This window comes from Vulpes vulpes, chromosome 7, assembly GCF_048418805.1.
Source record: "Vulpes vulpes isolate BD-2025 chromosome 7, VulVul3, whole genome shotgun sequence".
NCBI lineage: Eukaryota > Metazoa > Chordata > Mammalia > Carnivora > Canidae > Vulpes > Vulpes vulpes.
Window position 1 is genome coordinate 57,547,351 of NC_132786.1, and position 142,490 is coordinate 57,689,840.

Here is a 142,490-nt window from a genome sequence, read left to right on the forward strand (position 1 = left end):
TCTTCGCTTTGTGGCCCAGGGAGATCCAGGCTCCACCGTCCCTAGAAACACCTATTAGCTGGGTGGCGGTTTCAGAGATCTGCGGGTGGCCTGAGGATGCAGCTTCATTTCCACCCCAAGGAGGAAATGACCGGTGTGGACACCAGCAACATTGTTCTAAAGCTTGGCAGCCTCTCTTATCAGAAGCTCGCAAGCTCAAAAGGACAGTGGGAGGTCTCCAAGGCCCACCTCTGTTCAGCACAGCCAACGCCCTCTCAGTTTGGTTTGGGTTACAAGGATGCACATCACAAATTATAATAAATCTGAGGGGCACTTTGGCTCTTTAAACAAAAAAAAAAAAAAAAAAAAAAAAAAGGGAAAAGGAACTGTGGAGCCTGGTAGGGAAGGAAACCGCCAGTGAATCCAATCTGCACAGAAATCAAGTTCACACGGCCATAATTCAAGGAAACGGGGCGGTGTGTAATGACGTGGCCGCTCATTTTGCTTTTTAAAATCTGAACTTTCTTCTTGGCTACTGTAATATTTTTAAAAACAGCTGGGATTTTTCCCCCCTCTCATCTCCCACTACAAGCACTGTGGCTAAACATGGGAATCTGTAAAACCCAGACTCACATCATGACTCACTACTATTGTTTCCTTAACTTTTCTCACCATCTCATCCTGCATCATTTCCCTTTTCCCAAGAAGAAAAAAAATCAGTAGGGAGAAAAATCAGTGTTTTAAGACATATACTGAGCACAGATGGAGAAATAACTGTAGGATAAATTCACCAGGTTTGCAGTGACTTCCCACGGGCACGTATTTTGAAATTCATGCACAATTCGTGTTCAAGTGCAGAAGTATATTATTCACGTGATGAAATAATTAGTAAATTTCCATAATGTTTCCCCCTCTACTAGAGCTAGGAAAAGAGGTGGATAGATTTTTTTTTTTAAATTTCTACTTCTACTGAATATGCATCTTGGGGTCTTCTTTGTATATCTGCTATGATGATAATGTTTTAATGTATTTTATTTTTTTAAGATTTCATTTATTTATTCATGAGAGACAGAGGGAAGCAGAGACACAGGCAGAGGGAGAACCAGGCTCCCTGTGGGGAGCCCAATGTTGGACTCGATCTGATCCTGGCACCCTGGGGTCACGCCCTGAGCTGAAGGCAGATGCTCAACCACTGAGCCCCCCAGGCGACCCTGTTTTAATGTACTTTAAATAACAATGGCAAGGAGAGTGTTGCTATATTAAAAGAAATATGTTCAGAACTTCTTGAAGAGATCAGAAGGCCCATATAACTTTTTTATTTGACACGACAAAGTACGACAGCTATGACTTTTGGGACCAATGACCAAACAAACAGCAATGTTACGTCAACCCTTTAAATAGGGATACCAATACCTTCATGGCAACTTCTAAGAGAAATTCAGGGGCAGAGATGATGTAGCACTTCAAGCCATAGGATGGAAAAGAGGGGGAGAAAGTGTCATACTCTAGTCATCAGATCGAAATCTCTCATGGAAGGACCACAGCAGGATGGGATGTGACACCTGGAGGTGACAGGACCACAGCAGGAGGGAGGTGACCCCACAGGTGACAGGACCCTGGCAGGGGGCAGGTGACCCCACAGGTGACCCTGGGGAGAGGGCTGAGGCTGTGTAGGGCCTGCCCAGCCCGGACGTCAGTGGTCAGGGCGGCTCCGTGGGCCCCCGAGCCCGGGCACAGCTGCCGCCTCGGCCGCCGGGACACCGAGCACGGGGGCTGCGGCCACGTCAGGGGCCCGCGGCCGGGGCGGGACCGGGTCACGGATCGAGACCCGCACGGGGGGGGGGGGGGGGGGGGGGGCGCGGGAGCCTGCTCTCCCTGGGCCTCGCCCTGCCTCGCTCACATGCACAGATAAAATCATATAAGCAAATAACTAAACAGACCCCTGGGGAGGGGCGCCCGGGGGGCTCCAGTGGCCCCGGGATCGAGTCCCGCATCGGCCCGCAGGGAGCCTGCGTCTCCTCCGCCTGTGTCTCCGCCTCTCGCTGTGTCTCTGTGTCTCTCCTGAATAAATAAATAAGTCTTAGGAAAAAACATCTAAGGGAACTTTGAAAACTTTCACACAGTGTTTATAGGTTAGCGGCCGCGATAGAAAACGAAGGGAATAGAGACAGGAGACTCGGGAGCGACGGCCACCAGGGAAGGCCCGGGGCGTGGGCGGGAGGAGCCCAGGGAGGAGGCGCCTGGGGGGGAGGAGGGAGGAGGAGGAGGAGGAAGGAGGAGAGGAGGGGGAGGGGGAGGGGAGGGTGGTGGGGGAGGAGGGAGGAGGCGGAGGGAGGAGGGGAGGATGGTGGGGGAGGAGGGGGGAGGGGAGGGGGGAGGGAGCACGGCCGCCAGCGGAGCTGCAGCCGAAGAGGCTCCAAGCCTGATGGAGGGACTGGGGGGGGCGGGCTGCACGGAAGGTCCCCCGGCTGCAGGTCCGGAGCGACGGGCAGGTGCCCTTTGGAGGGGCCCCTGGGGTGGCCCAGGGACGCTGCAGCCCGCGGAGCCTCGGGGACCCAAGCTGGGCGTCGCTGCAGGATGCATGCGGCAGCACGGGACCCAGGGCCGAGCAATAACGCAGGGAAACCAGCCACCTGGCCGGCAGAGGTGCGATGGGTTATTTAATAATAACAATAAAACTCTACGCAGGTGGGGAGCCTGGGTCGAGGCGGCTCATAGCCCCAGGAGGGGGAGATGTCAGCCCGGCCTAGGACGGTGGTGAGGGGTCCCGCTTCGGGCCCCAGGCCTCCGTCCCCTCCTGGGAGCCTGGCCGGCCCCTGGGGAAGCCGCCCTCCCACAGCAGGCTGGGCGTCCGGTCAGTGCACTGCAGTCTTGCAGGGGAGTTGCCCTCAAGGACTCCGCTCCCCCCACCGCTGCTTTGCTCTTATGCCTCTTTGTCCAAGGCCTTTAAGGGAGGTGGTCCTCTGGCACCTCCAGCGGGTGAGGGGGTGCTGGGAGATACTTCTCCTCCCCCCACGGCCCAGAAAATGGCAGGAATCTTTCCCCCAGGGCTTCCTTGGTAAAGAGACCACTCCCCGGCCCGGGTGTGAAGATCATGTCATCCCCACCCCACCCCCCCAGAGCTGCTGGGGGGACCCCTGCTTCTCTACCTTGGAAAGGGATTCGAGGCTGCCTGGTACTTTCATTCTGCTTGTTGCATTAATTGACTGCTCCAACACCTGGCAGCTCGTTGCTTGACAGGTGGCAGGGAGAATTAAAAAAAAAAAAAAAAAAGGTTGGACCTAGAAGAGACCCTCGTTCTGATTGCCATTCTTGTTTTAGGCAAACTTCCTGCGTTCTAGTCACCAGAAATGTAAACTGTGTTTGCAAAACATTTCAAGAAGGCTTATTAAAATACGAACATCAGCTTTCAATTCTTTCAGCAAGGATCCTAGCAGTATTTCCGACGAAGTATCAATTTCAAATACACACGCAATGTGCTGAGCACCCTTACCGGTGGCTCCTGTGAACGAAATTTTCACATCGCTGGCCCTTGTCTTGTGAATCGAAAAACCAAGAGATCTCTGAATTATTGCATTTCAGGGACGTTCCTGAAAAATAATAAACTAGGGGGACCTGACATCTGGTACAACTATGACAGTGGTGGGATGACGCCTGACATCTATTTAAAAGTAGGAATGGGGGGAAATGGGGAGACGGGGATTTATTTACGTCCGTTGTGCCTTCTCTGGCATTGAAGACGCAGGTGCATGCAAAGTCAGTGTGCGTGAACACCGGCACACTGCTGTGGCTCTTGGGAGGAATATTGGTGCAATTGCCAGAGAAGCTCATCCATCAGTGTCTCTCCAAGGCTAGGAGCTCATTAGGACAACCTCCTCCCGGGAGCACCCAGCTCTCCCTCCTCTGCTCCCCCTGCACTCTCATCCTGCCGCTGGTCCATCATCACCACGTCTGTCCGTCTGTCCATCCACAGTCTTGCCTTGCTCTTGCTCTGTTAGGGGCTGCTCAAGGTCCCACATGGTGTGGGAGCAAAGGAGGGACGACAGTGGCGTTCTTGTAATTCAGCTGTGTGCATTGGGAGAGTCACATTCACATCCCACTGGAGACCTTGAGGAAAAGGTCTTTTCTGTTACCTTGTGAAACTCTTTGGACACAAGATTTTCCAAACATATTTGCCTACTCAGACTTTTAAACTGTACTACTGTTCATAAAGCGGTTTAAACAGTTGTTTGGTATCAGACTTGGTTTCTTTTTTCCTCATCTGATTAGTGGGGCATTTTTTTTTTTTTTTTTTTTTTTGCCATTGACTGATGAGTAACTAGTTTGATATGCCTACCTTCAAACTGGCCTTTTGGGGGCACCTGGGTGGGTCAGGAGACCCAAACTGGCTTTTTCGGCCCAGGGTGTAATCCTGGAGACCTGGGATCGAGTCCCACGTCGGGCTCCCTGCAAAGAGCCTGCTTCTCCCTCTGCCTGTGTCCCTCCCTCTCTCTGTGTGTCTCTCATGAATAAATAAATAAAATCTTTTTAAAATTTTTTTAAGAACCTGACTTTTTGTATTTAAAAGCTGTATAAATTTGAGTAGCAGCTGAAGAATCCTCAAGAAGGAGAATGAAGAGAAATTGGGTGATTTTCGTTTTCCTGGCTGCAAAGGGCCTGTAGACAGTGAGCATCTGTGTGAGGGCCAGAAGCAGGTTGCACTATGATCCCCTGGGACGCTCAGTGCCCCCCATCAGGAAGAGCCACCAGATACGAGCAAAAACGCACGTACTGAAATACAGCCTCAGTCCAACTGCTTCCATGAACCAGTTTGCAGTTCAAGAGTCAAACATACGCTTGCAGAGAGATGATCAGTTTCCCACAATAAATTCAGGATTTGCTGAGAAAGACAGACTGGCCCTAATCCCTATTAAAGGGAGAAAGTAAATTTAAAACACAAGGTCTGAGAAACATCTGAGGACACACGAACTTTTGCGTGTAAACTATTTTCTGTTAAGGCGGCAATCCCTCACTTTCAGAAATGGGAGAAAACTTACCTTGTATAAATTAAGCTTGTTTTACACTGATTTTACAGAATCTGCCCTTGGCTAACCAGCTCTATGCCAGCACCAATGGCTGCATATAATGAGTGTTTGCTACTGTTGTGGGGATGATTTAAAAAGTGCATTGTTAGACACACATCTGCACAAACACACACCACGAACTATGACTTTTTAAATTCTAAACTATAGAATGAAACCACAACCTCACATTGACGTCAAGGCACAATTTGCCTTCTCTCATGAACGTACAAATTATTTTAGCGCACATTTGAATCCCCTGGCTGCCCTTCCCTGTTTTCTCATTTATTGCCCAGTTATACATTTTGGAAACTGAGATGAAGACTTTTTTTTTTAATTAAGTGAGAAAATAAAAATTCATCATTGCTTGAGTACAAAATGCCTCCAGTTCCTGGTAGGCTAATGGGGAGGATTATGGTTGTTACAGTTCAACAAACATGTCACTTTGACATAACTGAAGGTGATTTTTCTTCAGCTGGTCCCGGGCAGGTGATGCCAAGCAAAACCAAACCAAAGAGAATGGCTGACATCTGCTGGATTATGAGAGAAATGAAAAGAAGAAGAAATTCAAGTATATAAATGCTCACAGTTACCCAGTCTGGAATCCATCCATGTCTACAATCTGTAGCCTAACAAGGTTGGTATGAATCCTCAGGAATTTGGGGAGGGAGACACCTTGTGCTTCTGAGATGCCACACGATGGGAGGTCCAATCAGGTGCCTCCGACCCAGAGCAGTCACGGGATCTCCAAAAACACCAGGTTTTGTGGCCTGCAACTTCCTGTAAATCACTGTTGATTTCTCTTACCCATGGGTTCCCATCAGTGTGACTCTGTCCAGTGTGTGCAATCAATCGAATGAGCTTTGCAATTCTAGGACCAAGAAATTAATCAAAAGCAATCATTAGAATGGTCACCACACAACTTCGCTCCCCACTGGGCGGATCCCTGACCTCAGACTTTGTTCATCCACTGCTTAGATTGGGCTTTTAAACTTATTTTCCACTTTAAAAACCATTTCTTAATGAAGTCAGGGGATGGCTGTTGAAAGCCGACCGTGTTATTTCACTTCGGCTGCACTACAGTTCCAAGAAGCAGGTATCTGAATTTTTTTTAAGATTTTATTTTATTTATCCATGAGAGACACAGAGAGAGAGAGGCAGAGACACAGGCAGAGGGAGAAGCAGGCTCCACGCAGGGAGCCCGATGAGGGACTCGATCCCAGGACCCTGGGATCACACCCTGAGCCAAAGGCAGATGCTCAACCACTGAGCCACCCGGGTGCCCCTAGGTATCTGAATTTAACTTCTTTTACAGAGAAGCAGAGTCAGAGAGGTACGGTACCTTGTCCGTGGTTACACAGGTCTGAGTGAAGAAGCTGTAGTAACTCTTCAGTGCTTCCTGTCGGTGGCCTCTTTCACTGTACACAGTGACTCTGGGGCCATGGCACGTTTGTACCTCCAGCCCAGGACCATTCCATGCCACTTTTCAACTGTGCGACTCTTATTAAATAGGAATTGTCTTTCATGAATAAATAAAATCTTTTTTAAAAAAAAAAAAGGAATTGCCCACAAACACTGACTAGCGACTCTGATTCCTTACTCATAATCTGGCTCTGCATTTGGACACTGTCTATAAGCAAGCATTTTGCAAAGAGCTGCAGACCAGTGGGATTGTACAAACAAGAGGTCAGGGGAGCCCATCTTTCCTTCCTCTCCCGAGTACCCTTTAAAATGTGCTCTGGGGGGATCCCTGGGTGGCGCAGTGGTTTGGCGCCTGCCTTTGGCCCAGGGCGCGATCCTGGAGACCCGGGATCAAATCCCACATCGGGCTCCCGGTGCATGGAGCCTGCTTCTCCCTCTGCCTGTGTCTCTGCCTCTCTCTCTCTCTCTCTGTGACTATCATAAATAAATAAAAATTAAAAAAAAATTTAAAAAAAATGTGCTCTGGGGGCACCTGGGTGGCTCAGGTCGTGATCCTGGGGTCCTGGGATCGAGTCCCACATCGGGCTCCCCACAGGGAGGCTGCTTCTCCCTCTACCTGTGTCTCTGCCTTGCTCTCTGAGTCTCTCATGAATAAATAAATAAAATCTAAAATGTGCTCTGCATCCTCAGTTGCTTTGCTTGTACAGTGATTGAGATGGATTAGGTCGTTCCTAAGATTTCTTGCAGCTGTGTACTCACAGCAAAGAAAAACAGGCGAAGTTGCCAGGTTCCTTATTATTCTGGAATCACACACTCAGAGAATCAGTAGATATCAAATTCCCCATTCAGTAATTGAATGAGATGCTATTTATTGTTCAGAATTTTTGTCATAATGTCTTTTGACATTTGAAGTGAAACGAAGTACTCAGAGGTAGTCTATTTTTACATATAAATAAAGCCACTCAAGAGGTTTGTTTTCCGGCCTGGTAAAAAAAAATTTTGAAAAAATGGAGCCCCTAGTCTTTCAGTGGTTTGAAAAGGTGTATTTCACCCTGAAAGGAAAATAGCTGTGATCAGAACTTACAACACATGTAAAGATGAACAAAAATTGTGTTTTACGACAAAAAGATCATTTCTATAAATTGCAATAAAAATACCACATATAATAGACACATCATATCAGCTCTTAGGAAGTAATCAGTGTTTTCAAATTTCCAGGGGCTAAAAATTGTGATTATTTCACCTCCAAAATGGGTAACAGTGGTCAGGACATCATTTTGATATTAATGTAGAAGAAAAAAGTAACACAATGTAAATGTCGTCTATAATTAGTCAAATTCCTGCTTTGAAATATACAGCAGGTTGAATCTTGAACTCAAATAGTACCATCTAGTGGAAATGAACCAAAAATGCTAGTTTTCTTTTGCTCTTCCTCCCAGCGCCTCGCAATAACTAATCCAGTGGCCAAGGATTGGAGGGAATGTCCATGCAGTCGGTGGATCTGGGGGGACCAAAGATGTTATTTGCTTAAGAATAACTTAAACTCATTTATGAAATATATTGAACAAACTGAATGTTATGAAAACATAAATGTCTGTGAGCTTATTCTTAACACCCAATCATCACACAAGATATTAATAAATGTTCTCACAAAGGATTAAATTTTATGTGTGTCCAAATACAAACATATATTATGTATACATATGTATATTTGTGTGTGTGTGATATATACATTCATTATTCTATATATTTATTCATATATATTCATTCATTCATTCGCAATTGTTCTTAGGGTTTCTCTTAGTCTCTATTTCTGCCGCTGTACGTTCATCCACGGCAGTCTTGCACAAACCCCGGTGCTTGGTTGAATCTTCCGTGCACCGACAGATAACTGAACCCAGCATTACAGTCGCCTTCCTCTTTCTTGCTATTGCTACCACTGTTGCTTTCTGAATCACCCAGGTCCCCTGGCTCCCACTGCCCTCACTTCCCTAAGCTTACATTCCTGCTACTGTATTCAAAAAAAGTCCCTCTTGGGGACGCCTGGGTGGCTCAGTGGTTGAGCATCTGCCTTTGGCCCAGAGCCTGATCCTGGAGACCCGGGATCGAGTCCCACATCGGGCTCCCCGCACGGAGCCTGCTTCTCCCTCTGCCTGTGTCTCTGCCTCTCTCTCTCTGTCTCTCATGAATAAATAAATAAAATCTTTAAAAAAAAAAAGTCCCCTCTTACACAATGTAGTTCTCCAATTCACTTCCAAACTCATCTGGGAAGTGCTAAGACCAAATTTGTGAAGATAAATAACCAGCTTTTTGATAAAAATGGCACCAGAAAGAGCAGCCGCTACAGGAACAAAGAAAAAAAGAAAAATGTTCACTATCCCTGAGAGCAACCACGGCCAAGGTTAGAGAGAACATGGATCTAGGGGAGTTTCAGACCTGAAAGGTGTACTAATAACTTTGTACTGTTCTCCAGGTATAGATTTCAAGTAATTCTCCTATTCTGATCACAAGAATCAGAGCCCCTTCCACTCTGTTGGATGAAAAGTAAAAAATAAAATACGTATTGTTATTCAGCAACTGAAACTTGGGAATAATTTGTATTTTAGCATAACGCAGACAACGCTGATGGAAACAAAGAGCTAGTTAAATGTAAAATAAATAAGGCAACTCGCAAATCCACTTACCCAGGGAAACAGAAGTACATCTTAATGTGCTGAAAGCAACTTAGTTCGTGGAATCGCTACCTTTCCTGGGGAGGCTGTCTGTTGAGTGTGCCTGTGGTTTTTCTCACACATTGACTGAACAAAGGCCCCAGAGTCAACGGATATTTGACCCCTCTGACCTCGTATCCCTGCCTTGCTTCATCATGTATCTGTGACCATATTTCTGCTTGATAATTAAGACAAATCTTCTCAAAGGAGTACCCTCCTCCCAGCATGTGTGTCCAGTGATGGGGGATCTCAATAGGGCCAGGTTGCTCTTTCAACCTTCTGTTGAGTAGAATCACCTTTGTTTCTTTGGGTGGGCGTGAGGGGTGCTTATCGGGATGGGAGGACATGCATCCCCTGGGAACAAAGGACCTTTACGGCTGCACAGCCTAAGTCTCGAGAACAGAGATGCGAAGGACAAGAAGGGCCAGTGGCTCATTGGTGTAAATGTGTCAGATCACTCCCAGCTTCCTCTTCATTCCTAGATCCCGATTACGGCCGTGAGAAGCAGCACTGAGCGCTCGTTCTGGGTATACGTTGCATCCCACCAGGAAGTACCACCAACCTGCAAATGGTATATGCCAGGTGGCTCTACGAATTAGTCTTCAGAAAGCCATTCCCCTCTTATAAATGACCAGCTGTTCTGGATAGACATACTTTATTCCACAAGAATCAGCCTTACTTCTTATGCCCTGGAGTAATTCCCTCATTCAGAAATAGTGTCATAAATGATACGAAGGCTGTGAATTACACATTCAGAAAATTCACAGCTGGTGCCAAAATGCAAACCTGTATTCAAAATAAGTTTCCATTCCAGTCATGGCAAATCCCTGCTTTCTTTACAATAGAAGTGATCCACTATAACCAAGCGACCCCTGGGGGTTGGGCTTACCTCCCGTCCTCCTTGAACATGATGCCGCACTGGGGACCGTGCTTGGGTCAATGCTACTGGCGCTCTGAGTAATACGCGGTGGTAGTAGCCGCCTCTTGTTTGGCAAGCACAAGGGATCTTTGAGGTTGAACCCCTGCAAAACCAGCATCCTTGCTAACGTGACCACTTTGTCCTGAACCCACTGAACAAGAACAGGAGAAGATGAAGACAGACAGAACGAGCATCTATAGTACAAGTCAGTCATCCTTCACACTTGCTCACGTCTTCGCTGAGAGCCCTTCGGCAAGCATGTTCTTGAGTCACTAATGTTTCCACATCCTCTGCACATTCCTGGGTGTCCTTCCCCATGACCTTCCCCAAGCTTACTTGTCATCTGTTGTCCAATTTTACTTCTTCCACGTGCTGATTAGCCAACCAAACCGTAAGCAGTTCCCCCAGGATTGGTGTAGATCCATACCTCTTGCACTTTCTGCCCAAGGAGAGGGGATCAGGAGACACACTACTTAAACATCAGGTCACTGAGATGTCCTCCTCCCTGAAGGCCATCTCCAAGTACTGCGATACTACAAGCCTATCCCTCCCAACTAATGCCACAATGTCACGTAGTGCCATCTATGAACAAAGTTCAATTTTTTTCCCACGGATAACTCAATATTAGGTCACAGACACGGATTGAGGAAGGGATGAATGGCAATGAGTTTATTAGTTCATTCAGGGCTTTTCTGATCCCATATAATCCCTTCAGTTTAATGTTGGAGAACCGTAATGATTTGGAAACTTAGAGGATCACAAAAAAAACTTATTTTATGATGTGCCTCGCAAATCTCAGAGTTGCCTAGTATTTCAAAACCCGATGGTAAGCCAAGAATTATTCTCAAAAGAATATTTACTCTCTGAAGAGAGCATAGTTTTTCTCCAAAACCCGGAGGGGGGGGGCATTCACCCCGATTCACTTACCAGAGCCCACCACGGGCTCCAGACAGCACCCCAACCAGAGGCGGACCCTACAGTATCACTGCATCCAGCAGGACATTGGCAGAACTGCTTGCACAGCAAACTGAGCAAACTGAAGGATCTTCTTTTATTCCTGGGCCATATTCAAGGCTTTCAACCTTTGACTAATTGGTTTATTGAGTATTTAGATTGGAGCAGCACCTAAATATGGTGCATTCTGCCTCCTAAACCAAACGTGTCCAAGAAGAAAGGTTGCTTTCACAGCGGTAGTGGGTCCGCTGCCACCTGCCTTTCATACCCTCCTGGGTATCATCATGACCCAGACTCTGAATCCTGGGACACCTCACCATAGTGGCAGGTCCCAGAAATCGGTGGGGAGAAAGCTGGTCCCCTCTGATATGCATGTGTATGAAGAGGCTATCTGGCTCACACAATTCTAGCAACATAATGTCACCAAAGTACTAACTCAGTATTATCCATTTCATAAGATAGTGGGCGAGTAGACTCCCTGCTGACCAAATTATAGCAGAGGGGGGACAAAAAACACTTATGCCCTGAGGCAAGAGAGTAAAACTCACTTTAGTGTAAAAGCAAACTTCTGGCATTCTCTGCTTATTGGGAAAAAGAGAAAGAGGAAAAAAATGCATTTCCCAGATCAATGGCTCCATAGAAGTTGCCAAGGGCTGCATTTCTGCTCCAGCAAAGAGATACCTGCATGTCTTTTATTTGCCATCACGTTGAACCAGGTACTCGCAGAGGCTTTCCTGTGGCAGTACAGCTGCATCCTAGATAAAGTGAAACAAATGCAAGTTTAATGCATTCCTAGCCCGTGAGAAAATATAAGATAGCTCCAGGGGCGCCTGGGTGGCTCAGTCGGTTGAGCGTCAGCCTTCGGCTCCGGTCGTGATCCCAGGGTCATGGGGTCGAGCCCCGTGTTGGGTTCCCTGCTCAGTGGGGAGCCTGTTTCTCTCTCTCCCTCTGTTCCCCCTCTCCCCCCACCTCGTGCTTGCTTTCTCTCAAATAAATAAATAAAATATTTAAGGAATAAAAAACAAAGTTGGAATCTAGAAGCTGAGCCTTGGGCCCCCAGAAAGGGGAAGGGAGAAAACCTGGAACTCCTGCGTTAAGCCACAAGCCTTGAACACACCTTAGAAGGCCCCGGGTCAGAACAGTAAGCACAGTCCAGGCAGACGGAAATACTAATCCCAGCTGGGGGAGAGGGTCACCAACTGAGGTGTTCAGTGTCTTTACGGAGTAAGTTCAACCAGAAACTGAAAACAAAACAAAAGAAAGCAGACCACCAACATACAAGGAAGGAAATACCATGAGTGAGGGTCAACAGAAAAACAAATTAGTCTCCAGATATTACTTTTCGGACTCAAAAATTTTAAAATAACAATGTACAGAATATTTATAAATAAGAGATGGAATTAAATAAATGAACAAGGACCAAGAGAGTTTTAAAAGGGTCCTGGAAGGAGTACCTGAGAGGTTCACTTAATTAAAGAAATCAGACAGGACTCTTGATTTCAGCTCAGGTCGCGATCTCCAGGTCCTGGGATCGAGCCCCGCATCCGGCTCTGTGCTCAACGTGGAGCCCGCTTCTCCCTTTCTCTCTCCCTCTGTGCTCTCCCTCTCTCTCTCACTCTCTCAAATAAATAAATGAATAAATATCTTTTAAAAAAGATAAAATGATTAGACCAGCAGATATAGTCTCAGAAGCTAAAAGACAAGGCAGAGGGTAGAGAAATACTTAGCTTAGGGTGTTAGGGTCACTTCCAGAAAACACCACAGACTGGATATCTTACAAATAAAGAGGATTTATTTCTCAGAGTTCTGGAGGCTGGAAGTCTGAGATCGGGGCCCCCTTGCAGGTAGCAACCTCACATGGCGGCGGGGTCATGGGGGCACCCATCTCATTCACAGGACTCTGGCCTTGTGACCTACTCACCTGCAGGTCCCACCGAACACCATCCCCTGGGGGCTGGGATTCCAACGTAAAAATTCAGCCTATGGAAAATAATCTTTACCGTGTTGGGAGAAAATAACAGTCAGCCTGGAACCAATCACCCTGCAGCACTTTTCAACCACACAGAAAAAAACAACGTATTTTTTGATAAATAAAAACTAAGAGCGAGCGTTGCCAACATCAGCCCTTTATCAAAAAGAACGTTGAACAGACCGACTTCAGAATGATGGAAAAGGCAAGAAGTGATGGTCAGTGGAGAAATTGGTAACTATATCAGTAAATCCAAACAAAGCTGTTTGTAGTGATGACGTCAGAGTGATATCACATTTATGTTATTAAATTCAAAAGAATTAGGATGGACAGCGGTTGCATGTAGGCCCCAAGCAGGTGAATGTGGCTAGTGTTCATGGGCCCGCGCACACCTGCCAGCTCTTCCAGAGGCCGGGAATGCAGCAATGGATGGACACAAACCTCCCAGTGCTCACCAAGCTCACATTTCTTTAGACTTTACATGCCTCAGTGTTAATATAAGTATCATGAAGAATTTGTTACATGCGCATGGTAACATTTCACGGTTTCCATGACTTTTTAAAAATCAATGAATTAAAAATTAAATAAAATGAGCACCGGGTGTGGTACACTAAATGTTTGAACTAAAAATCAAATACAACTAAAGGGCTCAATCATTTGAAAATAAAACGAGGGCAGCCCGGGTGGCTCAGTGGTTGACTGTCTGCCTGCAGCCCAGGACGTGATCCTGGAGACCCGGGATCAAGTCCCACGTCAGGCTCCTGACATGGAGCCTGCTTCTCCCTCTGCCTGTGTCTCTGCCTCTCTCTCTCTCTCTCTCTGTATGTCTCATGAATAAATAAATAAAATCTTAAAAAAAGGGGGGGGAAGATAACAGTAGAAAATAAGCAGAGATCATATGCCACATACAAAGAAGAGAGAATAAGTCCAAATAAATTGGCATTCCTTTAACCATGAATGAAAAGATGCAGATGTTGAGACTGGATTATTAAAACCTGTCTTTAGGGATGCCTGGGTAGCTTAGTGGTTGAGCTCCTGCCTTCAGCCCAGGGCATGATCTTGGAGTTCTGGGATCGAGTCCCACGTCGGGCTCCCTGCATAGAGCCTGCTTCTTTCTCTCTCTCTCTCTCTCTCTCTCGTGTCTTGCATGAATAAATAAATAAAATCTTTAAAAGAAAATAAAATAAATAAAACCTGTCTTTATGCTATTTAAACGAGATTATCTCTAAAACGTAAGAACCTGAAAAGGATGAAGGCGAAATGCTTGCACGCTCTCTACTGTAGGGCCACAGGGTCGTTCAGATTGCCCAGAACTTCATACCATTAGTGGGTTTGCTTTTCATCGAATTTTCAATGACCTCTTATTTTTGTCCTTGGTTTTCTTAGGGCCGGGGAGGGGCAGGGGGAGAGAAGGAACCTTCATCAGGCTCCACGGTCAGTGCAGACCCGGATGGGGAGCTCAATCCCACCACCTGAGACCGTGACCTGAGCTGAAACCCAGAGTCGACCTTACCCGACTGGGCCACCGGGCACCCGCCTCCTTTCAGGAAAGGGGGGGCATTTACTGGCAGCAGTGACACCCATGTAATAAGACAGATTTAACTCTGCAAGTACCTCTCAGGACAGACGTGCCTTGTTTTTCCAAGACACTGGTTCTTGAGGCTCCTCTCAGTTCATGAGCTTAGACATCCTCTTACCTCAACACTCTGGAAAGATTTTAGCAATTTCTTTTTTTTTTAAGATTTTATTTCTTTATTTATTCATGAGAGACAGAGAGAGAAAGGGGGGCAGAGACACAGGCAGAGGGAGAAGCAGGCTCCCTGCCGGGAGCCCGACGTGGGGCTCCATCCCAGGACCCGGGGTCATGACCTGAGCCAATGGCAGGCGCTAAACCGCTGAGCCACCCCAGATTTTAGCAATTTCTAAGCGAGGTAAGACCGTGAACTGACAGGTGCGCCTTCTCGGGGTGACTTCACCGCCTCGGTTGGAAGCTGGGAGCCTGCGGCCGCTCCTTGCGGTCCCCGAGCGCGTCGCCAGGGGGCGCCGGAGCTCCAGGAATCTGCAAGGGGCCGCGCTGGCCCAGGAGCGTCCTAGGCTTAGGTGAACCGGGGCGCCAGGGGGTGGGGTCTGCGCGGAGCACAGCGCCCCAGGGCCCCGAGAGACGGCCTGTAAAGGCCCTTCCAGGATCCTGAGACTCGGGTGCTGGGGCGACTGCGCTGCGCCTCCCGCTGGGTGGTGATCCCGGGCTCCTGGGCTCCCGCCCCGTCGGCTCCCCGCTGGGCTGGGAGTCTGCGCTCCCTCTCCTCCCGCCTGGGCTCTGCGCTCCCTCTCCTCCCGCCTGTGCTCGCGCTCCGCACCAAATGAATGAATAGCATCTTAGAAAAAAAAAAAAAAAAACCTTGGAAAACTAAACCCTCTCCTCCCTGCTTGTTCTCACACTCTCTGTACCAAATAAATGAATAAAATCTTTTTAAAAAAATTAAGAAACTTGGAAAACTATACCCTCTCCCCCCTGCTTGTTCTCACTTTCTAGGCACCAAATAGATGAAATCCTAAATAAATAAATAAATAAATAAATATTAAATAAATAAATAAATAAATAAATAAGAAACTTGGAAGACTCTATCAGTGAAAATTACTTCCCTGTGCAGTGCCTTTAGAGGTTACAGTGAATAAAAAATATTTCATTTATCTAGAAAATTCTTCTCGGGTGCCATCTCACTGAACAGTTCGGTGAAACAGCAATGCACTGGATGCATTGGTCTCTTTCTCCTATGAGACTTTGTCAAGCTTGTAGGGCCTGCATTTCTTCTGCTGACAGCCCCATAAGGTGTTACCCTGAGGCAAAACTGGGCGAGGGTGCATACGTGGGACTTCTTGTGCTAGCACCGAACCCTGAATATACTAGTTTTCCTGATACATAGGAGTGAAGAAGTGTGATTTATCTCCTAGGCACCGTAAGAGCCTAACAAGGATCACTAATAATACAACAATTATAACTACACCATAATAAATGTGAATGTGTGCACACTCTCGCTCTCTCTCACCCTCTCTCTCTCACCCTCTCTCTCTCTCCCACTGCAACGTCTTATTTTACTGTCCTCATCCCCCTTGTGAGATAAAACACCTACCTGAGGCGATGGAGGGAAGTGATGTCAGCACCATGACATCAGTGTTATGACGTCAGGGTCAGGATGTCAAGGTTATGACAGCGCTGGGCCGCCACTGACATTCTGATGCTGCAGGAGAAGTTGGAGCCTCTGCTTCAGAATCAAGGTTGCTGGGCGGGCGACAAAAATCCTCCTGGATGAGGATAGTCTACTGATTCTTTTTCTTTTTCTTTTTTTAGAGAGGGAGAAGGGGGGTGGTGAGAGAGAGAGAAACAGAGAATTTTAAGCAGGCTCCACACCCCATGCAGAGCTCAAGGGGAGCTCGATCTCATGACCCTGAGGTCATGACTGAGCTGAAATCAAGAGTTGGTGACTTAACCAACCGAGCCACCCCGGTGCCCCACCACTGATTTGCTAATTGCTAAGGATGAGCACCGGGAAGCTTTTACAACCTGTAGCAGTTGTAGCTTTGTTTCACCGTCAGAAAGATTATGGAGGGTTTTAAGTAGACAAATGGGTGGTGGAAATAATAAGGTTGTGCAAATAAATATTTAGAACTTGATGGAAAATTGGTTTGATTGAATTTATTGATGTGATACAATCAAGTGTGAAGAGCTGGTGGTTTGTGAACTATCGATTTTGGGTTGTAAGTCATAAGTCACGTGACATAGATGTGCTTCAGGCTCCTCATCTCTTAGTTTCCTGATGAGGTTTCTGATGTGTTAGGGTGACCACGGCACCTCCTGGATGACAACCCCTGGTGTTGGAGGACTCTGAGTTTCCTCTGCAATCCTAATACCAAGGACAGTGTGGGACTTTCTGAGTCCTGTGCTCCCAGAAGGAAGCAGTGGTTAAGAAATCTCACTACCGGGGCTCCTGGGTGGCTCCGTAGGGTAAGCAGTCGACTCTTGGTGTTGGCTCAGGTCATGACCCCACGGTGGTAAGACCAAGCCCTGCATTGGGCTCTGCGCTCAGCACAGTCGGCTTAAGATTCTCTCTCCCTGCCACTCGCACTCTCTATCTCAAAATAAAAAAAATAAAATAAAAATAAAAAGAGGAAGAGAAAGAAGTAAAAATAAAGAAATCTCACTACCTTTGAAGTTCTGAGAAGCAGCAACTTCAAGGGATCACCTCCCCACACATTCCAAGAACTAAAGGCTTCCAGCTTCCTAATGACTTCCTTGCTTACCTCTAAATCTCCTAGCCTTCTTCCTTTTCCTCGAGACATTTTTCTGCAGAAATAAATGTTCTCACAATCGCAAGGGCCAGAAGAAAATCTCCTTCACTGACTGGTGCATTTTGTCTTGCACACCCACTTCCAGCCAAAGTTTTATGTCTTGATCTTTTTTTCTTTTTTTTCCCTAGTTCTTTTTATTTCAGGTGGTTAAAGTGAGGGCAAGTTTTTCCATACTTTTCATGGTCATTAATAAGTTGATTGAGCTAAGAAAGTGGTCTTTTTCCATTTTTTACTAGAAAAACATGGGTGCAGACTCACCGATTTGCATTTAGTGAAATAACTACCTAACTTGTTCTATAATTATATGTAAGAGAAAAAAAAAAGTCTCTTTGCTGAGACACTTTAAAGCCTCTAAGTATTCAGCTCTGTTCCCTTAACTCATCCACATGCCTGACATTTCATAGAAATAATGAAAACCTGCTATATGCCAAGAATGCTAGAAGGTCCTTTCCCCACAGGTTTATTCCTCACAGCAATTCTGAAAGAAAGCTATGATCATTCCCGTGTTTCTGAGGACACAGCACAGCCTGTATGAAGGAGCATTTGAGCTCTGGTGCAGATGCAGGGTTTGAGTATTGGCTTTATCACTAAACACCCTCATGATCTCGGGCAAGTTGCTCATCTATCTCATTTCCTTCTCCTTACAATGCGAAGGATGATAGCATCTCCCTCTTAGAGTTGTTATGAGCTCATTTAGCAGGGAGTTGAATATGTGCAAAACACGCATACTAATGCCAGTACATACAACTCAGTCAACATCAGACATGATGTGGGGGCAGGCCAGTCCATAATGAAAGTGACTGTAGGGACACATGGGTGGCTCGGCAGGTGAGTGTATGCCTTTGGCTCAGGGTGTTATCCCAGTTCAGGGATCGAGTCCCACATCAGGCTCCCTGATGGGGAGGAGCCTGCTTCTCTCTCTGCCTGTCTCTGCCTCTCTGTCTTTCATGAATAAATAAATGAAATCTTAAAAAAAAAAAAAAGTGGCTGTAACTTACTCAAGTTCACATACCTAGAAGGTGTCAGAACCAGAATCCACACCCAGATATCTCTGACTTCAAAGCTGGTAACCCTTGGGACGCCTGGGTGGCTCAGTGGTTGAGCATCTATCTGCCTTGGACTCAGGGCATGATCCCGGGGTCCTGGGATCCAGTCCCACATCGGGCTCCCTGCAGGGAGACTAAATCTCCCTCTGCCTGTGTCTCTGCCTCTTTCTGTCTCTCATGATTAAATAAATAAAATCTTAAAAAAAATAATTTTAAAAAAGCTGGTAACTCAGCCCCGCAGAAGATGAGTTTTCCAGAAAAATTTTATGCACATATTTGACTGCATAGAAGTGTGGTAGAGTTACCAGTAAAAAACTTGAAAATAGGTATCTGTACTAATACCCAGTAGGATACATTTTACTGGGGAAAAGGAATGTAAATATGATTTTAAGAAGAAAAAAAGAATGATAACATTTTTTTTAAATTAATTTTTATTGGTGTTCAATTTACCAACATACAGAAAAACACCCAGTGCTCATCCCGTCAAGTGTCCACCTCAGTGCCCGTCACCCATTCCCCTCCAACACCCATTTTTAATATTAAGGAAGGATTTGTTCATTAGATAACAAACGGTTATGACTATCAATCATTAGGGTCTTTCTATTCCTATACTTGACACATTTAGATACATTCCTTAAAGTAATGCGAAAGCTTATACTTAAAAATGTTAATATTTATGTCAAAATTACATCCTTTAGATTATTTTAACAAGATGAGAAATTCTAGTTGTCTAATAATATTCACCATTTTTGTTTTTTCCCCCAAAAAAATCTTTTACATGTTATGCAAGCAAAAATCTTTGGAGATCTCTCTCCTGGAAAAACACAGTCATACCCACTAGGCCACCTGTGTAAGAATACTCACAGTAAACCGTCCATCAACAGAACACATAAAGAAATTCTACAGACTATGGATTGTCATGTATTACTGTATTATAATTATCACTACACAACGAAAATGCATAAACTATAGCTTCCCACAAAAACACTCATGAATCTCTCAGATTTACTGCCGAGCCAAAGCAGCAAGACAAAAAACTTTCTTTGGTAAGATTCACTTATGTTCATAATCAAGCAAAACTAAACAATATTGCTTAGGGATGTGCGATAAATTATGTCATTACTCCCAAGAACTCCCTACCCCTTCCCCATAAGAGGATCACAAAGTACAGGAGACTTGCACTATTTCCTTTTTGAATTGACATTTTGCCCTTTTGAGTTTGGGTCAAAGGCTTTGCCATGTGCCACGCTTGAGCCAATTAAATGAGTAGACGCGATGCTTGTCACATTCAATCGGAGGCTCCAAGAGGCATTGAGCATTTCTTCCTGTTCTGCTCTTGGCTGTTTCAAAAGGAAGTGTTCTTTTTAACTTGGATTCTGGAAAGAAGGCACATGAGGAGTATATCCTAGGCCAAACCACAAACCCTCATCAATACGAGAAATACAGGTTTGGCTTTGTTAGCCACTGAGCTCTTGCTGTTGCTGACAGCGGAACTGCTCATAATGCTGCTGCTCATATGATGCAACACAAGTGGGAAAATTTTCAAGGAAAGCGAGAAAAGGACACAAAAATGAAGGCAGCAGAGAGAGTTGTGATCCAGAAGAGGTAGGGGAGGGCAGCTTGGGGTAGTGGTTACAGAGGCGCATGCTGTGTGATTATTCATTGAACTATATACAAATATCTTGTGCACTTTTCTGTGATCCTTTTCTCCAACTGGAAATGTAAGACAGGCAAAAGATTTTACAAACTTCTAAGAATTTGTCCTCTGCCCAATCATTTCAAATGTAGGTTACTCCCGACCCCTTTCCTATCTTCCGTTATTTAATATTAAGCATTATCATCGAGCAACACTACTAGGAGATACCTGTGTAAGCAAGTAACGAAGTTACCCATCAGACTCATTTTCTGGCTTTACATGAATTCATCCAATAAACATGTTATTGAAGTCCCATTATGTGGAGATATGGATAAAACAAAACAAACAGAACCCCCCCCCCCATCTGTCGTATACAGACACTTGTATATAAGTGTGTATTCACCCATCTCGGGGCGACGAGAGCGATCAGTAATGATGCTGCCAAGTAAAAGGGCAACGAATAATAAGAGTATAATGTTCAAGAGGGTAGTCAGGGGCGCCGATGGGATTGTGTATCAGAAAGATCTAGGAACTGGAGAGTAACAGAGGAAATAATCCAGGCAGAGGAATAAAGGAGAATGTGACCGTGCAACAGGAAGCTGCTTGGGGAGTTGGAGGACCAGCAAGGCAGTCGAGGGGGCCGAGTTGTGTGCGCGTTCTCCTGTGATGCGCTTCCAGTGAAGCAAACTCTGCTTGTGCTCCTTATAGGGAAGCTACGGCGTCCCAGCAGCTTCGAGGCTCTCAACTCGTTAAAACCACCTGACTCCCAGATGTCTCTTCCAGGTCCAAATGGCATGGACAACACTGGATCCCAGGTGGGCAAGAGCTTGGAGCAGCGTTAACTGGGAGACCTTTTACGTATTCAAAGGACATCAAGTGATACAAACAGCAGCAACCAGGGGGAGAAAAGGAAATCCATGTGAACAGGGCACTCCTTCACTGAAACTTAAAAAGTAAAAATTGCTCTGAATACTCCATAGATTAGATTTGTCAAGTAACTCTAAGGCCTGGTAAGGTGTTTTGAATCCTAACGCTTAAAACCTAATATGCTCACCTTCAGAAAATCCTGAATGCTTAGACACATGGCAAGATAGGCAAAAATATATATATAAAATGTTCAAAAGAATGAATGGGTTCTTCCCAGTGTGGAATCAAGCAGGGCATGAGTCAGGCCACGCTGGGGAGCGGAAGCAAAATGTGATGGAAAACTAGCTCTGCAAGATTTATGCTCCTTGCCCAGCTCAGAGTTGCTTTTTTGTTTTATTTAATATTTATTTTTTTATTTATTAATGAAAGACACAGAGAGAGAGAGGCAGAGACACAGGCAGAGGGAGAAGCAGGGAGCCAGATGCGGGACTCGATCCTGGGACCCCAGGATCACACCCTGAGCCAAAGGCAGACCCTCAACCACTGAGCCACCCAGGTGCCCCTCACAGTTGTTTCTGATAAGTGACTCCCCCCCCCCCCCCCCCCCACGAGAACTCTTTCCCACTACGCGTGGTTCTGCAATTAGTTCTCACCTCAGGATCTAGGACTTGGTGGTTATGTGTCACCTCTGGGCCAAGCTAACTAAGCAGGTTAAGTTTTCTCCACTTTTCCCAACCCTGACCAGCCAGGTAGAAGGGCTGTGCGCCCGGGAATGGCAGTCCTGGGATGAGACGCACCTGGGTCCTCCAGTCACACCACACGGAAAGCTGCAGGACCACCACCTGGCTCCTCGCAGGTGCAAGAAATGAACTCTTATTTTCGTTGAGCTACTCAAATTTGGATGTTTCTCTATTACAACAGCTGGTGTTACCTGAATATAGAGTTCTTGACGCTGAGCTGGGAGCAACGATCACGTAGTCATCAGCCTCTTCCAACAGAATAGCATTCGTGACCTTTTAATAGGTGAGCAGGCTTCCCACTCAGCATCATAGTCCCTGCTTGTCTCTGCATATGGAGTAGTGCAACAGTGAGGGAGTCATTTTTTTAAAGATGTTATTTATGTATGTATTTGAAGGAGAGCAAGAGAGCCAGCGTACAGAGGGAGGGGCAAGGGGCAGAGGGAGAGGGAGAAGCAGACTTCCCCGAGCAGGGAGCCGGAGGCAGGGCTCCATTTCAGGGCCCTGGGATCATGACCTGAGCCCAAGGCAGACGCTCAACCGACTGAGCCACCCCGGCGCCCCAACAGTTAGGGGAGTCTTATAAATAGTGGCAGAAGCTGCAGCAATGGTACAAGCCCTAAAACTTCTCAAACCCGCATAACTTGGGGGCGTCTCCCCTGAGCACATGACCTTGCTTCGGATCCCTCAGGACATTGTAGGATCCTCCTCTGGACTCACTGCCATCAGCTTCTCTCGGGTGCTTTGCACTCCCGTCCTTTCCCAGGTAGGTTACAGCACTTCCAGGCCTCCTAGGGGAGGAGGGCACGGAGTGGGGGCCTTCAGAACGAGCAGAGGCTTCGTCTCAGGTCCTTTATTACTCCTCCCAGACCCTGTTTCCAACTCTACTCAGCAGACACAGCAGTGGGATGCGTATCCAATACACATATTCCAAGGGGGAGATGCCTCTTTGCTCTCATGGGAAAGAAGGGCCCGGTGACTTCACGCCTGGGGGTTCTTCAGGTACACCAGGGTGCACCCACGCAAGTGGTCAATTTTCTTTGGGTAACTCATGAAACCAGGCAAGTTTGCTGAGCCCCTAATTCCTGCTTTAACTATCATCTGGGGAATAGGAAGATAAAAGAGCACAGGGGCAAACGTCTAAAGATTAAAGTTCAGACAGAGTTGCCCAGAGTTGGAGGAAACAAAGACAAAATCCAGCTGACCTCCTGTGTCATCCCAGATTACACACACTCAGGTCAAATAAAAAAACTGTACCCTCTAAACTCAGCTGATTTTCTACCCTTGAGGGAGCATTTCTACTGTCTTGGCTGTCTTGAGTTGGGCTGAAAAGTGGAACTCCCAGGAGTCTGTGGACATAGTGCAGCCGGCTGGGGCCCACACCCGCAGAGGCTGGGCACCCGGGACTCTTAGGTGGACGTGGCTGTGTCCTCACCCGTTTCTTCATGAGTGAACCATGCTCCTTGAGGTTTTTAAGTCAAGTCTACATTGTGGAGTTCTTGTGTTAAGGTGAACACTTGAGATGTCCATCTTCTTCTCCAGGCACGATCCTGTGGCTCTACTCATAACCAAAAGCTGGGACTGTGTTTTCCCAGGAACAGGAGAGGGGCAGCACCTGCCAGGATGGAGCAACCCCAGTGGGCTATGGGGGAGAGAAGTCGGATAGACCATCACCAGGAGCTCAACAGCGAAAAGGGCAGTGCTCACAAAGGAAGAAGAGTGTTAAAACTGCAGAGCAACCCGTGTGGTCAGGCCGCATTATACAGACAAGGACTTCATTCGTCATCGGTATTTATTAGGCGCCTATTGCGTGCAAGGCACTATGCTAGGCGCTGGGGAAGATACAAAGATCCGACAAGCCTGCCCTCAAAGAGCTTACAGTCTAGTATAGAAGCATACACCGGAGGAGATAGTTTAGGTGTAAATAACCTTCCCCCATCCCACCCACAGAAAGGAAAAAAGAAAAGGAAAGAAAAAAGTTTACTAGACTTAATTTCATCCATTTTCTTTTAGTTCAGCAGCTTCACATAAAAAGCGTAAATCCAAAAAGTCTTTTAAAATGCATCCTTTTACTCGTAAACAAAATTCATTTTCTTTAGAAAAAATGCTGTTTATTGCAATTAAGAAAATCCTCAAACATGTCTCCAGTATTTTCATGAATTTTTTTTTTTATCAATCTGTTATTTGTGAAGTAAACAATTTCCCAAATTGCATCAAAAGGTGCAACAACTTTTTGAAACATCTCTTTAAACTGCTGGCAGTCACACATGATGTACACAGGCTCTCTAAGAGGAAAAGCTTCTGAAAGGAGCAGGTGTTGTGTACGGTCAAAGTTCACAGCTTATGGTTTTTCTCTCTACACTCATTTCATGTCAGATTCAAAGTATTATAAAATAGCACCTCCAATAACCAACACCTCAGAGATCCAAAGCTTTAGGTCACACTAAGCTTTACGTAGAATAGTGAAAAAAAATGTCCATTGTAACCATACAGCCCACCTCAGCGCTATTACCAGGCTGGCCAGACCCACCCAAGGACGGTAAAACAACTCCAAAAAAGGAAATTTGAAATAACCCACCTTCCTTTACACCCTTAAGAACTTTCTCAAGTTTTCTATTATTTTCCTTTAAGCACAAAGAAACCGAATCTCATCAATCGGGGGAAAATAAACAGGACAGAACTGCTTGTCCACTAAGGTTAACCTGCTACAGAAAAGGAGTATGTGAGCACATTTACAATTAGTTCACTTCTCACCCTAAGTATTTTAGATAAGCATTCTGCAATTGTTCCCCCTTCCCCGGTATCCTCTGGGCTCAGGCATTTCTAGTAATACTTAGGTTTAAGTCTCAAGCCTGGGGTCTATATGGAGACTTTGTGAGACTTCTTGAAAACACTGACACTAAGGTAGATGCTACGCTCATCAAACTGGACACAAGGCCATCTGTTTTCACAGATGGTGGAATCATGGTCAACCAACAAAGCTGCGCGCACCCACAGAGGAGTTCCTGAGACAGAGGTTTCTTCTTCCTCTGTTGGAGCATTCATGTCCTGAGCAGTTTCCCGTAGTTGAGTAAAAACAAAAAACTATTTAACCGTTGTGCTGGTTGGGCCTTTCTGCTCCTCTTCCTCACCAAACTCCAAAAAAAGAGCAGGTGGGCTGGTCAAATAAACTATAACTCAAGTAAATTTCAACACTCACCACTCGCAAACTGAGAGACCCACTCACCACACAGAGGTATAAGGCGCTCCTATGCCAGTACCTGAACCTGACAAGGCCTGCAGGTCTACTGGGCTCGCCCTCCTGAGTGAACATACCCCATTTTGCAGCTTTGACATCTACAGAGACTAAGTTTCCATGTGGAATATTTGTACAAACTGTACAAGGTTAAGTTTTCTGGGTATAAAATCTAACAGGAACTAAGTCAAGTCGGCATGAACAGTTATGTTGGTCTTTCGGTCATCTTCTTGTCTTCAGGCCACTAAGGGGCTCATCTGTTCAATCTCTCTCACAAAGAGACACCACTTATAGACTCGTGTGGTTTAAGTCAATGAGTCCAACTCTTTATAGATAAAGAAACTGAGACCCTGAACAGTTTAATGAAAGTGCTGGGAGCCACACCCAGTCCAGTATTCATGATAGGACAGCTCTGACCTTTGACAGGAACACATGCTCTCACACACAAAAGCCGTTAAAACCAACGTAATAAAATGGTGATGCATTTCCTATGAGGTAAATACAACAACTGTTAGCTTAAACCTACTCTTAGAAAACATTAGCCCTTTTTGGTTACTGCTGATAGTTTAACTACAGTGTTTGGTCTTGCTTTTAAGGGTAATTGATCTGTATTTGTTTCCTTGAGGGTTATTTGCTTACTGTAGAAAAAAATCATTTTAAATATGAGCATATATTCAACCGTGTATTATTCTGCATTTAATCTCTAAGTCATTTCTGTATATATTTGGGTTCTTCTACTTTTAACATGTAAAATTTATGCAGCAAATGAAATATTATCTCTACATAAGTTTTTGGCAGCTTGAGGGTGTCCAGGGTAACATAAAAAAAAAAATTATGAAAACTCTAAGTGAATTTTGATTAGTCTGTAATCTGAGCTACAGGAGAAAGGACAGGCTTAGAGAATTAATCTGAGTCAAGTTTTAACTCCCTTCCTTGCTAGCTATGCAATCTCAAAGCAATTCAATAAACTTCCGGGTTTCAGTTTCTTCATCTGCCAAGAGCTAACATTTGTGCTACTTACCTCACTATATTATCGAGGATAACACACAGTAAAATATAGGAGAGTGCTTGTAGGTGGAAAAGCGCACCGACAAATACTATTATTACCCCAGTAATTATTAAAATGTGGACCTACAGAAAATTTTAAATAATTACCACTCAGTGGCACTAGGCATGCTCACGAGAACAAATTTAACTCAGAAGGTAAACCATGCAAACATTTTCAACTTTCAATGGCAATGCTAAAAATTCACACAAAGATATAATACAAAGGAACATTTTTAGAGAAAGCACTGAGACACACATATTTGGTTGACTTACGAGACTTTAAAATGAGTTAGAATGATTTACAGCATATAAAGAGGTATTTAGTCTTTAAGTGGAGAAAGTTGCTAGTCCCCTGTAAGAAAAACAAGCATTATGGGGCATTCCTAAGACAAATGGAATAAAATTCCATCACTTTTGGCTATTTTATAAACCAGGTGTCTTCATTTATATTTTTCCCATAATGAGACAAACCCTGAAAGAGAATGTCCACTTCTGAATCACATCTGATGTGAACTTGCATGAATGCAAGGCATAAAATACGGCTCTTAGAACTCCACAGGCACCTAAAAGTTCTAACTACTCTTCATGCTCACTTTATATTCCATAAAGAATCATGGACATACAGGGAATACCTCATATTTTTTTTTTTACAAAGCTTTATTATGTAGTTGTCTTATTTTTATAATACTCCCCTCTGGTGACCCTTCTGTGTGTGTTCTGTTTGTAAAATCAAGTTTACGTAGCACATTAGCCTTTCCCTTCAAATATGCCTTTTGATAATTAGTTCTTATACCAAACAAAACAAAACAAAACAAATGAAGATGCAAGGAAAGAGAAAAACAAGATATGATTCATTAAGTATAAAAATATGTTGTTTCAAATTCAGAATAATTTAATAACTCTTCGTTATTTCATATGTATCTGGAAATGGGACAGATACGTGACCTGATCCTGTCACAAGAGGTAGAATTCCAGCATTTGGTACAACATTCCAAGATAGAGTTAAAGTGACGTTCCTGTTTCCCCTATAAAAAGATATAATAAACATTTTTATTAGATTTCGGCGGAAACATTTTTAATTGCTTAAAAACATTTTACCTCAAGCACTGGGGTTCAAATACTCTAAAACCAGTCCTCCCAAACCTTCTAAAACCCAGGAACAACGCTGGAAAACCAGCATGATCTCTGCAGGCACCCCATGATGACCTATCTAAACTCACGAGTTGCAGTGCCTAGAGTTATCGGCCAAAAAGCTTAAATGAGTAAAACACAGAGAATATATGAAGAGATCTGAGCTACTCATCAGAAGGCAATGATTTGAAATCTAATTCTATCATTACCTAGACTATGAACAAATCACTATCTCTCATGGCCACCATTTTTCACCTGCGAAACCACAAGTTTGGTTCCAACGGCTCTCCCCTCAATTCCTTTCCAATGTTTACTCACAAAGCTTAAGAGCTACAAAATGACCTAAAATCTCATTCTAATTCCTTTGCTGGGCATGAAGGGAAACGGGGGTTCAGAGAAGTTAAGCACAGCTGGAACCCTCGGTGTCAACTCCTTAGACAGACACGCTATTTCCTTAATGGCTCTATGACAACTTCGCCTCACATTCCAGAAGAGCCCCTTTGCCAACTGCAGTCCTACTCCAGGTGGGCAGGCCCATGTCCCCTGCGTACGGCAGAGTGGAAGCAGCCATGGGCCCTTCTTAGTGTGACTGGGCCATTTCACTTACTGCAAGAGAAATGACTGCTCATCTTAGACCTGTTTCTATAAAAGTGTATTTCTACCCAATCTTCCAGTTCAGATCTGTACATCTTCTCTCTCAATATCCTTTTTACCCTCTGATCATTTTCTTTAAAACAAAAAATATTACATCATTCTCTCCCCTGCACATTTAATTACATGTAAAGGATGACAAAGAATTGCTCACTTGAGGCCATTTCCATCGTCAAAGAAAAAATATTTTGTTTTCATGTCTTTCAACAGCAGCTTTGGATTATCACCTCGCAGAACAATCTTGTCCCAAAGGACAACTTGGTTCAGGGCCTACATTAAAATGAAAATTAATTAGATAACTCATCAGGAATTGCATCTTTGTCACTTCAAATTAAAAGCAGTGCTAGGCAAATAGTTTAACTTACACTAATGAATACAACTTTTGAGGGAACTGCTAAAATCCTAACGCATACAACAACAAAGTGGATAGATACAAGAAGTTGAACTTTTCTAGGACAAAAAATTATTTCCCTAAAGGAAATCCTTGCTTTTGTTAAAGCAACTGCACTACTTAGGGCCCTCCATGCTTACTCCAAGGTCTTAGACCCCTGTGTGCTCCAGACTGAGGCCCTGGGAGAAACAGAAGGGATTAGAATTCCTAGAAGGAAAGAGAGCATTCTCCTAAATCACTTTTCCCTACAAAATTTCTGATACTCCAACTCACTGTAGGCTCTGCACAGAGTCAGGGAAACTGAGACAACTATTCCTGTCCCATCTCGCTGTTAATACAGGTCTCTGCCACCAGATTAGGTCAGAATACTTACGTAGTTCCAAGGTCTTTAAATTATCAAGGAATCACTACAGAAATGAAACCTTCTAAACCTTTTTCCTTTACATTAATCATAGGTACATCATTGTTTTATTATGGAACATTCTAGAAGTCAATTCTTTTAAGCCACTATTTTGACATATAAAAAACAAGTTCTGTTTGGAAAATTAGGGACATAAAATGAAGGAAAAATGCATTTGTGACCACTATTAATCCCAAAAATCTGTTCTTATATAAGCTATTGCCCATGATTATTAGCCTTTGAGGCCAACTGCTCAGCATGTGGTGACTACATTCACTAGATTATTTCTAAGAGGGTTCAAATCTTCACCATAAAGCTTCTTTCTAACATTAAACAGAAACATCAAAACTAAAGAACATAATCAAAGATATGCCAAAGTGAAATGATTTTTTATGTACATTTATTCATTCACCAAAGCAATGATTTGTCAACTTCCAAGTTGTATTAACTTACTAGTCACACCAAGCTAAACCAGAATTATGAATATATGAATATAATTTAGGTATGCCTGTTGCCAAGGTGACACATTAATCTGGATATTTTGAGACTTGTAGAATGATATGTACATATACAGTCATTACTCTTACCATCCAAATAGCTTTTTCCATCTGCTCCTTTTAACATTTTGTTGATTCTCAAGGGCAGAGATCAAAACTTAACCCAATAATCCAATGCCTAACCAAATATTTGGCACAAAAGGCATGCTCAAAATAAAGGTAAAATGAAGTACTAAAACCCAGTTAACTAATTGAACCAATCACAAAAGATAAAGTTGATTAATTTTTCATCCCTTGAAAGTGAATACAGTTCAAATAAAATACAGAAGTAGACATATATCTAACTACAAATTACCTCCAGACTGTGCCAATAACAAACAGGAGGGTGACTTAGGTAAAAACAACACAGAAGCACATTTTGATTCCATAGATTTCACCTTCATATTTTAATTCATTTATCACAATCATTCACTTAACACTTTCAGGGGATTTCTGTTTTAGCAAGATTCTATAGAAATAGCTCAACCCTCACTCTCATCGGCAACAAAAGCTCTAAATCAAACCATACCAATAAATTTCAATCACAAATAAATAACTTTAGTAGTGTTTTAATCTAATAGCTTAGTAGCTTTTAATTACAAAACTTCTGATAAACTCTAGTTTGCGATTTAAAAAAGACTACTTTTTGGGGATCCCTTGGGTGGCTCAGCGGTTTAGCGCTTGCCTTCGGCCCAAGGCATGATCCTGGAGACCCACGTTGGGCTCCCTGCATGAAGCCTGCTTCTTCTTCTGCCTGTGTCTCTGCCTCTGTGTGTGTGTCTCTCATGAATAAATAAATAACATCTTAAAAAAAAAAAAAAGACTACTTTTAAGTACCAAAATTGGTGAATCCCATACAACACCAAAGCAAAGCAAAATATTTTCTCAACAGAGGTGCTAACTGTAGATATGTGGCTTAGCAAGACTATCAAAACAGCTCATATCTAAAGAAAAATAAAAGTATTTAGACAGATTTTAAAATAATTGACATGATTCAAAAATTTGTAATTCTTACAGTTTTTGATTACATATATTCATGGGTAATGAGAGTTGTAAACACAGGTCACAGATTTTGTTGACTCAAATATCATGCCATCTTTTCTCCAAAGCTGTGGAAAGATGACTGTAGCTTAAAGAGTCCTACACCTGTGTAGCAATACCAGCTCCCCATTTCCTAGTACACTCATATTTCAACAATATCCTTTCTAATTTATCATTGGAAATGGTCTCCAAAGATTTTTAACCACAAATTATCTTGAGCACAAACTCCCCCGCCCAAAATATACATTTTACTTACACATTACGTGCACAGTACACTTTAGTATTTTCATTAGATGACATATCACTGGCAGGGAATGCAAATTTGCATTTCTTTTTCCTATTTTTAAAGATTTTATTTATTCGAGATACAGAGAGAGGCAGGGACATAGGCAGACTCCCTACGGGGAGCCTGATGCAGGACTGGATCCCAGGACCCCCAGGATCAAGGCCTGGGCAAAGGCAGATGCTCAGCCACTGAGCCACCCAGGTGCCCCTTGCATTTCAAATAGTATCCTTGACCAATGTTGAATTTTCTCAGCCAGCCTTTGATTGGATCTTTCTAGGCTCTCTCTTTTTCTAATCCATTAATGCGGTGCACAGCTTCAAAGAGGAACAAACACATCCGCTCTGTTGCTTTCCTGTTGCTCACGTGTGGTTAAACCATTTGCATGATTTTCAGTGTGTAATTTCTTGGCAGGAATCTTTATAAGCCTCTGTTCCGTTTTGTGAGGAATAGTTTATTTAAAACCAGGTAATATAAACCCCCTTAACTGGATTATACTGCACAACTACAAAATTCTGAACGTGAATGAACTGTGCATGTAGCACGGTCAACCTTCCGGCCTGCAGAACTCCTCCTCTTCTCCAGAGCATCTGCATGTTGTAGGGGACATGTGACCACCTGACTATGGGACCAGGTGTGAGTGCCAATGTCAGTCCCTATCACAACTACTAGTAAGGTTTAACTTCTTTCCCTTTTATTTTAAAGGGAGAAATACATAGCTCTGTGTCCAGTACAGCATGTAAGGAGCTTGGAAGCTGCCGCTCCATCTTAACATCAAGAAAAAAAAGCTAATGAACTTAAAATGTGGCAACTCTTCTTAGCTCTGAGTGGTTTTCCTTATACATCTATGGACTGCCCTGCATGCACCCCATTCTAGGGACCACAGGACTAGCTGCAGAAACAGAAATAAGACAGAGACTACCAAAGGAGATATTTTCTTGGTAGTCACCCCTCTGGAGGTTTGTGATTTTTACCAAACTACTCAGGTCAGACATTTTAAATATATACTATTCATGTTCTTTCATAAACAATGAGGTTTTAAATATCTATTAAAATACATCTGTATATACTTACATTATTTTTTGTTGAATATTCTGCTGATAAATAAAGAAACAACTGCTTAACATTCCAATCAAATATATTCTCTAGATGTAAACAAATTAAGGAATATATAAATCATAAAGCAGCATACAACTTTTAAACCAATCTTATTCTTAATTATCCACAGCAATACTAATACTAAAATAGGAAAAAAAAAAAAAAAAAAAAAGCGAGGTGGCCCAGAAAGTCTGAACACTAATTTAATAAGAATATCAGAAGATATACTATAAAGTCCAGCTCATTTCAAAATCAAAAACATATATATGTTTAAGTTTATATATGTTTATGTGTGTGTGTGTGTGTGTGTGTATGTGCACATATATCAGTGAGATCATGAGCATCATCCCCTGTGCCTCTAAGCATTATTAGCTGAGACAGTTTGGTAAATAAGAAAATAACAGAACAACACAATATTTAGCTTTCTGTAACATCGACTAAGTCTAAAAGGATTTAATCTTTCAAACACATTCAATTCCATGGAAGTTCTAGAATAGAACCAATCATCACAATTTAAATTTCCTGATAAGCAAACATGAACTAGCTCACGTAATTAAACCAAGTATAATAAATTGTTCAGGTTGCTTTTGGACACATGCCAGTAAAAATCAAAATGTCTCAGTCCACGAAGTGCTTTGGTAAGAATATGCCACTGAACGTCAATTTGACTTCATCAGCTTACCAGAGAGGGAAGAAAATAAAAAGCTCTCAAGGATTAATTTATAAGACCAGTGTCACTGAGAAACAGAATTAGCATTTTATTTATATTTTATTAAGTATTTTTATTTTATTTTCTTATTTTATTTTATTAAGTATTACACATAAGTGTATTAAGTATTACACGTAAATAGCTACATCATTTTATTACATCCATTTATATGTACTGATAGCAACATGTTCATTATTTTCTTTTAGATATGTGTATCTGCTAAGAATTACTGTTGTAGAATTGAGAAGTCTAGGATAGTTCTTTCTAAAAACAGGCACAATTTCAAGTTTCAGCAGCAGCATTAAGAAAATCTGACTAAACTACAAATGATGAGATTGAGAATATATGAACACAGTAGTTGAGATGTCAGGAAATTTCACTAAAATCCACCAGATAAAGTTACTACCTTCATAAGAGATCCAAACTCCCTTTTAGAGTAGATGGTTTTAAAACGACATGCAGACTTAAAAGCAGACATACCAAGTTTCCCATAGGACTCTTCTGGCAGTATATTCTATGTCCTAAAAAACTGCCTAGAGAACTAATTTCTAGTCTACTTCTAAACCCAATACCTTATTTCTAAAAAATCAAGTTAAAGTAATTCCATGGCAGCAAAGAGCCTTATCAGGTAAATTCCCCGGGTTCCTTATCTGCTTCAACTGTTCTGACAGTCCTTTTACAAAAGTTCGGACACTGCAATCCTCATGGCCAATTTTAATTCAATTTTAATCTTAAAAAGGTGGATGTGATCAGACTGGAAGTGGAACAACGCTGTGGAGATATTAATCTAAGACCCTAAAAGAAGATTAAACTGGCCAAATGGACAGTTATATCAAAAGGTGAAAATTTGAGATTAAGAGAAAATACTAAAACATCCCCAATTTAAAGTGCAACGCTTTCAAATGTAAGATTTCTCTATTATGAAAAGTACTTATTAAAAAACCATAATGGGGAAAAGCTAATACGGTTTAACAATAATCATTCTGATAACGAGTGATCTTCTAAACCTTAACAGATGCCAATTCACTTTTTTAGCATATGTTTCTCTCTGTTATCATAAAATATGGATATATTTCTTGGGACTCTACATGAAATACTTCATCTCGGTAGGCTGAGCACCAGTAACATTCTTTCTAAAATCCAAATGACCATATTTTATTTTTTCTTTCTGAAATATAGATTCAGGAAGAACTCTCTCAGAGATTTCAATCTATTTAACGTTTCTGTGAAAAAGTTAAAGTCAGTTTGCAAAATAAGAACTGGAGAATCCATAGGTAAATTTTCTCAAGGTGTGAAGGAGGAAGTATTAAGACTAATGGAAACGCAGGTACGGAAACTTCTAAAGTTGGGCTGATTCAGGAGATAGTGGGACTCATTGGCTTGGCCCCAAATCACCCAGCAATGTGTATTATCATTATAGGACTACAGAGAAAGCAATAAAATATTTCCTTAAAGGATATCAGCCGTTATGTCAAACGTGATGAATCCCAGATCGCTTCTTTCTCTAGGTCCAGTGAAGTCTTCTACATTTTTTCTAAAAATAGAGATAAAAGCTTTAGGACCCTCAACCATAGCAGCACACACAATTCACAGGATTCCTTCAAGACAGGATCTAGGTGGATACACAGGTTGATACACAGGTGTAACGGGAATCCCACGAAGAAACAAGTAGAAATCCGGAAAATTTATTAAGAGGATAAAATTTGTAATCCGATATAAAATTAGGCCTTTGGCTATATGCACCTACCTCAAAAGAGAATCCCTAGCAAGTACGTGGGGGGGGGGGGGTGAACACTGGCTGTGGGGAGGGTGGTCCGAGCAGATGATGACCACGGCTGTTTCTGGAGTCCTCACTGTGTCAGGTCAGGCCCAGCAATGTATTTTTCATCATTATCCAAATAATCGCCACCACAAGCCTATGTGCCCCAGGTGTTATTTGTATTTCAGACAAAAGGAAATTCAGGCCCAGGGCGATAAGAAACTTGCTCTAGGTTAACAACAGCTAACAGTTCCTGAGTCTATTTAAGTCTTAAAAAAAAAAAAAAAAAACACTACCACCTAACAAGCAGCAACAGAGGGAATAAAGGGGGGAGGGAGGGGGGAGACTCGGTGTCAGAGGACCGGCCTGACTGTCCAGCAAAGAAGTGAAATGAAGGCAACTAAGGTGGAAGCGCGAGCGGGAACTCGGTGCAAGATGGACAGCAAGGATGTGGGGACGTGAGGGTGTGGGGAGGTGAGGATGGACAGTGAGGACGTGAGGATGGACAGTGGGGATGTGGGGATGTGAGGGTGTGGGGAGGTGAGGATGGACAGTGGGGACGTGAGGATGGACAGTGAGGATGTGGGGACATGAGGGTGTGGGGAGGTGAGGATGGACAGTGAGGACGTGAGGATGGACAGTGAGGATGTGGGGACGTGAGGGTGTGGGGAGGTGAGGATGGACAGTGAGGACGTGAGGATGGACAGTGGGGACGTGAGGATGGACAGTGAGGATGTGGGGACGTGAGGGTGTGGGGAGGTGAGGATGGACAGTGGGGAGGTGAGGATGGACAGTGGGGATGTGAGGATGGACAGTGGGGACGTGAGGATGGACAGTGGGGACGTGAGGATGGACAGTGAGGATGTGGGGACGTGAGGGTGTGGGGAGGTGAGGATGGACAGTGGGGACGTGAGGATGGACAGTGGGGATGTGAGGATGGACAGTGGGGACGTGAGGATGGACAGTGAGGATGTGGGGACGTGAGGGTGTGGGGAGGTGAGGATGGACAGTGGGGATGTGAGGATGGACAGTGGGGACGTGAGGATGGACAGTGAGGATGTGGGGACGTGAGGGTGTGGGGACGTGAGGATGGACAGTGGGGAGGTGAGGATGGACAGTGGGGACGTGAGGATGGACAGTGAGGATGTGGGGACGTGAGGGTGTGGGGACGTGAGGATGGACAGTGGGGATGTGAGGATGGACAGTGGGGACGTGAGGATGGACAGTGAGGATGTGGGGACGTGAGGGTGTGGGGAGGTGAGGATGGACAGTGGGGATGTGAGGATGGACAGTGGGGACGTGAGGATGGACAGTGAGGATGTGGGGACGTGAGGGTGTGGGGACGTGAGGATGGACAGTGGGGATGTGAGGATGGACAGTGGGGACGTGAGGATGGACAGTGAGGATGTGGGGACGTGAGGGTGTGGGGAGGTGAGGATGGACAGTGGGGACGTGAGGATGGACAGTGGGGATGTGAGGATGGACAGTGGGGACGTGAGGATGGACAGTGAGGATGTGGGGACGTGAGGGTGTGGGGAGGTGAGGATGGACAGTGGGGACGTGAGGATGGACAGTGAGGATGTGGGGACGTGAGGGTGTGGGGAGGTGAGGATGGACAGTGGGGACGTGAGGATGGACAGTGAGGATGTGGGGACGTGAGGGTGTGGGGACGTGAGGATGGACAGTGGGGATGTGAGGATGGACAGTGGGGACGTGAGGATGGACAGTGAGGATGTGGGGACATGAGGGTGTGGGGACGTGAGGATGGACAGTGGGGACGTGAGGGTGTGGGGAGGTGAGGATGGACAGTGGGGACGTGAGGATGTGAGGGGGGGGGGGGCGGCACATATGGAAGAATAAAGTGCCAGAGGGCACCTATGGGGCGAAAGGCCGGGGCATCCACAGCAGGGCCGCGTCCTTCTGAGACCCCGTCTCCGGCGTTTCGGCAGGTGCGCGGCGGCGGCGGGGACAGTGCGAGGCCCCCCAGGCTCCCGCTCCCGGCTCCCCCCGGTCCCCAACCTGAGCCGCGGAAGGCAGGCGCCCCCCCCCCCCGGGAAGGACGGGACCGCGGGGGGACCGACGGACGGACGGAGGGAGGGCGGCCCCGAGCCCCGGAGGGGCGGGCGGAGGGCGGCGGACCCGGCGGGAGGGGGGGCGGGACGTGGACCCGGCGGGCGGCGGGCGCGGGAGGGCGGGAGGTGGCCCGGGGCCGGCGCGCCGGAGGGAGGCGGGCCCGGGGGGAGGAAGGGCGGCGGCGGCGGCGGCGGCGGCTCGGCTGTTGTGTTGCTCCCTCATTGGCCGCGCGCGGGCGGGGGAAGTGAGGAACAGGAAGGAAGCGGAGGCACCGGCCCGACTTACTCAGAATTAAAATTTAAGAGCAAGCCCGGGAACTCGCGGCGGGCGGCGGGCGGGGGCAGCGGGGAGCCGCGCCGAGGGCCGCCCCCGCGCCGAGCCCCGGCCCCGGCCCCGCTCCCCCGCGCTCCCGGCTGCCCCCGCGGCCCGGCTCCCCCCCGCCCCCCCGCCCCCCCGGCCCGCCGCGCTCACAGCATGATCCGCGAGACGTGCAGCCGCACCGGGACGCTCCGGTCCTTGAAGGCGGTGGTGATGAAGCAGCCGAACGTGAGCGCCGCCATCACGCTCAGCGAGAAGGCGAACAGCGAGTTCGCCCGCGACAGCACCGTGTTCATGGCGCCCGTGGCCCGCGCCGCCCGCCCGCCCGCCGCGCACGCACACCGGGACCCCGCTCGGCCGCGGACCGGCTCCCCGCGCCCCTGCGCTCCCTGCACTCCCTGCGCTCCTGCCGCCTGCGCCCCGCGGTCCCGGGAGCGCGCGCCGCCGCGGCCCCGCCCCCTTCCGGTCCGGCGACGCGGGCGAGCGCGCGCGCACCCGCCGCCCGGACACACCCACCTCGCGGCCGGCAGTCGCCGCCAATCAGCGGCGAGCGGGGCGGGGCTTCTCCGCGGAGGCCACGCCCCCTGGGAGCCCCGCCCCTGGGAGCCCCGCCCCCTGCCCTGGTTCCCCGGGTTCCCCCCCCCTCGCGGCCACGGCTGCCGCGCCTCACCTGCGGGGCGTGGATCTGCACCGACAGCCTGCGGCCGGGCCAGCTCCCTCGCACGTTCGGAAGCTGCGCTTCACAAGACTCTTCCCACCTCCCACCCCCCTTTGGCAAATGCGGCCAAAGTTGCAACAGTTGTTTGCAGGGTGGGGGACAGGGACAAAGGGGCCTCCCAGGTCCACCCAAAGCAGGCTGCCTTTACTCTCCCCACGTCCAGCCCTAGTCCGGTTCCTAGTGATGCTTTGCCTTCCGACTGCAGCTAAACCTGTTTTAAAACGGATGCTCCCGATTTAAAATATTTGCATTTTAAATGCAATATTAAACTGCAAAGTGGCATCTCCCATAACTAGAAGAAGGACTTCACTGGGTCCTTAGCATCAAAGGAGATAACGACTGGTGGGATTGCTGTACAGCACAATATATAAGCATTTTATTTATTTATTTTTAAAAGATTTATTTATTTATTCATGAAAGACACAGACAGAGAGAGAGAGAGGCAGAGACACAGGCAGAGGGAGAAGCAGGCTCCATGCAGGGAGCCTGACAGGGGACTCAATCCTGGGACTCCAGGGTCACACCCTGGGCCAAAGGCAAGCGCCCAACTGCTGAGCCACCCAGGTGTCCCTATATAAAAATTTTAAATTAGCAAGCCATCTAGACATAATGGCCCTGCGTCTGGGCTTTGCATTCAGGTTCTTCATCCCCAGGCCCTCTTGTCTCAGAGTCGCTTTTTGAATCTGGCCATTCCGTCCACTGTCTTTGGTCCACCTGTGTGCACTTGACTATTTGCCTGCATGACAAGTTAGCTCCCTTGGTGACTGGTGCATGCTCCTCATGACACACCAGACTAGTTTATTGAGCACCCTTGAGGGGGTATCAGAAATTACACCAAAACCATTGGTTTCTGAGATCTATATACCTCGCCCTCCCAAGGAAAAAGAAGATGAAGAAGCCCTGCCATGTTCCCTAAACAAAGATCTCCGAATTTACTGGGATTCTTTGAATAGTTTAGGCAGTTAATACCCAACTTCTTGCTCACATCGCCTAGACTCTAAGCTCTTAGGAAAGTGAGAGGCTGCTAGAAACCCTTCAGCATTTTTTTATCAAATATTTTATTTATTTATGAGAGACACAGAGAGAGGCAGAGACATAAGCAGAGGGAGAAGCAGGCCCCACACAGGGAACCGGATGCGGGACTCCATCCCTGCACCCCAGGATCCTGCCCTGAACCCCCCCCCCCCCCCCCCCCCGGGCATCCGGATCCTTCGGCATTTTCTTAGTTGAAGAACCTAATCAACTTTATTTTCTTTCTGGCCTCCTCCGATTCACTCAGAAATGCTCTGTTGAAACGGTATCTCTCACGTAGCCTGGTGAACATCTGGTCACTGGAGAACCCACGTACATCCCGGCATGCTAGTCCCAGCTAAGCAACCTCAAGGTTGGCTTTGGGGAATTACCCTGTTACAATATATTCAGGCCACTGGAGTTCTAGAATATGTAAGATCCAAAAATTCAGACCATGCCTGGTGAGGTTTATTACCTTCTTTAAAACTCATTTGAGTAATCTTTATTATCGAAAAGCTTCTAAATACCCACAGGCAAGCAAAGCCAGCTGCATCTAGAACGGAAATAAAGGTGGAGGGGGGGGACATAGTTATGGGAACTGTGTAGAAGGGTTAATAAAACAGGCCGGAGACGTCTATCCTTAGAAGTACCTGCTTGCACCATTGGCCCTTGGCTGCCATCCCGTCTTTGAAGGTGGTGGTGGTGATGGAGCAGCCCAAGGTGAGCGCCACCATCACACAAGGCCAACACGACAGCACCGTGCTCATAGCCACTGTCTCCTCAAGCCCTGAGGAAATTGGCTGGTAAACAGTCCCTGTCCTGATATAAAACTTTTCCTAAATGACAAAAGTGACTTACCGCACCTAAACTGTTTGTTGAAACAATGTGGCTTATGCCAAACACCTGCTTTCCTTCTGGACGTTTGGAATGCCAGAGGGGGTCTACATGACCCTTCCCAAGTGAAAACCCTTGGCACAGAGTCGAATTCAGCACAACCTCTGTGACTCTACTGGGAGAGGAGTCTGAAGTTTCTGCCTGGTTTCATCCAGTTTTCTTCCCGTGTGTGTTTTCCCTTTACGGATTTCACTTTGTAATCCTTTTATTGCAATAAGCCTTGGCTGTGGGTATGACTCTATCCTAGGTCACGTGAGTCCTCAGGTAGGAAATCTCCAAACCCGAGGGGGTCTTGGACGCCCCAAAGCAAGTGATACGGGAGAGCTTGGTTCTTGTCTCATGTTGTCGAAGAATGAATCTCCTAAACACAGGAGAGTGAGTAAAGTGATAGAAATTCATTAAGGAGAGATACAGAGAAAACTCTCAGAAGTGAGAGGGGTCCCAACAGGGTTGCCCCCGAGGGCTTTTGGGCTGGCCTTTTATTGGGAACCTAACCAGGGAGCCCAAGGCCCTGAGATGTCTTTGTGCTGTCCCAAGTGATTGACATATGGCTGTTGTGGGGGTCTGGTTAATCTCTGGGATTGTCTGGTAGCCATCAAAGGGGGATACTCCCTAACACTTTGGAGCCAGGGAGACTGATCTATTTATTTTTTTCTGTTTTTACTGTCTTAGCTCTGTGTCCTTGGGATGCGTAGGAGCTTGACTCTGGACCATTCGGTGTCCTTGGGATTTATGCAAGCCCACAGATTTATGGGAACCCGATTCTGGGCCTTTCCCTTATCTTTCCGTGCCTAGCCCCATCTGCCCCTAATTCATTCCAACATCACAAGGACTGTCCCCCACTTCATAAATCTTAATATAAGAATGTCCTTAAGGATTTCTACCAAGATCTAAGAAAACTTAGCCCATTCTATTCTGTAAGGGAAGGAGGAGCAGGAGTAGTAATTTTTTCTTTATCCTAAGTCTTATGAGTGTGTTCAGTGTTTTGTTCAAGATGCTCTACTGCTTACGCATTTTGACTCACCGCACTTTGCATTTATTTGGTTGGCCTGGTCTTCAGACGCCTTCTCCTCTCTGTTTCCAATGCGTGAGGCAGGCCCTGTTTGTGCTGTTAACTCATGCGGGCGCATTTCTTTGGGTTCTTGATTTTGAGTTACCTGTTTAATCTTGATCTTCACAGTCTTCTGCTTTTACACATGTCCACAGCACAGGATGGGAGGGTGTTTTCACTACTTGTTTTAATCATTGGGCCATTCAGTGTCTTCATCAGCTCCTCTGGCCTCCCCATACGGGGAACAAATCAAGCAAAATCCATTAACTCAGTCAAGTATATTCTTTGTGTGGATTTATTGCTACTTTCATGCTCCTTATTTATATGTGTAAGCTGAGGAGAATTTAAAATCGATATATAACAGAGAAGGTTAGAAAACTCTGAATAATATCAAAAATTATTTTTTTTCTGAGAATTTTTTTTGACTACAAATACCTGAAAAGTTAAGCACCATATGCAACTCCATCTTGCTAACTTACAGGAAAGGAATAAGAATATATCTGAATTCTTTGTATCTTTATTTTAAAAGGTCTACTCTGAAGGGAAAAGAAAGTGTTTCAAAGGAACATAATGATTTTAGCTCCTGAATGCTGGAATATGTTTAAATTTTTTGCATTATTACATTTCTGTGAATCCTTATCCTAGAAGGAAGTCAGAAGTGCCATTCAAATGATGTGAATGTACTACTAAAGTTGAAATTCTTGAAGCACAGTCTGTTTCTGTGGTTTAATCGTGTGTCATATTGTGGGAGTTAGTCGCAAGTGTAGGGTATTCTGGAGCAGATGGGGAAGCAAAGGCCTTGTGACCTGGCCTATGATCTGTTAAAAGACGCTGAAAAAATAATCTTGCCATGTACCCTGATTTTACCACATAGACTGGCAAGACTCGGTAACCCAAGGGTGTTCCCAGGATGGTGGTGATGCACACAGCAATCAGCCTATGAGATGTAAGCTACACATGAATTCTTAGGGTGCTTTTCTGCATTTGCCTTGCTCATATGCTTAAGACATGTTCACTCTAAGTTACCAGACTTAGCAATTGGTAATGTTTTTGACAGCTTTCCTGGGAAAGATCCCAAAGGATTCCTGACACCGAGTGATTCTTGACACAAAGATCCCTGGAAGAAAGTAGTGACTACGTCGCGTCTTCCTTCTTCTCCCAAACAAGATAAAGAAAAAGCAAAACTTTAGCCAATCTGCAAACTATGTTTCTTGGTTGAAGACTTTCCGTCTTCATTGAGTCTTTGGATATAGATGTGGATGCAGACAAAGACGTACATGACGCTTGCACTTCTCTTTAGTTCAACGGCTTAAAGTAAAATTCTTCTAGAATTATAAGCCCCAAATTTATGTTTTTAAAGGAAAAATTATTATGTGTGTAACATCTTTTAAAAGTTATTTAAAAGTTTGAGGAGACTTGCTGGAATAAAATATATAGATGACGGATATCTAGGACCATAATTTGACTGTCTACATTAATTCTTTCAGGGATAATTCTTGGTAAATCTTTTCTCTGAAGTTGGGTTTTCTGGCCGCATAATCTTAACACATTACAGGCACCTATTAGGCTTGAGTTTCTGATTGTAAGAGAAGAATCCCATGTTGGGGAACTTATAATAGAGGTAGCACACAGGCATTGGGCAGGTAAGTGGTAATTGAACAAGACGTGTCCACGCAGGCTATAGAATGTTCATGGGTATTCAGGGTAAGACTCCCAGGTACTAAATTGGATAATCAGGCTAAACTTAGAGGTAGTGGTAGATTCTTAAGCCTATCTAAGATGGGGATGAGAATGGGAAGGGAATCATATGATTTGAGGATACACATGGCTCAGAAGGTCACTAAGAAAGCTATCGCAGCTGGGTTCTGGATCCCAGTTAGGGATCTATGATTAGCTATGCTGCACTCCAGAGCACATGGGGGTTGATACTGCTGATAATATTTCTTACGATGGTCAGGATTGACTGAACAGCTGCAGAACTGAATCTGTAGGTTATAGGGAGGGACGTGGGTGGTCATGTGTCATTGCCATATGAAGCTTGGAAACAGAGACCAGAGGGAGATGATATGGGGAGAGGGAGGACTGACATTAAAAGCCTCTTTTGACATTCTGTTTTACAAAATATCCATGACTATGTGAGGTAAATCAATAAAATCTCATCACTTTTTTATCCGAGGATAATCACAAACCTAAAAAATAAGTCATGCAAGTGAAAAATGAGTTGTTTTTAACTCAGTTATTCTGTGGACTTTACCAAATATTTGAAACTTCAATGTATTTGCAAATATAATATGTAAGTGACTCTATAATCGTGTGGCAAGTACTGTCTTAATACAAAAGATACTTTTGAAAACTTTCAAATTCAAATAATTTCCTATTATTGAGTTATTCTAACTGCTCATTCTGTAGAATATAGAGCAGCCTGTGGTACAGATCTTTTCCCATTTATTAAACACATCTTGCTGCTTGCATTATATAAACTACCTATCATAATACCTGAATCACATAGGTACTCAATAAAAGATAGCTATCCGTATTGGCACTGCTAAAAGTCAGTTTTATCTAAACACTCATTTAAAGTAAAGAATACTTGTTTCTGGGATCCCTGGGTGGCACAGGGGTTTGGCGCCTGCCTGTGGCCCAGGGCGCGATCCTGGAGACCCGGGATCGAATCCCACGTCGGGCTCCCGGTACATGGAGCCTGCTTCTCCCTCTGCCTATGTCTCTGCCTCTCTCTCTCTCTGTGTGACTATCACAAAAAAAAAAAAAAAAAGAATACTTGTTTCCAGTGTCATGGTTATACTTTGTCCCAAGATTTTTTTTTTAAGATGTATTTATTCATGAGAGACACACAGAGAGAGGCAGAGACATAGGGAGAGGGAGAAGACTTCCGAGGGGAGCCCGATGCGAGCTTGATCCTGGGACCCTGGGATCACAACCTGAGCTGAAGGCAGATGCTCAACCACTGAACCACCCAGGTGCCCCTTTCCCCAAGCTTTTATGTAATAATCACATTGAGATAGAACAGAGCATTGAGTTAAACACCGATTAGCAATTAACGCCAGAGGTGATACGTAGAAACAGTGAATGTCAGAGACAGAAAGAAGACACTAGGCCTACATTTCAGAGAGGACTGTAAATTGCTGCAGAGATCACCTGTAAATATAAACCTATTAAGTAGATTGTTTAATTTATTGGCTATTACCTGAAGTAGAAGAGTGATAGATGGTTGGGGAGAGTACGGAGAGGGGGGAGAGTAGAAAATAGAACACTCATCCAGATTCACACTCCTAGGAGGAAAACCATGTGTCCAAAAGCTAAATGTGAACAGCACTGCCACCTGCAGAGAGGACACCCAGCTCTCTGGGGCCTGGGAAGGCACTGCTTCCATCGCAATGTGACAGCAGAGATGATTAGAACCCCCCTCTCGTCTCATTTAGGCACTCAGGGCTCCTGAGAGCCACCGCACAGCCCGGGAAGCTGGCACTCCCAGGTCTGCCATCCTCCTTCTCCAGACCAGGCTGTAGCTCCAAGTGGCTTGCTGTATTCAAACGTGAGGTCATGCCAAAGCTATAAAACAGATGTTGGATGTAGCTGAAATACTAAATAGTTTGTGACAAAAACCCAAGGATAAAGGTGAAGCTGATTTCCCATGGTGTCCTTCTGCAACTCTTCATAAGGCTCTGGCTCTACCTTTAGAAGGGATCTCGTTGTTGGGGGGCAGGGGGAGTGATCTCTGTGAACGAGTGAGGCCCTTTAATGATCCGTTTATTCACAAGCCTGCTGTGGGCCTAGCACTGCGATAGCCGTTTCATTTCATTTCGTAGATACGCGATAATGCACAAGACACTTCTAGTCCCAAAGCTCATGGCTTATAGCCTAGAGGCGGGGATAGACTTTACACAACAAATAAATGATTCAAAATTGTAGTAAGTGCTGTGAAAGCAAAGAGGTTGCTGAGTAGATGGTAAAAGAGATGGGGTGCTTGAGAAGGCCAGTCGGGAATTCTTTCAAGATGCTTCCAACTGTAAGAAAAAAGCGGAACCAAAGTGGTTTACATAATAACATCTCTCCTCTGAACACGTAGGGCCTGTGAGGTACAGCCTCATGGTGGATGGATTCAGTGGCCCATCCGTGTCCTCAGGTGCTTGGGTTCCTCTTTCTGCTCTGCTGTCCAAAGCACCTATGTCCTTTTTAAGCCTGGGTCTTTTTAATGTCATGTCTCAAACAATAAGTTTATTTTTCTTGCACTTAACGATGGTTGCAGTTGGGATTACTTGTATTTTGTTCACATCTAGCATGAGAGGGAAAGAGAAATAAGCTTATAGACTAAGTTCTTCCCTTCGGGCTAATTCAGCTACCTTGGTAGAAAGGCTGCTCGTTTTCCACCAACATCCCTCATCCTCAATTTTTAGCAGGGCACACAGCCACCAGGAATAAAGATTACATTTCTCATGTTTCCTTATAACTACATATGGCCTTGTGACTAGGTGTTAGCGATGGAATGAAAATGAAAGTAATATATGCAATTTCTGGGATATATTCGTACAGGCAGGGATTGATGCCTTTCCTTGTCCCCTTCTTCCTTCCTGAGCATCTGCAGCCACATGTTGAAGATGACAAAGCAATATGCATCCTGAGTGCTTGACATCCATGGCCATACCTGCCCTTGACCGTCTCTCCTCTCACTTCTTTCAAGTGAGGAAAAGCACATTTTTGTGTTGTTCAAACCACTCCTGGGTGTGTTTGCTGCCTCCTGCAGCTCCCAGCGAGTGCTCTCTCTCTCTCTAAGTCATTGGCCAGACAGAAGTGTGCCATGCACTCATTGACCGATTCCAGCCAGGGCTCTTCCCCGAACTGAGGATGTGGTTGAGACTTCCCGAGTTGCAGAGGTTTCACGAGGAGGGCTGGATGACATCAAGGAGTGCTTAGGAAGGAGGAAGGGTTGCTGAGTGGTTGATCAACAGTGACCACTATGAGGATGATTAGTTAACCAACCAGGCAATGAGAGAAGGGCTCGGTAAGACAGGATGAAAGTGTGTGTATGTGTGTGGAGTCTCTGAGCGAGAATCAGTGTGGCTGTGGATGTGTGCACAGGATGGAAAGAAAGTCACTATGATAAATGAAGGGAGGAAGCAACACAAGACAGGGCAGGAGTTAGGTTACACAGGCCCTCATTGCAGAGCTGTATCCATGATTGCCTGTGGCCATCTGGTTTACCATGTTCTACTAGACAAACTGTAATGGTATATCCTTTCACTTTCAGAAATGTCCTGGTTTGGATAAAAAAAATTCCAAGAGTATGCTACAAATACAGCCCATGTTAAGGAATTTGGCTTTTTAAAATACAATAGGATGTGGTCTTTATCCTCATATTTGTCTCAGCAAAGACATCGGGCTTTTGCGGTTGTCTCAAATTTTGTCTTCTAGCTATTGCCTTGTTTCCCTAGGTCAAGCTAGAAAATGCTTCCTGAATTGGCTGCCAAGGTCATCTAGCCTCACAGAACTGATAAAAAGCCGATTCCTGCCTCTTCTGAGCCATGTGACATTCCCTACAAGGTTGCTTCTCTCAAGCTGGATTTCTACTCCAGCAGTGCAATGACTGTATGAGGAATCTCGCCAGGTTGTTGTAAACTATATTTCTAGGGTTTAAATATTCTTGCTTATCAAAATGTAACTACCACACAATCTAGCAATTCGAGTTCTGGGTACTTATCCAAAGAAAACAAAAATGTCAATTCAGAATGTGTACTCCTATGTTTATTTCAGCATTATTTACAGTAGTCAAGATGCAGAAGCAACATAAATGCATTCAGTGGATGAAATCATAAAGAAGATGGATAGAGGGGCTCCTGGGGGGCTTAGTTGGTTAAGTGTCTGCCTTCAGTTCAGATCATGATCTCGGGGTCCTGGAATCGAGCCTCACATTGGGCTCTCTGCTCCACAGGAAGCCTGCTTCTCCCTCTCTCTCTGCCTGCTGCTCCCCCTGCTTGTGCTCTCTCTCTGTCAAATAAATAAATAAAATCTTTTTAAAAAGATGTGAGATATATAGAGATATGGATATACATATGTACATATATATATATACATATATATATATATATATACATAAAGAGAGAATAGAATATTACTCAGCCATGAGGTATTCAATACAAAACAATGAAATCTTGCCATTTGTGATGAGGATGGACTAGAGGGTATTATGCTAAGTTACAAAAGTTAGACAGAGAAAGACAAGTATGGTAAGATTTCACTTTTATGTGAAATCTAAAAAACATAACGATAAGCAAACAAAACAGAAACAGACTTATAGACACAGGAAACCGCTGGTTACCGGAGCAGGGGAGAGATTGAGGGGGTAGGCAAAAGAGGTGAAAGGGATTGAGAGGCATAAATTTCCATTTATGAAATACGTAAGTCACGGGGATGTAACACACAGCATAGGAAATATAGTCAATAATGTTGTAATGATTTTGTGTGGTGACAGATGGTAGCTAGATTTATCATAGGGATCATTTTGTTATGCATAAAAATATCTAATCACTATGATGTACACCTGAAACTAATAGGATATTGAATGTCAATTATATTTCAATTTTAAAATAATAATAAATATTCTTGCTTATGGTACTTCTTTTCAAATCTTTTCTAACTTACTTTGACTGATCTTGTAGCCAGCCAGTCTGCTGAAAATTCTTCTGTCTGCTTTTTGACCTTAGGCAGGTTATTATACATTCCCTGGGCCTCTTTCCTAGATATTTACTCGTAAAATGGAGCTGTTAACACTATTACCCCATAGGGGCTGTAGTAGTCCTCTAGGGCTGCCATCGCAATATATGATGTGGGTATAGACCAGGTGGCCCAAACAGTAGAAATCTATTTTCTCACAGTGCTGGAGGCTTTAAGTCCAAGATCAATGTACAGTCAAGGTTAGTTTCTGGGGAGGCCTCTCGTCCTGGCATGTAGATGGCTGCCTTCTTGCTATATCTTCCCACGGCCTTTCCCTGTGTGCAGAAAAAAAGAGATAGAATCACGTCTCTTCCCCTCCTTGTAAGGACACTGTTCCTACCAGATTAAGGCCTCCCCCTTATGACCTCCCTTAATTTTTATTATCTCCCTCCCTATAGGTCATATCTTCAAATACAGTCCATTGGCTGCTAGGGCTTTAACATATAAGTTTTGGGGGGGAGACATCATTCAGTTCAAAACAGGGGTATTATGAGGAACAAATGAGATACTGCATGAAAAGCATTTGGAATAAATTTTTATATCCTATATTTTTGTATATTTTAAGATGTAGAGATTTCTATGTATCCTAGATTTATATTCTAGTGCTCAATAAATGTTATATGATACTATTATGGTTATTATTTTTTTTCACTCTGGGACTAAACTTTTTCATTTCATCCATGCACTTCTCTTCAACTCAATCTTTATATCTAAGCTCTCAGCCACTGGGACGATCACGTACCAAATGGACTCTAATGAGTCATTTTTTCATCCAAATCAATGATTCTCATCTGTAAAATTTGACATTGCAGTTTGTACAGTCTAGAATTCACAGAAACTTGGGATATGAGTTAGCTACTTTATTGTGACCAAGGTAGAGAAGGGCAATACAATAAACAAAATTAATTGGGCAGATAATATCTTTGATACAAGTCATACTAAGTATTGTTTGAAAGAATAACCTAACACAAGCAGTGATAACACTCATGATTATTGTCATGATCTGTAGATTCAGAAAAGAAAAAGGCCTAATTTTTTATCTGTGGCTTGATACAGCTGACACAATTATGATATATGCAAGCTTGCTATTTTATTATAAACTCTATTTATCTTATTCATCATCTCTGGGTTTTAAATAGTAACTACTTGTAATGTAGTTAAATGCTATTTTAATTCCCCATTAAAATATATTACAGATTCACTCCAAATGCTAAACCAGATAATCTTGCACCTCCAATGTAAAATATCAGAGCCAAGATATTCTAGAACAATGGTTCCCAAATGTCACTTCACAAATTGGTTACAAAAGAATCATCTGAGATATTTGTTTAAATATAGTTCTCTGGGCCCCATGGAATCAAATTTCTGAGGATGATACCCTACACATGTCTCCCTCAAGTCAGACTTGTTGCAAGGGTCCCAGCTTTCTTAACAGCTAAAGCTCACCAACACCAACATGAGAAGTTCGCTGATACTCTATCATAGTTAGTCATAGCTCCTGATTTTCTTGAATTGAATTTTCTAAGAATTTCATGGAAAATCATTTGAATCCACGACGCCTGTGTGGCTCAGTGGTTGAGTGTCTGCCTTGGGCTCAGGGCATGATTCCAGGATTGAGATTGAGTCCCCCATCCAGCCCCCTGCAGAGGGAGCCTCCTTCTCCCTCTGCCTGTGTCTCTGCCTCTCAATCTCTCTCTGTGTCTCATGAATAAATAAATAAAATCTTTAAAAAATAATAATAATAAATAAAAAGAAAATTATTTGAATCCTATCCATAATTAGAGTTTATAGATCTCGTCTTTAATGAAAGCCAACCCAAGGCCTTAAACACTAAAACTGCTGGAGTTTACACCTGTAGTTGGACAAATGCATTAAACTTCTCTACAAACTAAGCCTTCAGCATTGTGGCACACTGAAAAATAGGCATGGCCAAAGCACGTCTGTCAATGTAAAATGATAGAAAATCTGTATGGAATATTTAGTTGGGATCCAAATTTAATTAATTACTCCAGAATGAGTAAGAGGTAGTGGGGATAGATGCTTATTTTCTAATTTGTTGTATGCTATTATCAGTCTTTTAAAATAGTTTTTGGCTGCTTCAAATGTTTACCATTTTATGAGTCATTTTCCTGCTCACTTTCATAATGCATTTTCAGATGTGGACTAACCACTACTATTTTCAGTAGAGCTATATTTAGTAGAGATCTCAAAATGAGAAACACATCTTAGTGCCTGTCATAGTTGCCTAAGTAAAATCAAAATATTTAATGATAGCAAATGATTGAAGCCAACTTTTTAGCTAATGTAGTATAAGAATAGCTAAATTGTCATTATTATTTGTAGTCTACATTCAGCCCACATCATGCTTTGGTTCGGTAAATGTGTTATTAGAATTAAATAAGATAATGTGTTTTTAAGTTATTTGGAAACTATTTTTTAGATGTATATAATATAATTACGATGCAAATAATATTTAAATATATAGAATACTTAAAATATATAATACATTCATATACATAATACATGATATATATCCAAGTGCAACATATATATATATGTTGTACATATATATATGTGTGTGTATATATATACACATATGTAAGTGAACAGAATCATTATTCTTAAATATAACTGTATATTATTAGACTGGCCAAAACAAAATATAATAATTTTTGGGTTAAGCCAACCATGTTAAAGAGTAGGAGTCTGTTTTATAGGCCACGAAACACTGGTTTGACGTTTCCATTGTTTTTTTTTTTTTTTTAAATATCTGATTGCTGTTTTGCCAGAGGGATTTTGTCTTTATAGAAGATTGGCTTTAACGAAGACTTGTTCATTATCTGTTTTATTGCTACCTAAAACAATAATGTTTGGTAACAAAGAAGAGAACCTGTTAGAAAGAAAGCTGACAATAGCAGGCAAATTCCCCATTACTACTGAAAGGAGTCACATAGAGCCTCCTACCAGAAACCGCATGCAGTGGTTTGTTCCCCAAAGCTGCTTTGGAAGGTACGAGAATGATTGATGCCAGTCAGTCTGCTTCTGTGAATTCATATGCACAGAGAACTCTGACATCAAAGAAAATAGAAGATTCTAATGGCACCGGCATACCAGGCTTTCCTACTGAGGGTGGTGCCCAAACACGGCCCATGGAAAGATTCCTTGCTGGGCCTGATTCGTCCAGAAGTAATTTGAAGACCAGTGGAATTAGAAAAGAAGCATTTCATTAGGCCATCAGTTATCTTTAGATCTGACACTATAAATAAATCTCTTGAACAGAGACCTACTCTAGTGAGTTCCAATGATCAATTATACTTTTATTGCGAGAAAATAACTTTCTAACATGTGTGACCTTGCCAAAAGGCAGGTTAAGAGCTGACCCATTCCTGAAGACACGAGTGCAGATTCTCAAATACTCGTTTTTCACAGGGAACATTCTAAATTGAGCATCCGCAGTTCTTTGGTTCCTAATTTATTATTATTATTATTATTACTACTACTACTACTACTACTACTACTACTACTAATACTACTACTACTACTGTGGGAGTCAGCACTTACTACTCAGTGAAAAACTGAGTACATTGATGATGCAATCAACAGAGCTTAGTCTTGAGGGAAGATTTTGTGATTCACCGATGGTGGACATCTCTCATTCACATCTACCTGAATTTTTGGCAGTGCTCTCTCCATGTAGAGATGGTTGGCCATGCTGTGCATTTGGTCTCCCTGGTTCAGAAGCCAAGAAATTACATTTCCCAGCACTGCTTGTTGCCAGGGTACGGACACATGACTTAGATGCCACAGTCAGATCCAGCTTAATGAAACTCTGATCTGATTGGCTGCAGGAGAAAACAGGGAATTTGCATGGGTGTCCCTGAGATTGAGGGTAAGCGAAGCCACTTCTGGAATCATGGCATAGTTAGCGTAGTTTGGGTGGTCATTGACGGCAGAAGCACTCTCTAGATCACCGTTGAGGCAGCGTAGGTCTGAGGTCACGTAAGGTAGCTGCTCCCTTAATAGTTCTTTCTGCGCCTTTTGATTTTTTTTACTCTCTTTTATTCTAGTCATTCACAAACGCTGACTTCTTATAATTCCTATTTAAAAATGTCATTTTGTGGCATTAGAATTATCAGTACAAGTCTTTTTTTTTTTTTTCTGGAATATCAAGCCATTATTGACTTCGGAACCTATCCTGGTACATTATGATGAACATAAACTATGTTTTCTTACTTTTTGGTAATTCGCTTTGCAGTATTTAAGCTCAGCTTAATTTCAAAGTGCCAGATGGCAACTAATTGCCAATAATTTATTAAGCAAATACCATGTAATAGAACTAGAATATGGAAATCATAATCTGTGGCCATGTTTTTAAATGGACACTGATTACATATTTCTATGGGGATAATTTTCTAAAATGAAGCCCAAATATCTCACAAGATGTTCAGCACTGAAGTCTTTTCTTGGTACTTTTTTTTTGTTTGTTTTACACAGTTGTATCCAAACTTCACAAAGCAGTGTTGAACTCTGGGTGCCCCAATTTTTTGGTGCTGCACATCCGAACTTTTGTTGCACCATCCCTTTGGTGTTATTTTTCCACGTCTTCCTTTCTCTCATGATCCAAATAATCACCAAGTTCTCTCGGTTGTACCCCTAAATGTGTATGGTGTTCACGCACTTTTCACTTTTCTCAATTTTTACTTCCATTATGCTCTCTTGGCCCATCCGCATCTCACCTGGGGTATCAAAGCTTCCTCACAGCCCTCCAATTCCACTCCTGCCCTCCCTGATTCTATACACACCAGCTAAAATTATCCTCCCTTACTTTTACCAAAGTCTTTTCGTCACTTTTGTGAAAATCGGTCTTGGGAAACCTTACTAACGAGTGAGGAAAAATTAGAGAGGGAGACAAACCATGAGAGTCTCCTGACTCTGGGAAACAAACAGAGGGTTGTAGAAGGGGAGGTGGGTGAGGGGGATGGGGTAACTGGGTGACGGGCACTGAGGGGGGTACTCAATGGGATGAGCACTTGTTATACTATATGTTGGCAAATTGAATTTATTTATTTTATTTTTTTGGCAAATTGAGCTTAAATAAAATATTAAAACAAAGAAACAAACAGATAAATAAAATGGAGTGAGGAAGTTTCAGCAGAGGGTGTTCTCATGCCCTTTGCTCCAAGTCCATTGCAGAGCCCAGAGGAAGAGATGAACTGAGCTGCACACAGACTTGACTTCACAGTGCATACTAGTCCCCTCCTCTGGCAGGAGGAAGACAGGCTGTGCTCATCCCCCCTCCTCCACCTGGCAATAGCTCTGCTGGGGAGAAGCCACCACCCCTCCAACTTCCATTTCACCCATTTTATTTAGTTCACTACAGCCTTCCCGATTTACCCATTTTCATCTTTTTTAAAAAAAGATTTTATTTATTTATTCATGAGAGACAGAGAGAGAGAGAGGCAGAGACACAGACAGAGGGAGAAGCAGGCTCCCTCTGGGGAGCCCGATATGGGACCCGATCCCAGGACCCCGGGATCATGCCCTGAGCCAAAGTTAGAGGCTCAACCATTGAGCCACCCAAGTGCCCCATAAAACTACATTTTTATCTCTGGGAGGTCACATTACATAGGACACCTCTGGGAGCATTACATAAAATTAATAATGAGAAACCATCGTGTGGCAAAAGTGAGCCTACTTGGCGCAGCCCATCACTGATGGTAAAATGTGTGGAAATAAATAAGAAACTTGAGAAAACCCGTTGATAGCTGAGAATCACTCCAACGGGGAAAAATAAAACCTGCTTTTGTAATACATTTGCAAAATTCCTCCAAGAAAGCCTAAGTTTGTCTCAACTCTGGATTGCAACAAGCAATGATTTTTTACCGTCTGGATTGCCAGAAAATATAGCTGGTGGCATTATTTCTTTCTATGCCTCAGCTGAGTCTAAGGACTTTGTGGCAAGAATCTTTTCCAAGTTATCATCCCCAACTCCATTTGTGTGTATGTGTGTGTGTGTGTGTGAGTGTGTGTGTTACATGTGTACTGACAATTGTAGGGCATGCATTTCAGGGACAATGTAGGAACAATTAACATTAATAACGTATCAAAGCAACTTTAAAGTAATTATTCAAAGTATAAGAATTATTACAGTGGCTGTCTTCCTAGAAATGCACAATATTGTTGCCATTCATTATAATAATAACAATAACTAAATTAATGAGGGAGCTATCCCTACTAATTAGTTATTCAAGGGCAAGATGGAGAAAGATGAAAGGAAAGATGATTAAAAACAGAGCTTGATACGTAGGTGTGTGGTTACTGGCAAGCATGGCTGGTTGAAGGAAATTCAAATGATAATTACCCTACAAGGTCACCTTGCACAATTACACAAGGCCTATAACATAAATCTGATCAGCAAGCTTCGCCAGACATTTATCGATGAAACGAATCCACACTCCACTAAAGCTAAATGCATCTTGGCCCAGCTGGACGTTAACTGATAAAGTGGATTATCACGAGATGAAATTGAGGAAGCAAAAAGCCTCTAGACTTTACAGATAAAACAGTTTCTGAAATGGAATGTTATGGGGTATTTAATGAACTAATGCTCAGGACAATTAAACTATTGAATAGCGTGGCTCCCTGTTTGACAGTGACCTGATTATGGTGATTCTTTGCTGTCAATTTGTGAGGATGTATTTTTATATCTACATGCAGATGAGAATGAGAAAAAAATGGGCCAGCAACTGACGATGGTCTTTATGACTCATAACCAATCAAAATCATTTTTTTTAAACAAATTGTGGTAATCTCCAGAACGCAAAGGCTAGTCTTATCTTCTTGACTTTCTTTGAATAACATTTATTTTTTTGTTTACACTTAGGAAACTGTGGATAAAAATTTGGGCAGAATTTCCTTTTAGTGTGTGAGCCTAGTGAGTGCCTTTTGGTTTTAAAATACAAGAACGTAGGTTCCAGGGACGCCTGGGTGGCTCAGCGGTGAGCATCTGCCTTTGGCTCAGTGCGTGACCCCGGGGTCCTGGGATGGAGTCTCACGTGGGGCTCCTTGCATGGAGCCTGCTTCTCCCTCTGCCTGTGTCTCTGCCTCTCTGTCTCTCTGTCTCTCTCTCTCTCTCTCTCTCTTTCTGTGTCTCATGAATAAATAAATAAAATATTTTTTAAAAATTTGAAAAGCATTTATTATAGAGACTAGAAGCAAAAGCCCAGGACAGCAGCCAAGTGCAGGGGTGTGCGCTGCCGCAGCTGGCCCTACAGGTGCGTCACGGAGCGCGGGGCCTCGGGGGCTGCTGGTGTGACGAGGGCCAGCCGGGGAATTGGTTCCGGGAAAGCACATCTTACTGTGTGCGGACCTTCTAGAGCATCGAAGGCAGAATGTATCCATCGCTCTTAGAGGTCTGCTCCCGCAGAACACTAGTAAGGTTTAGAATTGAAACTGGGATGTCCTCCCATTTATTTTTCTTTTTTAGGTTTTTATTTAAATTCCATTAGTTAACATACAGTGTAATGTTAGTTTCAGGCATAGAATTTAGTGATTCAACACTGACCTGCGACACCCGGTGCTCATCACGACAGGTGCCCTCCTCGATCCCCATCATCTCTTTCACCCACTCCCCTCCCCTCTGGTAAGCATCAGTTTGTTCTCTACAGGTAAGAGTCTGTTTCTTGGTTTTCTTCTCTTTTCCCCCCCTCCCATGTTCATTTGTTTTATTTCCTAAATTCCACATGTATGTGGAATCATACGGTATTTGTCTTTCTCGGATTGACTTAGGTCACTTAGCATAATACTCTGTGGCTCTATCCATGTCACTGCAAATGGCAAGATTTCATGCTTCTTGATGGCTGAGTAATATTCGTGTGTGTGTGTGTGTGTGTGTGTGTGTGTGTATCACATCTTCTTTATCCATTCATCAGCCGATGCACATTTGGACTCTTGCCGTAATTTGGCTATTGTAGATCGTACTGCTGTACGCATCGAGGTGCATGTATCCCTTTGAATATGCATTTTTTTAATCCTTTGGGCAAATTCCTAGAGGCGCAACTGCTGGGTCATAGGGTAGCTCTATTTTTAACTTCTTGAGGGACCTCCATACTCTTCTGCAGGGTGGCTGCACCAGTTTGTGTTCCCACCAACAGTGTAAGGGGGTTCGTCTTCCTCCAGGGAGGCCCCAAATTCTACATTTAGGTGCAAGCTGGACTGCAGAACATAACCGTGAACTCATGTGGCCTGTCCATGGTATCAGATGTAAAAATACTCAAAGAATCAATAGATAACGTTCAAAGCAGCATGGTATAAATTGAAGTGGAGGAAAGAGATTGTTTGGAGCAATTTTTTAAAAGATTTTTTTATTTTAGAGACAGAGTGTGTGAATGGGGGCAGAGGGAGAGGGAGGGAGAGTTGGGTGCTCGACCACCCGAGCCCCCCAGGCACCCCAAGTACCCGGAGGCATGTATATAGACACTGCCCTAGGCCTCTCAGGGAACAGGCATTAAAAACCCCCAAAGCAGCTTTCTGTTTAGGAGTTTATTGAGGGTGATTTTCCAGTTGATTTTTCAGTGCAGGCTCCGGACTAAGAGTACCCGCTTCCAGCACGGGGAGGCCGAGGGCCGCAGAGAGCAACTGCGCCAGCTCTCAGGGCAGGGATGCCAGGCCCTCGGGCAGGGGACAGCATGGGGTTCTACTAGATGGGAAGAAAAGGACCCCAAACAGGACCCAGTGACTGCAGCTGTCTCCATCGCAGACGTCGGCTCCTTGCCACAAGACTGCAGTGTCTCGAATATCCCCCTCTGGAAGGGGACACGGTGGGTGTGGGTGGGCTTTTCCTCCCAGATGCAGCAAGTTCATAAGTTCATAGGATCCTAAGTAAGCTCTCACCAAGAAATTTCCTTCCTCTAAGTTGAGGGTTGCGGATGCTGTACAATTGGCACCCTTCAATAGGCAATCTGGTGAAGATAAAACCCAGATTTTTTTCTCTTCTCTTTGGTCTACTCTCCCATCCTCAAATACGATTGAGTTTCTGCCATGGCTTCTGGCACTAGTAATGCCGTGTTCTAGAAATGTAAATTTTCCTGGGATGATTGCCAGGAGCAGGGAATTGGGTCCATTTTCTGCATTTGTTGGGGTTTGGGGCTAGGACTATTGATAATCTCACAGGCCCTACTATCTCTTTGAACTTTTTGATACATCAGAAACATCAGAGCCTTGGCATTGAGCTAAAAGGTCGTTTGATGACCTGAAAGTATTCCAAGTGAGGATCTGAGGTGGGGATGTTGCAGGAACTCACAACTGTACCCAGTGCTCCCTGACAACCCCTCCGATGAGGCTGAGCAGAATGAGAAATCAGTAGAATCATGTTTGGATCTTAATTTAGCTTGAGATTTTTTTTTTTTTCTTTTTTGCTCTGAACTAGTAACTCTCAAGAGCAAATGATTTTAATTTTAATTTTAATTTTGGACTCCGATTCCTTTATGTGAACTTGTGAACTGATCTATTCCCTTTTTAAAACTTATAAAATTCAGCAACATGCTGAACACGGCACAGAACAAACATCTATCTTAACCAGTTCTTATAAAGCGGTAAACCAGGTTCAAGAAGTAGGACATTGTCCCCGTCCCCATGCGTGTCTTGTCATATCTCCTGCCCGCAAAGAGAACTCCTGGCCTGGGGAACACTGCCTAGCTGTTCTTCAGCATCCTCTTAACTACATAATTCTGTCTCCCTAAAAACAATGGTCAATCTTGCTTTTCTGTGAACGTCCTCTAAATGAAATTATACAGTACTTCTTGGGGGCGGAGGGAATCATTCGCTCGGCATTATGTCTGTGAGAGTTGCACGTGTGTTTAGCTACAGTTGATGTTCATAAAGACCTGAACAAAACTGATGGTTTGGTTAAGTGGGAACCAGGTGGTGTCCATTGGGCTGCTCTGGCCGTTCAGCCCCAGTGCCCATCATGCAGACCCCAACGCGGACATGGTCTCTCCACTCAGTAGGTGGGTTCAATCCCATTCTCGTAGTTCTGGCCAATGCTCCCCCTTGATGAGCCTCATTAGATTTTTTATGGATTCTTAGGCCATTGCCAATGGCCTAGCTGTTTGGTCTGCCACTTGGAAAACTGCACATTGGGGAATGGGACACTCATCTTCGAGGCCACCAACTATGGAATCTAATGGTGCTACCAAATGAGCCATCTGGGTCATTCATGTAGAGGCCAGGGTAAGGGCTCATTCTGATGAGATGACTAGTCTAAAGGCCCGGTTTCCAGACACTGTTGTCTGGATCCATCATGGCACTGAACAGAGCAACACATGGACAGGGCAAAAGAGAAAGATTCTGGGTTTTTTTTGGCAGAGGCTAACACTGCATCAGACTTGTGACTCCTATCTGAGGCTGACCCACTTCCCCCCCCCCCCCCATTGGGGAGGCTGCATGGCCTGGGGCCCCTCCTGGCACACTGACCACCTGGGGACCTGGACCCTCTCCTAGACCTATCAGTGGGGCCTCAACGCTGATAATATTTTTCTTCTGTTCATGATCCGTTCTGTTTTGCCAGTCCAATCAGCTCATCACTGCAGCTCTTGAAACTAATCTGTGCCACATGTTCAGCTTTCTGGATCATTTTCAGGCTCTGAGTGCTTTTGATCACAAACACTCCTCAACAGTAGATGGGCAACGTATTTGATGAAGCTTCCGTGCTCCCTACCATCCACCGGCATCTGATCCTGTTGGAATGGCCTCCTCAGGAATGGACTAAAAGAGAAATTCCAACCTTACTTTAATGCTTTTCAATCCACACACCTGGGTGAAGCAGATTGATCACCGAAGGGGGCATCTCCAGAACAGTAACAATCCTCTCCCATCTGCTTCCCAGCTAATAACCACAATAAAAGGAGTGGGTAGCTATACAGACACAGTTTGAAAATTGGGATTCTGCTCTGATTATTCGTAGGCGTAATGCATTTTCCTCTTCTCCTAATAGCAACCAGCCTGGTTACTACTCCGGTCTGGTGGCAGCCCAGCCGAAGGGCGCCGTTGGATATGCAAACAATTCTAGTTGAGCCATCTGGACACATATTATCTGTTGGAGTGGCATGATCCTAGATCACGAGGATAATGACGACAGGTTGGGGGATCTGCTTGCCATGTCCCTACTGAGGGGCCCACAGAGGCTAAACTTGGAGATGGAACAGGTCCCTGTGCTCTATAAAAATCCCCTCATCCCTATTACATCTGACCCTTCTGAATAAAAGGTCAGACGGTGAGTAGATGATGACTGGTTTAAAAAAAAAAAAAGTGAAATTTCAGTTATTGGAATGGAGTAAGATCATCCTGTGGCCGTGGAGGGGGAACCATAATCTGGGCATGTGAAGAGGGGGCCCCTGAGACCCTGGGAGGTACAGGAGGGGAGGATGATGATGATCTCTGCCTTCCAGATCTGCCTCCAGAGTGTTCCACACGAATAAAAAATGTCCCGTTGAAGCTTTCCCAAACTGTTGAAGTCCCGTTCAGCTTAATGGGTGGCTGGCTCTGGTGCCTCCAGCCACATGGTTCTAAGCCCAATTTGATGGCCATCCCCGTGACTGTATTGGGGAGTCTACCGGAATTGGTAGAAGATGGCCTCGGCTCTTAAATCTTCTTGTCAGCACAGTGGATGCCTTCTGTACTTCCACTCCTGGTGCTGTCACTAAGATTTCCCGGGGGTGGGTAATGCTAGCAGTACTGGTATTGATCAACTAGACAGGGTTCGCTGACTATTCTTAGGCAGTCTCTTAAAAAAAAAAAAAAAAAGAAAAGAAAAAGAAAAAGGACTATATTTCTTTATCAAACTAAACTTGAACCCTAAGATGAGCCAGCCAATGGGAGGCCATATTTGAGGCACCATCTGCCTGTGTCCCTTTGCCCCCAAGTAAGGTAGGGATCATTTGGGGTGGCCCAACAATTGTAAACAATACTTTCTTTCCAAGGGCACCATGAGCATCCTGGGGTGGTACATCTTGTACAGAAGCCAGATATTAATTTGCCTCCATCCCAAAGCCCAAGTGAGTTGCACTTAAGGACTGATTTAGAAAACCCACCAGTCGATCTTGTAGCCCCCAGGCTGTAAGCAGAATGAGTTAGAGGGGTCCCCAGAAAAAGAAAGATGAGGCATAGCTTCCTCCACTTAAGAAAAGTCATTTCAGGCCTCAGCCACCTTGTGATGGATGCCTGACCAGCGCTATGTGCTCAGAGCACGTTTCTTGCAGAACTCCCTGAGATGTGTTGAAATTGCAGAAGAATAGACTTTAGTAGTTAATGATTTTAAAGGAACAAAAGAATGTAAGAACAAACAGCCACTATCAGGCCAGGATGTACCCTAATCATAGCAGAACAATAAATCAGTGGTAAAACTCCCAGGGCTGGGATCCCTGGGTGGCTCAGTGGTTGAGCGTCTGCCTTTGGCTCAGGGTGTGATCCTGGGATACCAGGATCGAGTCCCACATCGGGCTCCCTGCGTGGAGCCTGCTTCTCCTTCTCCCTGTGTCTCTGCCTCTCCCTCTGTGTCTCTCATGAATAAATAAATAAAATATATTTTTTTAAAAAACCTCACTGCTGTTTCAAAAGCAAAGATTGACCTGACACACACTCCATTCTTGAGTTTTCTTTGCAGGATTTAAACCCCTTGGAGCACATAAATACCAGGCCAATTGGAGCCAGAGAATTAATGATACTGACCTTTGCTGATCCTCCTGACTTCCATCAACTATGGCCTGGACTCTGGCACGGTAAGATGATTTTTGCCCCAATTCCATTCTGAGCTCCTCATTATGCAAGCCCCTTCATGAATATGCATGTACTCTTAGCTTAAAATCTCCCCAGTTCCACTGTTCAAGGAAACACTGCTTTGGGAAATAGTCCCAGTCTTCGCCTTTACTTATTGTAAGTAAAACCCTTCCTTTTCCTATTCTTTGGCTTGGTTGTTTCTTTTGGTCTGACACCCACCAAGAGGCAAATCCAGTTTCAGGTAACAACATGATTGCAGAGATCTCTCCAAAATGGGGCTACCCTTGATTACTTGAACTTGCTCCCCAGAGAAATAAGTGACTCATTATTCATGAAAACTCTGAGGGTAATCATCCCTACAATGAGGCTTTTACAATTAAGAAGAGAAGGCTCAAAATTTGTCCCTAACTTTAGCTGAAGTGATTGATAAGACTGCCTTGGCCCAAGAAGGCAGGCACTCATAGCTTATGGGAGTTGTTCAGCTGGTTGGGCCCAGGACTCTGGAGGGAATGGTTGACATCAGTACAAGATTTTCCTCATCCCACTGCTTGCAGTCTTGTAAATAGTAGCCTTATTTTCACATTGTAGGAGACACATTGGATGGATTCGGCCCCAGCCTCTGTCAAAGCTTCTGTTGAGTCTTTGGGTTAGTCACAGTGGCTGACAGAGTGACGGACTCATGGGAAAATCAGCCAGAAGTCAAGGTGGTACAGGAATGAAGGGTGAAGACGTTGGCATGAAATTCTCCATGGGTCTCTAGCGTCTGTCTGTGCTCTTCTAAGTATAGTAAATGGCCATGGGAACTAGAGATAGATGTCTTTTTCTGGAGCAGAGAGCAGGTTTGTAAAATGATAATGGTCTCCCTCCAGGGCAAAGTTTAGGCTGCTTACTGTCCATGACAAAAGGTTTGGACTCCTAGAGCATGGAGTTCCTCAACCGTGGCCCAAAGCCACTGCACGGCCACGCAGTCTTGGGCCCCTCCACGTTGCCCCGGAGGGCCTCGGAGGCAAGAGGAATGGAGGCAAACACTCTATCTTCTTGCTACTTCTTCTGCCAGGAATAGTAAAGTCCTCTGACCTGAAATAAAATCTTTGACTCAGAAGGCTCATGGTTCTGTCAGCAGCCAAGAAACTATGGCAGGCTGACCTACTCCACTGCAAGTAGAGTAGTAACTTGGATCCTTCCTGGTTCTTGATGGGGAGGATTTTTTTTTTAACTAGCCTGCTTCAGAGTCATTGGGCTTCTTGAACTTGTGGGTTAATATCTCTTATGAGTTTGGGGATATTCTCAGCCATTATCTTCCCAAATTTTGCTTCTTTCCTCTCTAACACCTTGATAAAATATATGCTAGATTTTCTAACTCTATTCCTCTTGTTCTTTCTTCTGCCCCTTTCATCCTGGATAGTCAGTTCCAATTGATCTGAAGATGTGCAAACATTCCCTTGGTTATCTCTAATCCCCTGGTACACCTATCCATTGAGTTATTAATTTCAGATACCGTGTTTTTTAGTACTGAGACATCTACTTTTTAAAAATATCTTGCTCTGAAACCTGTGATATCCTTTCTAAAGATTCCAGTTTCTTGTTAAGAATTTGAGGTTCGGCTTCCATCTCTTATCAGCTTAATATAATAATTGACACGTACTCCGTTTCTGGAAATTTCACTCTCTGCATACCTACGGGTCTGTGTTTTGTTGTCCATGCTGGTTTTCATTCATATTAATCCATCATTTTGTGCTCCCTTATTTTGGACTGAGTGCTAGATACATATGAAGAAAAATCTTACCGTGGTTTCATGGGCCTTAGTGTTGTGCATATTCATCTTTATCTTTGCAAAAATATTTACAGAGCCCACTAGTGCCTTTGATGACATTACCGTCTGAGGCCAGGTGGGGGAGCTCGCCAAAGCACCGTAGGTGGAAAGCTCCACCAGGCCAAGCTTGGAGGCGCTAAACTATGGAAAATGAAGCGCAAATGTACCTGTTAGGAAAAAAATTGAGGCTTGAGAATGGTGAGAAAGACAGGAGGGAATATAAAATGCTGAACTAATGCTGAGTTTGGTGGTAGGATGAAGGCTTCTCTGGACTTTTTGATGATTTTACATTCTGGGCACCATACCAAAAAAAAAAAAAAAAAGCAAAACAGGTTGCATAATTTCAAGAAAATCAACTGTTAAAAACTGTTCCAAGTCCAGACTGCGTCAGCTGATGTTTGGGGTTTAACATGGGAGAGCAAGGACCTCATCCTATGTCCGTGGCCAGCACAGCCGGTGTGCAGCGCTCAGCCGAGAGGTAGGTGTTGAGTGAAAGAGCCTTTCCCTGACTCGCAAGGAAGAAGAGGAGGTTGCAGACATTTAGCGGTGGTGAACTGCGGCTTAGTTATAGTGGAGGGTGAGCTTGCTTATTATTTTAGAAAGGACAGTGAAATCAGAGGCTCCTAAGTTAAGATGTTGCCTTTAAAAGGAAATTAAAGTTCTCATCACGAGTCCATGATAGATCTAGTGCCCTGTTTTGCAGGTAAGAGACCAGGCTCAGAGGGTTAAGGAACTTGCCCAAATTTGACAGCTCATGGCTGGAACAACTGGGTCTTCTAAAGGCCTCGCCCTAGCACTCCACACTGCCTTACCTGGCTCATCCTGGGACGTACATCGTGCCAGCTGCTAGATCAGACTAAACGTCCAGGCTTTCAGAAGGCCATACAGCTCCCACTGTCTTCACGCTCCTTCTTGGACAACGTTAGTTAGTTCGTGGGCCAGCTTAGGGTCATGGTAATATACAACAAAGTATATTTTGTCCTTACCACTCTCATTATCATTGCCATCCATCACATCTTCAGGTAAGATTTTTACATTTCCAGGACCTTCGTTTCTTAACCCAGGAACCATGGATTCCAACGTGAGATCAGCTTCATCTCTAGTACTCAAAGTACCTGCTTGCCCTCCCTGTGTATCCCAAACTGCGGAGTGTCTGTCATGGATCTGGGAATACATATAAGATATTACCAAATATTTGTGATGAACAAATTTCCTAGGAGGTTATAGCTGTCCTTCCTACCTTGGAACAAAACTATATCATCTATTTTGTATCTGACATGGGTTATGAATACTAGTTGCAGAAATGGGCACATTTCCTAACACCGGTGGGATTCTGATAGATTTATTTTGTGTGACTACGCGTCTATTGTTGGCAGAGAGTGTAGTACTACTGAAAATTGGACACTTAGTTAAATAAACAACACAACAAAATTTTAGTACCTATTGTGCAGTGAATTCTAATTTAAATAACAAAGTAATAGAAATCATTACAATATAGCTCGTATTTGCTGGGCTCTTTTCATGCAGCATGAAATGCTATGCATTATTGCATTTAAATCCCACAGCAGGTGAGGTAGATGCTTTTATAATGGGGCTTATGATTACAGGCAAAAAACAGATTTGAAAAGTGAGAACATAGGCAGTACCTATGCTGTCAAATAAATTGTTTTTTTTTAAATATTTTATTTATTTATTCATGAAAGACACAGAGAGAGAGAGAGAGAGAGAGAGAGAGAGAGAGAGGCAGAGACACAGGCAGAGGGAGAAGCAGTCTCCCTGCAGGAAATCCGATGTGGGACTTGATCCTGGGACCCTGGGATCACGCCTGAGCCAAAGCAGATGCTCAACCTCTGAGCCACCGGGTGTCCCCTGTCAAAGAAATTGTAATCTTAGGATCCTAAACAGATCACTCACAGACTCCAGTTTTATTAGCCCATTGACCACATCCCAGGGAATTCGATGTTTTACCTCTTTAGAGAAATGATAATTATTAATTTCTAAAAGTGCACCTATAAACATGCTGGTGAAATCGCCATGCAGGAAGTAACTGAAGCAACACTGGTACACCATTTCACTTCTAATGTGGCCCCACACTTTGGACCTTCAAAATGATGCCACAGTGAAAGGCTTATTTTTAAATAGTCTGGAAAATAGGTGGTTTGTTCAAGTGAGATGGTTAGAACAAAATCTCAATACCACAGATGTGGGGGGGGGGGACCCATGAGCTTCAACTCAGTGACATACACAAGCATTTAGCCAAAGACTATTTATAAGCCCAACATGGCACAAATGTGTGCTGGAAATCACAGGATGGGATAGAGTGGGAGGACAGTGAGCCAACGGGACAACGTGAATGTTTCAGCTCTAACCTGTGAACAATGACGTGAGCAGAACTGTAGCAAGAAAAACCAGTGTTGGAATCCCGGCCCTTGCACTTCAAGAGCTATAATCTTGGATTATAGAGCTAGTTTACGTTTCTGTGTCTTCATTTGTTGCATGAAAGGGATAACGATACTGAGACCTCATCATTCTTTATTATGATTCCAGAAAATATAAGTGTATCAGGACTTTTTCTCTAAAAGTGGGAGAAATTTCAATTCATATTGGTTTAACTAACAAGAAATTTATTATTCTGTGTTACTGTCAGATTCAGTGGCTCATGGTGTAGCTGGATCCAGGTACATATTCAAATGAATATGCCACGATACTACTTCTCTAAATCTTCCTTTGCACTGGTTTAACTCCTATGCAGGCCATTTCCTTCTGGATGAAGACAGTTCCTAGCGTCTTTAGGCTTAGATCTTGCAGTCTGAGTTAGAGCACCTCTCCCAAAATCCCAGCAGAAGTCCCAGAAATACTTTCATTGGCTTAGTTTGTCAAGTGTTCTTTTCTGAAACTATGGATAGTAAGTGCAGGGACTGTTCCTCTAAAGAAATGCTGGGTTTACAAAACAAACAAACAAAAAATAAAACCCAAAACACCAAAGCAACAACAAACAACAAACAAAACTCTATTGGAATAGATAAAATATCTAGAAGAGTGCTCAGCGCATAGTAGATGTCAGTAAGTGTGTATTAATTTAAAGGTAGCATCTACTTTTTAAGCCCTCAGATATGTAGAGACACCAGCTTTCCCAGTTTTCCTGGGCCACACATACATGACGAGAACCTGCTTACCCTCAGGCAGCCTCTCAGTAGAGTTGACTGCAATGTGACGTTTAACATGACTCCATTTTTAGGATAGAGGCTGTTCCAATTTTCCCCAAAGGCCTGCCGAAATCTAAGTTAATGATGACTTGATGAATAACATTTGGAGTTTTTTTATGGTTTATCATAATGCCAGCAGAAATCACTCTTTTCATTTCATTATACTGTAAGTATGGCTAGAGGCTAAAAACAAAAATCTACTCCTAGGTAGTACAATCAAACAGGATATAATATGTCTCAACCCAACTATCCCCAACTAACAATACACATGATCTAATTACGATGATTCTGATCTCTATGAGAAGCTGCCTGACATCAATAATTAAAGATATCCAAGAGAGGCCAGAGGCGTCATTACCTACAATGTTCTGTGAGTCCAGTAGTTATCTGGGACAGAAACATTACATCACAAGGTCTCGGTCTCTGTACCAAGTTATGACAGGGTGCTCCGGTTCACCTTTGTGAACTATTCCCCTGAGTACAGCGTTGGGGTAAGGGAAGATAAGCCAATGAAACAGAATCCATCAAATCTACAGAATGGAGATAAAGCTAAATTCAGGGATCAGTTCCCTTTAAGGATTTCAACTTGAAGTGTAAACATTTCAAATTCCTATGTATTCTAAACATGTAAAACTCCAATATCTTCTAAAAACCGAAGAGCTTCATTTGTCTTTATTTTTCCCATGAGATGCCGCAAAATGAGAAGACATTGTATTTTCAGTGGTGGTTTTTTTTTTTTAAAGATGTATTTATTTATTTATGATAGACATAGAGAGAGAGAGAGAGAGAGAGAGAGAGAGAGGCAGAGACACAGGAGGAGGGAGAAGCAGGCTCCATGCAGGGAGCCCGACGTGGGACTCAATTCCAGGACTCCAGGATCGTGGCCTGGGCCAAAGGCAGGTGCTAAACCGCTGAGCCACCCAGGGTTCCCCTCAGTGGTGTTTTAAGCACAGCAGTGAGCTATTACGTCACCAACAATTACTTGCTTACTTTTGCCTCTTTCATTTTATCAGTGACCACTGACCATCAGATTTATGAACAAGAGACTTTTCTGTGTACAAATCCTTCTCAAGAACGCTGCTCTTAGATGCCTGGGTGGCTCAGTTGGTTAAGCGTCTGCCTTCGGCTCAGGTCATGATCTCAGAGTCCTGGGATCAAGCCCCACATCAGGCTCCTTGCTCACTGGGGAGGCTGCTTCTCCCACAGTCTTTTATTTTAAAAGATAAATAAAAATTAAAAAAATAATAAAAGCATAACAAAACCAACAAAAAACCCTGTTCTGGAGCTGGGAAGATGCCTGCCGTTACAGTGACCATAGCAAATTTGCTCTTTGAAATTATCCCTGTAGTTCTATTCTTTTGAACTTTAGAAATAAAAAAGTCAATTGGAGCCTTCAGATTTTGACCAGAAAGTAAGGGATCAGATTTCTCTTTTTTTAAAGGAATGATCATTTCAATGGGATGAGTATATTTCCTCTACATACAAATATTTATGCCCAAGATTATCAACTGGAAAGCACTAGAAAGGGGCTTTTTCTTTTTATGTCTCATTGACATTTTCAATCTAATAACTTGCATCAGTCCTGTAGCTAAATCCTAAGAGTTTAGCCCCAGAATCTCTGGAAATGAAATTATTCTTTGAGAATTTAAAGGGTAATCTGGCCACATTTGAAAGTCATTATCATGTTCAACATCTGAAAGAACATGAAATCAATCTCAGAAGATGGAAAAAAATACCAATTCATGTCAATTCCTGTCTTTCCCTGGGATGCCAAAGGGGATGGGGTGGAGACTGGACAGGAGAAGCTTGGGAGTCCCAGGGGCTGGCCTTGGAGAGGGTTCTCCTCAGACACCTACGTGGTGGAGAAGAGCAGAGCCAGTGCTGAGAACAGTGACCATAGGAGGAAGCCAAGGGGCAATTTTGTTTTTTTGGAAGTTGCTTTAAGGATTATGCCTTAACACTGACGTGCCCATTTCTAGCCCATCACCTTATTAAAACACTGAGTTGAAGGTCACCATGACCCAGCAATTGCACTGCTGGGGATTTACCCCAAAGATACAGATGCAGTGAAACGCCGGGACACCTGCACCCCAATGTTCATAGCAGCAATGTCCACAATAGCCACACTGTGGAAGGAGCCTTGGTGTCCATCGACAGATGATGGATAAAGAAGATGTGGTCTATGTGTACAATGGAATATTCCTCAGCCATTAGAAACGACAAACACCCACCATTTGCTTCGACGTGGATGGACCTGGAGGGTATTATGCTGAGTGAAGTAAGTCAATCGGAGAAGGACAAACATTATATGGTCTCATTCATTTGGGGAATATAAAAAATAGTGAAAGGGAATGGAGGGGAAAGGAGAATAAACGAGTGGGAAATATCAGAAAAGGAGACAGAACATGAGACTCCTAACTCTGGGAAACGAACTAGGGGCGGGGGAAGGGGAGGAAGGCAGGGGATGGGGGTGACTGGGTGACGGGCACTGAGGGGGGCACTTGATGGGATGAGCACTGGGTGTTATTCTATATGTTGGCAAATTGAACACCAATAAAAAATAAATTAAAAAAAAAAAAAGAAAGTCACCATGACCTTCTCTGGCCCGACCCAATGTCCTTTTTCTAATCCTCATTCTTTTGTTTCCTACTTGCTCATTTGACCCTATTTCAGACACTGGATGTTTGGTGATGTCCTAACCCTCTGCCACCCTACTCCTTAGCCTGTCACCAACTCTCTGCTCTGAATAATCCCCACGTGTGAGCCCAGTCATGACACACTCCCCTCTTCCTTTGATTCCCGTTTGTTGAGCTCACACAAGATTCTGTCCCATTTAATCATCAGAACATGTGTCCCCTGCCCTGCCAGTTCAGGTACCAATTCAGGCTCCTGATGGAACACAGCCTTACACTGATCCCTTCACCGTGGGTGTGAATCCCTGTGACTGTCTTTCTCGGTGTGCATAAATCACATTTGCTTATTCAGACTGGAGATGCTTAAAAATAGAACATATGCGTGGTGACTTGAGCATGTATTTTAGTCAGATCTGTGTTCAAACAGTGCTGTTCCTCATAAGGAACGGGACCAGGTCCCCAAAGCTCTCTAAAGCCAACTTTCTTCATCTTTAAAATGTAAATGTCAACACTATTCTCACTGAGAGGGAATAAGAGAGTAAATGAGAAGATCTATGTAAAATATGTAGCATGTACTGGACTCTCGATAAATCATTTCTTTTTTTTAATAAATCATTTCTTCTTGTGTTTTTAATTAATGTCTCTCCTATCATCCATTCTAGAAGCACAATCGGTGAGCTCAATTTTGGCTTGCTTGATTGATTGACTGATTGATTGAAACTAAAAAGATTAAAGCATTTGGGATGTGCTGGCTAATCATCCAAATCCTCCTCCTACACCCTCTCTATATGGTCAATAATAAAAGTGTTTATCTCAGTAAATCGCTTAAGTTACTCATCGATAGCATATTTTTTAAGAAAATGCTAAATGCCGGGAAAAATAGGCTCACAATACTTTTCATGCATCTTTTATGTTTTTTTAGTGTTTTATTATTTATTTTTTTTACATATTTTTAAAAAATATTTTATTTCATTTATTTCATTTTTTGTTTATTTTCTTTTTTTAAAAACCAAATTTTTTCCCATTGGTGTTCAATTTGCCAACATATAGAATAACACCCAGTGCTCATCCCGTCAAGTGCCCTCTCAGTGCCCGTCACCCAGTCACCCCCACCCCCCGCCCACCTCCCCTTCCACCACCCCTAGTTCGTTTCCCAGAGTTAGGGGTCTCTCATGTCCTGTCTCCCTTTCTGATATTTCCCACTCATGCATCTTTTAAATATTAATAAAGTTATTCCCGGTGTCATTTACAAGGGTCTATAATGTGAAAATACAACACCTCGTTACTATTTGACGACTTCACTGACTGCGAGTTATTTTATTCGGCCTTATTTTTACTGGTGATTGGACACGGTAAATGTTGCCAAAGGAGGGTATTTGCCAACACAGAATATCGAGGTGGAGATCAAGGAACTCCTTAAAATAAAACCTGGCATCTTGGCACCGAATCCTACATATTGGGCAGGAGTAATGTCCTCCTGGTAAAACCACAGGACTTTGCGCCAGCCCCCCAGTGATGGCAGCCTTATTGAAATAACCGTGTCCCTCAACACAAAAGCATCCAAGGCCCCTAGTTAGCTGCTGCAGAGGCGATTGTTTACACTGGCACTTACTGGTAAAGGGAAGGGGTGAAACCCTAGACGTGCACCCAGGCGGGCCTGACTTCTGATTCCGCAGCCCCAAGTGGAAGTGAGGGCAGTGACTCAGAGCATTGTGATGGCGCAGCTGTCGCTGGGGTGCCTCTCAGGCCCTGCTCAGGCCCTGCTCAGGCCCGGGCGCCCGTGCCAGAGGGACAATAGCTGGAAGGTGATCGGCATATCACTGCTTGGCCGACACAGTCTCACGACCGGGGAGGGGGGGAGACAGGTCTCCTTGATACCTAGAAGCTCATCTTCACTGACTCCCAAGTGGGTCCCCAGGGCCACCCCACTGCTGGGGGCTGGGTCCCTGCCTGGGAAAACCAGACCACTGGTCGTTTTCATAGAGAGCTTGGTGATTTCTTTCTAATATATTGACCCAATTAATTTTTCTGGGAGCCACTAGGTCACTGGGGAAAGAAGCAGCCTGGTTCACTGGACACATTGGTTTTGCAGCGATGTCTCTTCTGTCTTCGGAACGTTGCGTGTAAATCACTCCAATCCGAGAAGGTGAGCGGCATGAAAAGCATATAGCGAGGCAGATAAGCATGCAGCACCTGCCAGTATGTCCCATCATCGATACGCTCCTTTGTCCTATGGAGCCACCTCTATTCCCTTAAGTCTCTGTTAATAGTTATTATTTTGGAGCTTCTCAGAAGGATTGGGAAGCAACACACAATGAACAAACTCCAAACCTGCTCATAAAAACATGCAAATAAACTCCCTGTATAATATGCCATTTTTTTAATCTTGGCATATTATTTTTTACTTAATTGCCAACATATTGCCATTCTAAATTGTTCTTCTTAACAATTTGATTTACTTTTAAAAATATACGTTGCCTAAAATAGCTATACTACTTGCCCAAGGATGCCCTTAGAGACACTTGCATTTCATTCACAAATTAAGGCAAATTAGGGTTAAAGATCACAAGCCTAAAAAGTATATTGTTTTGTTTTGTTTTGTTTTTGAACAGACTATACAAAATACTTATGCTTATTGGACAATTCTCTGAACAGGCCACCTCCACCGGGAAGTCTTTCCTGACTCTTCCCAGTGAGGATTAGGCCCTTTCTCTCTGTGCTCCCATGGTACCCTGTCTTCACCTGTATTTACCCAGTGTATCTGTTTCCTTGTCTAGACTAGGGAGCCCTGTGGCAGGGACATTACATTCTTGTCTCTCCAGCACCCAGCAAAATATCTGACACCTGCTAGGTGCTTCAAAGGTGTTCACAAGATGAATGAACAGTTGATTGATTATTCTATGACTTTCCAGTCTATCCATCTAGAAGAAAAAAAAATTTTTTTTTCTGACAATAGTGACAGCAACATAATTGGCTAATTGATGAGTTAGTCATTGAGATCACCCCAGCATGGACTATTTGATGACTTAGCTCACGGTCTACAAATAGAACCCTCTTTTAAAGGCTTGGAGGGATGGGCTGAATTTTACCTGCTACTACGAAAATCGTTCACATCAACAACTGGAACCCCGGCCGCAAAGCCTTCGAAGTGTTGCTGCTAACTCGATGCCGGGAAAGGAGGTCATCTGTACATGAGTTGCAGTGCCTGGGTTTTGAAGTTCAGAGCAGAGAGGCGGGTGGGGGGGGGGGGTGTCATTTTATATTGAGAATGGAAAGTCAGGAGCCTTGCGAGCCGAGCACGTGTTGCAACTGCTTCCAGGGAACATCGTCAGACCAATAGCAGCCTGCAAAGAACTTTTATGGACGGTATAAATATTTTGAGCTCAGGGCATCAGCAGCAGCTGACCTTTCCTCGCCTGCGGACCAGCTGTTCGGGAGCATCCCGAGGAGAGCAGGCACCGCGGAGACTTGGATCCCCCCGGAGAGCCCCGCGCTGCACCCAGCGCCGCGATGTCCCTGTTGGAAGAAAGCCGGCCCTTCGCCCAGCAGCTATCCAATGTCTACTTCACCATACTGTCCCTCTTCTGTTTCAAGCTTTTTGTGAAAATCAGCCTCGCCATCCTCAGTCACTTCTACATCGTGAAAGGCAACCGCAAGGAGGCGGCCAGGATCGCAGCTGAATTTTATGGAGTGACCCAAGCCCAAGGTAGGTCTCCCTAAGGCGGCTTCAGGCCCAGCCACCTCCTGCTCCAGCCACCATCCTGGTGGCATGTTGTGCTCTCCCACCTGCTTCAAAGCCAACATGCCCCCCAAATGTCCCCTTACCAAAAGGATAAAACAAATTTGTTAACCTCGTGGCTTCATAAAGAAAGAAAGTCAGTTTGCTGTATAAAGGTCCTAGTTGATAAAATCAAGGTATGGTTGCAAAGTGGCCGAGTGGAAGCCTCCCATGGAGTGTGTGTTTTTTATTATCATTAAAATCTATTTAAAACTTGAATTAAAAAGTATTTTAAAACCTGAAGCATTCCATCGGCCACGCTCTAATGTGAGAGGTTTCGATTACTGATTGTGTACTTCAACTGTCCTTTCCCATGTACCTGGGCTTTTATGGTATTTAAATCGACTCCTTAGCCATATGGTAAGCGGCTGCTATTGGGAAGAGAAAATTTGGAAGGTTTTAATTGTTGTTCACGACTTTTGTTTGGCCGAGATCATAGGATAAAATGCAGTGTGTCGAGTGCTAAGATTTACGGCAGTTCCCTGGATGGAACTGTCACTGCTTTGCTCAACTTGTAAAAAGTCGACTATAAGAGGACAGGAACAAGAATTAACAAATTGTGTGTGTGTGTAGCCAGATATATCCATCCACATTTCTTAGAAGAAATTGAGCTATGAGACTAAAGGAGAAACAATCATTTGAACCATAGACCTGAATGGTTACAAATGCATTTTCACTCTACTGGACGATATTCTATACAATAAAAACAATTGTTCTGGTGACATTCAAGATGACATTTTTAATTCTTTGCAGCCTTTTGATTAACTTCTGGTTTGAACATCAGCAGGCAAGTACGCACATTGTAGAGCCCAAATACCTCGATACCTCTAAAGTAACTTACAATTTCAGATCAAAATACACTATCACCAAATTAAAGAACATTTTTTTAAGAGCACTCAGAATGGAAAGCTTGCTTTTTTAAAATCTATTTTGTCTGTCTTTTCAGTTTGTGGAATATTTCATTTTTGAATCTAGGTTACTCTGTAGGTACATGGAAAGCTGAATCAAGGTAGAAAATATTTTTTGGTGTGTGAGGTGGATAATAAATTCATTTTGGCTAAGCAAGAGTGTTTTTACACCAAGTGAGGAATTTATGGACTCACTAAAAATAAGGAAAATCTAAATAGTGGTATGAAACTCCCACAAAAAGCTGGGTCTACTTGAACAGGCAATATGTACTCCTTCACCTGGCAGCCCTGCTTCCGAAGGGATGAAACTATTTAAATGCGGCACATACTACGTAGGTAAATGGAAGGTTTTGTTTCAAGAGCAGCAAACATAGGAAATTAGATTTTAAAGCCAAAACCATACTCCTAGATATAAGATTAAATCATATACTCATAAGATAATAAGACCTACTCTCCTAGGTCCCCAATAGCACATTACTTCATAGTTGAATCTTGTCTACTTGTGACAGGAATTGCTATAGATAAGCATGTGAAAAGTTGGCTAAAAATCCACACATTCTGTGGAGTGACAAGTGTTTTAGAGAAAGCTATGGAAGCTCCTTTTAGTACAAATTCATAAATAACAGGAAACAGTTGTCCTCTGTTTCACCTGATCTCGGTGCACTTAGGCTGGAAATCACAGGAATATATGAGATGGCTTCCATGGTCCCATCTAGTTTTATGGGTCTGTGTTAAGATATATTAGAATTCTAGGATTATGTCCCAAAAAGGAAAGAAAGAAATCAATACTCACTAGTGGGAATTATTTTCCTGGGAATATAAATTGGGAATACAAGGTCTTTAAATTTTTTGCTTTATCTTATTTTAATATTACATCTATTTAACACAATTCTTCTTTCTTATATCTTGTATTAATCTATATATTAAATAATAGAATATATTACCATGATCCTTCAATGTAAGCACAGTCTCCAATTTTATTGTAATATTAGGAGGATAAACTAATAATTTAGAACTTACAAACTCTTTTTTTTCTTTTTTTTTTTTTACAAACTTTCTTCATCTCCTACCTCTAAGAGTTAATTTTTCTTTGCCTAGTAAACTAATAATTTCTTCATTTTGACATAGCTCTTCCTTTTATTTACTACAATTAAACTGTTTTAATTTTGTTTATATTTTTATAATTAACCAATCAGGCTTAATTATCTTTGTTTAATCTAGCAATTTCCTCCTTCCTAGGAGAGATTATCACCTTCATTCCACTTTGAATTAGGCTTCTCATTCTTACTTTCAAGACTTAGCCAGATTGTTCCCCAACATTTCTGACGTGGAGTTGTCAAATTCCATGAAATACGAGATGATGTGTATATTTTCATGTGTCTCATAACCACAGAGACCCCGTTGACAACATTCTGGATGTCCTCTCCATGCCATAGTACTTCGGTATGAAGTAAAAGAAACTGTGTCTTAGTAGATGCTATTGCAAATCAACTCATTGTATTTGAGTGATGCAAGGTAGGGTTAGTTTTTTTTGTTGTTGTTGTTGTTTTGTTTTTTTCCAAATGCTTTCTAGTTAGAAAACCGAAGTTTTTTTCCAAATGCTTTCTACTCATAACCGAAGTTATGACTTCACAAGGATGCTGGAAGCTAAACGGCAGCTACAATAGTTTAAGATTATTCCCTTTTTGATTTCCTTGAGACGCCAGTAAAATTTACAAATCAGCTTCTTCATGTTTTATACCGAAGACTTTATCAACTCCACCGTCACATCGAAGGGACCTATTTATTACCCCCTTCTCTATACCTACTTCCTGTATCATTCTTGCTGTTAAATGTCCTGGTTACAGTCTCTAAAATATCAGAGGAGTAGTCTATTTTTAAAGCTAGCACTATACTTTGAGACTGACCGTGAGGCTAATAGGAGTTGAAAGGTGTTTTCAGCTGTAGTGTCAAACAGTACATCGATTTTAGGAAATCACTCCAAGAGCCCCCCTTGGAACTAATGCCCCCAAGGACACTTCAAGAGGCAGCAGCTCTGTTCTGTTAAGGTTGATACTTTCCACATTCCATCTTGGGCTCTAAAGGAAGTTCACTAGTGTTACCTACAAATGGAAAGGGCCCATCCTAAGTACCTGTTTTATGAGCAGTATCAAGGCACTGAAAAAATAAGATATGAGAAGGCAAGGTGTATTTTTTTCCATCTGTGAGTAGCTTATTCTAATGGAAGAGGCAGATCTTGAGTTGACCCCACGAATGAGCAGAGACAGGGATTGGGGATGCTCACAGAATATTAAGAAACAGGGGCACCCGAGTAGCTCAGTGGTTGAGCATCTGCCTTCGGCTCAGGTCATGACCCCAGGGTCCTAGGATTGAGTCCCACATCAGGCTCCCTGCATGGAGCCTGCTTCTCCCTCTGCCTGTGTCTCTGCCTCTCTCTGTGTGTCTCTCATGAATGAATAAATAAATAAATCTTTAAAAAAATATTAAGAAACAATGGATTTTACTGGAGCGAAGATTCACGCAGCACAAAAAAATGATGATAAATTGGGCACAGATACAAAAGAATTCGAATGGAAGGTTCATGCAGCACAAAAAATGATGATAAATTGGGCACAGATACAAAAGAATTCGAATGGCAGGTTAAGCAATCAGAGCACAACTTCGAAAGACTTACGAGAGTTTTTGGTGTGAGTGAAAGTGGGAAAATGGGAAAAGACATGTATAAAACCTTAATGTAAAGTACATGTACATATAGTAGTGATGTTAGGAGTCTGACCGCGGGACAAGCTTAAAGCAGGGATACCACTTAGGCTCCTGCCATGGGGGGATGAGGAGCCAGGCTCCCCTGGTGGTGGGGGTGGGGGTGTGGACAGAAAAGAAAGAATGATATACGAATAAGTAAAAAGAAGAGAGGCTCCTGGGTGGCTCAGTCTGTTAAGCATGTGCCTTTAGCTCAGGCTGTGATCTCGGGGTCCTGGGAGGGAGCCCTGCCTAGAGGAGCATCGGCTCCTCCCTCTCCCTCTGCTCCTCCACCTGCTGCTCATGCCCTCTCTCTCTCTCTCTCTCTCTCTTTCTCTCTCTTTCAAATAAATAAAATCCTTTGAACAATAAAATAAAAAGGAGAAAAGAATAAATCTGATGATAGCTCTAAATGGCATTGACAGAGAGAGCAGATGTGACTTTAGGGGAGCTGCTTGCCTCCCAGAATTGGATACGGACACACCTAAAGGAAAAATATGTCAATCTGCAGAGGGCTTGATTAGCGGTGTGGGCACAGGGGAGGCTGAGGGCCCAGCCAGGGGCTACAGGGCCTGGCCTCTCAGTGCTTGGTGAGGCTGCGGGGTCATCTTCCCCTCCCTCCCTCCCTCCCCCCGCCCCGTGGAAGGTCGGGGTAAATCAGAAAGGAACAGAACTAGAATCTGCACCCTCCTCTTACGTTTGATTTAGTTCTGCATTCCTTTTGTTTCACCAAGTAACCTTCTGATTAGGGTTTGGCGCTTCCTGTAGATCTGTCCCCAAAAAAAGAATGAGCTGGCTTGTTCCCAGGAGTCTGTGACTCCCTGTGACATTTACTCTCCTTCTTGTAAATTAATAGGTTTGCATCCCCCTATCACTCTTTGGTGGTGTTTCGTGTTCTTTGAGCAGTAAGTCCACCTCTGACGTGTGAATTTGCTCCAGCTTTAGCTGATAGATCAGGTTTCTGAGCCTGCAAGGCCACAGACCAGATTTTACACTGTGGAAAATTCATCAAAGTAATGTCTCTCTGTGAGGCCGTTTGAAAAACAATCCTCGTGACATCCAGACTCTTCAGGCACTCCCCTCACGGCTGAGACTTTATATAGAATACAGAGTACATGGATAAATAATCACCTGACACTATCTGTTTTTGCGACTTCATAGATTTGGTTTTTTAAGCACACAACTTTTTTTTTTTGGTGACCTGTCTTATTGTTGACACTTGAAAATAGGCTGTGGTGTAAACTTGCCATCACAAGTCAAATGGCAAAAGTGCTGGCTGTGTTTTGGAGAATGGTGTCAGTGGGATGGGAAAAGCAGCTAGAATTTTATATGATGCAATATCATGTTTTTCTCCATCGAAAAGTCTACCTCAGGTTTAAGAGCAGCTTGAGGAATTTAATGTCACATCAGATGTCAACAACATCCGTGGCAGTGACACTCGTTTTGCCCGTAACGGAAGAGCGACTCGTTTCCTGCAGGGCTTGGTGCCGTGTGCTGATTGTGTATGAGATTAGTTATGTGAAGAACGTGGCTCAGAATCTCAGCTGGGAAAAATTTCAAGAGGCAAATCTGTAGGGTGACTTTCTTTTTTCCTGGTGTTCATTATATAAAGGTATAAAAATACCGTGAAGATGTGAGAGCTTTGGACACGTTTTCTATACTTAGGTGGAGCTCTCTGTAATAATAACGTGAGCCAGAAAACCTGTTCTCGTCTGACAAAGGACAGGACAGTATCGTTGAAAGTGTTACCCCCCAAAAAAAACGTTAAGCTATTTTCATTTTTGCCCAAGTTCTACTATTTTTTGGAAATGTCAGAGCTACTACTTTTTTTTGGAAGAGACCATTATACTACTGTGCATTAAAAATGGAATCTGGGAAGAAGGTTCCAAGTTCACGAAAGACAGTCATATTTTTAATGTGTTAATATCTCTCTTCTTCCTCTGTATTTGGAGAAATGAATGGATTTGGGGGAATTAAAGAACTTGGCGTACGGATAACAGCTTGCGAGGGGTCCGTTTTCCCGGGAATAGTCTTCTCATGCCTTTGGTCTCTCTCTCTCTGTCCTTATGTCATTCAATTATTTACTCCTTTCTTACTTACAGTGTTGACTTGTGTGTGTTCCATGTCACAGGCACTGGGCTGGGCATTACACACACAAACACACAAACCAACCAGTCTCTCTCCTAAAGGTATCATCTAGGGGGATACAGATAGATAACTGAGTAGTTTTAAAAGGTGGGAAGTGCTATTTTATAAGGCTAAAGAAGATGCTATGGAGCACAGAGGTGAGAGAACATGGACCGAAATAGGCCTGCCTGGGACATGTCAGTTAAATGGAAGTTTGCTGGCAGCCTGCATATTCTCTCCCACAGTCGTGCACGTATCCTTACAACACACACAAAACCTTGCCGATGCCCCACTTTCACTCCTGCATTCCTTTTTCACCTCAATTACTACAAGTTATTATTACTTCTGACTCACGTTCCCCCTGCCTAAATTTTTACCTACAAGCTCAGAGTTTTATTAGTAAAAGAACGCATTTTTAGGAAAGAATAAAATAGGCTTATTCTTTATCCACTAAGGTTTTTGAAAAATAACAGGCATTTCAGTTAAAAAAAAATATCTCAGAAATGAATTCTGTATATGTTGATTGGAGGCATTCTTAGAATTAGTTCTATAGTTTTTACAGAATAAGAACAGTTAAAGAGTGAAAACTAGGTCTGGACCTTCCGCTTTCCAATTTACTAGCTCTTGTAGAAGGTGGTAAATTATTGAAATAAGATTTTCCTTGTTCATTGACGTAACTGATACAGTTTTGAATGTAATTCAGTTTGGTACTTGGAGCATTTGGACACCCCCTTCTATTTCTGATTCAATGTTACGTGCCACCTGTGCATAGAGGAATACTTATGTGTGTATATACGTGGGTATACCTGTGGAGAGATTTGCATACCTGGCACATGTCCTGCTTGACTTGCCTTTGGAGCAAAAGGACACTTGGTTAAGTGGAGCCAAACTGCACAAATAAAACAGCCAAACAACAAGCAGGCAGGAACTCCTAAGGTGCTAAATGAAAACAGTTAAGTTCTGTAATGACTGGTTTCTAAGGAAGTCCATTGAGAGTATCAGGCCCTTCATCTAGAAGGTGGGGCCTAAGATAACATTTCAGAAGCAGAACGGATCTCGTTAAGTAAGAGTAGAGATGAACCCAAGCTGAATAAAAATGCAAAGAAGAAGCTTGGAACATGGAACTAAAGAAACCTGGCTCATCTGGGGGCAAAGATTGATGTATAAGTATTAGCTAAGGATTCCTAGTTGGGTGATTGGTGCCGATGTGAAAAATAAATACACATCTTCTCAGTCACACAGCCAAAAGTAAATGGCCTTATTAAGAGCTTTCTGCTGCTTTTATTTAGATCCGGGCTACAAAAAAAAAAAAAAAAAAAAAAAAGCCATTACCTAATGATGGAAATAATTACCACCAGAAGTATTTTATAGAATCCTTGGGGTAGCGAGTCACTATTTTGTTACCCATGAAATACGCGTATTTCACAAACTCCATCTGGGAGAAGACAAATTACTTCCCGGACGTGGAATCAGCAGCGCACATCCTCAGAGAGCCCCTACGGCGGTTCCGTGGATTCCTGCAATAATTTTAGCACATTCAGCTCATCTTCCAACCTGGGGAGAAGAGAGGAAAGTTTGTCCCCAGGGACAGAGGAACCGTGTCATTGCAAGCAGGTGGAGTATTTGGAACGCCTCTTGCTTTGAAACCACCCTCAAATAGTTTTAGAAAAAGAAAGGAAGCAAGAAGAGTTTGCTTACAGACTGTTGTGTAGACCGTTTGGCATTTCTTCTCTGCCAGCTGCGCGAAGAACAAATCATTCATTCTTTCCAGCCTTCCCTCCGCAGGGCCACAAAGGAGACCATTGGCTTTTTAGACCGCAAATGCCCAAAGGATATCAGGGCAGGGAAGGAGAGTCTCATCAATTGTTAAATTGTTAACACTACCAGGTGGTCTGTGATTAAACAACTCTACTCTGTGAAATTTCAGTTTGGGGCAGAGCATATATTAGAAGGAATTTTTTAAAGATTATTTTATTTATTCATGAGAGATACAGAGGGAGGGGTAGAGACACAGGCAGAGGGAGAAGCAGGCTCCCTTAAGGGGAGCCCGATGTGGGACTCGATCCCGGGACCCAGGGATCACACTCAGAGCCAAAGCCAGATGCTCAACCCCTGAGCTGCCCAGGCATCCCTAGAATGATTTTTTTTCTTATAATTTTTTTCTATATCTTATAATTCTCTACTGGTTATCATGGGACAGGTTTTTTAAGAATCTGCCCTCTATATATCTATATAGATTTAGGAGTTTTCTAGAAGAGCCTGTGGGATTGAGAGGCGAGGGCGGCCTGCCGGGACAAGGTTCCTACAGACGCCTTTCCTCTTTCTAGTCAGGACAGCTCTACGGTTGTGAAGTGTCAGAAGTCGGACTCTCAGAGGAACTTTCTTTAAAGGAAAGGACAAAATGATGTTCAGACACAAATGCCCTCAATTGAATTAAAATATGATGTAAGTTACATGCGTCTTTCCAGAACCTACCCACCTTACAAAATGAGTCACAATGGAATAGCCTTTCAACATTCTTTCCTAGGGATTAGGACAACAGTAAACATTCTGGACCCGTCAGGAATGTGTGCAACTTTGAGAAATGGAGGGAAGCCAGCCTGTCTCCATGAGGGCAGCTAAAATTTCCATGCCACCATTACCTACTGAGCAAAATAGAAACATTCAGAAATACATATACTCTTTCCAGAAGGCTTAGGGTCTTAAACTATGGACAGAGGACAAACAAACTGAAATGTGATACCGGGATGCCATTCATGTTCTTAAATAGTAACACTGGTTCATCTCAGTCACCAAGCACGGGGCTTGATTTAAATGGAAATGTCCAGTGACACAATGAGAGGTACGGCCCACCCGTGGAAATCAGCTCCTGGGCCCTCGTAAGGCCGCAGAGTTCCTCCTGAGTTGGTTGAGTCAGGTAGGCTGACGGAGCAAGCAGCTATTCTCCTTTTGTTTTTGTTTTTTTTAAGATTTTATTTATTTATTCATGAGAGACGCAGAGACCCAGGCAGAGGGAGGAGCAGGCTCCATGCGGGGAGCCCAATGCAGGCCTCGATCCCGGGACCCCAGGATCAGGCCCTGGGCTGAAGGTGGCGCTAAACCGCTGCGCCACCCGGGTGTCCCAGCAGCTATTGTCCTAAACAGGCCTCAACACGACACAGCAGCAGGCAATAAAGAGCACGGAAGTCGTGACTCTGGGGGACCCAACCCTTCCGTGACGAGCAGACACATCTTTGATTAATCACCGGGGAGATTTATGAGCTCCTTCTGTTTTCCAAACTACCTCACTCCCCAGGGAAACGATGAGCCCCATCATCCATCAAGCGGGCAAGCAGTAGGTGATGCTTACCAGGAGTGGATGCACCTAAGGAATTTCTGAATTTGGAAGCTTTGTGTCTGACTTCCCTCTCGGGCCGTGACCCAGAATGCGGAATTAGGCACAGGAAGAGGGCTAGTGTCTTCAGAGCTGGAACAGGGCACCGCTGATCTATTGAGTGCGGAAGGAATGAATGTGTCTTCGCTTTTACTTCTCCAAGAAGTGGAAGAAAGGAAGCTTAACCAGAAATGTGAACGTTGCTCTCTCCACTCCCCATCGTGATGACAAAATTGCTCACCCAGTACAATTGAGTTCAATGGTCAAGGTTTACGGCTACATAACCAGTAGGCAAAGCAACAAAAAAGAGTGATTTGGGTTGGAGAGATGGTTTCCTACATAGTGCATATGAAGTCCTGAAATGACACTTGTACACCTAATTGGCATGCCCATCCAAGAATGTGGAAGAAAGAGGAATCTCTTTAAGAAAGCTCAATCTTTAGGGCCCACTGGGGGTGGGAATATTTTTTAAAAGAATTTCATTTATGATAGTTGTTAGATTCAGTGACAGAGATTTTAATAATCACTTAAGGGTTCATTTTAAGCAGCACACACAAATGACCACACACCTGGTCTTGCAGCATTGCAACAAATATTTCGATTATTTTTTTTAAAAAATTAGATTTTGGAAAGACAAAGGATTTAGCCAGAAGGGGGAAAAATAAGTTTGTAATTAACCTCAGACTCAAAGAGGCAAACGTGATTCTTGCCAAATACTTGGATACCGAATTGTAACAAGACGGTATTAAAAAAAAAAAAAAAAAACTGCCCTTATTCTGGAGAAGGCAATCACAATTTACGAAGCAAAAAGTCACTTGGACTTTGAAATAACTGCCAGCGGCATGTAAGAAAAACAAAGCCTTGGATACTGAAGGACCAGCAGATACTTATGGAATGAACAGGACACCTTAAATTAGGGGGAAATTGAGTTTAAAAATCATGTTGAAGTTAACAGTGATTTAGCCGTACATAAATTATTCTGTCCTGTTTCTAGCACCTTCCAGCTGCGAGATCTTAGGAAAAATCAGTTAAAGTCTGCAGCTTCAGTTTCTTCATTAGTAAAACAGAGATAATGATATTTATTTCAGAGGGTTATTGTAAATTTTCTGTGACATGTACTTTAACTCCGTGAGCCATCTGCCCTGGTGTCTTGGAATATAGTTACTCCATCAAAGTGAGCCCTTCTATTATATTTCCCAATTCTTCCAAAACAGTGCAAGACGGCTCACAATTTAGTAGCTCAGAGAAACATCAATAAACACGGAGGGTGGAATGAGAATAAATTGTGTTCACTCAACAGTTGCCACAGCCCAGGATAATGCTAGAAACTTTGTACCAAGCAACTAAGCGTCCGGCCCAGCCTCACGGTATGGCCTCGAGTAGATGGTTTCCGACCTAACGTGCTTGGCTTTCTTTAGGTGTTTATTTAAGAAGAACCCCCTGATGTTATGCTATATGTTGGCAAATTGAACTCCAATTAAAAAAAAAATTTAAAAAAAAAAGAAGAAGAACCCCCTAACGTTCTGAAAGGTTAAGTCTTCCTGAGCCATCACTTAGGCAGAGGGTTTGGTTGGTGTGTGGCGAGGACCTGGACGGAAGGATAGGGTGGAAAGGCTCCCTCGGAGCTGGCAGGTTTTAAAATAGATTAAATTAAATCCAGAGGTCATAGACATTTCTTCCACCAAGGAACTCTTCTGGGCAGAAATCCTTTGGATAGGAACGTTTTCCTGGGCAAGACTGGTCAAATACCCGGTCAGGCTATCCTATGGGAATGTGTGTTTTTTTCTGGAAAAGCACTACCTTTCCAGAAAGCACAGTGGCACATCACCCACCACATGGCAGCAAGCTCTGTGTGCTCCTCCCTGGTGAGTGCTCTAGGAAGAGCTGAAGCCACCTCACCTCCAAAATACCAAAGCCCCTGATCTTAACTTCCTCTGCCAAACCTTCTTGCCCTTTTATTTTCTTTCCTCTTAATCCCTGGCAGCTGAAAAGGGAAGACAAAACACAGTAATGACAACAGCAGCAGTGAAGGGCTGAGTCAGCTTGGGCAGGGATTTGGCTTTTTTCCTTTATTTTCTCTGCTTCTCCCTGCCAGCTGGACTCTCCAGGAAGCAAGCAAAACACAATTTCTCACTGGACGTATCTTACAAAAAGGGTTTTTTGTTTTTTTGTTTTTTTTCTGATGAGACAGGAGAAAAATAACTGGTAAAAAAAAAATAAAAACCAAGCAGGTTATATCTGGAAATAAGGATGCAGGATTATTTCATAGCCTCATTAAATAAACTCGAAGCCTATCAATATTTACAAATGGTCTGGGGCCCTGTGCACAGGTTTGCAAAATATACTTCCAAGAGCTTCCAGGAACACTTACCTCTTTACGAGGCCTCTGCAGAAATTATCTGAGGGTGGCTCTGCCTCTATTTGGAAAATAATACATCACAAATAATGATTTTGTCTTCCTTCTTCAATAGGAGACCATTAAACTGCCTACGTTACAATCAGGAAACAAAGCGATGATTCAAGCCAAAGGAATCTTTTTTTTTTTTTTTAAGATTTTATTTATTTATTCATGACAGACAGAGAGAGAGAGAGAGAGAGAGAGGCAGAGACACAGGCAGAGGGAGAAGCAGGCTCCATGCAGGGAGCCCAACGCGGGACTCGATCCTGGGTCTCCAGGATCCAGCCCTGGGCTAAAGGTGGTGCTAAACCGCTGAGCCACCCAGGCTGCCTAAGCCAAAGGAATCTTAAGGCCGTTGGTTGCAAGGTCTGAGGCAGGAATACGATAATGGACAAAGAACTTTCTAGAAATGGGAAGTCCAATGGCGACTTCACTAACGGGGGAGGAGAATCTCAGCATATCACAGCAGTGAGTGGCGACGCCACATTTTCCTGAGGTGACTCAGCCTAGCCTCGTCTGTCATAGGCCAGTGAGTAACAGTGAAGTTGATCCCACACGAGGCATTTGTTTCATCAGATGACAGGAACCGTTGTCACATCAGAATTGTAATATTCTAGCCGAAATACTATTGTTCCCAAAGGCTGCATCGTAGGTGCTTTTATTTTTATTTTTATTTCTTTCCTAGGTGCTTTTAAAGCTATGTTTAAAACTGGGTAAAATAGGGATCCCTGGGTGGCTCAGCGGTTTAGGGCCTGCCTTTGGCCCAGGGCGTGATCCTGGAGTCCCGGGATCAAGTCCCAGGTCAGGCTCCCTGCATGGGGCCTGCTTCTCCCTCTGCCTGTGTCTCTGCCTCTCTCTCTGTGTCTCTTGTGAATAAAGAAATAAAATCTTAAAAAAAAAAAACAACTGTGTAAAATACCTATCAAATACACATATACCAGAGTACATGCACAGCCATGCTTAAAAGTTGTGTACAGGGATCCCTGGGTGGCGCAGCGGTTTGGCGCCTGCCTTTGGCCCAGGGCGCGATCCTGGAGACCCGGGATCGAATCCCACGTCGGGCTCCCGGTGCATGGAGCCTGCTTCTCCTTCTGCCTGTGTCTCTGCCTCTCTCTCTCTCTCTGTGCGACTATCATAAATAAATAAAAAATTAAAAAAAAAAAAGTTGTGTACAAAACAGCTTTTAGTAAATTACTGGATTTTGGTCTTCTCACATAAACTTGTCACTTCGGAAATAAACAATCTATTTATTTTGTAAATATAATTTTTTCATGTACTGCCTTTTCTTAAATCGAGATGTTTTCCTGGTAAATATTATGTGGTTAATATCGTAGGGGGAAGATGAGAAATGAAAAAAGTGAATTCTTTGTTCTCCAAACTCCCTGCATTGGGCTTAATAGGGGTGGTTAGCATGTCTCTTGATCTTTTCTTTTGCCAGCTTTGACTCTACATGACCTACCTCACGCTTTCCGATGACAATATGTCATATTTTTCTTGTAATTCATAAAGTCTTTCCATACATCCCGTCCCTTTCCATCCTCATAATTGTCCTCCACAAAGTCGATGGTATTAATGCCTCTTTTACACAGAAGAAAACAGTGTAAAATGCAGGGGACCTTGCTCAAGGTTATTGATTTAGTTAGAGAAAAGACAAAACATGAGGCTTGGTATTTTTCTTTTTAAGTCTTGGTATTTTATTTTTTATTTATTTATTCATGAGAGACACAGAGAGAGAGAAGCAGAGACACAAGCAGAGGGAGAAGCAGGCTCCACACAGGGAGCCTGACTTGGGACGCGATCCTGGGCCTCCAAGATCACGCCGTGGGCCGAAGGCAGGCGCCAAACCCCTGAGCCACCCAGGGATCCCGAGTCTTGGTATTTTATTTTATTTTTTGTTTTTGTTTTTAAAGATTTTATTTATTTATTCATGAGAGACACAGAGAGAGAGAGGGAGAGAGGCAGAGACACAGGCAGAGGGAGAAGCAGGCTCTATGAAGGGAGCCCGATGTGGGACTCGATCCCGGGTCTCCAGGATCACACCCCATAACGCAACGCTAAACCACTGCCCCACCGGGGCTGCCCCCGAGTCTTGGTATTTTAATGTGGCTTCTGACATCACTCATCTTCACCATTTGCAGGGCTTTGAGGTTTTTTTGGTTTATATTATGAAGCAAGCAGTGCCCTTTTTCCAGAGCGAGCTCAGTAGTGGGTTGCAGTCCATCTTTGGGGGTCTGTGCGATCACCCCAGCCAGACACAGAATCGCTTAGTGGTTTCCGGGCTGCTCTACCCGCATCCACCTGCTACCCCACACAAATTCGATGTTGACTACACCACCAGGTCCAATCGTTACCAGACTGTAAGCCTCTTGAAGACAGCAACTCCTGTCATCCTCAGAGCCTGGAAAGTGCCCAGCACATGGCCAGCACTTACCAAATAATCAAGGTAGGAAGGAACAAAGGAAGGAGGCAAAATGGAAAGGAAAAGGAAGGTGATTCAAGCTTCAGTCCTAGGATTGTATTACCACTGCCAACACAGTGCTTTGCCCGTTCTTCTCATGCCTCGCCGGGCGGTGTGGACTCTGACATACATTGAGTAGATGTCCATGGAGAGACTCAGGGAGTTAATTGTCAAAGAAAAATGAAGACACAAAATCAATGCCATCCAGAAGTTAAATCTATAATAATGCCCTTCCCTCCTCCTCCTTCTTCATCAGACTTACTGTCCCTTTTTCCTTGATGCCTTTGCAGCCCCTGGATTGGCACCAGCCCTCCTCTCAAGCCAAGCAAACCCGTCACCCGTCTCTTTTTAACTAGGATCAGTGAATATCTGTTAATGTCTTCAAGTATCATATTCATCTCATATAAACTCAAAGCTGGCTTGCCTTTGGGTGAGGGATGCTATTCGTTTACCTTTTGATTTCTCACTCTAAGTGAATGCTTTTTTATTCTTTTTTTTAATATTTTATTTTATGTATTTATTCATGAGAGACATAGAGAGAGAGTCAGAGACACAGGCAGAGGGAGAAGCAAGCTCCTAGCAAGGAACCCGATGTGGGACTCGATCCCGGGACCCTGGGATCATGACCTGAGCCAAAGGAAGATGCTCAACCACTGAGCCACCCAGGTGCCCTGGATACTTTTTTATTCTTAAAACGCCAAACTTTCTGAGCCAACCTTCATATACTACTAAATGTTCTTTCTTTGCTCACTTTACACTGAATGCTCGTTATGGCCCTTCCAAGTGCATATGGCATACAGAAAACACCCCAAACACCCTATACGGGAACTAGAACTGAGAGGAGATTGCTCTCTTCTTTTCTCTAAAGCAAGTCAGGAAACTGCCAAGCGTCAGATGTTGCAAGAAGGGGTCTGGCCGATATAAAAAGGGTCAATATCTGCTGTAATCAAAACCTCTGGACTTCAGCTTTTCCCTCTTGAAGCCTGTGCCCCAAGTTTTTTAGTCTCTGTCTTAGACAGTCAAGTGGTAGGAATGATGAAAATTATTATTATTTTTTAAATCTTGCTTTTGCCCATGCACACTACTGGCTTCTCCATACACCAGCAACTGAAGGATCACAGTGTGTGCGGGAAGCTGGGGGGCTGCTTTGTTTCCGTGTCCAGCATCCTCTGTAGTTAAGGTAACCCAAAGGCAAGAGACAACAGTGGCCTCCACAGTGTGGGGTGGGAGAGTTGTGCAAGGATAGGCCAACCCCAGGACTCGGGAGCCAGCCCGCCAAAGTGTGTGTGCCACCGCCTTGGCATCCCGGGCTGGGGTTGAGGCCAGGGCATCTGGGACTCCTGACTCCCTATGATTTCTGCTCTAAAACCTCCTTCCTGCAAGTGCATTTGACGTGGCAGAGACAACCATGAGTGCGCCTCTCTCTTCAGGATCAACATAAAGCCCCACACCTGCTGCCCGCGCCCCAACCTCCCATGAGCGCATGGTTCCTGGTGATAAAGCTATTTGTGGCTAGAACTATGGGCAGGAGGAGGATGGTGAGCAAAATTGTTCTTACATTAAGTCCTTGTCCGGGGCACATATCAGATTTTCTTCCCGGCAGCTGTTGTGCTCAGACCACAGAGCACGGGGTGCCGATGTCGTTCCTTGTATGGATTTGTGGACCTTGTTTGATTTTCGGGCTGGCAGTTGGTAGAGACAGAACATTGCAACCAAGTGGCTACAGAGAAGGAAGGAGGAGGAACTAGGATGGCAGACACCAATGCAGTCCTTCATTCTGTGCCAGGGACTCTTCTAAACATGCGCGATCATAAACTCACTGAATCCTTACAAAAACCTAGGGGTATGTGGGTTACATTGCTAGATCTCTTTTTTGCCTTCCTTATTTTTTTTAAAGATTTTATTTATCTAGAGAGAAAGAGTGAAAGAGAAAATGAGTGGGGGGAGGGGGAGAGGGAGAAAGAATACAAAGCAGACTCCACACCGAACGAGGAGCCCAACGTGGGGCTCGATCTCAGGACTCCAAGATCATGACGTGAGCTGAAATCAAGAGTTGGACACCCCACCGACTGAGCCACCCAGGTGCCCCTTGCCTTCCTTATTTTACTGTCCCCGGCTTAGCTTTGTCTGCCCGTGGTGTCAAGCAGCAATACCGTACTTTGGAAAGAGAACAGATAAGGGAGCAGCAGTCTTGGTTCTAGTCTTGCTGTACCGGCAACACTCAGGGGGACGTGAGGACACCACCTACCCTCTCTCAACTTCAGTTAATCTGCAAAATGAAGAAGTTAGACAAGATCAGTGGGTTTGGGACTTTTTTAAGATGTGACTTTTTCTTTTATGATCTGGAAGCCGCATTTGTAAAGCTGATCGAGTGGAGGCTGCACTGCTTGAAGGCAGAGCCCCGCGCTTTGCAGGCTCACTCCAGAGCATCTCTGCTGACCTCACAGGGCTCTTTGAAACCCCTCGTAGATCACTGAGGTACACGGCATCCAAGTCCACTCCTAGCTCTGAAACACTATGATTCTTTCATGTCGCTTTGACTATGGGTCAAACATTTTTGACCAGAGAAGCTTTTAGCACAGACAACCTGAGTTCCTTTTTGTGAATTTATCACACCCATGACCTCGCCTGCCCTATTCCAGAGCATGCACTTCTCAGAACTGTCACAAGTCCCCAAATAACAGATAATGACAATCATTTTAGAACAGCCCCTGTGGTCTTGCAGACACACTTCCACTCGTTCACTTCAGAGGTCACCCAAGGTCACGTGAGGCACCCAGTTGGCAACTGTCCTCTGCAGCCCTACTGGATTAGGGCTCTGTCGAATGTTTTCTCTTCCTCTCCACTGTGCACACTTTTGGTACGAAGAGGAAGCCCAGTCATCTCTAAAATAAATACATTTTTATTTTAAAAATAGTCAAAGTTATCAATCTTTTCTACTTTGGTTAATACTCTGTGTAATTTATTTTAAAAATTCCTGTTGTACTTCAAGACGATCAGTGTTTTTCTGTATTCTCTTAAAGCTTTCCTTTCAAATTATCCACTTGCAATTGAGTTTTTTGAATGATATAAGCCCATGTTTTGTTTTTTTTCCTAAGTGGGTAGTCAGTTATATTTAGCTCATTTAATGGAAACTCAGTCATATATTCCACAAGCCATAGTCACTGAGGCACCCCCTCTGCATAAGTATAGTATCTGTTCATACAAAGGTCTGTTTATGGGCTGTCTTACTGGGTACGTCTCTCTAGACTTAAACTACACTATGTTGGCTTCAATAGCTTTCAAATATCTTGATACCTGGTAGGGCAGGCCCTCCCACTTTGTTTGTTCTGTTTTCTCAGTGGCTTTGGCTGTGCTTGGTAAATGTGAAATTCCAAATTTTAGAAGCAACTTCTATAGTTCACAAAACACCTGTTGGATCTTTTTGTTGTAACTCGTTTAACCTAGCAATCATTTATTAAAGGGATAGCTCACATCTTTGCATCACTTGCCTTCCAGTAAATAAACATGATGTATTTCTCCATAATGTGTCTCGTAAGGTTTTATTGTCATCCGAGAAAGTCTTCCACATTTTTGTTGAATTCATTCCTCGATATTAAATTGTTTTATGCTATCATAAAAAGTATCTGGTTAAATTGTTTCATTTTCTCTGTGTTGTAGGCATGGAGAAATACAATTAATTTTCATATATTAATTTTGGGACACCTGGGTAGCTCAGTGGTTGAGCCTCTGTCTTTGGCTCAGGTCATGATCCCACAGTCCTGGGATCAAGTCCTGCATCAGGCTCCCCATAGGGAGCCTGCCTCTCCCTCTGCCTATGTCTGCCTCTCTCTCTCCCTGTCTCTTATGAATAAATAAATAAAATATTTTAAAAATACACATACTAATTTTATACCCAACAAACTTGCCAAACTCTCATTAATTCTAATAAGAATCTGTAGGTTCTATGGAGTTTTTTTAAGGTAGAAAATCATATTATTTGTGAATAATGCTAGTTTTGTTTCTTCTTTTCCAATTGTTATACCATTATGTATTTCTTCTTCCTCAGTTATTTTATGGATTAAAACCTTCAGTACAATGTTCAATGGAGTGGTGATAATTAGTGTCCATTTTTGATTTTTCAATTCATAAGGGAAAGGTGTCAACATTTTGCCATTAAGTATAATGTTTTCTAAAGGTTTTTGTTTCTTTGGTTTTGTAGGTAACTTTTTTAAGGAAGTTCCTTATTATTCTTGTTGTGTTAGCTGAGTTTTTTTTTTGTTTTGTTTTTAATAATTCCGGCGCTTTTAATTGGGCAGTCATCTGGGTTTCTATTTATTGAAGGAACACTTATTTCTGAAAATGCATTTTTTTCTTTTTAGCATTCCTCATATCATCAATGATTTGGTTCATATATTAGCCTAATTATCTGGAGGACAATCCACAGTGCCAAAACTCACTTCATCAGCAGTACACTACGGTATGGGTTGCCTACACCTGCATTCTGTGGTTGTGTCTGGTGCTATGACACTAATCTAAACTATCTGATCTCTCAAACAGTCCATTCCTTACCTTTTGGACACATTCCTGATAGATGGTCTGGAAAGTTCTTTTTTATGATGAGATTTTTTTCAGCTTTTAAAAATCTTGTCTCAGAAAAATCTTGATTTAGCAATATCGTTATTCCTTTCTCCTGTTATATCCTGGCCCACCAATTATCTTCATAGTGTCTGTAAAATATTTAAATAACTGTTATTAATTGTATGCCAAGGTTGACTTTGGGATTTTTCTGTGTTTTATTATGTTTCCATGGTTTCTGTTAATATGCCTCATCCTTTTCTGGTAAGAAACTAAGGAATGATTAAGGTAATCTGGAAACTCTTGAAAAGCCAGGTTCAGAGCACACCTTATACGGAGGGTGGTGGCTGAAGTGAGGCATGGGTTGTTTTAACTGCAGTGATTATTCAGTTTGGCTATTTTCACATGGTAACAAGATAAGATGGAGTTGTAGCAGAGCTGGCCATTTTTAGAGAAGGATTTTTTCTCTGCACCGGATGTGAGGTCTTGTTTCTAAAGAGAGGTTCCAGATTTAAATGTTATAGAGTACTTGAGAGTCATAATTGGAAGATAATATGTAGCAATTTTTGTATTTTGTGCTATAGATGTAAGTAGCTATGGATGTAAATGTGGTTTACACGTGAGGCCCCATATGACAATGAATTTGTGCTTCGGTGTATGGGACATGTGCCACTCCAAATTTACACTTTATTTACCAAAAGCAACAGTGGGCCGGGTTTGGCCCACAAAACTTCATTTGCTGCCTCTCATATGGAGCATATCCACTACCCTCAGGAACACTGATGTAGAAAGCATTAACAAAATGTAATTAGAAGAAAACTCTGATGTTTGGAAATTAAGAAAATATCTTTAAGTAACTCAAGGATCTAGAGATCAAAATTATAAAAAGAACAACACAGTCAGCTTTCGCAACGTTGGACGTGGTGATAGACACACGCTCTTGCAGGTTTTTCTCAGAGCCCCCAGCTGTCTGGCTCTGAGGTCACAGCCCACGAACGACCCCCTCATGGAGATTTCCTTAACCTGCAATTGTAGACGGTCTGTTTGCTAGATAGCTTCCTTATTTTACAGCAGTCAGAGGGATCGAAGCTTAGCCGATACGTGACCCAACTTGAAAAAGCGGGGCAGGGATCCCTGGGTGGCGCAGCGGTTTGGCGCCTGCCTTTGGCCCAGGGCGCGATCCTGGAGACCCGGGATCGAATCCCACGTCGGGCTCCTGGTGCATGGAGCCTGCTTCTCCCTCTGCCTGTGTCTCTGCCTCTCTCTCTCTCTCTCTGTGACTATCATAAGTAAATAAAAAAAAAAAAAAAGAAAAAGCGGGGCACAAGAAAGGCAGATTGCAGGGAGCCGATCTCACCCATTGACAGAGCTGCAAAAATCTTAAGTATCAGCAAACCAAATCTAGCATGAAGAATCAGCTTTCTAAGAAGTCTATTATGACAAGGTTTCCTACTTTAAATAACATCCTGGCTCATAAGTTGAACGGAAAGATAATACCCTCTTGCCAGACACAAGCTTGTGTTTGCAGAAGCACACGATCAAACCTGCAAAAGTTACCCTGGGGTTACTCTGAGGCAAATCCCAGACATCCCACTCAATCAGTGGAGAGTGGCTTGGACAACGCCAGCATGGATGAGGCTTGGACGATGCCAGCATGGATGAGGCTTGGACGATGCCAGCACGGATGTGGATTAGATGATGCCAGGATGGATGAGGCTTGGATGATGCCAGCATGGACATGGATTGGACGATGCCAGCATGGATGCGGCTTGGACGATGCCAGCATGGATGAGGCTTGGACGATGCCAGCATGGACGTGGATTGGATGATGCCAGCATGGACATGGATTGGACAATGCCAGCATGGATGAGGCTTGGATGATGCCAGCATGGACATGGATTGGACGATGCCAGCATGGATGTGGATTGGACGATGCCAGCATGGATGTGGCTTGGACGACACCAGCATGGATGGATGTGGCTTGGACAATACCAGCATGGATGTAGAGAGAGCGGCTGGACTGTATTCCAGTAGGAGAATGTACAGGGGCTTGGTCTAGACCTCGGACTCATTGGAAATGAATGAATATGGATATAACCAAAGAAAATTGGCGTGGTGAAGTAATGGATTGGCTTCTGCACACTTGCACGCCGACATTTGAGAGCCCTGGGGTAATAACGGCAATTAGCTTTACGAAAGGGTTCTCAGCAAGGACATCAAAGGGCATCCTTGCACATTTAGGAATCGACTCTGCCTTTTAAGCTGACATTTACCTGGGAAAAAACTTCCACTCAGCTCAACAAACCTGTACTTGGGGCTTGTCCAAGTCATCTGGCTTCATCACCACTAGCAAAAACCTTCTGGAAGCTAGGACTGTTGATAAGGATATGCGAGAGACTACTGTGTTTTCCCATTACTTCAAAATTTGGATTTCTTCCCTTTTCCTTTTTAAATTTTCCCATTTCTAATATTTTAACCGTTTTCTTTTTTTGTTTGTTTGTTTGTTTCTACATGAAAATGGCTGGTCTGTTGTATATCAACCAGCATTTATTTCTCAGCAACCAGTGGGCTCACCTATAACATAGGACAGACATATTTTTGGGCCTGTAGCTCTTCTAGTCTGTTTTTTGTCACTTAACTTTTGTGAGCTATTTTTGTCGGGCTGTTTGTTTTGTTCAATTTTTCTTATTAAGTAGCAAAGTGATATCTAGTAGACCAAGAACTATTTTATGTCACTGAGCGACTGATGAACCAGGAATATTTGTGGGGTTTACCAGTAACTGACATGCTTGAGCATTGTGAAGCTTTTAAGTTGCTTTTTAACTTTACTGTTAAATAGAAAGACAAGAATTGATGAAAACATGAATGATGTACTTATATCTACATTATACACTAGCAGGAATAATATCTAAAAACTAACATTAATTAAGGGCTCACTATATACCAGGCATGGCTCTGATTTATCTATTAATTCATTTACTTTGTACAGAAATCCTGTGAGGTAGGATCGTTATCCCATTTTCCAGATGAGGAAATTGAGGCACAAAGAAATGAAGTAACTTTCTCAAGGTAACAAATTTAGTATTTTCCTGGCCTGGGATATGGACCTAGCTTTGGTTGTTTGAAGGCAGTGTTGAGGCTCCTCACTCCATACTATGTTGGAATGAAAAGCTCTATTAGAAAGTGGATCACCAGGGGCACCTGGGTGCTCAGTGGGTTAAGTCTCTGACTCTTGGTTTTGGCTCAGGTCATGATCTCAGGGTCATGATATCGAGCCCCACATCAGGCTCCACACTCAGTGAAGATTCTACTTAAAATTCTCTCTCTCCCTCTGCTCCTCCTCCCCAACTCCATTTGCATGCTTGCTCACTCTCTCACTAAAAAAGGAATAATAATAAATAAATAAAAATGAAAAAAAGCAGATCTCCTGAGATCTGTTAAATCAAGTGTAGATAAGTTGCTGATGCATGTGGAATTGATAAAAAAGATAGTTACATCGTTGAGAGTTCTAAATCTTTTTGTTCTGTGTATTATGGCTAACACATAAAATAAGGAGTTTTTAAAAAGGCTTTCCTCTAAAAACATGTTTAGCAGAAGCCCAGAGAAATGTTGAATACTGTTTTCAGAACCAGAATTGATATTTTTGGTTAGATTTCCCTTGTTTGCTTTTTCCTCTCCTAGTGGCATCTTTCATCGTGATATCCCTCCACTCATTTCACAATTCGCATGCTAGCCGAAGGCTTTCCAAGGTACCTGTTAAGAGTAACAGCGATGACAAAAAATAGTTTTTGCCCACTTTTTCACAATTGTTTTGGGCTTCATAAAAACCTTAGTAATGGAAATACACTGTCTGCAATCACATTGTGTCTTCCTCATTGAGAATCACTACCTACTGTTCACAGCTTATGAAACTTCAGTGAAAATTATGTGCACCTCAGATATTGTGTGGACAGTTGTAGCTGTTAAGGAGCATCAGCGAAACATAACTAGGGGAATTTCCAGTTTATGACTCTACGAGTCATATAGACTCATACGAGCTCTTGATGCCCAGACGTTCACAGGTTTCTTAGATGGGGTGGAGGAGGTGTTGCAAAATTGCAACACCTGCCTACAGTTTAAGGTTCAAGTGGATGGCAACTGTCTTTTCATCGATGTGTACCCAGGATAGAGCACCCAGTAGACATCTAAGAAATACTGAGTGGATGGATGAATGAATGAATGAATGAATGGCATTTCATCACCTTCTTTTTCATTACACAACTAGAAATTAATCTGCTTTAGTTGATAGAGTTTACGCTAGTCTCTCGCACTTTAAGCATTCAGGGATTTTGAACTTAAATTGTATTTTATTATTTTCTTTCTACATATGGGGATTATCTGTGTCTTTCTGAAAAATCATTTATGTCTCTCGGTGTAGTTAAAAATATCCGAAATTCAGAGACATCTCTTATTTTATAATGTTGAAAAAGATATTTTAAACATTTTGAGAAGATTTTAACTCTCAGTATTAACAAACATTTGAGTATGGTAGCTATCACCTGTAAGTGACAGCTACCAGAGCCTTGCTCTTTGTTGTTAAGTCTCCTGGACATTGGGGACAGTACATTTTCTTCCACAGAACCCCTTACTATTGTGTTTCAGGATCTACGATAAAAAATATATTTTCTGCAAGCATATAATTTTATGACTTCAAACTATATTTAACTGGATTTTATATTATGCTGATACTTTTTTTAAATCACCTCAAAACAGGTTGGTAATATTGAAAGTGCCTCCTTATAAACATTTGTTCTCAAAGCCTTGCCCACACCATAGCGCACCCTTCCCCGTGGTTAGGCACTGCTGTTATATGCGTGGTTTTGTGAGGATCCTAACCATATGTTCCCTAATTGTGATTTTTTCAGACCCCTGAGGCCTTGCCTAACCACTCAGTTCCAACTAAGAGAGGAGTTATCACGGACCACAAGATGTCACTGTAGGTTTCCCAGCAACCTTTAGATGAGAAGTAATGACCCTAGGACAAAGGTTCACTGTTAGCTAACAATCACTCTGCTTTTCCCCAAGATGCTTCTCTCAGGCCTGCCCTCAGACCTCCTCTGCCCTCATTCCCCATCACTAGGCCAACAGATTTAGGTACTTATGTTTAAATAAAATAGAAAAAATAAAATAAAATGGAGCAACAAGAGTGGGCCTTGGAGATGGCGGTGATGAGCTCCATGTACACATGGCCTGGTAAGGACACCCCCAGCAAGGCAGCCTCCCAGAACTGAACGATGGCCCGGTCCAGATGCGACTCTACAAAGGTGGAAATTTGGCGCTAGCAGGTACAAGGGATCTAATATGTCTTGTGATGATTTAAGGCAGAGTTTGTATCTTGTACATAGTGAGTCATTGATACTTTAGAGAAAATAAACTTTTTTTTTTTTAAGGACAAGTATCTTACATTAAAAAAAATTTAGAAAACAGAGAGATCACAGACTTTTGCCTTAAGATGAAGAATTGAAACATTATTAATTTAGGTATTATTCTAGAAGGCACTTTTGAACTGAGTTGCTCTTCAGAAAATAACAATTATCAACGTGTATTTGATGATATATGGAATTACTGTTTATGTGTGATTATGATACTAGACTTATGATTGCAAAGCGTTCTCACCTATATATACTGCAATATTGATGGATCAAATGATATAATGAGGTTTGCTTCAAATAATCCTGGAAGTGGGGTAGGGAGAGCCATGGGTGGGTTGAAGGTGAAACAAGACAGGTTGTGAGTTGGTAGCTGTTGAACTGGGTGATGGATAGTGCATATGTTTAGAATATTCCATTATCATACGTGGGGGAAAGTGCCAACCTGGATCCAAGCTGGAGTCCATTCATCTTGAGCCGTTTCTGAAGATTTGGGGGGTAGTTCAACACAGCCTTTTGGAAGCAATGAGCTCCTGAACTTTGTGATTGGTTGTGTAAACCAAAAAAGAGAGTTCACATTTGTGTCCCAAACATAATTTTAAGACTGTTGGAAGTTGATCCAACTGTCTAGTTTTTCAGAATTTCTTGAAAATGTGTGTTCACTCCTATCAGTGTGTTGTATAATTATACATAGATTTCTTTCCACCCTAATCCCTCTTAGATTTCAACTTTCCATTTTGAAACTTCCCCAGTATTGAGACTGCTCTCCCACAGAAGTGCCTTCAGCTCTTTGATGGTTTCTGGGGTCCTTTGAAACTTTTCCAGCCTTCACAGCACTTTCTCACTGAAGATTGGCAACTGGCCCAAACATAGGTGCTCGAGTTTTCTGACACATTAGCGTTGGTTAAAACGGGAATAGAATGGCCCTATTTCATTTCCTATATCCTTCTAAAACACGTACAGTTTTATTTTAGCCTTTGCGGATAGTAATTGTACGTCATCTCTAATCTACAGTGTATTTCAGATATTTTTTCTAGCATGTAACACTTCAGAGTCCATTATCGTCTGTGGACTATAATTTTAATTATTTCCTGCCGTGTCTTATCTAATACTGGTTTGCTTTAAAATATCAGGCTCCTCACAGGGCCCAATGATATCCTGCCACTTACCCAATCCACTTTTACACCGACACAAGGAAAGATGCTAGATTCTTCTATACATCCAGATATCTCGTAGTACATTCGTATTTATACAATCATAGATATCCAGCATCTGAATGATTCAGTCCCAAACACATTCACTGCACTGTGCATTTTCTATTAATGAAATCATACAGTTGAGCTACTCCATAGATTTAATATTCTGTTCCTTATTTTTTCCAGTAAATTAACTGTAACGACATCTTCCTGCAATTTCCTGGAGTCACTTTTTTTTAAATTACTTTTGCTTTGGAGGCTCTTGAAATTTTTGAAAGGAGTAATTATTATTTCCTGAATCCACTTGATTATTGATGTGAGTTATTATATGTATTCTGCACACATCTCACTTAACTATGTAGCGATGATGAAATCCAATGGCTTTTTTCTCTCCACCGCACTGGAAATTTATCACCCCCCATGGACTATATAAAGCCCTCTTGAAGTATTGAAGTATTCTTTGGAATTCCATACACAAATGATGCTTTGATTTTTTTTTTTTAGTACCCACTACTTAAGATGTACCGTGTAGTAGATCTGTGACATCACAGACGTGTGTACTCTGAGTACACAACCCAGGGGAGGGGACAGTCCTAGCAATGATTACAATACCCAGTGTCCAAAGTTTTTTAGGAAGAAAAATTGTCCCAATTCTTACAATAAAGTACAAAGCCTGTATTTTTCTCACAGCAATGAAAGTACAAAGCCAAAGAGTCCGAAGCTCAAAATTGAGATTTCTTTTAAAGCAAAAGTGAGTATTTCCCTTTACAGTGTGGCTTGCCTCGATTCGCACAGTCCCCTCATGGGAACCACCTGAGTACAAAGAGCCTGTGGTTCCTGACAACTGGACATGGAAACAGGGCGGATTGAATAAGCCCCTTCACTGACCATGCTTCAGCCCCTTCCAGCACCTTGGGAGGTGCCCCTTGCACAAGCTGCCTCCGCTGAGCGTGACCAGGGCTGTGGTTTCACTGAGAAGGTCCTTCTTTGTGGTCCCAGCTCATGTGCCATCTTGCCCTTTGTACATTAGTCATTGATTCTGAATCAAACAATGTGAGAGCCAGAACACAGTCATCTTCTCCAAGGTCTTCATTTTATAGAAGGGGAAACTGAGGTATCATTAGGCCGCGTGCCCCAGGTCATGGAGTTTGTGGGATTAAAGCTTAATTCCACATCAGGAAAAGATCCTGGTGACCATCAGTGATAATTTGGGCTGCGATGGAACACGGCAGCAGCTCCAGATAGGGCGGTGCAGGGGAGATCATCGTACTCCCGAAATGTTCCTGTTCTCACCCAGCTTGTTATAGGACGGCAGGCCCCCACCTCATGTTCTTTTCCATAAATGCCAACAGAAAGCAGAGCCGAAGCATAGGGATAGAAAGGTGGAGATGGCTACCAGAATCCCTGACTGTCCTTCATCAAGACAGCCGCCCATATGTCAATGGCAGGTGACAGGCCCACAGGCTCAGGCCGTCCCTGGGCCCCTCCGGCTCTCAGCTCCATCGGGCCCGTTTTAGCTTCACGTGCCTGCAGAACACTCCAGCCACACGCCTGCGGTTTCCCTCTCTCCTGGCTCTGCCGTTTAGGGTGAGAATTCTCCTTTTTACTGAAATTGACTCCTGGTACCTCTCAGCGGAGAAGTGACCTGCGGGAAAAGTGCAGTAGTGAGCTGCGCCCCGCACGGAACAGGTGGGGGATCTCTGGGGGGAAGCCCACCCTGAACCTATGAACCTAGCTTCTTCCCCAAGGAACCCGAGCTGCCTCCCCGTGGATCCTGCTGCACAGACACGATCTGCTCCTACGATGGAGAGGACAGGCTCCCAGCTTTGTGGCTGCAGCCCCTGCGGCACCCTTTCCCAAGGGGCAGCTACGGGGGACCCATCATAAAGGACCCCAGCCCACCGTCCTGTTGCATACCTCGAGTTCCTTTGTCCTCTGTCTCCAGAGAGCGGGAGATGCAGGTTCACAGGTTCTCCCTTCCTGTCCCATGCGAATAGTTAAACCCAGCCGAGGAGCTGAGGCTGGAGCTGAGTCTCCGCTTTAAAAATAGAAGAGGCTCCTGCACTCGCGGCCCATCCCCCCGGCGGCTCCTCCCCAGCTGGGCTCCACGGCTCCGAGCAGGGCGCCTGGCCAGGCCAGGCCCCATTAGCACCCAGGACCTGCGTGCAGGTGCGAGGGAAGGAGCCAAGGCTGGGACTGTGCGGCCGCCGCCACCTCACACTCGAGCCCTGCACTATGACACCTGCTTGCCGGGGACAGGGCCGGTGGGCCACTGCGCCCACACAGCTGGCCGGCAACAGGGGCTCCCCAGGGCAGGACCTGGCCAGGAGGCTAGCGAGCCTAGAGGACTGTCCTCCCAAGCGCAGAGCTACCCTGGGTATTTTGACCAGTCAAGGTTAGTAGAGCAGCCTTTGCAAGCCCGTCGGTGTCCTGCAATAAACTACATTGACCTGCTTGGGGCCAATGCTACCTTTCCGCAGTGGGTGCTTTGCAGAATGCGGATCCTGAAATGCCAGTGTGTGGCCGGGCCCTGGACTGCACTCTTCTCCCTTTCTAGGGTGTGCAGAGCACGTCTGCGGGCTCCTTTTGATGACTGTGTAGCAAATACCACCGCTAACTCTTAGTCTCCGGGGTGGTTACCTTTCTGCTTCAGCAGGTGCTTCTAAGTTGGTATGGAAACAAAGAAAGATGCTGTGAGGCAGGAAAAGATTGTTTGCAAGCGATTGAATATGGACATTTTGAGACATTCCAATTGTACCAGAAAGTAGGAGGGTGATGTAGGCAAGTAACTGAAGAGAATGACTCCCTTAAAGGACTCTGACGCAAAGTCATTCGTTTTGGTAAGGAAAAAAGTGTGAAAAGTGTAAAGGAGCATGAGCACAGGAGCGGAGGGGAGCTTTGTGAGGAAATTATTTTTTAAAAAAATAATCTAAATGTGAACTTTAGTAGAATATCAGTGTGGTCGATGATAGACTTAACTGTGGGAAATGCAAGCTCAGAGATGACCCACCCCGTTCCCAAAAAACCTAGTTCCCAAAAAACTCCTTAAGACTTACATTCACTGTGTGATAATTGAAGTCTAAAGAATATGATTTATAAATTATTATAAATTTTAAAAATCTAGGGATACTTGGGAGGTTCAATTGGTTAAGCATCTGCCTTCGGCTCAGGTCCTGATCTCAGAGTTCTGGGGTCCAGCCCCACATCAGGCTCCCTGCTCAGAGGGGAGTCTGCTTCTCCCTCTACCTCCATCTCACTCATATCTCATGCTCTCTCTCTCTCAAATAGATAAAATCTTTAAAAATTTTTTTCTTTAAAAATCTAAAAAAAGGGGATCCCTGGGTGGCTTAGCAGTTTAGCACCTGCCTTTGGCCCAGGGCACAATCCTGGAGTCCCAGGATCGAGTCCCACGTCGGGCTCCCAGCATGGAGCCTGCTTCTCCCTCCTCCTGTGTCTCTGCCTCTCTCTCTCTCTCTCTCTATCATAAATAAATAAATAAATAAATAAATAAATAAATAAATAAATCTTAAAAAAAAAAACCTAAAGGAATACTTTTTAAAATAGGCTGAAATACTATCATTTCTTTGAAAGATTGAGAAAACTGCCTTATTCTTTCTCCCCAGCACACATTACCTTTTAATTACTTTTTAACAGTGTAATTATCAATAAAAATTTAGAACAAATTAGCATGAATGAAAAGTAGTTGATTACAAAGAAGACAATATACTATTTAAGTGTTCATATATACAAAAACAGCAAGTATTTATTGAGTACTTACTATGTGCTAGGCATTGTGCTAGGTGCTGGCAAGTAATAATAGTCTCATCATTCTCATGATCCTTAAATCCAGAAGGGATGCAGGCAATTACTGGAGAATAAAGAGCATCCAGTGGTTCCTTAAGTGAAGACTAAATATGCACTTGACCACAGGTGTGAGCCACATAACAGAGTTGGACAAAGTGGCAAAAAACAAAGTAATTAGAAAAAATAAATTAATTAATTCACCTGGATGAGTCTCATGCATTTTCACTGAAGAGACTCTGAAGGGGGTTGAAAACAAGCTGTAAATTATGTGAAAAATCGAGTGTTATGTAAAGAAAATACAGGCTTACACAGTTTTCCTTGACAGAGTTTAAATATATTGAAAATATAGTAAAAGAGAAATGCCCCAATTAAAAAAAATAAAAGAGAACAGTTTCAGCAGACTCTCCTTAGATTTAGCTTCAAATGTTTCCAGTACTGTTAATGAGAAAATAAATAGGCCCATTCTTACTGAAGGTCATTTGATGACATTCATCGAAATTTTAAGACTTTACCCTAAGCAGATAATTAGACATATTCACAAAAATAAGAAATAATATTAATTCCTCAAACCAAAAGCCACCTGAACATCATTGAATAGGAGACTAACTAAATAAATAATGATATACCAATACGACAACATATGTATCATAATCATTTAAAATGTCATAGAATGGTATTTTATGATATGAAATGATTACCGTGTGCTATCTGTAAATGAAAACAAAAGGTTAAAAGCAATCTAAGTAATGTGGTTGCATCTTGATTAAAACTGTGTTTTTAGAAGCAAGTTGGGAAGGATTTACAACAAAATGTAATGGCTATATTTGCAAAATATCGTGATTTTTTTGTTTTACATGTTTATTGTCCTATTTAAAGGCCCACTCATAACTGGATAAGACAATACAGTGATTGTTGCTGTAATGCTGTATTGTTGCTACTATTTCAAATAGACATATTATTTTATGAAAATGTAGACAACAATTCCACAGTTCTTTTCAGTTTTAGAAGGTAACTTTGAATTTGCTTAGTTTATTTTTTAGTATTTATTATGGACCTCTTATGGATCAATAGCCCATTAGTTACACTATGTGCTCTGGGGTTGAAGATAGAATATTACCTGATAAAGTTTCACTGAATATTCCAAAGGACTGAATTTGCTTCCTGGCTTTTTCAGTTACTGATTTTAACTTGAGGCAAAGCATTTAATCTCTGTCTTAGTCTTCTTGGGCCGCCATAACAAAATGCCATAGACTGGGTGGCCCTAACAATAGGAATTAATTTTGTCCCACTTTTAGAGGCTTACAGTCGAAGACCAAAGTGCCCACAGAGTCAGGTTTTGGTGAGAGAGAGAGAGCTCTCTTGTGGATAGCCACCTTCTCACTGTATGCTCATATGGCCTCTTATTGGCACGTGTCTGGGAAGAAAGAGATCTCTCTCTTTCTCTTGTTATAAATCCACCAACCCTACCAGATTAGAGCCCTGTCCTCATGATGTTGCTAAACCTTAATTGCCTCCTAAAAGCTGACTCTCCAAATATAGTCACACTGGATGTTAAGGGTTCAACATAGGAATTTGTTGGAGGACAAAATAATCTTATCTTAGTCCATTTGTGCTCCTATAACAAAATACCACTGAGTGGGCTGCTATAAACAACTTTATTTTTCACAGCTCTGAAGGCTGGAAGTCTAGGATCAAGGTGCCATCAGGGTCATGTTCTGATGTGGGCCCTCTTCCTGGCTTATTGCTGGCACCTTCTCACTGTCGTTTCCCATGATGGAGGGGCTGGGATCTCTCCAGAGCCACTTTTATAAGGACATTAATCCCATGCATGCAGGCTCCACTCCTCTTGCTTACATACCTCTTGAAGGCCCCACCTCCTAATATCATTACCCTGGACACACGGACTTCAATACATGAATTTTAGGCAGACACAATTCAGCCCACAGCACTGAATCTCAAAGCAATGGAAATAACAGTCAGGGTTCTATTAAGCACATAGTTTGGGTCAAACTCTTCTCACACAGGCCCATTTAACCCACTGAAGAACTAGAAAATGTAGATATCATTGCCCCATTTTATATTTAGCAACAAACTCACCAAGCTGCAATAACAAATATATGATAGTCAGATGTCCCATCCAGATCTGCCCTCCTCCACAGCCCATTTTGAACCCCACTATCCAGCCCCACATGACCACTCAGACAGAGTTCTTAGGAACATGGGCATGATGATAGCCGAGGAAGCAGGAGGCACCCACCGTGGCGCAGTGCTGATTGAGATCCTGATTTCAGAAAATCCAGGTTTGCAGTCAGTCCTGGCAACACAGGAAGGCCACACAGCTGACAGGCCACACAGCTGACAGGCTCAGTCAGGGAGAAAACTTCTGAGCTGGGCTCTGCGAGGAGGTCAGGAAAAAGCCAATCTAGTTTAATGAGAAAGAATCCGACCTTGAAGATTGTCAGACCATCTTTGAAAGAGGACAGCTTTCTTTAACTTCCAAATTAAATCTGGCCTCAAGCTCTCATCTCTTAGGCTGACTTGGAACTTTATCTTTTTAATAATTTTCCCTCCTCTTCTCCTCTTCAACTTTGTGCAGAGGTGGGAGCTGAATGCTAGTGAGTAGGGAGGTGCACCAACCCCATCAATCCACAGGCTTCCCGCTGAGGAACCTGCTGGCCAAACCCATTTATCCCTTGAAACAAGTTGTGCAAATTTGGGCCTGATGTCAAACTTTAGGCATGCAATATTGTCCTGCAGGTGGGTACCTCTTCCTCCAGTCCTATCACTTCTCTCGTGTGACCAAAGAGTGGACTTAGGCTCCTGCTGGCCTCGTGGACTGGCATTTAAAACCCTGTCTAGTGCTCTCGGCCTCTCCCTCCCTCCCCGAGTTCCTTTGCCCCTCCTCTCTCACACTTCCTCCCACCTCTTTGTCCTTCTCTTGGCTGTCTTCTCACCCTACCAAGGTACCTTGCCCCAAACCGACATGGAGGTCTCCCCATTAGGGAAGCTATCTTCAAGCCACTTCTGCTGTCTGGATTTCTTCAGGCACTGTGAGCAAAGTAGGTAAACCAACAAAGCAGATATACCCAAGAAATTATTCTGCAACAACAGAATGAGAGTCGAGGGGCTCCTGGGTGGTGCAGTCAGTTGAGCCATGAACTCTTGGCTTCTGCTCAGGTTATGATCTCTGGGTGGTGAAATCCAGCCCCGATTGGGACTCTGTGCCCAGTGGGGAGTCTGCTTGAGATTCTCTCTCCCTCTGCCTCTTCCCCACTGTGCTCACTGAGCTCTCTATCTCTAAAATAAGTAAAATCTTTTTTTTTTTTTTAAAGAGAATCGAGCAGGGGGAAGATGATATGAAAAAAGACAAAATTGGGGGAACATGTACAACAGTCCAGTTTAATCACAGGGTATGTGAAGGCAAGTAATAAGAAATAAAAACTGAAGGTTTTTGAACAGCAAGATTGTGGAGGTGTTTTCAGTTGTGTAGGCTGAGCATGTGTGCCCAGCATGGGCTGTGGCTGCTATGGAAGCGGGTGCCTTTTCTAATTTTCCTAAAGGCCCTGTACGGCCTGGCAGGAACTCTAGATGCTTTGGAAGTTTAATTCAGTGGCAGTGTTAAGAATGGTGGGCTAGAGATGGGTGTCAGGATGACCATTTAGGGAGACTATAGTCCAAATTGAATTCAAAAGGAAGCAGACCATACTCTAGTCTCCTCTGTGTATCTCTGGCATCTAGAAGGGTGAAAATTGCCCTAGTAGATCACCACATGTGTTTAATAAATGAATAAAAGTGGATGAATGTGAAGGGCAAGATTATTGCTTTAAGGAAATACTGTCAGGACTCACTGATGCGGAAGGCCAGAGGCTTGGCACAATGGAAGAACCAAAGGATTTTGGAGCGGAGCGCCCAGGCTCTAGAGCAGCTCTACAACTCATGAGATTCTGGACATTCATTGCTCAGGCAATGAACATTATTCATGTGCTAGGTCTTGGGGACACAGAAATGAACAAAATATACCAAGTCTACTTTCCAAGATCTTATGTTCTAGTGGCAGTAAGTACTCAGAAGGAAAAGCAAAGCAGGGTAGAGAGAACAAAGACCAGGATAAGAAGGACTTTTTCATATGAGGTGGTCAAGGAAGGGCTCTCCGATAAAGTGACCGGCCAGTGTGGAGCAGAAGTCAGAGAGGAAGCCACGTGCAGGTCTCAGAAAGAAGCAGTGCAAGCAGAGGGAATAGAAATACATCTGGTGTGTTTGAGGAGAAGCAAGGAGGCCAGCGTGGCTGATGGAAGGGGTTCCAGGTCGAGCCTGAGATCAGAGAGTTGCCTGGAGACACTTGGAGGTCATGACAGGGACTCTGGATTTTACTCTGGGTAAGAAAGGAAGCCATTGGATTCTCTCTGACATAAAAAGGGTCATTTTGGCATCTGTGGTTACAACAGACTGATGGAAGGGTACGAGTGGACACTCACACAGGCCAGTCGGCAGACTTGGAAAAAGCCAGGTGAAGGTAATTGGTGGCCTGGATTAAGGTAGCAGTGGTGAAGTTTAGTAGACAGTAACCGAAGTTGGATTATATTTGAATGGTATGTGCGAAAGACTCACTAGGGTTTGCCCGTGGGGTGTGAGAAACAGAAGCCAAGGATTACATGCAGGTTTCTGGCCCCAGGGCACCTGGATGAGTGGAGTTGCCAAGTACTGATAGGAGGTTTAAGAGAAGCAGAGCATGCGTGGGGTTTTCTGTGTGAAGTCAAATTGTTTATTTAAATATCCAAGTGGAGAAACTGAAGAGCCAGCTGGAAATTCAAGTCTGGAACTTCAAGACGAGAGCTGGTCTGGAGATATCAATTTGGACTAACCTACATGTGGATAATATTTATATCAATGGGGCCAGAAGAAATCTCCCTACAAGTGAGTGTAGACAGATGCTAGGACTCCGCTTGGGATGATGAAGGTCCATGAATGAGAAGTACTGGGGCGATAGTATCTATCTCCTCGCAAAGAAGCACATGAGACAGTCAACACGTCTGAAGTTTCCTGGAAAATTATTGTGCTTAAATGTAAGACCACACGAGGAGTGCCAGGCGACAGAGAGAATGGTATTGTTTAAAGCAAAAGAGAAGCAGAAAGAAATAACTGTTTGTTTGTTTTTAAGATTTTTATTTATTTATTCACGAGAGACACACAGAGAGAGAGAGAGGCAGAGACACAGGCAGAGGGAGAAGCAGGCTCCATGCAGGGAGCCTGACATGGGACTCGATCCCGGGTCTCCAAGATCAGGCCCTGGGCTGAAGGCAGTGCTAAACCACTGAGCCACCCGGACTGCCCAAGAAATAACTGGTTTTGAGAGAAAGACGATGAGCTTGGCTTTAGAAATGTATCGAGGTGACAGCAAAATATCGAGGGGTAAACTTTGAAATTGGCACTAAAATTGGTGGGAGAGGCCAGGGAAGCGCTCTAGACTGGAGAGTAATCCATACAGATGAGATCACTGTCCCCAAATTTTGACCATAGCCTATCTCTTTATATCTCCTACAGGTATGTAGACGAAGGGAATAAGATGAGCGAAAGCCTCATAATCCTAAATTAGTCAGGTTGTCCTACTTCCTGTTTATGAGAGGTAATAAAAAGCTCATGGGGCAGATACATGGCAATAGTTGTTTAAAATGGAATTTCAGTTGTATTGTCAGGTTTCAGACGTGTTTGGTACCATGCTAAGTACTTCATATTCACTATAAGCCTGACATGCATAGACCTATCCTTCCCCTCGTGGCTAAGAAAACTGATGGTCAAGACGTTAAATCACCACAGAGTTCACACAACTAGTATGTGTGCTGGAATTTGAATTCAGATCGATCTGAAGAGGTCCAGTGTGCTCTGTCCACAATCCCAGTGACCAGTGACGGTTCCCAGGGATGACTGGGTAGTCTCTTCCAAGGGTACATTGTTACCTGAAGAGGGTCTTAAAATCGCTTTCTCTCTTGATTTTGGATATTCATAAATATCATGGGGACTCCATTGTCTTCACTTCGTAGGAAATGTCATCTTTTTTTTTTTTAGATCAACCCCAGCACATTTTTCACTTACCTGTTGTTGTTTTGTTTTGTTTTTTGTTTGTTAGGGTTTTTTTTTTAGTGTTTCGGGCCAGACACTATCTTCTTAGGTGATAATGAAAGGATCCTAGACCATGAGCAAAAAATCAACTAGAGTAAGTTGCAGATCCATGCAACTCTCCATTAATACTGGAAGTTCCCAGGGTACAGCTGGCGGTTTCAGATCTGGACTAGATTTTTCTGAGGAAACTTTCAGAGAGGCAAGAGGAATGGAAAGAAAGGACAGTCTCAAGCTTGGAAGAGACTGGTTTTAACAGCATGTCACTTCTTGTCAAGCATGCCCTCGTGGGTTTATGTGGCTCTATTAATGTGATTAAACAGGAAAGTACACAGTCAAGGTCGGGAAATGCCTGGTGTTTTTCAATTATTTTGTAAACCTGGGAGTAGGGATGGGCCAGATGTTGAGCGTGAAGCTTATCTGCATTTGGGGATCTTCTTTAAGCAAAATAACATGAGATTACAACAGCGTCTTAGAAAGTGTCCGTGCAATGGGAGGGGGGGAGGTGCAATGGGGGGTGCAATGCGTGTTTCATTGGCTTCATGGTGCCTCCACCGCCATTAGGAAGAAGTTTGTTAATTTAATGCCTTATAAGCAAAGGGAGCTGTAAAATGCATTAACATCTGGCACTGATTCATATGTGATGATCCCATTGCTTCCCACGTCTCCTTATAATTTCCTGAGATAAGTGTCCCGAATTTCCTATTTTGGGACCAACTGAGGAAAATGGGTGTGACCCAAACTAAGAGAGCCCTCTGCACCACTGCGAGGTTAGCCCTGGAGTGAGTTTACATCCTACTGCTGTGCCTGGGAAGGAGAGCCAGGAAAAATATTTTTCTCTAAAAAACAAATTGGTTTCATCCTAGCCATGGGCAGAGATCTAATTGTAATACTTTGATTTTATTGCAAGGCACACACTGTAAAGAAAAAAGTAAGTTAGGATAAGCAATTTGTCAAAGAGGAACGATCAACCAGAAAAAGCAGTTTGGGAAGTGAGGTTTTTCCCAAGCTGTTTTTGTTTTTGGAGGTGAAAGGTCATGTTGCAAAGAGCTTAGAGCTCCCTAAGATGGCCGAATGGAACTAGCAAATGACAAGTGATTTTTTTTTTAATGCTTATAAAAATTAAAAAAAAAAAAAAAGATATGAGTCGGATTTACCTCAACAGTGGCTGGCTTGAAGTGCCCTGGGGAGACGGTGATTTAGGTATGGTATAGACCCTTACCAAACTGGATATTATCTAAGAAAGTAAATGTTTTTGCTCTTGCAACACAATGTTTACAGAACAGGGCAGGCGCTCTCCCTGTGAATTCTATATCAGATGTCTGGGGGCTGGTGGTGTTTCTAAATATAGTCCAGTCACCTTCTTGGGGAGCCACAGGGAGGCCTTCACAGTAGGCATTCGATTCGCATGGGGAAAGTTACAGGTGTTTTGTAAAACAATTGTCGTGCTGAATAACTTATCCTGGAGAGTTAAATTGGACATTTTAAAAATCATAGCTACCCAGTTCCAGTCTGGCAAGATTGTAAAGTCACTGAACTGCTGTCTATGAAGATATGTTTGATTTTGCTTGGTTTCAAGAAAGCTTATAAATTTTTCTAACGTAAAGCATACCCATATGGAAAGGTAAGATATTTTGTATTGAACACATTGTTAATAGAAATTTGCAGTTGCCGAATTTCAGATTGCGAAGGCAAGAAATAGGGAGGGGTGGAGACTTACTTTAAAATGGGAGCTGGAATATGATCTCGTATCCTTTGATTCTCACATGTTACCGGATTACTTTCAGAGATTCTTCTATGGCATGACAAGGAAGCCAGTGAGGTGGGGTTGCTTGGGAGTTAAGTAAGCAGAGTTCAAACAAACAAAAAGCTTTTTGCATTGAGTACCATGCATGTCCTATAAGTCAACAGATGGACACATCTTTATTTCCTATAGCTTTCTTGGGAAAGAAGAAAAATGCAGCAGCAGATGTTGATTGTTGGCTTCAGTGCATTGATAAATCATTCAGTTGCTTTATTTGGTTTAATCAAACGATAGCACTGAAAATTATTTTAGTCAATAGATGCTGTTATTTATGGTTTGAGTTTCTCTAGTTTGGGAGAAAAATAATTGTTCCCTAGGATTCATATTAGAATCTCCCCTATTTACCAATCTGTTCAGCAAAAAATACTAGTTGGTTCTTTATTGTGCATTTCGAGAGCTGGCCCTTTACCTGCTTTATCCCCTCCTCAATCCCATCTCATGGTTGATGGCGCTTGTCTCATTTTTTGAGGAAACTGAATCTCGGACAAGTTAGGTGACTTCATGGAAGCCACTGTCCTAAACTGGGAGGCAAATCCTAGCCTGTCTGGCCCCTCAGTCTTTTTCCTTCTGAGCTTGTGGACTCTGGCCCAATAAACTCCTCCCTTCATTCTCCAGCTCCCTGTGCCCCTTCTTGAAAGAAGAATGGCAGGCAGCAGGGGGCCCATGCAGGTGTGCAGAGCTGAGCCCATCCCAGGAAATACCAGGGCAGCTTACTCTCATTCCACTCTCTCCCTGCCTGATGGGCCAAGGGATTCCTCACCCAACACTGCCTACTTCCGGTGGTTTCCTCACTGACACCCACCCACACTTTCACATGGATGGCCGTGACATTAACTCCCTTGTCCTGCCATTGGAGGTCATGTTAATAGAAAGACTAGCAAAGACACATAGGTAAAATCTGGCTTCAGCCTTTTTTCTCCTCACCATAATAGACCTAAGTCTTGGTGATAAAGAAAACGGCAGTGGGACAGGAAGCTGGGGACAGTCTTGACCGGAAGCATGGCAGTTGGGGTTTGGGGTACTACATTCAAATACTTGTCTCTTTATTTTGGTCCTTCTGTGGCCTGTTGTCTCAATGACCTTTTCCTTTTTTGTTTCCTTTCTTTTGTGAAGCAAGCCATGCTGAAATTATTCAGACGTCTAACACCATCATTTTGATGCACAAACACATCAGTATGGAGAGAGGAGTATCACGTTTTCATCAGCGGCAAATACTGTTAGCTTTGCTGCCCATTAAAGGTCTTCATAAAAATGCTAGATAGAAACAAGCCCAAGTGAATCCAGAAGACCATCTCTCTGAGCTTTTCCCAATCCCAGCATCTGGTTAATTGCCCTTTAGCTGGTGGCAACGAAAGAACAGCAATAATGATTCCGCATCGTGTAATTCAACATACGTCTTTTAGAGCTACATTAGGGAAATGAAATTTATGAAGCCATTATACAGGAGGAAAAACATGATCATTATAAATACTACAAACAAACAAAAAAACAAAAAATAAATAAATACTACAAACGATTACTTAAACTCCTATATTTAAGCCTTGGTTACTTTATCAATTTACTACCGTGCTGCTGAGTAAGCCGAACTTAGTGGTTTTGCATAGTGATCTCTTTGGAAAGCTAATGCTATAATTTTCTTATGTGAGCATTCACAATAAAATTGATATTATGTTCTGAAGTCCTCCAGAATTTCACTCTGCAATGAAGCTGCTTCCTTTAATGATGAAACAAGCAGGTGTATGTGATTTTTAAAGCATCAAATTTCATCTTAGAAGCTGACACCGGAAACATAGCTGTTCCCTTAAATAATACCATTTATTTTGGTGCCTTTTACACTTTATTCAGTAAGAACTAATGTTCCAATTTGTTAAGAACCGTTGCTTTGGCGCCAAACTTGGCTCTGTCGACGAATGTTTTTTGGTGTGCATTATTTCAATTCTCCGCTTTATATATAATAGGGGTGTCGCCTACTAGAAACAAAGATTATCCCAGAGCTAATAACAGTAGCTCTTCTTCCAGTTGACAGCTCAAAGAATTGGATGTTTGGCTTGCTGATCCTCTTAAATAAGCAAGAAATTATGCTGGATGGAAAGAAAACCAGCTCAGTGTCATAACTAGGAGGACCAGCTGTAGTTAAAGTACGTGACTCTCCTTAAATGATAGAACCAATAATCATATACATTCAAGCGAGGGTGAGAAGGAAGTGAGAGAGTGCACACAGCGCTTGCACGCCCGTCGTGCACCTAGTCCTCACTATTCGGCATCAGCTACAGGTACCATTCCTGGCAAATCCGCAGTCAGGAGAGAAAAAGCTCTGGCCTCTGCCCTTAGGATTTGTACCTTTGATAATATCTCATAATATCCCTGGATGTAAGACGAGGTGGCTGATTGGCAGTAGACCTCTGGCCTCTCCACCCAGTTCACTTGGTCATTCATCAACCGTGTGGTATGCGTGTGACCCACATTTTATTCAGTGGAATCACTTGGACCTCACGTTTACGGTGTTTGGGCAAAGTTCTTCAGTAAGACCGCAGCGTAGAAGCCTAGGTGTGCGTGTAGACTTTTTCGAAAATATGAACAAGCAGGGGTAGTGAAGTGGTCTCTAAAGTACAATTCCTTACTACGCGTCCCCTGCTTTTCCTGACCTATTTAAGAAGCTTTGGACAAGATGCTTTTCATGAAATTCACATTTCTAACAACTAAGTGGCTTTATTTACATTGCACTTGGCTGATCAGCAGGGCTTTGAAAAATTAGTTGTATTTATTGCATCCCATGGATCCAAAATAGAAAGAGGTAGTAGATAAGAAGAGAGACACTAGCAAACGTGATCCCGTTACGGTGGGAAGATTTTCTCCTTAGTCAGCATTGCTTCCATTTATCAGCCACTGATACCCTTTAAACGAATGTTTTTCTGATTCGCATAGTCTGCATGTTTAATCACATTAAAAGCCTCCAACATGATCTCTCATGTCCCTTAAATAGACTCAACAATGCTGATCCTGTTTAAATTACAAGAAAATCACTGTGCAGCAGCCCAGGATCCTGGGGAGCCTCCTGGGCAGGCCTCAGGAGTGCAGGCGCCAGGGAGGGGTGCAGGAGGCAGTGAGGAGGGGGGCGCGGCTGGTCAGGGCCTTTTTCAGCCGGGCCGGGCTGGGGGATGCAGTGCCAGGACGCACTGACCACTGGCTCGTGGGGACAGGGAGCCCGGGCACTTTTTGGTACCGTTTCCAACACCGACGACAGTCTGCTCCTCCCAGCCTTGATACCTCCTTCCTTCCTTCCTTCCTTCCTTCCTTCCTTCCTTCCTTCCTTCCTTCCTTCCTTTCTTTTTCCTTTCGTTCTGAGATTTTATTTGACAGAGACAGAGAAAGTGACAGAGATAGCACAAGTAAGAGAGGAGAGAAGCAGGCTCCCCCATGAGCAGGGACCCCCACCCAATGAGGAGCTCCATCCGAGCACCCTGAGATCAGGACCTGAGCCGAAGGCAGATCCTTGACCGACTGAGCCACCCCAGGTGCCTGACACCCCCTTTTCTAGGGTTATCCCGGCTTGTTTCACCGTTGAGGACTTAGGAAACCTCATAATTAATTAATTATTAAATATTAATTAGTTAGTTAATAATTAAGCAACCTGTTGCAGCCCCTGTAGGGCTCAGGGCAAACTGTCAGGGCAGGGTGGGGGTACAGAGGGGAGACAGCGGGCTGGGCATGGGACGTGGAGGGTGCGTGTGCAGCTGCTCCCCCTGCTGCAGGTGCCACACACACACACACACACACACACACACACACACAAAGGGTTTTCTCCGGGTTCTGTTTGAAAAACCATGACACACATTTTTGTGGCCAATCTAGGGACCTTAATCCCCCTCTTCTTTGGAGACCAGTTGAGGAGGTACGGCAGTTCTGGGATAGGTCGGTTCCAGAAGATGCCCTGTAGCCTCGTGTGTTGGAAAGTGCCAGTCAGGTCCCTGCAGGCAGGAATTAGATTGTCCATGCTCTCCGGGGCAGGTGTCTCAGCCACCGGGTTGGGGTCTCCCAGGCAGGGGTCTCTGTCACCGTGTCGGGGTCTCTGGGGCAGGGGTCTCGGTCATGGTGTCAAGGTCTCCACGGCAGGTGTCTCGGCCACCGGGTCAGGGTCTCCGGGGCAGGTGTCTCGGGCCACCAGGTCGAGCTCGGCGTCACAAGAGCCAGTCGGTCACATCCTTCTTAGGGGCAAGGCCGATGACTCAGGCACCTTGTCTTCTGTCCTCCCCGCCAGGCTCCTGGGCCGACCGGTCTCCGCTCCACGAGGCAGCGAGTCAAGGCCGCCTTCTCGCCCTGCGGACGCTGCTGTCACAGGTAAGGTAGCGCCGTGGGTTGAATGTGCCCCTTCCCGCCACCAGGACAGGAACGTTCAACAGTAATCGACTCCAAAATAAATAAAGCGGCCTCATAAATGTCACCGGTTTTTTTTTCGTCTTAACCCCCATATCAGGTCCCTGGTTTCCATTTATCTTTGAAATTTCCTTATACATATTTTGGTAGAGCCTCGTGCCTTAATATTTCAAGCTTCTCAGGGTGCCTGCGGGGCTCAGCAGTTGAGCCTCTGTCTCTGCTCCGGGGGTGACCCCGGGGTCCCGGGATCGAGGCCCATGTCGGGCTCCCCGCAGGGAGCCTGCTTCTCCCTCGGCCTGTGTCCCTGCCTCTCTCTCTGTCTCTCAGGAATAAACGAAATCTTTTTAAAAACATTCCAAGCTGCTCATACGGTATAGTTGTTCACGGGTAGACACATTTCAGCCAGAAGTCATGGGCTGTACGGATTATGCGTTAAGCCCTTCAGATGTGCCTGGCTCCACGGTGTGTGCAGATGATTGCAAAGGAAGTTTGAGTCCTGCAATATCCAAGAGGCCCCATCAGAGCAGATGCCTAAGCAATCTTTTGTACATGAAGCTGTAGCCCGGGTTGGACTCGATGGAGGGGTCATCCCCCCACCACCTGCTCCCCAGCCCCATCGGAGAAAAGAGGGAAAGCGGGGATTCCTTACTGAAACAGAAAGTACTCTGGCCTGGCCTGTGCATTTGTGAAATTTTCCAGCGTGACTCAAATGTAGAGCGAGATCTGGATCACTGACCACATGCTTCCCAGTGTCAGGGAGAAAGGGGTACTCTTAGGTGGCTGAGAGGCAGGCGGGTGGCCTTGCCCGGTGCACACAGCTTGGCGCCAGGACTCGGGGCACAGAGAGTCCAGGCTGGTACTTACTGCGAATCACAACCTTGCCGAGCTTCATCTTCTTACCCATCGAGGGAGCATGTGGGACCAGATGTCCTTTAGGGCTGTCCAGTTCCATCCTCACCATGTATCCGTTTGGTTTGCATCATCACTTGATGGGGGGAGAAAAAAACACCTGCAAAAACTGTCAGTAAATTTCTAAAGGTCACCCCTCCTTCCCCCTCGAAATGGTCATGCAGAGCTTCCTTAGGATATTTGTCGACAAGTCGCTCATATCCACTGACACGCCTGCCAGGAGTCAGCTGCCCCCAAAGCCCCAGGGTGAAAGGGAATGGGGACCTTCCTACCCACTCTGCCACCTGGTCACCCCCATGTGCAGCGGTGAGGAATTGGCTCCCCCAGTCTGACTGAATGACTGGACCATTCAAAATCTTTGAAAGGGGAACTTGAGAGATCTAAAAAGTTGCCACCTGCTAGTGGCAAAGATTTGGGCTGGTTATTTTCTTGCCTTCATTTTAAGAATCCTGGTGTCCATGCTGGCACGACAGACCGTGGTGATCCTTAATACTCTCCAGGGATCTGACCACAAAACCCTCCTACTAGGGTGCTCAGCATGATTGTCAAGAGACAGTGAGTCATCAAAAATGGCAGGAAGGCAAAGACTCTCATGTCTCCATAATATTTCATTATTTTAGTCTGATATCAGTGGTTTCATGGAGTAAAGATGTTTAAAGTGTTTACTTGGTTTTGATTGGATAGTGAAGTACAGTGGCACACGCTCCATTTGCTCCACACCGTAGCAGTAATGGCTTTACATGCATCGTGTCCTTTAATCCTCATGATAACCCTAAAATTTAGAGGTCAATGTACTCATCCAAATTAAAATAATTACGGTATTGTGTAACCGGGCTTCCAACCCAAGTGTAACTGACTTCATAATCGGAACTCTGAACCACTAGTATAGACCTTTGTCACTCCTATCCAGCAACAGAAAGTCACAAAGCAGCTTCCTATAATTTATTTATTTATTTATTTATTTATTTATTTATTTATTTATACTTATTTTATTTTTATTTTATTTATTTATTTAGTTTTGTTTTATTATTTTTTTTTCTTTTAGCTTCCTACAATTTAGAGTGTTTTTTTCCCCAGTCTGGACTAACCTCTAATTAGATAGCCCCAATCAAAACAAGTGAGCCAGCCTATAAACAGTCTTGAGTTCTACAAAACAAAAAACAAAGCAACAATAACACTTGAAACAACTCATAAAGACCAAAGAAAGTTAAGGAAGCAGAACTTAAAATATTCAGAATCTCGTAAACAAATGCTTAAGGCGCTATGGGGTTTAGATATGGTGGTGGTGTAAGAATGAGGAGTTTCGACAACTGATTGACTCTGGCATCTGAACTGGCCCCTCCTGTTGAACTTGAACCCGATTTCCTCAGAGTCTTTGATCTTACATGTCACTTTCTAATGACATTTATAAAGATGATTTCACATAACTTTTTGCTCATCTTTCAAAATTATTCATGTCATATTTAGGGTTATAATGTAAATGCAGTGACCATAGACCACATCACCCCATTGCACGAAGCCTGCCTCGGAGACCACGTGGCCTGTGCCAGAACTCTACTGGAAGCTGGAGCTAATGTAGGTACCTGTTAAAACCATTCATCAGGGGATCCCTGGGTGGCTTAGTGGTTTGGCGCCTGCCTTTGGCCCGGGGCCCGATCCTGGAGTCCCGGGATCGAGTCCCGCGTCGGGCTCCCTGCATGGAGCCTGCTTCTCCCTCTGCCTGTGTCTCTGCCTCTCTCTCTCTGTCTATCATGAATAAATAAATAAATAAAAATCTTTAAAAAAAAAATTCATCATTGAATCACCTCTACTAAGAGAATTGAACAAAGTTCTCCTTTCGCTTTTCTTTCCTTCTTAGTTGTTTTCAAAAATAGTGGAATAAAAAATCACATTGCTTCGGTCCTCTCAAGGCTCTCTAAGAAGGATTTCCCAATCATTGCAAAATGGGTAGCATGCTGCATAGTAACGTAGAACATTCTGTCAGTTCTTGCCTGCTCTCATGATTCTAAACAGCAACAGGTGGACCTCTTAGGTTTTCCCGTCTTTTGGATGATTTCCTTTAGATAAATCCTCAGAGAGAGAATTTCCAATTTCACTGATTTCCATCGCCACCCACAAGATGACCTACCTCATCACAAACTTTTGTCAACATTACATTTGCGGACTGTTTTCCCAATTGCAAGGCACCTAACCATTGAATTCGTTTTTGTGTATTTGATTCTTGAGTATGTATTTATTGTCATGACATTTGCTAGCTGTATGCCCACTCTTGCAAATTACCTACCACATTGTGTTTCTGTTTACCTCTTGGCCTTTAAAAGCTTTGCTTACTGATGTGTATGAGCTAAATATATGCTGTCATATTTACTGCACATGGTTTCCCAAGGATTTCTGGTGGGTCGTATAACTTTTCTGAAATGCCCTGCGTCCAATCACGTGGGACTCTGAGTCTCATTCTTGAATTTTGGTTTGGTGTAGGTAAACGCAATCACAATAGATGGTGTGACTCCGTTATTCAATGCGTGCTCACAAGGCAGTGCCAGCTGCACAGAACTTCTCTTGGAATATGGTGCCAAACCCCAGCTGGAGTCCTGTCTTCCTTCTCCCACACACGAGGCCGCCAGCAAAGGTAACTTAGTTTTCGGGTTACGTGACAAGGGGAGAAAGTCCCTTTAGCAGCATGCAGTGCTCCATCTTTCTTTCAATGAGTCACCACAGGGGACCAGCACGAGGTCAGGTGCCAGGGGATGGGCCTTGAAGAAAAGTGAACTGATCTCTACTTTGTGTTGGCAGGTCATCATGAATGCCTAGAAATACTGATATCCTGGGGCATAGATGTTGATCAAGACATTCCTCACTTGGGAACTCCTCTGTATGTAGCTTGTCTGTCCCAGCAATTCCACTGCATCCGGAAGCTTCTTTATGCTGGTAATTTTCTTCAAAACATCTCTCATTCTGTCCATCCACATAAGCAACTATTCAGAATTCTATGGATTTCTCTAAATAATCAGTATAAATATATCTCATTGTGAAAAATGTTCTTGGGGCACCTGGGTGGCTCAGTCGGTTAAGCATCCGACTCTGGATCCCTCCATCTCAGCTCAGTTTTTGATCTCAGAGTCGTGAGTTCAAGCCCTGCATTGGGCTCCACGTTGGGTGTGGAGGCTACTAAAAACAAATGTTCTTTATTCTAAGCATCGTTGCATGTAAATCTATAACCAAGAATAAAAGAGCTGGTTCTTGGTAATTCTACTTCACCCCACAAGTCCCAAAGCCCTACTGATAAAGGTCATAAAATTTAAAAGCTCAAGGTTGAACATGATGTTGCCAGATATGTATCTATCCATGAATAGATCCACCAAAGGAAGTTTTAGGGGTAGTAACCGCCTAGATACCTTATCTTGTCCCAATCACAAGAACTCACGCGCTTTCCCAGATTTTGTCCTGCCCTGTTTACCTAAAAAGACTTAATGGTTTTTCCTCCTACTTGAAACAAAGCAGGTCCTCATGGTTCAGCTTTAGCCTCCTGAGAAATGTGTCCTAATCTTTTGAGACCATAGAGGCGTCTCCCTCTATAGGAATGAGGCCTCTTTTAAGGATGTGCATTATGTCCATCCCCCCACCTCCTTTCCTACCACAGTGTCTCTCATGTGGTAGGTGCCTAAAATATCTGTAAAGTGAATGGATGGAATTCTGTGCTCTCCACTGTTTCTGCAATCATCGGGCCTCTGACATATAGTTTTAATAACCCCTCTGTGTGTGACTCACATTATCTTAGCTAAATTATAAGCTCCTTGTAGGCAGTTCTGCTCTGCTAATAATCGTTGGCACATTGTTATTTTCTGGCTGTGATCTCCCATGAATTCATAGAACTATTTGTAGAACTTTAACACCTTTTTTCTTTTACTTTGCTACGAATATTATTCTTTCCAGCCAATATTTTATGTGGGGTAAAAAAAGATACTGAGAAAGTGCTGCTAGTGATTGTGAATTGATTGTTATTATCAGGCTCTGTTCTCCCATAAAATTGACATAAGCCACAGAGTTTATGCTATCTCTGTGGAGATTTTGTTATGGACTATCATTCTTTCACTAAACATTTTATATTTGTTAAAAAGTATGAAAACAATTACATTTATTGAAATTTGAAAGTAGCAGGAAGGCCTAAGGGGACTCTTAAAATGTACAGCTTCTCGTAAACATCATTAGTTTTATTGATAGTCTCAGAAAACAGAGTTGAAAAGGACTTCTGCATTTTTTACTGATAGATATTTCTCAGTGTCGTAACCACTTATGTACTAGAAAATGAGATTATTATTCTTTCCAGTATTATACAGTATTTATTCATTGCATTCATTGAACGACCATCATGTGCCAGGGCTTGCACTAAGATACAATAACTATGCAATAAATAATTGAACAGGTAAGATTTTTTTAATGTAAGATTAAAAAAATTACTTTGCATGTAGAAATACAATGCGCTGGTCTACTTAAGGAGGCCCAATGCCTTTATCTATTTATTGACTCACGCTATATGAGTGAGAAGTGACAGGAAAATCTATATTCATGTTACTTAAATGGCTCGCATGTCTAGATTCATGAGTTTTCCAGGAAACAAAAAGAATTCTGTTGCCTTGGGACACTCCAGGTGGCTCAGCAGTTGAGCATCTGACTTCAGCTCAGGGGGTGACCCCAGGGTCCCGGGATCGAGTCCCGCGTTGGGCTCCCTACAGGGAGTCTGCTTCTCCCTCTGCCTGTGTCTCTGCCTCTCATGAATAAATAAATAAATAAAAATCTTAAAAAGAAAAAGAACTATTGTCTTAAATGAAAAGAAGAAGAGCAACCAGCTCTTAAATAATCCTAAGAAATCTCAATCATGATGAAAAAGAAGCCAACCTGATTATGTTCTGTTTATTTATTTACTTTTTTATGTTCTGTTTATAATACTAGTTAATATGATTACTTTGGGGACTTGAAAAATTTTTTAAATATTTTGTTTTATGGGATCCTTCAAACATAGAGAAAAAAATATTAGAGAACATAAGCATGTGCACTATCTACTCAGATGTACCAACTTTTAAGATTTAATATCTGGAGAGAGAGAGAGAGAGAGAGTGAGAGAGAGAGGGAAATAACTCATGACAGAAGGAGGTGAGGTCCTCTTGCTGTTACACCTTTCTACCGGCTCTGAGGTAGCTGATTGACCGGCCTAACAGTTTTTGTTTGTCTTTATCACCATTCCTTATTTATATGTAGGTGCTGATGTACAAAAAGGCAAATACTGGGACACTCCCTTACATGCTGCTGCCCAGCAGTCCAGCACGGAGGTTGTAAACTTGCTGCTAGAATTTGGAGCAGATATCAATGCCAAGAACACAGAGCTCCTGCGACCTGTAGATGTAGCTACTTCTAGCAGTTTGGTGGAACGATTATTGCTTCAACATGAAGGTAAGAGTACGGGGGCATTTAAAAACACAAAAACACATTTGCCTGAAATGGATGAGACTGAGAAACGTTTTGCTGGCGTGCAGAATGATGATGGTGAAACACTGAAAATACTTTGTGTGAAAGCAGATCATTTTTTAAAGCAGATCATTTTTTGACTTAGGTTCTACCTATAAAGATGTCACACACACACAAAAAGAAGATGTCACAATGATCTTCATTTTCCTTTTTTTTTTTTCCATCTTACCTGAACATTGTATTTTTAGAGGGATACTTATATCTTGGAGGGATATATCTCTTTAAAGAGAGAGGAGGAGCAGACTCCCCTCTGAGCAGGGAGCCTGGGGCGGGAAGGGGGGATCATGACCTGAGCTGAAGTCAGATGCTTACCTGAGCCACCCAGGCACCCCAATAAATAAATCTTCTTTTTTTTTTTTGAAAAGAACCCATATGGAATATACCACAATCATAATAAAAGCTTACAAATAACAGCAACATAAATGCTTATGCAAATAGCCCTGGTATAGTGGTCATACTACCCTACTTTGCTTCAAAGCACCGTGGTTTGTTTATGGCTTATTGCATGCATTTTACAATCTATAAAAATCCATCCTGATCTTAATCAACAAATACTTTGCTGTCTTTTTGTAGCTACTCCAAGCACTCTTTGTCAGCTTTGCCGACTCTGTATCAGAAACTACATAGGAAGACCAAGATTGCACCTTATCCCACAGCTCCAGCTGCCAACGTTATTGCAGAATTTCTTACAGTACCGATAAGGCAGTAAAATAATTCTGATTACTTTCAAACTCATTTCTATTTCATCTGCATAGTGTATATTTCATATTAAAATACGCTGATGATAGAGTGCAAGTGAATAGGGGGCCCCAGGCAAGAGGTGAATTTAAATTTTAAGTGCACTAGTGAGTACTACTCTTTTACGCCTTTTTACCATTTTTTGGACTACAGCATATTTAACATCCCTATATGTTGTTAGCCATTCCCTTGTGCCTTTGGGGTTGGGGAGGGAGGGAGGCAAATCTCCATTTTATGTCTTTTTAAAGTGAAAAAGAAAAATGTGGACTCTCACTAAAATCACATATTTAAAAATGCCTCCATTCTCCAAATAATGCATTAACTTTTAAATGTTAGCCATTGTAATTGATTCTTTCTCTCTGTATTTTTCATATTAATGCAAAATATGAGTATGGTTTAGAAGAGAGCAACTAATTTCCTTTTTGAAATAAAGCTGTCACCCAGGAGCTCCGGTTTGTTGCATGTGCACCTGTCGTTCTGATCAATTCATGAAGAGCAAGATAAAGTGCCCCCTCCCTGCAAAGATCTCACTGTCGCTTCACCACCCTCAATGTCCCCATTCCAGAACCTGGTGGGTCTCCAATTATGGCTCCTCCCGGGTCGTCCTGAGATGGTTGGAACATTACACCCCTGCCAAGGCTATTTTAGGACCTCCTCCTTCTCCAGGGTAGCCTCTGAGGGTCTCTCTGCAGTGCTTTTGTACCTACACTCTAGCCTTCTTCCTCCCCAGAAACCATCGCTGGCTGGTGGTGCCAGGAGCGAAGAGAACCAGTTTCATACCCGATTGATAAAGAGGCCCTGGGGGATGCTCCAGAGCTCAGGGCTGGGCAAGGCTGCGGAAACCGGAAGACCAAAATCTCCTTAAATTGTGGGGTTTTCAAAGAAAAGAAAAAGGGGGTGCCTCTTAGCCAACCAAGAGGGACCTTATAAAATTTCCCCCATGCACAGACCTTCCTAGGGCTATTTCCTGTCCTACTAACACAAAGTGAGGGCTTGGGGTAGGCTGTATTAGCAAGGGAGTGTAGAGGTCCAATGTGTCCTCTGCAGGGATTAATGCTGTGTTTATTGTCTTCTGCTTTAACTGTACTTCAGGGCAGTAGAAAACACAGTAAAACAAATTTTGTGCCTCCTTTGCAATTTACACTAGATTTGAGGCCATCACAGACTAAGAAAGAAGATAATCCGGATACTTAACAACTGTGTGAAGTAGAATATATTTTGATGGGTTTTATAAGCTTAACATATTTTGATAAAATATTTTGACCACTATTTTAATAACCCAGGGGCTTATTTTCCTTTCTTCTTAGTTCTTGGCTGACTTTTGGAGACCCATGGGAAAGAAACTATTTTGAATGTAACCCCAAAGTCACTAAGATTGCATTTATAAAAAACCATGTTTAGATTTTCAAAAATAGAAAAAGATGCAACAAAAATAGAAATAAGACTGTAGCACGTTTGTTAAAAAAAAAAAGTCTTCTATGTGGCTACAGTTTTATGAGTCTATTTTACGAATATCTCAGCCTAACAAATTTGTAATGTCCTCATGAATAATGTGCATTTAGTTTCTTTATTATAGAGTAACCTCCTTACATATGATTAGGTATTCAAACTCTTCTAGTAAAACAGGTTTCTACTAGTATTTTCCCTGAGCTAGAGGCAGTCTTAGAGTGTAAGGTAATATAATTCATCCCTTTTCATTGCGATTTAATATTATAAATATCAAATATTAAAATTAAAATGGACACTTTAAAACTTGAGTATGCTGGTATCTTGTATCTTTGCTTGAGTAGGATTGTCTTATCAAAGAAGTGTTCTAATTTAAGTATATCATTTGTTTGTTAATATATTAAAGTGTGACTACTCTCCCGGGAATAAAACATCTTTTCTTTTTTTCTCTTCCAATTAGTATTTGATTTTCTAATTGAAGGTCATGGAGAATAAGATTCAATTGCTCACATTTTTTCCTCCTCCAGTTTTCAAATCATTGAATTAGGAGTATTAAGAGTAGAGTAGTGCACATTGAAATAGATACCTGGAAGGTATCCTGATTAGGATCTTATTATGTGTGTGTGTATCTGTGTGTGTGTGTGTGTGTGTGTGTGTGTGTGTACACATAAAGATCCAAGGAAAAAATTCTACAAAGGCAAAGACCAAGCCAAACCAAACTATTTGACATGAGATTGAAGAATTCTAGTGAAATAATCATGGTATCAAGACACTGCTGAAACTTTTATTTTGTAGGAGAAACTATTTCATTTCAATTATCATTTTAACCACCGAGTATGTTTGATGTTTCAGAAGAAGTTAAATAGAAACGGTGTGAACGGAGGGACCCTTGGGAATAGAAGGTCCACAGGTACTTACTGTGTTCCTCCCTCTGTGAAGGCCCTGAACCCAGCTGACCCTGCTTATCTATTTACAAAGTAACTTTATAAATTATTCCCTCTCCCTTGGCTTATCTTCACGTTTTTCCTTGAATTTTTCTGCTTTTCTTATTCTTATTATCATTTATAATTAGTTTCTTTTAAGGCCTGCCCTGTCCCTTAGAAACTTGAATAATCATCTTCAGATTTTTTCGGTGTTGATGATAGGAAGCTTATTCAGAAACTTCAGGTGAGTTATTACCCTTCCATCTGCTGTAGGGCCTACAACGCACTTCAGCTCTGGAGGTCTCCATTTTCACATTTTTTAAAATGATAGGTTAAAATAGGTCAAAAATGATCTTTTTAAATGATAGGTTAAAATGATAGGTCAAAATAATTACCATTTTGGATAGTGTGCTGGAATTCAAGGAATCTTTTAATAAGTAACTTTGGAAATTCAGATACATTTTTCAAAACACGTTTGGTGTATAAGAGGCCTATGGTGTAGGTACAAATTTCATAAACCACATATTCAGGTGTACAAAAGGCAACTTTATTATCCTAGTAGAACTTCCTGGTTATCTCAAGCTTTCCTTTCACCCAGTGAAATCGGGCCACTTTGCGGTGATTCATTCGAGTCACTGATTTCTGTCCCTTAAGTACACTTTTCAGATGAATTCAGTTAATACAAGCCTCTTTCTTCCCACTCCATTTCTTGCTGGGGGTGGCATCTGAATTCCAGAAGATTCTATGAAACCCGCTTTTTGGTGGGAGTGTGCATTGGCCAGCGTCTGTCCTCCAGAAGATTCATATGTGTCAGGAGAGTGAGTGTTAGACAGTGAGCAGGGGACAGATCACGAAGGGCCTTGAGAAGGAAGCTCACGGTAGGAAAGTCAAAGGACAATCATCATATTGTTTCACGCATACGTGGACTATAGGAAATAGTGGAAGGGATTATATAAGGGAAAGGGAGGGGGACTGAGTGAGGAAAATTAGAGAGGGAGACAAACCATGAACGACTCCTGACTCTGGGAAACAGGAAACAAAGGGTTGTGGGAGGGGAGGTGTGCAGGGAAATGGGGTAACTGGGTGACGGGCACTGAGGGGGGCACTTGATGGGATGAGCACTGGGTGCTATACTATATGTTGGCAAATTGAGTTAAAAAAAAACAACAACAAAAAACAGGCTTGATTCTCCCTGAACTCATCTGGCCTCCTTGCCTTTGCAAACCTTGTTCCCTCTGCCTGGAACACAACCTGCTCCATCCGCTACCTTGTATGGCCATTTTCCCTCCATCCAGGAGCTTAAAAATGACTCTTCCATTTTCAGTTGCAAGTCTCCCTGTCTGAGAACAGGTTGTTTCCTGTTCAACAAAATGTTTATATCAAGTAAAGCTCTCTGAATTTTCTCTTGATAGGTGATAAGTCAGAAACAACTACTGACATTTTCTTTTGAAGATTTTATTTATTTATTTGACAGAGAGAGAGCGAGAGCACAAGCAAGGGGAGTAGCAAGGGCAGAGGGAGAAGCAGGCTGCCCAAGAAGCAGGAGACCTGAGGGTGGGGCTTGATCCCAGGACTCCAGGATCATGACCTGAGCTGAAGGCACTTAACTGAGCCACCCAGGTGTCCCCAGCTACTGACTTTGATGGTCGTTTGGCCTGTGTGGAAGTTGGGTGGAACTTACAGGGTGACAATAAGTGATTGTAAACTTTATCAGGCAGTTACTTCAATTAGAGCTGCTTTTCCATTTGAAGTATCTTTACTGGAATAATCGCCCCAGTCCCTAGCAATTGATATGCGGCTCCTGATCTGGAAAGCACCTTCCCGCCCTCTAACAACCTGCAAGAACCACCAAAAGCGGCCTGCCCTTACTGAGCAGGCCCAGTAGTGCACATTCATGATCTCGCCTTGGGTCAAGGTGCTTTTCCTGCCTCTGCCACACGATCAGCAGAGGTGGCTGAGGGTCTTAACACCCCGCAGAACCCACGGGCCGCTCTACTGGTGACACCTTGCTGCCTGGACCTGGTGAGCAGAGAGCAGCACTAGCAGGTTCCTCGGCTGCCTTAGGCAGATGCAGGCCAGCTGGTGGCAGAGGGAAGCATCACTCCTCCTGTGAGGCAGCGTCCCATCCGGCCCCAGGCAGGGAGACAGAAGTAACTCCACAAGTTAACCAACACGAACTGAATAGAAGGAAATGGGGGAAGAGATCCGGACAAGGGAAAAACTACACTGCAACCGTCAAACTACCAGAAATAGATGATTCGAGAATCAACTGCCACTGCTAGGGAGCAGATTAAAGAAGCTAGGGTTAGAAGAGCCTAGAATTTGGAGGAAAGTTCTATAGAGGGACTTCGGAAAGGGGAGAGTCACTACACAGCTGGTGCCAACTCTTCAGGAGCTCCGGGAGAGGGGTGTCCCAGAGTAAAATCGGGGACCCTTTAAGGAGGGCCACTTCTCAGTGCTTGCTAAACACCCAAGGGAGGATGGTGAAATGGTCTCCACGGGAGCTAAAAAAAAAAAAAAAGTTGGAGAGTGGAACCAGCTGCCCTTGCCAGGTTAGGCTTTGTTGCCCTGGTGACACCCGTGTGCATGCAAGCAGCAGGGGAACAGCAGGTCACATTCCCTGCCCTGCCCCTCCTGGCCTCCCGCTACCTCCCCCTATCGTCAGAATTTAGTAAAACTTTTAGCAAAGGCGAAATCACATCCTGGACTTCCAACAAGTTCCAGAAGAGTGTTTGAAACAGAGATACCTGCTTACCAATTGGCACATTTATTACCCGAAAGTTCTGCTTCTTGGCAAGCCTCAAGCCCAATCGACCTCCTTAGCCGTTACTACCTAAATCCTGGGTTAGAACTCATGCTGAAGCCTACATTCTCTAACCCTAATGATGAGTTATTTCCCAAAACTCATATAAAAAAAAAAACCCTCTCATGTCACAGGTTATGTCATCTGTGCTTCTGCTCACAGTACTCACTCTGTGCAGAACGGTCCCCGTCCCCCTCATCCCACAGATTTCCACGATTGTCTCAGAAACCATAATTTATAGGAACTAAGCACTTGCTACGTGCTGCCCGCTGTTCTAGGCTCTTTGCATATTTAACTTGTTTATTTAATCCTTAAGACAACCCTCTGAGGTAAGCCCTATTTATTTCCTCCTTTTACAAATAAAAATGGTTATATAACTCGCTCAGAGTCACATAAATAATAAAAAGTAGACCTGGTGCTCCAAAGCCTCTGTCATCGACAATTTAAAACACTGCCTTATAAGATCCAAATCAAAGGTCACCTTCTCTGAAAGGACTCCTACAGTCCCTTAGGCCAAATTATTTGCTTCCTCCCTAATACTAATATATTTTTATCATGGCAGAGCTTTTCAGCGTACATGATATTTTTACTGATATTTATATCTGTGTACCTTCTATAAATAAATAATCTAGTGCACAGAGGTCTAATACAACCTCCTGCCATCACACTGTTGCATCCTGCTGTATAACACAGGTAGTCACTAGCCATATGTGGGTATTAAACAGTTGAAATGTAGCCAGTGTTACTCTATTTTATTTAAATTTATATCTAAATAGCCACAGGTGGCTAGTGGCTACAATATTGGATAGTGAAGATCTAGTGCATAACATAGCACAGGAGGGTTGTTCAAAAAAATTCACCGAATGAATGAATCCTTCATGAAAAGACTTTATTGGGCAAAAAGAAAACACTTTCCTAATTTCATTTTTGTTTTGCTTTCAAACCATATATAGGCTCATATTGGTTTACTTTATTAATTAATGTGTATATGAGTAAACACTCAACAAAATATATAGCTCCACTATGACGGTCTCATATTTTATCTTGCATAATAATATGTATCTATATGCCACACTGATTGTTTTTTTGGAAACTTTTTAAAGTATTTTAATCACTTTGTTGTGTAAATATTTAATTTATAACTGTCCATGCTGGCTCTGCAATCATTTTCCCCCTCTGCATCGTTCACTGAAAAATCCCAAAAGACTATTAGGTCAGTGCCTGGCACCTACCAGGGATCCAGATGATTGCTGAATGAATGAATCCTATATATGAGGACATCTTTGTGAAATGCGAAAACTTACAAATTATTTTCGAATATTACGTAACTTTCACGAACGCTTAATGTAATAACTAAGGAAACATGTTAAATCTGCAGACGTTAGACGTTCATTTTAATTTCGAAAAATTTTTCTTTGGCGTTTTGGAGCAAATACTCTATTATTTCCAATTTCTAAACAAAAACTGTCATATCTCCTGGAGACTCCTCCTACCCTCAAAATGTTGAACTGCCAATAGGACTTTGGGCTGAAACCACAATATTTTAAAAGTAAATTTCTAAGAGCAAGAGGTTTGGAGGGAGGCTCTAAATTCGTTAGAAGTGAGGCTAACTACAACTAGGATTGAAAGCGTCCACCCAATGAGGTCAGGGATCCTGTGCTCCAACCCAAAGCAGCTCCCCAAACTGGGGGACCCTCTAGGCCCTGAGGCCCCACCACTGCTGAAGCCCCGCCCACTCGCAGGCCCCGCCCATCTGAGGCTCTGCCCCGCCCACGAGGTCCCGCTGGCCTCGCTGAGGCTCCGCCCCGCCCACGAGGTCTCACTCCCTTCGCTAAGGCCCCGCCCCCACAGGCTCCGCCCCGCCCACGAGGTCTCTCTCCCTTCGCTGGGGCCCCGCCCCTACAGGCCCCGCCCCCACCCCACAGGCTCCGCCCCGCCCCACACGCCCCACCCGCCCCCACAGGCCCCGCCCCCACCCACAGGCTCCGCCCGCCCCCACAGGCTCCGCCCCGCCGCAGCTGCTGCCATAGAAACCCAGAAAGCGCCATGGCTGCCGCCGGCCCGAGAACACGGCCTGGGACACTGCCGGCGGCAGCCCTACCCGGGTCAGCGTCACTTTCACCGCAGCCAGCAGCCCCCGCCCGGGGGAAGCCTAGGAAATGTCTGGTGTATCCGCCTCCACCGAAGAGCTCCCGCCTGTCCCGCTCGGTCCTGCGCTGGCTCCAGGGCCTGGATCTCACCTTCTTCCCCAGGAACGTCAGCAGGTGCAGGAGCGAGGCTGGGCGGGCGCCGGCCGAGCATCCCGGGGCCGCCCCTCGGCTACCCGCCCGCCCGGTGCAGGTTTCCAGCCACACCCCCGGGCTGGGCGCACACGCAAACACCCCGAGGACCCCCACTCTCCCCCCCGTAGTTATCCACTCAGTCCTTACCCCGTAGACGTGAGCTCATATAGAATGCCCGGGACTGCACAACCTTGCATAGGCAAGGCTCTTCCTTTAGAGACCCTGGACATCAAATACATACTCGTGGGGATCAGTTTACCCTCCGGAAGGCATCTAGTTTTTTTCCATCAGGGATTGGAAAAAGGTGCTGCTCCACTGCAGCCGCCCTGAGCCTGCCAGGCTGCATATCTGCTCCGGGAATGCGAGCTACCTTCCCTGCACGTGAAGACGATGACGTGTTTTGCAGCCAAGGACCCTGGTTTACTGATTTCAATCTTCCTTAGTAAACACGTGCCTGAAATTTTCAATGTGCATGGGAATGCGCTGGGGATGGTGTTAAAACGCAATTCGATACAAATTAAGAGTGTGGGTTCATAAACAGAACACCCAAGCCTTTGCTGTGTATCTAACCTAATCAAAATGCTGTCCATTGGCAAGTCTTCCTCAGGGCGATGATCCCACAAAATTAATTTTATGAGTGATTTGCTGTCAGTATGGAATATTCAATCGGTGTTGGTTGATCATAAACTATCACAACTGCAAAAGTAACTACATTTTATTTCATTTCTTTAATGTGAACTATGGACCAGGGATTTTTCCAATGGTTTCCTGATTGCAGAAATATTCACTGCCTACTACCCCAGGGAGCTTAAACTGTCATCTTTTGAAAACGGAACTTCTTTGAAGGTCAAGTTGGATAACTGGGCTCAGTTGGAGAAGGTAAATTAGCGCTCACTGACGCTTTGCTAAGAAATGGGTGTTTTTGAAGGTGTACTCCTGAAGTCTGGGCTACCTGCGCCAGCCTGGACAGCTGTGCTACGGAGCTGGCCTCAGCTTCCCTGTGTTGAAAAGAATGTTGTGAAAGTTTGTCACAAGTCCCTTATGAAACCGGGCACACTCATTTCAAATTGGAGTGGGATGGAATAATTGGTTTTCTCATTGAAGAACAATATCTTAATAATTAACATGTTACACACACACACACACAATTTAGTTGGGAGACAACAGGGGGATTACGGTGAATTCATAATTGGACATGTGTCTAGAACATCATATATTCATTATAAGAATTTAATGAAAGTTCTTTCTTTCTATTAAAGTTCCTGGCAAGAAAAAAATTTAAACTACCTAAAGAGCTAATCCACGGGACAATTCACTGCAAAGCCGGAGTACCAGAAATCCTGGTCCAAGAGGTTTATACTTTGTTAACACATAGAGAGTAAGTCCTCTGGAATTGTCTAGTGACACAACCCAACGGGAAAATTGGATACGATGGGTCTCGTTACTACCATGTGGCTTGTCAACACTATTTTATTTATTTTTTTTATTTCCAGAATTAAAAGTATCCAGGACGACCTCGTGAATTTCACAGACTACAGTTACCAGATGCGTTTGCCCCTGGTTCCCAGGTCGACAGCTTCAAAGTTGATTAAAGATAACATTAGGTTGTCAGAATTAATAAGCAATCCCAACATGCTCAGCAACGAGCTTAAAGTAGAGTTCCTCCTACTTTTACAGATGTTGCAAAGAAAATTAAGCAGAAAGTTGAATCCAAGTAAGTTTTCCTTTTTCCTTGGAAATAGTCGATTAAGTTCTTCCCAAGTGAATGAGGCCATACTTGAGTGCAGATGAAGGAAACGATGGCCATCATCTGGCCCATTTCTGCTTTTTCTGTCACTGGTTTAAAGGGAAAGTAGTTCTCTTATGGCAGCAGTGGAGTGATTTATCATCACTGGAGTGGTTTATGTAATAGTCTTTTCAAATGCAGGCATAGCCTACCTTAGTGTATTAGTACTTTTTAGTGTATTAATAATCACGAGCATTTTTTTAAAAAAAATATTAGTGCATATGTTCACATAAAATTTTGTGGGAAATAAATGTCACATCTCATCTCAAGCTACTAAAGAGATGGGACCCCTTCAGAGTTCGTCAGGATGCTTCAGGAAAAGCTGGATTCCTGTGATTCACTCTAGATGCTCTCTAGAGTATGTCCAGTGTCCCCCATTCTGTAGCAGGCTCCATATGGAGACTGGGTAAAGTGAGGCAGATTGGGGCAACCTGTGGCAACTTTCCAGAGGCATCACTGAAATAATTCTCAAAGCATCCACAGCATTTGCCGTCAGAGTCCCAACAGATGACAAACAAAATAAGTGAACTTTCTCTCCTTTGGTTTTACTTTTCTCACACTTACTCAGGACACCACTCATGTCTTGGAATTTTATAGTCGTTGATTCTAGGCACTTAGCGACTTTGTCATGGCCATGGCACCTGGAGCACTAAAGCATGAGGCCACTGTAGTCCTTAGGATTTCTCTCTCTCTCTTGAAACTCAGTTTTCTGAAGAAAAGAGACATTTTTCTCTCTAGTCTGGAAGGAAAGGAGGACAGTTAACTGTAACTTCCCCTTCAAACTGTGAGTTGGATATTTTGGGTTTTGTCCTCTCTTACTCTGTTTGTCTTCCATTGCCTATCATTTTTTGTGTCTCTTCCTTGATTTGCTCTCATCTCTGGCTCTATTCATGAATTCATGAGTAGAGAAAGAATTGAAGTTCTTAATCCTGTTGTGGAATTTTATATTCAAATTCTTTTGTGTATTTAAATGTTAAACTTTTGCTCTGATTTTTGTCATGCATGCATATAATGCGAATGTGTAATTTCAAGAAGACAATGAATAAACATTTTTTGTCCCTATGTAGTCTCTGAGGTGGCACATGAACAATACCTTTCCACTCTGCTGGTGTCCTTCTTCCTGCATTCTCCATACTTCCCTCTGAGAGAGATCATTGTCCTGCTGCCTTTGTTTATAATTTCCTTGATGTAAAAAAAAAAAAAGTTTATGCATGCAACGTTTCTTCTTAATTCCATTCATATATATTTCTTAATTTAGATTGTATCAATCTTTGTAGTAGGCAGATTGTTCCTATTGTTGTTGTGCCCTAATCACTGGAACCTGTGAATATGTTGCATTGCATGGTAAAAGAGGCTTTGCAGAAGTTGCAAACCTTGAAGTAGGGAGTTAATGCTGGATTATTCAGGTGGGTCCAGTCTAATCACATGAACACTTAAAAGCAGAGATCTTTCTCCAAGTGGAATCAGAGCAACGCAGCAGAAATAGAAGTAGAAATGATCTGAAGTGTGAGAGGGCCTCCACCTGCCATGGCTGCAGGGGCCATTCAGAGAGCACAGGAAGGTATGGGCATGGCCTCAAGGAGGAAAGAACAACTGCAGAGACAGCCAGCAGCAAAATAGAGACTTTGGACCTGGAAGTGCAAGGAACCAAATTCTGTCAAAAACCTGAATGAGCACAGGAGAAGATTGATCTCCAGGGCTTCCAGAAGGAATGCCGCCCTGCCAACACCTTGATTTCAGCCCAGTGTTGAGACTCTAAAAAGAAGCCCTCAGACTTCTGTACTGTGGGATAAAAATGACTGTTGTTCATACGTCGCCAAATTTATGGTAATTTGTTAAGGCAGAAATGAAAAGCAAATACAAACTTCATAGTCAATACTGTTGGCATCACGGGGTTATAAAAATATTCTCCTATATTGAAACTGACTAAAGTTTAGCCTCTCACTTTCATCTTTAAAATTTTAATTCCAGTAGAGTTAACCTGCATACAGTGTTATATTAGTTTCAGGTGTACATTATAGTCATTCAACACCTCCGTGCTCATCACAAGTGCACTCCTCAAGCCCCATCACCTTGTCCTGGCCATCCCGTGCTCACCACCATCCCCCCACTCCACCACCCATCCACCTCCCTCTGGTAACCTTCAGTTTGTTCTCTAAAGTTAAGAGTCTGTTCCTCAGTTTGTCTCTTTTTTTCCTTTGCTCATTTTGTTTCTTAAATTCCACATATGAGCAAAATCATGTGGTATTTGTCTTTTTCTGACTTATTTCGCTTAGCAGGATACTCTCTAGCCCTATCTACATTGTTGCAAATGGCAAGATTTCATGCTTTCATAAAGGTTGAGTAAAATCCCATTGCGTGTATATACCACATCTTCCTTATTCATCTTTCGATGGACACTTGGGACATTGCCACAGTTTAGCTATAATAAATAATCCTGCAATAATCATAGGGGTACATTAATCCCCTTGAATTAGTGGTTTTGTATTCTTTGGGTAAATACCCCAGAGTGTGATTACTGGATTATAGGGTAGTCCTGTTTTTGAGGAACCTCCATACTCTTTTCCACAGTGGCTGCACCAGTTTGCATTCCCACCAACAGTGTTAGAAGCTTCCTTTTGCTCCAGATGCTCACCAACACTTGTTTCTTGTGTTTACTGATTTTAGCTATTCTGACAGGTGTGAGCTGATAGCTCACTGTAGTTTCGATTTGCATTTCCCTGATAATGAGTGATGTTGAGCATCTTTTCATATATCTGTTGGCCAGCTGGATGACTTCTTTGGAGAAATGTCTGTTTATGTCTTCTGCCTTCTTTTAAATTGGATTATTTGTTTTGGGGGGTGTTGAGTTGTAGAAGTTCTTTATATTTTTTGGATACTAACCCTTTATCAGATAGGTCATTTGCAAACATCTTCTCCCATTCCATTGGTTGCCTTTTAGTTTTGTTGATTGTTTCTTTCACTGTGCAGAAGCTTTTTATTTTGATGTAGTTCTAAGAGTTTATTTTCATTTTTATTTCCCTTGTTTCAGGAGACATATCTAGGAAAACGTTGCTATGTTAGCCTTTCACTTTTAAAAAATTTTCAACTTTATTGAGTTATAAATTACAAATAGAAATCATATATATTTAAGGGTACAGCTTGACGTACCCTTGGATGTAGATATACATTGTGTAATGATCACTACAATCAAACACATCCATCTCCTCACATGATTGCCATTTTCTTTCTTTGCTTCTTGTTTTTCCTTGCTTGTTTACTTTGGTGAATATGCTTAAGATCAAACCTCTTAACAAATTTCAAGTACATGATACACTATCAACTATAGTCACCCTGCTATGTATTAGACCTGCAGAATTTGTCCATCTTGCATACCTTGATCAGCATCTCCCCATGTTCCCCCCACCCCCAATCCCTGGACATTACCATTCTACTCTTTACTTCATGACTTGCACCTAGATGTGAAATCATGCAGTATTTGTTTTTCCATGTCTGGCATATTTCACTTAGCATAAAGGTTGATTAATATTCCATTATGTGTGTGTGTAAATATACATATCACATTTTCTTTATACATTCACGCATTTTGGACATTTATGGACATCTCCATATCTTTAGCTATTGTGAATAATGCTGCAATGAACATGGGGGTGCAGATACCTCTTTGGAATACTGATTTCATTTATTTTGGATACATACCCAGAAGTGGTATTGCTGGATCATATGGTAGGTCTATTTTTAAATTTGGGGGAGAATCTCTATACTGTTTTCCATAATGACTGTACCAATTTGCATTCCACCAACAGTGTAGAAGGGTTCTCTTTCCTTCCACATTCTCACCAACACTTTTAAATATTTTGTACTTTTTGACAATTAGCTATTCTAGCCAGGTGTATTATGATACGTTATTGTGGTTTTGGTTGCATTTCCCTGATTAGTGATCATGAGTAATGATATTGAGTACCTGTTTATATACCTGTTGGCCATTTGTATATCTTATCTGTTATAGGATTTTATTTTTAAGTAGTATCTAAACCCAACGTGGGGCTCAAATTCACACCCCAAGATCAAGAGTTGCACGCTCCACTGACTGAGCCAGACAGGCACTCTTGTGTTTCTAATTTTGAGAAACATCTGCTCTGGTCCTTTGCCCAGTTTTTAGTTGGGTTATTTGTTTTGTTTGCCCTTGAGTTGTATGAGTTCCTTACATGTTTTGGATATTACTCCCTTATACATTGTAAATTATAAAACACTGATGAAGGAAATAAAAGAAAACAGATAAACAGGCATCCCATGTTCACGGATTAGAAGAATTAATATTGTTAAAATATCTATGCTACTTAATTGATCTATAGATTCACTGCAAACTTGCAAAATTTCAATGGTAGTCTTTATAGAAATAGAAAAAACGATCCTGAATTCATATGGAACCACAAAAGAACCTGAAAAGCTAAAGCAACCCTGAGAAAGACAAATAGAGCTGGAGGCATCACACTTCCCGAATTCAAACTATAAAACAAAGCTATTGTAATTAAAACAGTAAGGTACTGGCATAAAAACAGACATACAGGCCAAAGAAACAGAAGAGCAAGTCCAGAAATAAATCCATGCATTTACAGATATTTGATCTTCAATAAAGATGCCAAGAACACACAATGGGGAAAAGATAATCTCCTCAATAAATCACATTGAGATAACTGGATATCCACTTGCAGAAGAATAAGATTGGATCCTCATCTCACACCTCAACATAAAGGCCAGAACAGGTCTTCAACATAAAACCTGAAACCATAAAACTACTAGAAGAGAACAGAGGAAAAAACTTCCTTGACATTGGCATTGGCAATGATTTTTTTTTTTTCTGAAATGACATCAAAAGCACAGGCCACAAAAGCAAAAACAAACATGTGGGATTGTATCAAACTAAAATGCTTCCCCACAGAAAAGGAACAAGAGGGAGAAGGGAACCTATACAATGGGGGAAAAATGTTTGCAAAGCTCAGATCTGGTAAGGGGTTAGTCTCTAACCTTTAAGATCTTAATTTGTCTGCAACTGAAATGGAGAACCAATTGTCCCAGAACCATTTCTTGAACCATCTGTTCTTTTTGTTCACCACTTGTAATAATCTCCTGTCTCAAATGTTTCCAGTTTCTGTGTATATATGGGCCTGTTTCTGGGCTCTAGCTGACTTTGCCCGTGTGCAACATCAACACCCACACTTAGTTACTATTGCTTTATATTTGAGTGCTGGTACATGGTAAATTAGCAAGCCCTGCAATTCTCTGAAGTATCCTATTCATGGACCTTTGCTATTTCATTCACTGTGATTTTTATTGTCATGAATTCAGCAGTACTGCCTACTGTTGTATTTGCATTCACACCTAGCATATTATTTTATGGTCTTTGTTTTCCTCTTTCTTATTTTTGTCTCACTTATCTTTTCTTTTGGATTGAATTTTATGACCTCTACCCCCCACCAACCAACAAATTTGGAAAATTTAAAATCTGTACTCTTTTTAGTGCTACCCTAGAAATGTTACCACGCATACTTATCGTAATCTAAAACTAGCGTCTTCACTTTCTTTCTCCAACAATAAAGACCCTAGAACACTATGACACTGACAACTCCTTGCCAGCCCCCTACCGCACTTCAGCATTTTAGTTCTCTCAAGTTCTTTTGCTGATACCACAAATCAGACGATTTTTTTTATACCTGTTTGCTTACACTTAGTCAATCTCACCATTTCTGCTCCTCATTGGTGCTACTTGGGATTTCTAAAACAAAACAATTCTATTTAATCTTCTATTCAAAAGTTCATCTTTCTGCAAAGCTAACCTCTATCATCTTCCTTTGAACACAATTTCTCTTTAGCCACAGATCATCTCAACTCTGCAGATTCTTGAATAGTGTTCTATTATCACCAGCCTTGATTTTTGAGACTGATTTTAAGCTCAGCCAAAGTAATTGACTGTGATAATTATAGTTCTGAGAATGCTACCGACCAGAACTGTATATAGCATTACCAGGGTCTGACTCATGAATAGAAATTACCTTAGACTCTTCTTCAAGCCTCAGTGAAGGCTGAGCTGCAGAGGAGGGGTAAGTGATCTTTAGAAGCACAGGGAAACTAATGCCCAGGTGTGACAGTTTATAGATCTAATGAGAAATATGGGAAACGTGGGAATAATTTTAAGTCACTATTTTTATACTAGAAACATATTTGAAAAATGAAAGAAATCCTGTGTGTTTATATGAAATATAAAAAATACATGAACTATTAAAAAAGTCATCTAACCTGTTACAACAGAAGTCAATACAGTGTTTTCTTTTTAGGGTACTGTATGGGAGAGATAACCAGGGGAATTGGGGGTACTAGTGATATATTACTATCTCTTGATCTGGGTGATGGGTCCCCCAGGTGTATTCATTCTAAAAATTCATCAGGCTGTAAACACATGATTTGTTCATCTTTCTGTATACATATTATTATTGAATAAAAACTAATTTTTAGGAAAATTTTATTAATTTAACAGAGAGAGAGAGAACAAGTGTGGGGGGGGAGCAGACAGAGACAGAGGGAGAAACAGACCCCCTGCTTAGGAGGGACTCTGACACGGGGCTCGATCCCAGGACCCCGGGATCATGACTTGAGTTGAAGGCAAACTCTTTAACCGATTGAGCCACCCAGGTGCTCTCGAATAAAAACTTATTTAAAAAGTAATAGGAACATAAAGATGTTGTCTTTAACTTTTTAAAGCAAACATTTTGTGCATCAGAGGTGTGGGGAGAGGGTTAAGAACCTTCATATTCACACCACTCTTAGAATATGACGAAAGAGATGCCTAAAGAATTTGCCTAACTTGTCTTATTTTGGCAATGGCCATGGTGAATTTTTAACAAAGAGTTTCTGTATTCATGTTTTGTAGAATGGTTTGAGGTCAAACCAACAGTGGGAGAAATTACTCTTGATCATCTTCCCAAACAAGTCTCCAGGTGCAAATATAATTCCCCGATTTCAAGGGAAGGAGTTGCTCCTCCTGTTTTAAGTGAGTTGTTATTGTTGTTGTTTTATTTTTACTTGTTAAGTGGATTTTTTTGTTTCTATTTGTTTCTTTAATAAAATGTTGATCTAGGCATTCGGTCTAAAACTGTGTATTAGATTGGTATGTTGGTAGGCTTTTCATAGGTGGAAGGGGCCCTGTGGTCTGCTAAGAACTGGTCATATGGTGCCCTGCCTCCTACTGAAGGGACCATTTCAGCTCTGATTTCTCTTTAAAGTAGGTGAGTCTGAAGCAGATGGAGAGCAGCAGCAGAGCTCAAAGCCCAGTTCTCTAACAGTGGGTGCTGAATCCGTCCTCAGGCAGATATTGACACTGGCATACCTAAATTTTCCAGTTGGTTGTACCCACAAGAAGCCACTTGTTTAAATCCTGGTAGTTCAGAAAGCATTTACAGCATAGCAAGCTACAGGCCACCAGCCAAAGTCAGTCTCCTGCCCAGTTTTATATAGCCTGCAAGTTAAGAATGGCTTTCACATTCTTAAATGGTTGAAAACAAAATGTATCAAAAGAGAAATGATATTTCCTGACTCATGAACACTATATGAAATTCAAATTTTTCCGTCCATAAATAAAGTTGTACTGGCACATAGCCAGGCCTGTTCTCCATGCCTTGTCTATGGCTGCTTTTGTGCTCCAACAACGGGGGCAGTCACTGTCCTTGCCCACAAAGCGAGGTTCTAGATTTAGTGAATAATAACAAATATAACCAATACAGCTAATAATTTGGGGGACAGGTTGAGGACATCTTTTTATTAAAAATTATTTGTTGTTTATCTGAAATGCAAATGTAACTGGCTGTCCATATTTTACATGACAAACTGACCACAAAGCCTAAAATATCTACTGTCAAGACTTTGATGGAAAATATTTTGTGACCTATGCGACGGGGCATGTCTTCTAACATGTTAAGGGACTTCATGGGAGAACAAAAGGTCTTTGTTTACATAAGGTCTGGAAAAGCAGGTCAACAGACTCCTTCCTATAAACTTAGGATTGAATATGCTAATATGCATTGTAAATATTAAAGAGGAGGGATACAGAATGTTTTCCAAACACTTTGATCACACATCATGATCATTTAGTTGTGTTTTGTTAATGACCTACTAAAACTACCTTTTATCAGAATTCACTTTTTAATGTGTAGACATAGGCCAGTTTACTAAAACCTCTTTAACTCCTCACATGCCCGAGGCATGGTACTCAAGAGAACCCAACAGAATTGAGTGATGGCGTTTCTATGAGAAAGAAGTATGTTTCACCTTCAGATTCTGGGCACACATCCTCTCCTTCAACCCGCCTCAACCTCCTTCCAGGAGTGGCGCCTGCAGTGAAGGCTCCAGCAGGGTGGGAGCCGTAGCCAGGCTGAGGCTGAGTCGGGGCGGGGGGGGGGGCTTGGTTCCCTTGCCTCTCTCCCCTGTAGGCTACCTGGACCTGACTGGGGACAGGCAGCACAGGACCACTGGCTCTGACCTGCAATGGAAAGGCAGAAGGATGAATGAGTCACAGTATGGCTCCCTTCCAGCCTATGAAACATGCTAGGTGTCCATGCTAGGTGTCCGTATTTGAAAAAAATGATGCCTATGATACTTGAATTGCTAAAGAGCAATCCTCCTTTCTGTTATCTTTTCAGAAAAATCTCAAGGCCACAAAGGAGGTATTTTTTTTTTGAAAAATAATGCTATCATTATTTCAGATCAGAACTCCAACTAGATTCCTGCTTTTGCAATTTTAATCATGTATCAACGGCTATAAATAACTTCTCCCCCATTTTATTCTCTCAATGCTCTCTTTTTATGAGTCCCTCTCGCTTCAGTGGTCTTTTTCTATCCTTTTCTAAGTGGACGATGGGCCATGGGAGTTCTCAGGGCAGATCAGGTTGGGAAGAAACAGACTTTTATCTTTTTTACTTCTCTCAATTCTATTCCAGATACTTGGATTCTCTTAATCTAGGCAGAATGGAAAGGAATGAATGGTGTGAAGCTGACTTTGCTGATTATATGGATGAGAGCTCTTTTGCTAAATTTTATTTTCTTCCCAAATTTGTTCAAGGCATTCCATTTTGGTTGTTTCTAATAGAAGAGTAGAGTGATAAGTTCAGGTCAGCTAACATAACTTGAGAGTTAAGGGGAGGAGGCGAATCAGACCTAGATCGCGGAATCTGGGCCCAATTTTACTAAGATTGTGCTGCACATACTGGCACTGAAACCAAGAGGCCGTTCACCTGAAAAGCTTCTAATTATCAGATAGGGTGGGTGAAAATTAATTGTAGGATGGGTCATTACCTTTGTTTTTTTCATTAACACTTAAGTTCCTCCATTTGTTTACCCACTCTTAGCATCTAGCAAACTAATGGGCCAGGGGAAAATCGATTTCTCAACTGTCACTGGCTCCTCTCGTTAGAACTCAGTAACCTGAAGAGTCTGGGCAGCTTGGATGCTTCAGTGCAGAGTTCCAGAAACTCAACTATGAATTATGTGTATTTGCCAAATCCAAGCACTGTGAAAATCAAGGCACTGTTGCCTCAGCTGCTTTCTGAAGCAACATCTAAAAATAATTGAGTCATATTCAGTATCAGATAAACCAAAATAAGCCCTGGATATTTTAGGCACTGCTAATGACTTTTGGAAGTGGGTGACATTCAGGTTTTTTATTTATGGCTACTATAACACATGCTTTAAATATTCTGTTTACCAGGCATTTAGATGAGCCTGTGCTCAGCCTGTTGCAAATCGTTCTGCATGTTTGACGTATTAAAAACATTGATCATTGTGCAAATATTTAATAACCACAAACTGATTTTAATGTTACTTAAATATTCCAGGAAATACAGGTACTGGCAGCAATCCACTTAAAGAAATTTCTGTGAAGCAAGCTGGAAAATGTTCTTTTGAATCTATGAAATCTATCAGAAACAAGGAAAAGTAACCTTGAAAAGCACCCGTCTAATGGCTTTGAAGAAGTGATGCCATCATCTCCCGCTGTACTAAAGGGATATAATTACTAGTCTTGGACTTATAAGTAAATTAAAGTGGTGTCTCATCCATAATTGGGCTGAAGAACATGGTTTTTCAATTCAAGAACCGTTTATTAAACTGTGTCAGATACTGTTAAAAATACAAAATTAAACAGCACAGAATGAGCAAGAATAATTTTAAAGATACAGTTAAACATACTCACCATGACAAGTAGATAAGTTATTTCTGGTGAATTCTGTAGGAACGGTGAATCTACTTTGTAATACGCTGTCCTCATTAGAAATGAAAATTTCTACTACTTGGCCTGATACATATTCACACATCACATGCATTCATAATAAATGTATTCTGAATGATTATTATTATACATTGGCCCACAGAGAACCTTGTCCACCCCCATAAATAGCCTGACTTGAAACATTTCTTAAAAAACAGGTGTCCCTCCAGTTGATACTGAGTTGTGGGAAAGGAAAATTGTGCTTCACTTGGAATTTGGTTCTGTTTAGCAAGCTATTTAGTTCAATTAAAAAATTTCTACTGGTTGCCGCCACTCTCCGTACTTTTATTGGAGGGAAACCAAAACAGCTGCTATCTTGAAAGATTAATTATCTTTCATACTTTCTTATAATTTTACATTCACATTTGGAAATTTTTCTTCAACTGGAATTATTCATGTTTTTATGCTATTTCGTGAACAGCCTCTTCTGAGACTTCCGAGCTGAGTATTACTAATGCTGAATCCCATGACACGCACGTACTCGGTCAATTGTTCTGCATTTTTGAAGGCTTGGCTTTATTGGAATTTCTACCTCCTGAGACTTCCATATTTAATTTCACATTCTTGGCAGGTAATATTTCATGAAAGGAAGTAAAGAGAGCCCTAATGAAATAGGATTACTTCTTGGGAGTGTGTTTAGAATCTAGTTATATCTGAGGTAAAGGGTCCAGTTTAAATGCATGTCTTAACCAGCTATATAGGTCATTTGTCTGTTACCTTGCATTCTAATGGGATGAATCTAAAGTAGAAAATTATGAGAATAATCTCCAACCCATAACATATGGGAAACCTTAGGAAAAGGTTATAGAAACCAGTCTTCTGAACATTGGCTGGGGAAAAGATCCAGGGAAGAGGATTAGATTTGGGTAAACAGTCACATGAAAAGTTTCTTTATTCCTCTCTTGACTGCATGTTCAATCTTCTGAAAAAGCTAATTGCTCATGGCCTGACTATGGTAAGTTCCCAACACTCCCGTGGGGCCTAGGGAGAGCTGTGGAAAATATGAAATAGTCTTACAAGTTTCATTTCATAGTGAATAAGTGAAGGACGCAAGTATAGTCAAAGTAGGTGACTTCAAGAGCTTCTTGAAGATGAGTTAAGAGAGGCCAACACTACAGCTGTATCTTGGGAATGCCATTGCTTCACAGCGGATCCTTGGTGGAAGGAGCCAAGGAACTTTCCTAGGAGCTACAGCAGCTCCTACAGGAGAAAGTTTTCAATCAATCGGTAGACCGCTTATCATGGAATGGAAGCCTCTGTGATGCACTGTTTGTATTCATTAATAAGCTTTTTCCCTTTTATACTAATTTGGGGGTTTATCGTAGTCAGTGTTTCCTACAAGTGGAGAATCATCCTCCTCAACAGTCCAAAGTGATTCTTCTAATTTGGGGGTTTATCGTAGTCAGTGTTTCCTACAAGTGGAGAAACATCCTTCTCAACAGTCCAAAGTGATTCTTCTAGGATCCCAAGTAAGGTAATAACCCAGGTGGCCAGCTCAGCCCTTCACAGCTCTGATGACTCTGACCCAGCACTTACGGAGAAACAACGTTCTCATGTCTCATGGGGACATGACTGATGCTCAGCTTAGCAGTTAACTCTGTCATATTTGGTTTTAATGCAGTAGTTACTGAAATTTAAGGGACCTGAAATGCATTCATACCTATATACATAAAAATCTACATAGAGAACTACATGCCATATTAAGCACAGTCCCATGGTATTTAAATGTAGCATAAAAGTACTTTTTTCAGTTATTCAGGAATAAATGTGTCAAAGATATGGTATAATAAACACTTTTTAATATAGCTAACTATGATGATATGTTCTGAATCACTGCTACACCATATAAGAAACCCTAGATTTTACAAACAAATGGTGAGATTTTTACCATAATCAGAATGTTTTTTGACTTAAGACTGAAAAGGTGTCAATTTTCCTATTCTAAAGAAAACAAAACACAAGTCATTGCTTTAATGCAACCATGTTCCTGAATACCTCTGGATGATTTCATGGAAATATAATAAATAAATAAATAAATAAATAAATAAATAAATAAATAAAATTTGATTGACGTAAAAATCATATTTTCACAAGATATAACTCATTTTGATGTTGCAATTTTGTTAACCACCCGGTAATTTTTATAGGCAAAATTTTTTTCCAATCCTTTTAAAACCACTGTCTAATGAGACTTCTTTCATAAAAGCATATTTAAACTTGCAAAATAATTTGTCCACATTATCAGTAATACAGAGCTCTTCTAGTAGTAAAATAAGTTCATATTATTTGTTTGGGCTTTCATGCATAGGAAATCTAACCATAGGAAAACCTTTTATAAATTTTTAAAAATTGCTTTGTTTTCCATATTAAGGCACAATAGATGCAGACTGACATGATCAAATAACACTTATAGTTCTATGAAGAATCAAGAGTTATAGTTAATAGTAAGGTATAGAACACTGTAGAAGTCAAAGAATAACAATTATATTTGAATCAATCCAATTTAGATTTTAGACAAATTGGGTTACTCCTCTATTGTCTTCATGTGCTAAAGAGTTGAGTTTTTCATGGTTTATACATAAAATATTTTCCCGCATTCATTTAAAATGCAAAAGAAGGAAACAATCATTTATATATGTATAATTTAAGCTCAACGGATCTTTTAAAGTAAAGGACAAAAGATAGGCTTCTTAATCTATTTTAAAACAAAATAAAGAGAACTATAATAGGATTTCAACAGCTATTTTTAAGTGAAAAGGTTTTTACTACATATATGCTAATTAAAAATCCTCCTCCTCTAAAAAAATCTGAGTTACGCATATCACTAAGGATTAAAAAAATACTTCACACTACTGACACGTCACATACATTCTCTTCTATAATGTTAACTAATTTTTTTTTTTTTTATAAAATAGACTTTAGGTCTGTAATGTCTTTTTGAGGAGTTAGAGCCCGTCAACACAATAGATATATACATAATATATACTGTTTTCTGTTTTAAGAAGCTTGTTTAAGAAAATTTTAAAATTATTTTAAGTGCAACAAGTTTAAAGATAATATAAACCACAATTATTCCAATTATATGAGCTCCTCACTCTTTAAACAAAAACATTATAAATTCTGTAAAACAGCTTGAGTATCAAAGTACTGTTCTGCCCAGTAACACATTAATTTTATAGACCACAAAGTCAGAATTCTAGTACAATTGAAATACTTGCAGTCATGCCTCAGGCTTTTTTTTTTTTAATAGTTTTACTCTTTTAATTAATATTTTAAAAATTTGAGTTTATAATATACTCCAAATTTCAATATAGTTCTAGAAATTTACTTGAAGCTAATTTTATCAGATAAATTATGTTAGTTAATATAAGTTGAATAGAAATAACTGTAAATATTAAATACATTAATCAAAACTAATATCCATACACACTATCTTTTAAAATAGTCAATTATCATCAAATGTAAATTCCCATACAGATTTAACTGCATTTGTGTTTTTACATCTTAATGTCTGTTATGGTTATATAACCTATTCCTTTATAATTGGACATTTAATTTCAGCTAAAAAAACTTGGCAAT

The 142,490-nt window shown here is 42.8% G+C and overlaps 3 protein-coding genes and 2 long non-coding RNA genes across 6 annotated transcripts; 2 read left to right on the top strand and 3 right to left on the bottom strand.

The window, feature by feature from the left end:
* Window positions 1-23,421: 23,421 nt before the first annotated feature.
* SPCS3 (signal peptidase complex subunit 3) lies at window positions 23,422-36,771 on the bottom strand. Its single transcript, XM_072763889.1, has 5 exons — window positions 36,473-36,771; window positions 33,630-33,703; window positions 31,437-31,513; window positions 27,866-27,981; window positions 23,422-26,954 (listed from the first exon to the last, which is right to left on the bottom strand). Exons 1-5 carry the CDS (start codon window positions 36,613-36,615, stop codon window positions 26,822-26,824), a joined length of 543 nt encoding a protein of 180 aa, XP_072619990.1. The 5' UTR covers window positions 36,616-36,771; the 3' UTR covers window positions 23,422-26,821.
* Window positions 36,772-70,258: 33,487 nt separating this feature from the next.
* ASB5 (ankyrin repeat and SOCS box containing 5) lies at window positions 70,259-121,258 on the top strand. 2 transcript variants are annotated; one of them, XM_072763893.1, is made up of 7 exons: window positions 70,259-70,854; window positions 112,071-112,150; window positions 114,563-114,670; window positions 115,574-115,724; window positions 115,889-116,023; window positions 118,352-118,543; window positions 119,192-121,258. In XM_072763893.1, exons 1-7 carry the CDS (start codon window positions 70,659-70,661, stop codon window positions 119,317-119,319), a joined length of 990 nt encoding a protein of 329 aa, XP_072619994.1. In that variant the 5' UTR covers window positions 70,259-70,658; the 3' UTR covers window positions 119,320-121,258. The 2 variants fall into 2 exon arrangements, with proteins under 2 accessions (XP_072619994.1, XP_072619996.1); XM_072763895.1 differs by lacking the exon at window positions 70,259-70,854 and adding an exon at window positions 107,136-107,211.
* LOC140599682 (uncharacterized) lies at window positions 92,016-98,169 on the bottom strand. The gene is made up of 2 exons (XR_012002613.1): window positions 98,008-98,169; window positions 92,016-97,735 (listed from the first exon to the last, which is right to left on the bottom strand). It is a non-coding gene; the product is annotated as an uncharacterized lncRNA (long non-coding RNA).
* Window positions 121,259-126,574: 5,316 nt separating the features above from the next.
* SPATA4 (spermatogenesis associated 4) lies at window positions 126,575-138,705 on the top strand. The gene is made up of 6 exons (XM_026015823.2): window positions 126,575-126,792; window positions 127,560-127,689; window positions 128,070-128,188; window positions 128,304-128,524; window positions 135,525-135,644; window positions 138,481-138,705. The coding sequence occupies exons 1-6, from the start codon at window positions 126,575-126,577 to the stop codon at window positions 138,582-138,584; spliced, it is 912 nt and encodes a 303-aa protein (XP_025871608.1). The 3' UTR covers window positions 138,585-138,705.
* On the bottom strand, window positions 128,263-137,129 carry LOC140599681 (uncharacterized). The gene is made up of 3 exons (XR_012002612.1): window positions 136,919-137,129; window positions 129,690-129,778; window positions 128,263-129,335 (listed from the first exon to the last, which is right to left on the bottom strand). It is a non-coding gene; the product is annotated as an uncharacterized lncRNA (long non-coding RNA).
* Window positions 138,706-142,490: the final 3,785 nt, after the last annotated feature.

Bases quoted from the DNA above. Each gene is read 5' to 3' on its own strand.
- SPCS3 (XM_072763889.1), bottom strand. From the start codon at position 36,615: ATGAACACGGTGCTGTCGCGGGCGAACTCGCTGTTCGCCTTCTCGCTG. The intron at 33,704-36,472 runs GTGAGCGCGGCG...CTCTATTTTTAG, and splicing joins CACGTCTCGCGGATCATGCT to AAAAAATGTAGAAGACTTCA. The intron at 27,982-31,436 runs GTAAGTATATAC...ATTTTAATGTAG, and splicing joins AATATTCAACAAAAAATAAT to GCCCTGAACCAAGTTGTCCT.
- ASB5 (XM_072763893.1), top strand. From the start codon at position 70,659: ATGTCCCTGTTGGAAGAAAGCCGGCCCTTCGCCCAGCAGCTATCCAAT. The intron at 114,671-115,573 runs GTAGGTACCTGT...GGTTTGGTGTAG, and splicing joins TACTGGAAGCTGGAGCTAAT to GTAAACGCAATCACAATAGA. The intron at 116,024-118,351 runs GTAATTTTCTTC...ATTTATATGTAG, and splicing joins CCGGAAGCTTCTTTATGCTG to GTGCTGATGTACAAAAAGGC.
- SPATA4 (XM_026015823.2), top strand. From the start codon at position 126,575: ATGGCTGCCGCCGGCCCGAGAACACGGCCTGGGACACTGCCGGCGGCA. The intron at 127,690-128,069 runs GTAAATTAGCGC...TTTCTATTAAAG, and splicing joins ACTGGGCTCAGTTGGAGAAG to TTCCTGGCAAGAAAAAAATT. The intron at 128,525-135,524 runs GTAAGTTTTCCT...CATGTTTTGTAG, and splicing joins AAGCAGAAAGTTGAATCCAA to AATGGTTTGAGGTCAAACCA.